Raw genomic sequence first — 127,834 nt, 5'->3', positions numbered from 1 at the left:
GTAATGGTTAAAGACTTTCTAAGGCATAGTATAGGGGATCACCTAGTGGTGCGAACAGAAAAAGCTTTTCAAAAGCTTAAGATCCTTTTCCTTGTGCTTCAGTACATGTTACTGAGCAAGTGTCCATATGATTTGCAATCAATTTATTTAAAACATATGAAGATTTTGAACACTTATTTTTTGTGATCAACTTTATTTAAATCATGCTAATATGTTGAATATTTAAATATTTACCCCGAAGCCTCTCTTTCCTAGAGGGATCAAAAATCCCCTAATATTAAGCTTTGAAAATTAATTCTTGTCCCAAAGAATGTGTTAATTCATGGTTCCATCGTCAAACAGCACAAACCAAGCATGAAAGCATGCCCCTTACCTATCAGAAACCCCTGGTCTAAAACCATCAACCCCAGGCAAATGCATTATGATTGCACTTCTAATTTCACAGATGAGGTAGCTGAGGTACTATCTACATAATAGAAGCTTTAAAACATTTGGGACCACGATGGAGTTTTCACTTGTTGAAAATAATAAATCATATACGTGTATGGCAACTTCTGTTTCGGTTGAGTTCTGCCAAACGCAGAGACGATGATAAAGATTTGAATGGAAGTAGTTTATTTGGGTGATGATTCCAGGAAGGGAAGCAGGGAGAGTGAGACAGGGGAAGCGGAGAAGCCAAGAGAAGGGTGACAAACTGCAGTTGTATTACTGTAGATGCCAGTGGCTTGATTCTCCCAGCATCTACCAGGATTGCCCATGGGGAAGATGGAACCCTTGGATGTTTATCTGCTGCCTCCTGACCCCATTCATTGAGGATTGCTCCTGGATACAATGACTGTCCCCATGTTTCCAAGCTGTGCTGTGACCTGGCTGAGAAGCCTCCCTCAGCTTCAGAGAAAGCCCTAGAGCAGAGAAGTGGAGCGACCTATGGCTTGTTGAGGTAGAAAGAGTCTGAGCCCACAGAGAACTGTCTACCACAACTGTGGCTGAAATCAGAGCTGGGCCAAGGGGATGTCACATGTAAAGTACTTGCTATAGACCACGCCTTACACTAGTCAGATCCCTTTGTCCCCCTATAAATTCGCTTTGTCATTGTGCCTTCAAAGCGGTGGCCACAATTTCTAGAAAGGACTTTGTGCAGGAGAAACAGTGGAAGAAGCTAATAGTGCCTGCTGGTCCCAAGGCCATGACTGAGATTCATCAACTTTCTCCTCTACCACTTATTCTAGATTACCTCATCCTTGGCCAGCATTGGCTGGTCTAATTTATTTGGCTGGTAGGGGATCCCAGAACTTCATCTGAGTGGTCAGGCCTTAGATTGCCTTGCCCTTGTCAGGCTGCGGTGGCTGCAATTGCTTGTTCACTATTATTATCAAATACACAAACACATAAGGGTACCCCAGTGAATCCCCTGAGTTCCAGACATATTCTTCCCTGTCCCCTTAACATAGTAACAATTCTAGCTTCTCATGATAATCAAGGTTGAGTAACCTCACCAGTATTGTGACTCCTTTCTTTGCCTGCTGTTCCACCCACATAAGGAAAACAAAGAGACCAGTTGTAGCTTCAGATTTTGTGGAACCCTTTTGTGTCACTGGGAGTAGTGTTTCCCACTCCCCACTTTACCCAGTAGAGCCCACACTAGAATGGGAAACACAAATGGGTTATTATGAGTGATAATGAGAAGGGCTAATCCTTGTTCCACTTTCTGGCATCTGGATCTGGATATTCGAGCTATGAGGGACACAGCTTGATATATTGGTTCAGTACAGATAGTGCGTTATGGAGGATAGTTCCCCAGTTCTATAGGATGTTGCCTTAGTTGAGCCGTTAATAGGCTATTCCAATATGGTATTTTTTTTTTAAAGATTTTTTTTGATGTGGACAATTTTAAAGTCTTTATTGAATTTGTTACAATATTGCTTCTGTTTTTATGTTTTGCTTTTTTGGCCACGAGGTGTGTGGGATTTTAGCTCCCCGACCAGGGATCGAACCTGTACCCCCTGCATTGGAAGGTGATGTCTTAACCACTGGACTGCCAGGGAAGTCCCTCCAATATGGTATTTGTATTAAATTCCTAAAGCTGATATAACAAAGTACCAACAACTGGGTGGCTTAGAACAACAGAAATTTATTGTTTCACGTTTCCAGATTCTAGAAGTTTGAGATGCTGTTGGCAGGACTGGTTCCTTCTGATGGCTGTGAGGGAGACTCTGTTCCATGCCTCTCTCCTAGCTTCTGGTCATTTAGCAGCCATCTTTGGTGTCCCTTGGCTCGTGGCAGCGTAACTCTATTCTTTACAGGGTGTTCTCTCTGTGTCTCTGTCTCTGTGTCCAAATATCTCCTTTTGATAAGGACATAGTCATATTGGATTAGGGCCCATCCTAATGACCTCAACTAACTTAACTGATTATATTTGAAACGACCCTGTTTCCGATTAAAGTCACATTCTGATGTACTGGGAGTTAAGACTTCAACATATGAATTTATTGGGGACACAATTCAACTCAAGCAGTATTAGACCAGCTACTTCCAGAAAAAAGTAGGATATGGTAGAACCAGCAAATCCCATGGTCATGTACACATTTCTCAATAAAATAGGTCCCTTGGCGCAAGGCAATATTATGCAGGATTCTATGACTGTTATCAGGTATTCTATAAGCCCTTCATAGAGTATTTCTGGCAGAGGCACTGCAGAAAAAGAAGATAAACCCATATCAGGAGTAGGTATCAATTCCTTCAGACAGGAAGGGCTCCAATACAATTGACTTGCCATCAAGAAGCTGGTTGGTTGTTTTTACTTGGGATACTGAGGACACAGTGTCAGTCTGATGATGACAGGTTGATTACTCAGCAGAAATAGTGGCTAGACCAGCTTTTTTGAGAGGGAGCCCATGCTGTTGGGCCCATCTATAGCCACATCCCTGACACCATGTCTATTCTGATGATGGGACCATTGTGCACTCGGGCGACTGAGGGCATCCATTGGGCAATCCACCAGACCAATCATCCTGTCCATCTGGTTGTGTCTCCTCTGTGGTGGTTGCTCTCTAGAGGGCATTGACATAAGACCCAAAGACTCAAACTCTTTGTTCTCTTTTCTGTAAGGTCTACCCAAAACCCTCTTCTCTAAAACTCTATGTCTCTAATAATTTAATCCTGCTCCTTCAAGGCCCCTGACCTGTCAGCCAAATCATTTGCCCAGAGGTATATCCTGAACTTGGGCTACCTTTTCTTCCGTGTGAAGCAGACAATCAACTGTTCTGCTCACAGCTCTGTGCACTGGAATCCCCCCTTGTGGTGCTGTAGGGAGCAGCAATTTATTTTCAGGACACCCCAACATATTAAGCCAACCCATCTGTGAATGAGGATCAGGCATTTTCTCCTCTGTTGGCTTGTTTGGGGGAACCCACAATGAGACCATAGATGTGCATTGAGACAAAGCATTGGTGAAACAGAACAGGTGACTTGTGGCCACTTATTTATGTAAGTTATTTGTGGCTTGGGCTCCATCAGAGAATGGCTTGCTGCTGCACCCACTAGAACCCCTGACTTGGTGGATCTGACAATACTCAGCTAGTGATGGACATACCTGATATTCCAAGGTCAGGTGCTCAGTCTTTTATAAAGCCAGTAGCACATCAGGAGCCTTTTTTCAAATGGTGAGTCATTCTCTACTGGAGGAAACATGGCTTTGCTCCAGGATGTTAGGGAGTCTGTGCAATGAATTTCTCCTTGAGGCTTGCCAGAGGCTTGGCCTTATTGGCCACAGTTATCTCTAGTATTATTAGGCTTGCAGATGATATGGCCAAATGCAGGGCCCTGCCTTGATTTTGCACTGTAGTGGCTCTCAGCTTTCTGTTGGGCCAATGCTTGAATATTTCTGGTAATATAAATCAAGTGAAACCCAAGTGTGTTGGCCATTTATCTGTCACCTAGGAATACAATCTCAATCAAAATTCCAGAAGGCTTTTAGAAAAATTAATATTCTTATTCTAAATTTTTTTGAAAGATAAAGGCCCTAGAATAGATGACACAATTTTAAAAAGATCATAATGTAAATCGAGGATTTACATTACCTGATTTCATGACTTACTATAAGGCCTACAGTAATCAAGACAGTGTAATACAGGTGTAAAGACAGACATATAGATCAGTAGAACAGAATAGAGAGGCAGAAATATATCCATATTTGTATATTCAGCTAATTTTCAACAAAGGTGCTTTCAATAAAGAAAGGATAATCTTTTCAACAAACTGTGGTAGAATAACTGGATCTCTATATGGGAAAATGTAAATGTTAACCCTAACTTCATACCATACACAAAAATAAACTCAAAATGGATCATGAACTTAAATGTGAAAGCTCAAATTATATAATTTCCAGAAGAAAACAGAAGAGACAGTCTTTGCAAATTTGGGATAAGAGATTTATCAAAAAAAAGCATGATGTATAAAGGAGAAAACTGAATAGGCTCCATCAAAATCAAATGTTTCTGCTTTTCGAAAGACAGCATCAAGAAATTGAAAAGACAAGCAGTGAACATATATCTGACAAAGGCTTTGTATCCAGAATATATGGGAAATCATACGAAGAAAACCAACTTAATAAAAACATAGGCAAAATATTTTAATAGATACTTCACAAGATATACAACTAGATAATAAGCATGTCAAAAGATGCTCAATGTCATTAGTCATCAGAGAAATGCAAATTAAATCCAGTGTGAAATACACACACCAATTAGAATGACATAAAGACTGACTACCACATGTCGGTGAAGATGTGGATCAGAGATAGAATACTCATGCATTGTGGCAATGTGAAATATACAACCACTTCGGAAAAGACTGAGGATGTTTCTTAAAAAGTTAAACATCCGGGCTTCCCTGGTGGCGCAGTGCTTGAGAATCTGCCTGCCAATGCAGGGGACACGGGTTCGAGCCCTGGTCTGGGAAGATCCCATATGCCGCGGAGCAACTAGGCCCATGAGCCACAACTACTGAGCCTGCGCGTCTGGAGCCTGTGCTCCGCAACAAGAGAGACCGTGATAGTGAGAGGCCCGCGCACCGCGATGAAGAGTGGCCCCCGCTCGCCGCAACGAGAGAAAGCCCTCGCACAGAAACGAAGACCCAACACAGCCAAAAACAAAAATAAATAAATAAAAGTAACTGGTCAATTTGGTAATTATTAAAAAAAAAATTCAATTACTAATTGTGATATAAATTTTTTAAAAAAGTTAAACATCCATGGTAACTATACTTATTGTGGTGATCATTTTGAAATGTGTAGAAATATAGAATCACTACGTTGTGTAACAGGAACTGCTTCACAAAGATAGGATGTTGGAAATGGAAGCAGGCTTTTCAGTGCTTTTGTGGCAATCTCAGGATATTCCGCCTTGACTTTATTCCAGAACGTATGGAGATTTGAAGTTGTCTCAAACATATATTTTTTTAAATTTATTTATTTTATTTATTTTTATATTTGGCTGTGTTGGGTCTTCGTGCTGCACAAGGGCTTTCTTTAGTTGCGGTGAGCGGGGGCTACACTTTGTTGCGGTGCACGAGCTTCACGTCGCGGTGGCTTCTCTTGTTATGGAGCATGGGCTCTAGGCGCACAGGCTTCAGTAGTTGTGGCTCGCGGGCTCTAGAGCACAGGCTCAGTAGTTGTGGTGCACAGGTTTAGTTGCTCCGAGGCATGCGGGATCTTCCCAGACCAGGGCTTGAACCCGTGTCCCCTGCGTCGGCAGGCGGATTCTTAACCACCGCGCCACCAGGGAAGCCCAGTCTCAAACATATTTTTAAGGCCACCGTCATTTGCGATCTCAAGCAGTTGATCCTCTTCTAGGACGGACAAAGTCAATTCACCTGGCTTATTCACAAATGGGTCATGGATCCATTCCTTCCCAGTTCGGGGGTCTTTTGTGGTTGGGAAGTAATGCTCAAACTCTTTTGAAAGCTGAGATAGCTGATCATGCACCAGCTGGGAGAAAGAAGGCCCTGGCTCAGTCTCTTTCAAAATCTCTGCTAATGTTTGAAACATGTCAAAAATCCCAGTGTGCACTCATCGCCCCCAGAATTCCAGTTTGGCTTTGAATGCAGCCACTTTATCTGCCGACTTGAACACAGTTGTTGTTCTCCCCTGAAGTGACAGATTGAATTCGTTGAGTAGGAATATGTCACACAAGTAAGCAAGTTTTGCGACCCATTCTGTGCCACTGAAATGTGTTGCCAGTGGTGACTGTTTTTCTAAAAGAAATCTCTGGAGCGGCTCTCATAACTCAAAAACTCTGGCCAGTGATCTACCTTTAGAAAGCCATCTCACTTCTGTGTGTAAGAGAAGACGTGTGTGCTCTGCGTCCATCTCCTCACAGAGCTGCGCGAACAGATGTGAGTTAAGCGCATGTACCTTAATACGTGATAATATTAATTGATAATAATATTAATAATTGTTAATTATCAACTTAATCACATCCTGCAAACGTTGTTAAGTTCAGGTGACATTTTTCGGCTAGCCAGCATTTCTCTATGGATGACACAGTCTGTAGACTCACATTCAGAAGCGACCTCTTCGACCCGAGTAGTGAAACCAGAAAGCTGTCCAGTCATGGCAGCTGCTCCGTCCATGCATATATTGACACAAAATGACCAATTCAGTTTTCCTGATATGTAATCATTCAAGGACTTGAATAGTTCTGCAGCTGTGGTGTTGGTTGGCAACAAAAGTGAGCATAACATATCCTCATGCACATCCTCCTGAAAAATATATCGCACAAAAACAAGCACTGTTGCCTTGTTGTCAACATCGGTAGACTTGTCAACCTGGATTGCGTACCACGGTGACTCATTAATCCTCTCCAACAATTGTGCCTCAGTATCCTCTGCTATTTCATCAATTCCTCTAGTTATGGTGCTAGCCAAAAGAGGAACACGTGCCACCTTTTGAACTGCAGCCTCTCCTAAAAGTTCACGACAAATGTCCTTAGCAGCAGGCAGGATCAACTCTTCACCAATAGTAAAGGGCTTCTTAGCTTTAGCAAGGCGGTTAGCCACTAAGAATCATGTTCTCAGTGCAGACACATTTGATGAAGTGGTGGCCTTCAATAATTGCTTCTGTTCTTTGTGTTCACATTTTTTTCTTTTGGAAAACTCCAAAGGCTTGTCTTTTAATGCAGGATGCTTGGTCTCCATGTGGCGAAGCAGTTTGGAAGGTTTCATGGCTTCATTGGACAGCCAGTCGCCACATATTATTCAAACTGGGCTTGGAGAATGTGAATCACCTGTTGCAATGAACCCGTAATTCAAGTAGGACTCTTGGTATTTTCTTTTAAATGCAGCTTTCTTTTTGTTGGCAGTCTTAGAGTCTTCTGCTGTCTCCTCATTGGGTCTTTTCCCCTTTTCAAAGAAGCTTTCCAGTGATGTTTGTTTTTTACTCATTTTGGCTAGGGTTAGCTTGTGGGCTTACCAAAACTGTGACTGAGACAAGTGTGCAGTGCAGGAAAGAGGCGCAGATGGAAATGGTAAATAAAATAATGGGCAGGCCATGCGTGGACTAAAATAAGTGTCGGATTCTGACTTAAAGCCTGCCAGCACGGTACCAGTCCGTGGCCCGCGGGTTGGGGACCCCTGAGGTCTAGTGACAGAAAACAAATCAGTGGTTGCCTGTGTCAGGGAGGTTTTGTTGTAGATAACTGGGAAGGGGCACAAAGATACCTTTGGGCATGAAGAAATGTTTTTTAATTTTGGTGTTGCTTAGAGAGGTGTATATAGTTTTCAAAATTCATCTCATTATACACCTAAAATAAGTGTACTTTATGTAGTGTATAGCTCAAGAAAGATTTTTTTTATAAGATCTAGATTTTCAGAATGGATAAAAACAAAATAAATTCATATGTTGCTTACAAGAAAAGCATCTAAACTGTATAGGCATATAAGTGTTGCAAATAAGAAGATGGAAAAATATATTCCATCTAATACTAAAAACAATTGGTTCCAAATCAAACCGACCACCATCATCACCACCACCACCACCCAAACAGGGTTCTTTCCTCATGGAACTAACATTGTTGTCGGAGACACAATCTCACAGTTAGATAGATACATGGCTAATTGTAAAGTGTTTTTTGTCTTCACATAGCTGAAACATTAATATGAAATAATGAAAAATAAACTGCTGCTTAAAATAATAGGTTATACTGTCTTCATTATTTAGAGATAGAGACAACTTTCACTAATAGAAAGTACTTTTATGGATTTTTTTATTTTGAGAAAAAATAATGGATCAAAAGGAGTATCACAAATTTAGTCAAGTCTAAAAAGGAAATGAAATGTGATAAGAGTTACGATGATCACTGGAGGGGAATGTAGATTGAGAAAGCATTTCTTTTTTTTAAATGTATTTATTTATTTTTGGCTGTGTTGGGTCTTCGTTTCTGTGCGAGGACTTTCTCTAGTTGCTGCAAGCGGGGGCCACTCCCCATCGCGGTGCACGGGCCTCTCACTGTCGCGGCCTCTCTTGTTGAGGAGCACAGGCTCCAGACGCGCAGGCTCAGTAATTGTGGCTCACGGGCCTAGTTGCTCCGCGGCATGTGGGATCTTTCCAGACCACGGCTCGAACCCGTGTCCCCTGCATTGGCAGGCAGATTCTCAACCACTGCGCCACCAGGGAAGCCCGAGAAAGCATTTCTTTTTAAAGGGAAAGATTTGAGTAGTTTAAGTACTATGAGGAAGACCCAGGAAAGTAGGAGTAGTTAAAAATTCTTGTTTGCAAGTGCATAATTGAGAGTGAAGTTCCCGAGAAACAAGGGGCTCCAGAACACAGATTGTTTAGCCTTAGAAGGAGTCAGAAATATATTTCCTATGATTGTAACAGAAAAATGGAGGGAAGAATGGGTTTAGGTCTTGGCAAATTTGTAGATTTGGGTGGCAGGAAGTAGAAGATGTTCCTGTCAGATGTCTTACATTTTCTGTATACTAGGAGATGAGGTCATTTTCTGAGAGCCTGAGTGGAGATGGTGGCTAGAGGAGATAAGAGAAATTCTGGAATTGGGAGAAAGGGCTGGGGAGCAGCATTGAGGCCCCAGTTAGAACTTATACATTTAAAGGCTTCTATCTGCACAGTCCTGGGATTTTTCTCCCGCCTCATTTTACAGCAACAGTGCTCTTAGTTGGGGTATGGAGAGTTGCATGCACACAGGTTTGGGGAGATTGAGAGAACAGGGGTAAGAGAGTTGAGGACACTAGCAAAAGAATATTCATGGATCGGAAGAATTAATATTGTTAAAATGACCATATTTCTCAAGGCAATTCACAGATTCAGTGCAATCCTATCAAAATACCAAGGGCTTTTTTCACAGAACTGGAACAAATAATTTTAAAATTTGTATGGGCACACAAAAGACACCAAATAGCCAAAATGATCTCGAGGAAGAAGAACAGAGCTGGAGGTATCATACTCCCTGACTTCAGATTATACTACAGTAATCAAACAGTATGGTACTCACACAAAAACAGACACATAGATCAATGGAACAGGATAGAAAGCCCAGAAATAAACCCACCCACTTATGGTCAATTAATCTATGACAAAGGAGGCAAGAATGTACAATAGAGAAAAGACAGTCTCTTCAATAGGTGGTGCCAGGAAAACTGGACAGCTACATGTAAAAGAATGAAACTAGAACATTCTCTAACACCATATACAAAAAATAAACTCAAAATGGATTAAAGACTTAAATGTAAGACCAGAAACATAAAACTCCTAGAAGAAAACAGGCAGAACACTCTTTGACGTAAATTGTAGCAATATTTTTTTTTTGATCTGTCTCCTAAGACAAAGGAAACAGAAGCAAAAATAAACACATGAGACCTAATTAAACTTAAAAGCTTTTACACAGCAAAGGAAACCAAAAACAAACAAACAAAACAACAACCTATGAATGGGAAATATTTGCAAATGATATGACCAAGAAGGGTAAATATCCAAAATACATAACTCAACATCAAAAAACAAACAACCCAATTAAAAATGGGCAGAAGACCTGAGTAGACATTTTTCCAAAGGAGACATACAGATGGGTAACAGGTACATGAAAAGATACTCAACATAGTTCATCATCAGAGCAATGCAAATCAAAACCACGATGAGATATCACTGCACATCTGCCAGAATGGCTATCATCAAAAAGACCACAAATAACAAATGCTGGTGAGGATGTAGAGAAAAGGGAACCCTTGTACACTGTTGGTGGGAATGTAAATTGGTGCAGCCACTGTAGGAAAAACTAAAAATAGAAATACCATCTGATCCAACAATTCCACTCCTGGGTATATATCCAAAGAAAACAAAAACACCAGTTTGAAAAGATGCATAGAATAGATAAATAACAGATAGAGAACAGAGACAGAGAACAGAGATGGACAACAAGGTCCTACTGTTTAGCACAGGGAACTATATTCAATATCCTGTGATAAACCATAATGGAAAAGAATATGAAAAAGAATGTATATGTATAACTGAATCACTTTGCTGTACAGCAGAAATTAACACAACATTGTAAATCAACTATACTTCAATAATAAAAAAGAAAAAAAAAGATACATGCATCCCGATGTTCATAGCAGCATTATTTACAATAGCCAAGATATAGAAGCAACCTAAGTGTCCATCCACAGATGAATGGATATAGAAGATATGAGACATATACCTATATATGTATACACACATACACACAATGGAATACTACTCAGCTATAAAAGAGAATGAAATTTTGCCATTTGTAACAACATGGATGGATTTTGGAGGGTACTATACTTAGTGAAATAAGTCAGACAGAGAAAGACAAATACTGTATGATATCACTTATATGTGGAAGCTAAAAAATAAAATAAAATAGTGAATATAACCAAAAGGAAACAGACTCAGAGAAAAATTAGTGGTTACCAGTGGGAGAGGGAAGCGGGGAGGGATAAGATAGAGGTAGGGGATTTAGAGGTACAAACCACTATGTATAATATAAATAAGCTACAAGGATATATAGTAAAACACAGGGAATATAGCCAATACTTTATAATAACTATAAATGGAGTATAACCTTTAAAAATTGTGATGGGCCCTGCATCTTAGCTGGAGAGGAAAAGTTAGAAAGGCTCAAGAGTTCTGATTCATAGGTAGAAAGCAGAGATGGAGGATGAACGGTCCAGAGTGAGTGGACTGGCCCAGTGAGGGAGAAGATTTTGAAAAAGAAGGGCAGGGAGCTGAAAATGGACTCTCCAAAAACATGTACCTTGGGTTGGTTAGGTTTTACCCCCTTCTTCCCCTAAAAAAACAAAGCTGGGGAAAAATAGAGGCAGGAGAAGGGAATCATAAAATTGAAGTCACAGAAATATCACCGAAGTTGCTACAGTAGTCTCCATCACATAATTCCCTTGTTCAAGAAGTGAATGTATTTCTTTATTATTTATTATAGAATAGTGTAGCACAAAGCTTGGCTATACAGGGGTCGCTAAGAGACATCTGCTTAGTAATGAATGAAAGAATAGTAACCGCAAATTTCTCATTCAAACCTTGAGAATCCTCTATTACATGTCTTTCTAGTTCTGTTTTCCTTAGGCAGCTAATACATAGTTGAATAATTACCCTGGGAAGCAACATAGTTGGAATTGTTGTTGGCGTCAGAATTTGATTCAAATCCCCAAACAGCCAGATACTAGACTGATAAGGAAGAGTGTCTCATAAAATTCTCTTCCCTTACCTGCTCCCTCCTCTGTCCTTGGGGCTTCAAGGAGACTGGAGAACAAGGCCTTTCTCCAGCTGGCAGTTTTACCTCCCAAGATAATTTTATTTTTAAGTTCTATGTGTAAAATTACTAGGGAGTTACTAGGGATGCAAAGATGAATTTAAAAAGATTTTACTCTACAGGAATTTCTGAATCTGAAGGGGAGCCAGACATAAACATAGATATCTATATGTATAACTATATTTATCTACCCATCTATTATAAGACACGGCAAAAATCCTAAAAGTGAAGTATAAACCAAGCTCTAGGAAAGGCCTAGGAAATTATTATTTCTAAGGGGTGGGTGGGAATAGTGAAATTTTAAGAAGAAAGTGGCATTTGAATGGTGTACTGAAGGATGAGCAGAATTTCAGTGAAAGGTAAGGGGCTGCAGGAACAGTCTAATGAAAGGTAAAGAGAGGGAGACAGAAAGACTGGAATCTATTGAGGAAGAAAACAGCATCAGAGATATATTAACTTAACAATTCATTGTTTTGCTCCTGCCTTTAGAAGCTTATTTTTAGTTGAGAGAAATAAAACGGGTACATAAATACCCACAATACTAGTGAGCTTCATAGAAAAGGAGAGGTTGCATCCTGTTTCGACGATTCTTCTGGCTACAGTGTTCTCCCCTGGAATCCCAGCTAACACATGTTCAGAATCACCTCTTTAGAATATGATCAATAGAGAACAGCAGTTAAGAGTGAGATCCTGCATGCTCTAGATTCAATTTCAAATGACTTAGCTTCTGTGTGCTTCAGTTAACTTTTAAATAAAAATAAGAATATTTTCCTCAAAGAATTGTTAAGAATGACACGGGATGAAGAACACATGGCAGCACAGTACTTAGTATTTATGTCCTAAGTTATGTATTTAATAAATAAGTAGATATGTGTGTGCAGTATTGAGTTTTCACCAGACAGCGCACTCTCACGGGCTGTAGCCGATAGGCCTCACCCTCCTAATCATTCGGCCCATTCCCTGGCTTTTGCGGAAAGAGCGGTTCATAACGCCTCCCAGCCTCAGCTACAGCACGTGGGCTCCGCCTCCCCACAACAACAAAAAACACTGTAGCACCAGCACCGGCCGCTCTGCTCTTGTGGCTTGATTTTTAAATCCATCCGAAAGGACCAATCAAAGGCGGCAGTCCGAGTGCGCAGAAGCGGATTGGCTGACAGCTGCTGACAATGACCAATAGGTTTTGAGATGAGTTTGGTCTGGGCCGGAAGCGAGCGAATCGAAAACGGGTGTCGGTCGCGGGCAGTTTGAATTGGAATCTGTGCTCCAGCCCGCGGCGGCTGTACTAGGACCCGACTCTCTGAAGGGTTGTTTTCCCTTCTCTGCCAGCAAGGTGAGCGTTGTGCTTGGGTCCCGGCTCTGGCGGCGGGAGTGAGGGAGCTGTTGGCCTTCTGCAGGGGGTTACTGGGCGGGGATGCCTGTGGGATCGCGCTCCTAGGCACTGAAGGGGCAGCGGGCCGCCGCCTCCTCCCTCCTGACGGAACTGGGGAATCGGCCCCGGGCCAAGTTCTTTGTGGTGTCGGCCCCCCTCTGCTCCTGGTAAAAGTGGGCTCGCACTAGTGTCCGGAGGCCCTGCTCGGTCACGGGCTCGCCCTTTGGAGGATCAATGTCCTCCTTTGTAAGGTAAAAGACTTGGGAGATCAGCAGGTATTTACTAGCAGCCTTCCGCGCCTATTTGAAATTTGGACATCGGTCCTTTGTTGCGTGGAGGAAATGCAAACTTTAGTTTTGAGGGTTTTGATCCGGGCAGCGGGTTGGTGTGCCTATTGTTAGTTGCGAGAGCATTTCTCTCTCGCCTTCCACGTTTATTTGGCTGCGCCTGTGTTCCTGGCTCCGCTATGGGATGAGGACTCAGAAATAAATGACTTTGAGCCTGGTCTAGAGGAGCAGGCAGAGTTTTCATTCACAGGCTCCGCGGTGGCACTTTAGGCGGGAACTTGGGTTTCTTGGTGGAGATGGGGAATTCTGATAAAGGGAAAGCGCAAAACGGGCCTGCCGTGCCGGGGGTGGGCGAGTCACACGGTCACAAAAGACCTTCCTCGGGCACTTTCTGGGGTTGAGTGATTCGGGCATGGAGAGTGTACTCCCCACGGTTAAGACAAAGAGCATTTTCTGGAAGGAGCATAGACCTGCAGATCCTTTTTGCAGGAACCTTGATATCCAGGGTTTTTCTTCATCACCCACCCCCGCCCCCACTCCCATCCCTTTGCCCCTCACATCTTAGAGGATTGCATTTTTTGTCCTTTTCTCCCAGTGGCTCCATAGAGCTTGTTGAATGGTTGATGCCTTAATCTGTCAAAGTCCCCTCTAATCAAAATTAGCTTGGGTCTGGTGATTGCTTTAACCATTTATTTGTTGCTGTATCTTAGACTTAGGAAATGGAAAAGCGTTTAACTTGCCAGTCTTCCTTCTGTTTATTTCCATCATCTCTATCATCTTTTTAAATTGCTCCTTTTAATATTTTGTTCGCTATGGCGTATGGATGTCATGATTTCAGTGGCTGGCAGAATTGTTTAGGAGTTGTAGTTGTGTGCCTCTGAGGTATGATAAACCCACCCGTGAACCCCTGAATGAGCAAGCTAGTTTGGAATAGAAGGAGTAGCCTATTGGGGCAGTGTAAATTGTCCTTTGTTGGTGGAGCGGCATGAGACTCCTTTAAGTAGTTTTTGGGTAAATGGGAATGGAATTTAAGATGTTGTGTTCAAAGAACTAAAAGGGTGGGGTGGGAGGTGGGAATGGCAGAGAAAACAGCTCTCCAAGGCTTGATACTAAATTATGTGTTTTCCGAGACCCTTCCTTCTCTTTTAATATTTGGAAAAAAGTTTTATTATATTTAGTACTTTCATCAACTATTTATTAATTGTTCTGATAAAAAATTTCATTGATAAAGTCGACTGAAACAAAACGCTAAAATGGTTGTGGACTTCATTTAGTAAAAAACGGATTCTCATCCTGTTGCTAAAATAACTGGAAAATGAATGCTTTTTCTTTCATTTAAGTTCTAAAGGCTAATCAATAAAGAATAATTGCCATACTTTTCTCCCAGCTGATTTAAATTTTCTAAGATATGTCTGAGAAAGAGGTAGGCCATTTCTGTCTTGGTGCCATAGGCATCAGTATACAAATGAAAAAGCATTTTCAGTGACTAATATAATAGCTAATATGTATGGAAAGCTTATCAGGAGATACTGTTCTAAAGCTTTAGGGAACCACCACCATTATTATTCCCATTTTACAAATGAGGAAACCAAGGCACAGAGGTGTTAAATAACATGCCCAAGGTCACACATCTTGCAGGTTGCTGAGCAGGGATTTGAATCACTAAGGCTATATACCTGATTCCTGGTCAGGGTCTGTCTGGAGAATGACTTTACTGCATTTTGCAGTGACTCTAGTGCTAGTATGGCATTCACCCTTTGTTCATGCATGCATTGACTCAACAAATGATAACCACTTGGGAGGAAAAGGAGGTACCTGTGCCATGAGAGACTCTGATGGGGAGATATGACCAGATTATGATGGTTGTCCTCAGGGAAGGCTTCCTGGAGGAAGAGGGACAGAGTATGAGTGGGAATTAATGACATGAGAGAGGAAAGAAGAGCATTTGCAAAGTAACTTATCATGCATTTTATTTGTCCTGTAAGACCTATTTCACCAGAAACCTTATAGCAAAATATTCATGTCTTGTACAATGAAAACAAACTGAGTGGTAGAAAGCAGGTAGCCATATAAGAAGTCAAAAATGAGATATAAGAAAACCAGAAAGCAAGGGGAAGCCAAACAAGCATATTGTGTACTATTGACACTTCACAGTCAGTTATTGGTAGTCACCTTGCAGAGGGTGGAGAAGATGGATGTTATACTTTGTTATCTTTTGAAACATGAAGTTTTGAAACTTGATTCTTAGAGGTGGTTATGTAGATTAGTTAGTCTCTGAGACTGTAAGTTTCTTTTTACTCTAGTAAGACCAACAGTCTGTTTATTCTTTTCAGTTTATTTATAAATGTTTGAATAATAAACGAGAGAAAAATGAGCTGGGCTTTGGAAGAATGGAAGGAAGGCCTGCCTACAAGAGCTCTTCAGAAAATTCAAGAGCTTGAAGGACAGCTCGACAAACTGAAGAAAGAAAGGCAGCAAAGGCAGTTTCAACTTGAAACCCTGGAGGCTGCGTTGCAGAAGCAAAAACAGAAGGTATCACTGAAATGCTGGTATTTTAAACTGTTCTCTCATTATTTGGATGAATGGTTCTGTCCTGGTCTTTTCAATTTAGAGAAAAATGATTTTGCGATCTTCAGGTGGTAATCCCCCCTCCTCTCCTTTATTGAGTCTTTTTTTTGGCCACACCACATGGCATGTGGGATCTTAGTTCATCGACCAGGGATGGGACCGCGCCCCCCTGCAGTGGAAGCTCAAGTGCTGAGTCTTAACGCTGGACTGCAGGGGAAGTCCCCTCCCCTATTGAGTCATTTTTATTTTAATTATCTCATTTTCTCCATTCTTTGTTTTCATTTCTGCTAACCTGCTAATGTGTAGGGCTGCTGAGTTCCATTTTCACTTCTGTTTAGGACCAAGAATTGGGCATTGCTTTTGCATTCTGCACCAACATGGCTGAAAGTCTCTGGCTCTGAATCTGGGATCAATATTAGAGCACTTTGCAGTCCAAATAGATATCGCTTTCTGAGAGTGAGCTTTTCACCTTGGTATTCCCACCTCTCTCCAGGACTAGTAAATGGAAACTTAAATAGTACTTCCTTCATACATTTGCATTAGCCAACCCATAGTAATACAATTACAGCTCCTAAAATGTTTTTGCTAGTGGGAGAATTTTTCAGTTTCTTACAGTAACTGGCTTTAGCAGCTGAACTTGAAAATGAATAGCTAAGAGAGGGTTTATAAGATTTATTTTTGATTTTTTAATTCTCGAAAGCATATTAAAGCCTCTCTTTCTAGGATGGGTTTGTGTAGCCCTAACCAAAGACTGTAATACATGACTTTGCAAAACTTTTCTATCAATAGGCTTCAAAGTGAGATCATCTAAAATTTCGGTGTACATCAAGCACTGACTTCTGGATTTTTACAACCATATCTCAGAAAATTAGTCATCAGTGTTAGGTTAACAGATAATATTTGGTAAATTCATGAGTAAGAGACCTAGTTCCTTTTGAATAATCCGCATTAGGTTGAGAATGAAAAAACTGAGGGTGCAAACCTGAAAAGGGAGAACCAAAGCTTGATGGAAATATGTGAAAATCTGGAGAAGACTAAGCAGAAGATTTCTCATGAACTTCAAGTCAAGGAGTCACAAGTGAATTTCCAAGAAGGACAACTGAACTCAAGCAAAAAGCAAATAGAAAAACTGGAACAGGAACTTAAAAGGTAACTTTTTTGGGAATGGTATTTATTATAGATGTCTTTGTATATATTCATCAGATGCAGCTATCTTTTCCTTTTATGGTGTAATTATTACACATTGCAATTTTTTCTTTCCAGTGGAATGAACAATGATTTGAGGAAGATTCATTCTTTTCTTATATGCTCCAGTCCTATTGTTGCATGGCTCAGTACTATATAAATTAATTAAATGGTTGCTAGCTTATTCATTTACTTATTCAGTATATGTTTATTAAGCTGCTTCATGTGCCAGGCACTGTGTTTGTTACTAGGGTATGCAATAATAAATAATACCAAAACTATCAACAGTGGTTACTGAAAAGATGGAGGGAAGTTAAAGCATGGCTTATATTGATGGCTTCTGTTTTCTCTGTGTGGAAAAGCTGTTGTAGAGAATGAGAGAACTAGGGAACTTCAAAAGGACTGAGGAGTATTGAGGGCTCAGTTAAGATTGGAGGCCAGGAATTTATAGTGGGACCAATCTATAGCGTTTAATGAGGTTTTTTTTTTTTCCTTTCTTTAGCATATAAATGCTGAGAAGGTATACAGGAGGATCGATTTAGGGTTTTTGGGCGAGGGTGATGGGATAGAAGACAGTGGAATAATTGAGGATATTGGAAGAGAGTGATTGATGTCCGGTGCCGTGGAATCTCAGCTGGAGAGGAGGGAAGTGAAGTCTAGAAGACTTTCCTACTGAGATCCCCATCCGAGAGACCCATCTTCCATCTTAAGCATTACATAATCAATTCACCAATATCAATTCCATATTTAGGCAATAAAAAAAGTGTTTATTACTACTTTTCCATTAAAAAAAAAAATCCCCCAAACAACTAGAGGCATTAGTCAAAATAAATTTAATGGGCCTTGAGCCCTGCTAGCTTATAAATGGAATCTTCTTGTTCTAGTAGTGGAATTTTGTCAAAATAACAAGGAGTGATAAACACTAAAAGCAAAAAAGACTTTAGCAAATTGCCCTATTGTTAATTCCATGAATATACACCCAGAAAGTTTAAGAAAAAATTTTATTTTGAAATAACTTTAGACTTCCAGAAACAATTGTTAACATCTTACATAACCAGAGTACAATGACCAAATCAGAAATAAACATTAATTCAATACTATTAACTAAACTACAGACTTTATTGGAATTTCGCTCATTTTTCCAGTAATGGCCTTTTTCTGTTCCAGGATCTGATCCAGGATTCCACATTGCATTTACTTGATGTTTTCTTACTTTTTTTTTTTTTTAATATTTATTTATTTATTTGGCTGCACCGGGTCTTAGTTACTTTTTTTTCTAAGCTCTGATGGTTTCTTGTCCTTTGTGACCTTGACATTTTTTTTTTTTAATAAATTTATTTATTTATTTATTTATTTTTGGCTGTGCTGGGTCTTTGTTGCTGCGCGTGGGCTTTCTTTAGTTGTGGCGAGCAGGGGCTACTCTTTGTGTGGTGTGCGGGCTTCTCATAGCAGTGGCTTCTCTTGTTGTGGAGCCCGAGCTCTAGGCATGCGGGCTTCAGTAGTTGTGGCACACGGGCTTAGTTGCTCCATGGCATGTGGGATCTTCCCGGACCAGGGTTCGAACTCGTGTCCCCTGCATTGGCAGGCAGATTCTTAACCCCTGTGCCACCAGGGAAGTCCCGTGACCTTGACATTTTTAAAGAGCACTAGTCTCCTTTATTGTAGAATAGTCCTCAATTTGGGTTCGTCTGCTGTTTTTCAACAATGGCAGAATAGACATTTTGGACTGGATTATTCTTTGTTGTGGAAGGCTGCCCTGTGCATTGTAGGGTACTTAGAATTCCTGGCCTCTACCACTAGATGCCAGTAGCACCTACACCATCTCCAAATTTTGACAGTCAAAAATGTTGCCAGGCATTGCCAAATGTCCTTTGGTAGGGCAAATTCATCCTGGATGGAGAATCACTGGGTCAGATTGAGGTTATGAATGTTTGGTAAGAATACCACGGAAGTAGTGACACACCTTTATAGTGACGTGTATAGTAGTGACATGCATCATATCAGAGTGTACATGATTTAATTTGACTTTTAAACCGATGGCTTGTTAGGGTGTTTATCTGGGTTTCTGCATTATAAAGTTACTATTTTTCCATTTTTAATTAATAAATATTTTGATGCCAAGAATTTTTTTCCTGGCATAGCTGCAATAATCTTAATTCTACCTACAAAGGAAACATACTTTTGAAAGTTAAAACGTTTAAAAATTACAGTTTGCTCTCCATATCCATGAGTTCTGCATCCACAGATTCAACCAACCAAGGGTCAAAAATATTTGAAAAAAATTCCAGAGAGTTCCAAAAGCAAAACTTAAGTTTGCTGTGTGCAGGCAACTATTTACATAGCATATACATTGTATTAGGTATTATAAGTAACCTAGAGATGATTTAAAGTATACAGGAGTATGTGCATAGGTTATATGTAAATACTACCTATGTGATTTTATATGAGAGTTGAGCATTTGCACAGTTTAGTATTCAAGGGGGTCCTAGAACCAATCTTCTGCAGGTACCAGGGACAACTATATGCTTGTCTTTTGGTGAAGCTGATAATTTAAGTGCACAGAAATCTTTTTCTAATTCTGTTTCCTATCCATGTGGGAAGGTGGCTATCTATAATTTGCAATGTTAGAATGATAAATAAATTTCTGTCTTGTTGAGTTCTTTGTTTTCCTAAACTCTATCCTGGTCTGTGTTGTTCATCACTGTATCCTAGCACCTGGCAATTGTAGGTCCTCAAATATTTGTTGAATGAATGAATGAAAGAGAGGCATTTGTTTTGGAAAGCAGGTGCTCGGGAAGTAGGAAGCTCACTTCAGTATGCTAGAATAATTATTTCTTTGAAAAGAACATTTTGGCTGCCAATGTTAGAAAAATTGGTTTTAATAATTTATTAATTGGTTATTAATTGGTTTTAAAAATTTAATTTAATTTAGACAGAAATGTTAGTATTTTTAACATTTGAGGAAAAGATGCTTTTGTATACATTTCCCTATTTCATTGAAAAGTGCCATTTGGTAGCAATGCCTGCAGATATAAAGTGTTCACGGTTGTACCTGACATGTAGCAACGGTTAAATGTTGGCATTAATATTATCATTATTATCAATTGTTAGTTATTATCATCATCATCATGGGATTAGGATACCCTCATAGCACATTTAGTTTAAAAATATTTTTATTATCTATGATGTTGATAGATATAGATGTTTATAAAAGTTTACAAACTGTATAAACTTTAGACTATAAAAACTATTGAGTAAACTCTTCTATAGTATAAAAATTGTTAAGGGTATAAGACCTATAGATTACAATAACTATTGAGTATAGTTTGTTTTTTTTTTGAGTATAGTTTTAATTAATTAATTAATTAATTTAATTTTTTGGGCAGTGTTGGGTCTTTGTTGCAGTGCGTGGGCTTCTCATTGTCGTGGCTTCTCTTTTTGCAGAGCATGAGCTCTAGGCGTGCAGGCTTCAGTAGTTGTGGCACACGGGCTCAGTAGTTGTGGCTTGCAGGCTCTAGAGCGCAGGCTCAGTAGTTGTGGCACACGGGCTTAGTTGTTCCGCAGCGTGTGTGATCTTCCCGGGCCGGGGCTCGAACCCGTGTCCCCTGCATTGGCAGGCGGATTCTTAACCACTGCACCACCAGGGAAGCCCTGAGTATAGTTTTAAAATTTTCACTGGTAACCTTCAGGTACAGGGCAAGAACTTATTTTTTCCATCAATGGCCACCGATTTCAGGTACATCTTGAACGAGTTAGGTTGAACGTTTGAAATGTTGGTCAAAAACTGGTGAATAATAGACACAGAACACAGACTGGTTGTTGTCAGGGACTGGGGGAAGATGGCACTGGGGAGAAATTCCTTAATGGTTAAAGAGCTTTACTGTGGAATGATAGAAATGGCTTGTAAGTAGATAGAGATGGTGGTTGTACAACACTGTGAGTGTAATTAATGCCACTGCATTGTTCACTTAATCTGGTTAATTTTATGTTACTTGAATTTCACCTCAACAAATTATTTTTTAAAACAAAACAAAAACAAACAAACAAATAAAAACTGGTGAATATTAGCAATCTCATATAGTTAAATTAAACCTAGGAGAAAACAGCTTAATTTTAGTGCTTTTTTTTTTTGTTTTGGTGGTGGTGGTTTGTGTTTTTTCTCTCCCTAGGAGACAGGAGATACAAAGGTTTATAAAAATAATAGGGTATACTTTTACCTAATATTTAAAATTAATAAATTTTTTTTTTTTTTTTTTTTTACTGAAAAGATGTGAATTTGAGAGGGCAAAGAAACATCAGTTTTGCAAAGTTCTTCAAAATTTATCTCTGGAGTTACCAACCTTTTTACACCTTTGGAAGTCTATAGACCTGCAGTGTCCAATATGGTAGCCACTGGTTACGTGCGGCTGTTGAACACTTGAAATGTGGCTAGTGTCAATTGAGGTGTGCTGGAAGGACACAACGCAGTCCAAATTCTGAAGATTTAGTATAAAAACATGTAAAATATCTTACTAATGATTTTTGCAGTGATTATAAGTTGAAATTACAATATGGAAAATATTGAGTTAAATATTAAGATTAAATTCATTTATTTCTTGTTACTTTTTTCATGCTAATAGAACATTTCTGTTGGAGGGGGCTCTTACCTGTTGTAAATTCGAATGTGACAGTTTGATTTGCTGCGTAGCCATTTTCAGCTCATACATTACTTCTTCCTTCCCGGACTGAATTTGGAGCAGGCGGAGCTAGGGCACTGAGGCACTTTCTTCACTACTTTCTTCACTCCCTGCTTTGAGTAATGTGTCCTTGGCAAAGAGAATGGTGCACATCATTAGCCATTCTACTAGGGTGTTCATTTTATTTCTGGTGTTAAGTTAAAATCAGAGACATTGGAGACTTGCAAGAATTGAGTCCTCTCTTAGGTTTGTTTCTGAAGGGTGTTACAACGGAAATGGTAGGGATACTCTGTACACATATACAATACAGTTGGCCCTCGTATCCACAGGTTCTGCACCCACAGATATGGAGGGCTGAGTGTACGACTGCTGTTTCATATAAGGGACTTGAGCATCCCTGGATTTTGTTATGTGCAGGTGTCCTGGGACCAACAATCCACAGATCCCAAGGATGACTGTATATAGCTCACTTTCTCCAGTTCTTTGGATCTGTTTCCTGCCAGTATCTTTTCTAGATGCATTACGTTAACTTGATTTTTAATATGCGTTTTAAAAATATCACAAAAACATGATATGTATATCAAATCTCTGTTTTTATAATGGCAATATTATAAGTAATGCCATCCAGTTTTATGATTTGAGCCCATGCTCCAGTTTTCTCCTGTGTTTCTGAAATTCTGGGTTTTTTGTAGCACTGTGTCTTTCTTTGGCCTAGAATATAAAATTTGATTGGAATGTGTCCCAACCCTCCCAACTCTTCTTTGCTACTATGGCGGTTATTACAGATCTTCATTATTGTCTTATCACATTGTAATTACTGGTTTATATTTCTGTTTTCCTAACTAGACTGAGTTCCTTTGAAGACAAAGGACTGTCTCATAAATTAGTTCTTATTAAATGTCTGTTGGATAAATGAAGTGGTAAGAATTCTTAGAGGGTTGGTTTTTTTGTAAGTTTATCGCTTTCTGAGAATGTATGGTGTTGGTATTCTACAGCTGTTACTCTGATTTGCCATCCTCTCGGGTCCTTTTCTCACAGGTGTAAATCTGAACTTGAAAGAAGCCAACAAGCTGCACAGTCTGCAGATGTCTCTATGAGTCCATGCATCACACCACAAAAAATTTTTGCAACTCCACTCACACCAAGCCAGTATTATAGCGGTAAGGATTTTTTCCCTTCGTATAAATAGCTCTTTTATTGAGATTTTAATTCTGCCAAAGAAATGAATTCATTCAACTTTGAATTCAACTTCTAATTTTAGCATTAAAACAAAAAGCAGCCATTAGTTACATATATATTTGTGTATCTGTTGAACTATGTTGAGCCATCAGTAAGCCTTTAAACTTTTCACTTTATCCTTCTATGGTATTTTAAAACATAATTCAGTTTTGGAATATTTAAAACGCCTATGTTTCCATGTATTTTGATATTTGAGTAATTTGATCAGTATTCGTTGCCTTAACCGAAATGTTCTTTCTATCTGATGTACTAAGATACTCATTTCTGGACGATCTATCATAATGATTCTTTGCAAAATCAGTGATCGAAGTAAAACTGTATCTCAATGTCTGTGTTTAGGTTCCAAATATGAAGATCTAAAAGAAAAATATAATAAAGAAGTTGAAGAACGAAAAAGATTAGAGGCAGAGGTGAAAGCCTTGCAGGCAAAGGTAAATTAATTATGGGCCTTTTAATAGAGTATGCAGTTGAAGAAGTACTTTGATATAGGATGCAACAAGGATAGAGAAAAATTTGCTTTACATAGGGCTGACACATTTTTCTTACACTGAGAAAATAAAGTTCCTGGCTATGGTATTTTTAAATTTAAAAATAGGTAAGAGTGGAGTAAAATAGATTGGGGAGATGACTTTATCCCTAAATATTAAATGTTCACTGAATTCCATGGAAACTGTGGTAATATAATTATTTCTCTGTTAAGATCTAATGATAAAGAACAAGTTTGAAGAGGGTGAGGCCAGAGTCATAACTGACACTCACTAGCTTTGGAACCTGGAGGCGATTGCTTCCTGTTCAGGCCTTCTGATGGAATGTGGTGATTGCTACCAGGGACATGAGGTTTGGGGGTCATTATTAATGAACTGTTTATTTCAGGTGAGAATGTTGTGAACGTAATCTCCCCAGTTCTTTTAAATAAGTTGCTGACAAGTGTTTTAAGTTACATTTTGATAGGGGTAAAAAAAGCAGAGAGAGGTGGGTGAAAAGATTTGTTTAACATCAATAAAATAAACAAAATGCACATTTTGGAAACCCCAGCTTTTAGTTTCAGGACTGACCCTGAAAATACCTGGTGTCTATAGAATATACCTTTCCCATTTCTGCGCACATGATGTTATTTATTTTTTAAAAAATTCCAGTTTGGCACTTAATGGCACAATTCCACTAAACATGTGAACTTGGTGAGATGGCACAACTTAGCAAACAGTTTAAGGCTGAATTTAGACGTAGATGCCTTAAATACTGAGGATCAAAAAAGTACCTATTGGAGCTTTAATAATTTTAATTCTTTTTACGCCTTTAACCCTTGTTTTGAGATCACCAGGGTTTTGATATGTAGCAAAGGCGTTGCTTACAAGATGAATAAAATTAAACAATAATTCTCTGGTCTGACTTGGAAATATGTGCTTTGTTATCCAGTTCAGTCATTGGCATCAATTCTGGCTCTGACATCTGTTCCCAGAGTTATTTTGTGGAGGACTATGGGTCTCCAGAAGCATTAAACCTTTCCCTGTGGCAAGAAAAGCCCTTGCTATAAAAAATTTAACTCAGCTTCTATAGCCACACCTTGATAGTTGTCAGAATGCAGGCAGAGAGAAGAACAAAAAGAAGAATTCAAAACAGCAGAAAATCCACAAATGTGTATTATATAATACAAAATACCTCATATGACATTTCTGGGGGGAGAGTGTTATGGTGGAACGTGAGATTCTTGAAAGAATTCTTTAGGTTAGTATTGAATTTTGAGTCTCTGTGTGCAAAGCTACAGGGGGAGGTGACCAAGGATGGGCAAAGGAAAATCAAATTTCAGAATTCAAAATGGCAGTGAGTACTCACATGTGTTTTTATGAAGTATATGAGGGATGCAGAATAAATACCAAAACTGAGCCCATTTAAAATAGATCGGGCCTCAGATGGTACTGGTTTCACCCTTCAGTGCTAAGTCTGACCGTTACAACATTTCCTCACTGGTTATTGGGACTCAGTGGTTCCCTTGACTTGATGAATGTTCTTTCTTGGTACACAGTGGAAGTGTTACCTTCTTGGCATGGCTTTATGTTCTATTTGAAAATAAGTACATAGTCTTTTTTATTTTAATTGCAGTATCGCTGATTTCCAATGTATTAGTTTCAGGTGTATATAGCAAGGTGATTCAGTTACATATATATTATATATACATATATACTTTTTCATATTCTTTTCCATTATAATTTATTACAAGACATTGAATATAGTCCCCTGTGTGTAAGACCTTGTTGTTTATCTATATTATATGTAGTAGTTTGTATCTGCTAATCCCAAACTCCTCATTTACCCGCCCTCCCACCCCCACTGCTTTCCCCTTTGGTAACCATAAGTTTGCTTTTTTATGTCTGTGAGTCTAGTACATAGTCTTAAATATTTTGACTTCTAAAGGGCTCTGAAGAGTTTCTGTTTTCACAGAAAGCGAGCCAGGCTATTCCCCAAAGCACCATGAATCACCGGGACATTGCCCGACATCAGGCTTCATCATCTGTGTTCTCATGGCAACAAGAAAAGACCCCAAGTCGTCTTTCATCCAATGCTCTAAAAACTCCAATTAGGAGAGATTTCTCTGCATCTAATTTTTCTGGGGAACAAGAAGTGACTCCGAGTAGATCAACTTTGCAAATAGGCAATAGAGATGCTAATAGCAGTTTCTGTGATAATTCTAGCAATTCTCATCTTTTGGATCAATTAAAAGCCCAGAATCAAGGTAACTTCTTGAGCTAAATTAAATTTTCCTGAGATAATTTCAGAAGTCCAGAAATTTCTAGACATTTTTAGCCCTAGAAAGTGCTAATGTGTTTTGTTAGACCCATCAGTGATCAACATCCCAGCCTGGTGATGTGAAATACTGTCTTTGGGATAATGAGAAAAGATATCACCATTTGGAAAGGTACCTTTATTTGTACTATAAAGCTGGTGCCATGAAGACTTGAAAAGTAGGGTGAGTGGCTTTGACTTTCCAGAGCGGGGCAAGTAGGTGAGTTACAGCTGACACTCCCCACGGCTCTCCCCTGGCTCCTTTTGTGGCCCATGAAACAAGCCAGTTTTGGCCAGAGGTGTGGCATGTGTCTGTAGGACAGCTTTGCTGTGTGCTGCCAGCTTGTGTGTGTGGGAGAAACCTGTAACCTTGGCTGCTGCACCACACTGCTGCTGACAGCCAAGGGTGCCAGGTGGTGTTTTGGAATCTAGTCTGCAGACTATGATAATTTCCAGTGCTATGATAGATTGAAAATCACCATCTGTGTGCACTGGTGAGACCTGTCACATGGCCAGTGCCATTGGAACCAATATTGTGTATATGTGGGGGAAAAAAATGAAAAAAAACATTGTTGTTAATTTTGGCAATACTGGAGGTTCACACTGTCTTGCTGTTTACTGGAGGACAAGGTACTAGAGAATATGGGAGGGTGAATTTTTCACTGCTTAGCGCTCATTTGCATTGATATGGGCACAAAAAAAAATATTAGTTTGTGGATGTATAAAACCAAGTGGTAATTTTAGTGCAGGGTGTTATATGTGGTACACTTTTTGCAGTCTCGATAAGATACTATTCACGATTTTAGAAAAACATTTCCCCCCGCCCCCAAGTTTCTCTGTGAAAACTTAAGAAAATTTGTTTCTCCTGCTTTCTGTAGGGTTTTTGAATACAAATAACAATAAAGACTAAACATTGAAATTAAATCCAATTAAAGTAGCTTCTTTGTTTAATGTGAATTGATTTATGTTTGACTCACCAAAGATTTCAGAGCAGAGTAATGTTGGTACATTCTGAGTTTGGTTTGTAAATGTCTTTGTGAAAAATATATATTAATTGAAGTGTGGGTTTTGTTTGTGATTTAAGAGCTAAGGAGCAAGGTTAGTGAGTTGGAACTACGTCTGCAAGGACACGAAAAAGAAATGAAAGGCCAAGTGAATAAACTTCAAGAACTCCAACTCCAAGTGGAGAAAGCAAAAGCGGAATTAAACGAAAAAGAGAAAGTTTTGAACAAAAGCAGGGATGAACTGGTGAGAACAACTGCACAGTACGACCAGGCATCAACCAAGGTACTCGACTTTTCATGAGTTATTGATAAATCTCCATTTTTTTCATATAATTCTTTGGAAAGAGTACTCTGCACTTAGGCTTGTGAAATAAATATTAGTAATGAACCTTATTATATACTAGGCAGTATTGATGCAGTTGAACAGTACGTTCTTTTAGAGTTGGGTAGATCTGGGGTCAAATCTGGACTGCACATTTTCCCAGCCAAGGGACCTGGGCAAGTCACTGATCTCTTTTATATCTCAGAGGGTGGTGAAGAATAAAGATTATTGTATGTACAGTGCCTGGCAGGTGCCTACTATATAAAAGAGGCACTTAAAGTCATGGAGCTTTAAAAGAGGTTTAGGACATACGATAGAATTGAATAGACCTACTCCTGGGATCCAGTGTATACACTCCTACCATTTAATCTAAGGCTCTAATTAAGGCCAAGCTTCGTAGCCTGTTATTTGGGGGTTGTTTTTGTTGTTGTTGTTGTTGCTTTGCCCCCAACCTGCCTCTAGTCTTTTCTTCTCTTTTTTCTATTATTCGTTCATTCACTGACTCATTTGACAAATATTTATTGACCGCCTACTGTATGTCAGCCACTGTTCTAGACCTGGGGATGCAGCAGTGTGTAAATAGACAAAAAGAACGGCCCTTGTGGAGCTTCATCATAATGGGGCACGTAACGTAGATGTACCAGTCACGTAGATAGTGTGCTATATGGAGAAAAGTGTAGAGCAAAACGACTTATCTTCTAGGACCAACTGCAGTTATTTGGTGTTTCTTGAACCTAATCTTTGTCTGGGTCAGTGTTCTGCTCACATTTGCCTTTCTGCTTGGCATACCCGCCTCTTGGAATACTCTCGACATGCTCTGCATCCCGTGAGCTCCTTCTCTCATCTCTTAGTGCGGTGAGGTCTTTTCTCCTGGCTTCCATCCCCATTATGACCCTTTTATTGTCGTTATTTATGTTCTAGCTCTTGTAGTTCCCACACTTGGCTAATTGTCAGAATCACTGAGAACCTTGCAGAATTAATCTTCTTAGACTCACGTCTGAAGTGGGCCTATGGAATTTACCTTTAACAAAATCTCTAGGTAAAAACCACTGTAGTAGGTAGACCTGTATCTTCTATTTGCTTCCTGGGAACAGGCTGTTTCTTTTTTTTTTTTTTCCAAATTAATCTTTTTTATTTTAAGATAATTATAGATTCATGTAGTTGTATAAAATAATAGCTTGTTAATAGGATGGGTTACAATGATTGCTTCTCAGATATTTGAATGTCTTTCATCCTTGGAATAGACCATACTTGGTCATGGTGTATAATTCATTTTATATATTTCTGAATTTTATTTGCTAATAATTTGTTAAGGATTCTCGTGTCTATATTTGTGAGGGATGTTGGTCAGCTGTTTTCTCTTTTTGTACTGTCTTTGTCTGGTATTTGTATCAGAGGCAATACTAGCTTCATAAAATGCATTGGGAAGGATTCCCTTCTCTTCTCGGAAGAGATTGTGCAGAATTGGTGTTATTTCATCTTTATACATTTGGTAGAATTCTCTGTGAAACTATCTGGGCCTGGAGATTTCTTTTTTGGGAGATTTAAAATTATAAATTCAATTTTTAAAATAGTTACACAGCTATTAAAATTATTTATTTCACATTGGATGAGTTGGGTTAGTTTGTGATTTTAGAGGAAATTTGATCTAAATTGTCAAATTTGTGTATGTGGAGTTCATAGTATTTCCTTATTCTTTTGATGTCTGTAGGTCAGGTTTATTCCCTGTTCATTTCTGATATTTGTGTCTTCTCTATTTTTCTCTTTGTCAGTATTGCTAGGAATTTGTCAGTTTTGTTGCTCTTTTATTGATCTTACCAAAGAGTCAGCTCTTTAATTCATTGATTTTTCTCTATTTCCTGTTTTCAATTTCATTGATTTTTTTTTTTTTTCCTCTCTGTTATTTCCTTCTGCTTGCTTTGGGTTTATTTTTGCTCTTCTTTTTCTAGGTTGTTGAGGTGGGGAGCTTAGCCTACTGACTTGAGACTTCTTCTTTTCTAATGCAGACATTTAATGCTACAAACTTCCCTCTCAGTACTGCTTTAACTGTGCTCTGCAAATTTTGATATATTGTATTTTTTAAAATAATTTTTTAAAAAATTTATTTATTTGTTTTTGGCTGTGTTGGGTCTTCGTTGCTGTGCACGGGCTTTCTCTAGTTGCGGGGAGCGGGGGCTACTCTTCGTTGTGGTGCATGGGCTCCTCATTGTGGTGGCTTCTCTTGTTGTGGAGCACAGGCTCTAGGTGCATGGGCTTCAGTAGTTGTGGCATGTGGGCTCAGTAGTTGTGGCTTATGGGTTCTAGAGCACAAGCTCAGTAGTTGTGGTGCATGGGCTTAGTTGCTCTGTGGCATGTGGGATCTTCCCAGACCAGGGCTTGAACCCGTGTTTCCTGCATTGGCAGGAGGATTCTTAACCACTGCACCACCAGGGAAGTCCCTGATATATTGTATTTTAATTTTTATTCTTTAATGTACTAAAAAAAATTTTTTTTTTCTTGAAACTTCCTGTTTGGCTCATGGATTATTCAGAAATCCCTTGTTTAGTTTCCAAGGGTTTGGAGACTTTTCTCTTTTTGTTATTGATTTCTAGTTTGATTCCACTGTGTTCAGAGAATATACTTTATGATTTCAGGTCTTTTAAATTTGTGGGGGTTTGTTTTATGGCTTAGTATATGGTCTATCTTGGTACATGTTTCACAGGCACTTGGTAAAAAATGTATATTCTGTTGTTGGATGGAATGTTATAAGTGTCATTAGCTTCTGTTGGTTAATGTTCTTTGTTGAACTCCTCTGTATCTTTCCTGATTTCTTATCTAGTTGCTCTAGCAGTTGTTGAGAGAGGGATATTGAAGTCTCCCATAATTGTTTTTTTTTTTTTTTTTTTTTTAAAGGTAAATCTTTATTTATTTATTTATTTATTTATTTTTGGCTGTGCTGGGTCTTCGGTTCGTGCGAGGGCTTTCTCTAGTTGCGGCAAGTGGGGGCCACTCTTCATCGCGGTGCGGGGACCGCTCTTCATCGCGGTGCGCGGGCCTTTCACTATCGCGGCCCCTCCCGTTGCGGGGCACAGGCTCCAGACGCGCAGGCTCAGCAGTTGTGGCTCACGGGCCCAGCCGCTCCGCGGCATGTGGGATCTTCCCAGACCAGGGCTCGAACCCGTGTCCCCTGCATTAGCAGGCAGATTCTCAACCACTGCGCCACCAGGGAAGCCCTCCCATAATTGTTGATTTGTCTATTTCTCCTTTCAGTTCTATCAGTTTTTGCTTCACTTACTTTGCAGTTCTGTAGTTTGGTCCATACACATTTAGGATTGTCATGTCTTCTTGGTGGATTGACCCTTATCATTATGCAATATCCCTCAGTGTCTCTGGTAATTTTTTTTATTCTGAAGTCTACTTTATCTGGTAGTAATATAGCCACTCTAGCTTTCCTTTGGTTTATGTTTCATGATGTATTTCTTTCTGTCTTTTTACTTTCAGCATATCTATGCTATTAAATTAAAAATATGACCTAACTATAATTTACAAAATAGGCCTAATGTGAGTTTTGTGTGGACAGCGTATAGTTGGGTCATATTTTTTAATCCACTCTTTTAAAACACTATTCCCTTTTAGAAACACTATGTGTCTTTTAATTAGTGTATTTAGATCACTGATATTCAATGTAATTATTGATATGTCATGGCTTAAGTCTTCCATCTTATTTTTTGTTTTTTATTTCTTTCATTTTTCATTTCTCTGTTTCATTTTTCCTGCCTTCCTGTAGTTTACTTGAACATTTTTTAGAATTCCATTTTGAATTATCGACAGTGTTTCTGAGTGTATTTCTTGGTAGAGCTTTTATAATGATTGTTCTAGATAATGTATATATACACACAATTTATCACAGTTTATTGGTGTTGTCATTCTATCAACGCTAATAAATTATCGAAAATTTACTTCTCTTTTTGTCCTTATACCCTCCCACATTTATAGTATAATTTTCTTCAGTGTTTTCTCTACATACATTTAGAACCACATCAGACAGTGTTATAATTTTTGCTTCACTTGTCAAACATAATTTAGAAAACTGAAGAAGAGATGGAAAGCCTATTGTAAATATGTTTATTGTTCATTAACTTATTGTTCCTTCCTTCATGATTCCTTCCAAATTTCCTTCTTTCATTATTTCCTTTCTGTTTAGAGAACATCCTTTAACCATTCTTTTAGTGTAGTTACAAATCCTCTAAATTTTCTTTTGTCTGGGAATGTTTTGATTTCCTCTTCACTCTTGGAAGATATTTCTGCAGGGTATAGGATTCTAAAGGTTAACAGTTTTTTTCTTTCAGCACTGCCTTGTTTTTCCTTGGGCCCCAAAGTCTCTTGTTCATCTTCTTTCTTCTCTTTTTTCAGAGCTTTTTTATGTTTGTTTTAATGTAATGTGCAAGGTTTTGGATTATTCTTGGTGGGAGGTATAGGGAAATGTTCATCTCTTCCATCTACCTGGAAGTGGTAGTCCAGGTTCATTTTTAGAACTCTTCTAGTGCAGTGCTTTGCACGGAGAAATTCTTGATAAATATGGGTTAGATGTATGAACGAACATGACCTCCCTTGATCCATATATTTATTCTCTTTGTGCAGTCTGGGTTTGTAATTTGGTTTTCTAAGTTAGAAAGACTTGGATTCAAACCCTGGCTCTACTACATCCCAATTGTGTTGCTTTGGAGCTATTTAATTAACTTCTGAACTTCAGTGTCTTAATCAATAAAATGGTGTTAATAATAATGCCTTTGTCATAGGATTGCTGTAAAGTTTGTGATAATTTTTAAAAAATATTTATTTATTTTATTTATTTATTTTCCTTGTTTTTTCTGGCTGTATTGGGTGTTAGTTGCAGCACACGGGGTCTTTGTTGAGGCACGTGGGATCTTTTCATTAACGGTGTGTGGTCTACTCGGGTTTCTTTCTCGTTGTGGTGCACAGGCTTCTCTCTAGTTGTGGTGTGTGGGTTTTCTCTCTCTAGTTGTGGCGCGTGGGCTCTGTAGTTTGTGGCACGTGGGCTCTCTCTTTGAGGTACACAAGCTCAATAGTTGTGGCACATGGGCCTAGTTGCCCCAAGGCATGTGGGATCTTAGTTCCCCAACCAGAGATTGAACCCGCGTCCCCTGCATTGGAAGGCAGATTCTTTACCACTGGACCACCAGGGAAGTCCCTGTGATAACTTTTATAAAGGTTTTAGCATATAGTGCCTGGCACATGGTGAACTTATAATAATAGTTGTTATTATTATATCAATTAAGTTCCTTGTCAATTAAGCTCATTTTCAGTTGCATTTCTGCCAAGTCACGCCTTCTCATATAGGAAAATTATACTTATCCTTTTACATTTTGTCTTGTTGGTTTTGGTGTGACAAGGTCACCAAATCCTTGTACTGACTAGCATATTTGATGAAGTCTCTTCTTACCAGATCATGAATTAGAATTTTTGACTAGGACAGTGCAGAGAACATAGCTCTGGCTTTCTTTCTATTGGAGACTTCCCTCCAGGTTCTTAAGACTCATTCGTTCAATGCTTTTTGTATTCCATTTTTTTCCTGTAAACTACAAACCCACCTAACTGAAAATTCAGTCCACCTTTCTCCATCTTGTCTCTAAAGATAATACGACCTTGTCCAATATGTTGCTGAAATCAGATTATGCTTTGTTTATGCTATTCCCTGATGTACCATTAGAACTACCTATTAAATAAAATGGAGCTAATTTAGCCAAAATCAATACCATGTGCTTTAGTGAACATATGCTGTTTCTCGTATGCTTCTTTTCCAAGTATTTACAAACCATGTGGGATGCAATGTTTGAACTCATGTAGAAACACAGTGCTGGGGCTGGCAGCAAAGCTGGACTTCAGCACCTGTATTTTACAGCTAAAAACTCAGTGACCCAGAGCACTGAGTCTCCAGGGTCATATGCTGTATATTTTTAAAGGACTTGAGCTCTGGACCCTTTTTTAGAGTATTACGGAGCATTCATGACACCTAGTGGCCAGGTATTTGCACATGGATTGTGCATCATAAATATCAGCATAAAAATAATCTAAATAAAATATAAATTACTCCTAGAGTCTCTTTTTGATTGATTGATTCTGAGATCCTGTAGTGGAACATGTTGCAGTTTGAGGGAGTGCCAGCAGAGGGTGCCAAGGGTTCATTCATCTACTCTGCCATGCATTTTTTTTTTTTTTTTCCCCCTGAAAATTGTCAGAATTTTATTTTATTTTACTTTTTTATATTTATTTATTTATTTGGTTGCGATGGGTCTTAGTTTTGGCAGGTGGGCTCCTTAGTTGCGGCTCAGGGGCTCCTTAGTTGCGGCTCAGGGGCTCCTTAGTTGTGGCACACAGGCTCCTTAGTTGTGGCATGTGAACTCTTAGTTGCGGCATGCATGTGAGATGTAGTTCCCTGACCGGAGATTGAACCTGGGCGCCCTGCATTGGGAGTGCAGAGTCTTAACCACTGTGCCACTGGGGAAGTCCCTGTCAAAATTTTAGACCATCATTTAGGCAATGATTTTTGTCTGAGTTTTTTACTGCTATATCCCCAGTGCCTAGCATGGTGCTAGACATATTTGTTGAGTTCATATTTATTATTATTAGAAATAATTTCTTTCATACTTTTCCTTAGGGATTTAAAAATTCAAGAACAATAAGGTTAATGACAAAGGTGTCTTAATGTTCAAAGCAGTGGACTAATTTGAACTACTGCTCAATATTTTACTTTTTGAATTCAGTATTTTAAAGTTAGGATATTTGCAAAATCAGACCAGCTTTATCTTTTCATCTTTGGTTAGTTAATAGTTGGTGTCTGGTCTTCCAGGAAAGTCTTATATAACGTTTTCTTTTCCTCTGAATTCTCTGTTAAATTTCTAATAGTTCTAATAGTTCTAAATGGGACTATAATGAGTCTCAGAGAAATACATTAGTGGAGAGATTTGCCAAATTGGGGCACCTTTCTTTTGGAACAGGAATTCTCCCCCACTAATGTGAGTTGTTCTTATTCTTTCCTGGGATGTTACAGTTGCTTTGTAGGGCATTTCAAGGATTTGAACACCACAGGGAAGCATCAGAGGAATGGGTTTTAACACTTGAAGATTTAATTTTAGAAGAGCATCCTAAATTTTGATGTAGTTCATGTTTTAAAAATTATTTTAGAGATAACTGGCTATGCATAAAAAAGAATGAAATAATGCCATTTGCAGCCACATAGATGGACCTAGAGCTTATCATACTAAGCGAAGTAAGTCAGACAGTGAAAGACAAATATCACCTGATATCACTTATATGTGGAATCTAAAAAATGATACAAATGAACCTGCTTACAAAACAGAAACAGACTCACAGACATAGAAAACAAATTTATGGTTACTAAAGGGGAGAGTGGGAGGAGGGATAAATTGGGAATTTGGGATTAACAGATATACACTACTATATATAAAATAGGTAAACAGTAAGGACCTACTGTAAAGCACAGGGAACTATATTCAATATCTTGTAATAACCTATAATGGAAAAGAATCTGAAAAAGAACATATATGTATGTGTGTGTGTAACCGAATCACTTTGCTGTACACCTGAAACTAACACAACATTGTAAATCAACTACACTTCAATTAAAAAAAAAGATAACTGGCTATGTAAAAAGGCAAATGCATGTTCTTCATGTTGCCTCTGGCAGCTTGGTTAAAACCCATTGTGATATTCTTTGGAGTGCTGTGAACCTCCAGACATTTAAAATGGCATAGTGGGAGCATTGTGGAAAGATGCATATTAATATTTAAGTTTCCCACAAAATCTGTTGTGCTTGAAAAACACTATCATATGAGGATAATGGGTACCCTCTGGTTATTTTATAATCTCTAAATTACGCAGGTCAACATCACTGCATTTTAACCTCTCATTCCCGTGCAACAAAACATTCGGTGAATCATTATTCAGACATGCTGATTTCTTTCTTCATGGCACAAGTTATGAAGTATTTATTTAAATGGTCTAATGCTTTACATCCTTGCTAATATTTCCCAAATATAAATTTTATGTGTGCTAAAATAATTGTAGTGGTTTTGGTATTTGACTAATTGTTTTAAACCCAACTTTTTATGAAATAAAAATGTCAAAACACTATGTTAAACTTGAACCAGATCATGGGACTAATGTTTTCTAAAATTCAAAATGTTTGCTTCTTTCCAAGAATAATTTTGTTTTGTATTGAATGTCTTAATCTGTTGTTAGTGTATTGCTTTGGAACAAAAACTGAAAAAATTGACTGAAGATTTGAGTTGTCAGCGTCAAAATGCAGAAAGTGCCAGATGTTCTCTGGAACAGAAAATCAAGGAAAAAGAAAAAGAGTTCCAAGAGGTAAGGTAAATGGATTCATGAGGAGTTTGTCCAGAGGGCTCTTGTCGGCATTTCCTCGTTTGATCATTTGAAAAGAGGAGTGTCTGTCATTATTTGGGATGTTCCACTAGAGGGGAAATGCTTTGTGCGGAAAAGGCACTATATTTTCCTTCACACTTTTCCATCTTTTAGTTTTTGACTGGAGAAGGGACTGAGAATGTTCTTTTTTATCCACATTTTCTGATTTGTTTGAAATTTGATGCCAAGTAGAAAAGGATTGTATTTCTTATTTCAAACACTCTGTGTTGTAAAGGAAATTGTATTACATTCACCAGGTGTTTTTAAAAGGCTGTGAGTTGGCAAATACATTAGGAAGGTAATTGATGGGGAGGGGAAAGAAGTTGGCAGACAAATTAGGGCTGAAGATGCCCTTGCATAAGGCTTGGTATCAGTTTCAGGTGAGTTAGCCTTGAAATGGGTCTATAGTCTTTCAATGAGAGTGACTGGAAATGTTAACGTGGTGTCCCTGTGTGATTATCCAAGTTAATTGGTGGCATCTCCTTCCTGTCATTTTCAATGGTCAGTGGCATAAGCTATTTGACATTTTAAACTCCATTTTTGAGTGTGTTGATTTCTCAGCCGAGCTGTGACCAGCTACAGCTCGGCTCTACTCTTTTGCCCCTGGATACTTCAGAACAGAGGTGATTCATTTAAGTTGGGGATGAGGCGGGAACAGGCCAGTTTCCATGTGTTCTCCTGGTGGACTCTTTCTTCTTCCGCTCAGAGACCCAGATCTGATGCCCGGGACCTGTGCTAAGGCTGCCTGTATCAATCATCAAGTAGTCACAGACCGGCTCCCATCATCTTCTGCTCTTACAGAAGAGCATTGCCTGGAGGAAGAATGAGTCTCGCCCTAGGATCTCCCTCGTTAACCGGCATCAGTTTGATGCATTTGCCTTTTGCTTTTTAGGAGCTCTCCCGTCAACAGCGTTCCTTCCAAACCCTGGACCAAGAGTTCACTCAGATGAAAGCCAAGCTCACCCAGGAGCTACAGCAAGCCAAGAACGTGCACAACATCCTCCAGGCCGAACTGGATAAAGTAGGGTGCTAACTGATTTCTCCCTCCTCCGTAACCTCCCCACCACCCCCTTTTTAATACATGTCATTTCTATACCACAGTGGACATATGATACCTTTAAAGAAAAAAAAAAAAAGCTCTATCCTCACTTTCCTTACTTATCAAAGTGGAGAGCAAACTGAACCTTTCTGGGTCTGGGTTTTCTTGTTTAGAGAAGGAGTACGGTGAGTGAGGATCTCAGATCTGAAGGTCTGTGGGCGTCTCTGACGTTCCAGTGGTTCTTGGTCATGCCACCAGGTGGGAGCTATCCCAAGTATTTATGCTTCCAAATAGTCAGCGCACTGAAGATTATAATTTACTTATTTAACACTCACTGCACAAATGACCTCATCTGCTTTTATGGCTTTCTGTATCATCCATGTGCTGATGACACCCGTGTTTACATCTCCAGCCTGGATGTCTGGTCTGAACTTCAGACTTGTGGGTGTGCATCTGATATTTCCACTCACACATGTAATAGGCATCCCACACTTAAAACATGTTATTAATGGAACTCCAGCTTTTTTCAGACTTGCTCTTTGCTTAGTCTTCCTTGTCCCGGTAAATAGCAATTCCATTCTTCACATCGCTCAGGCTTAAACCTCAATGTCATCTTCACCTCCTCTTTTCTTCTCAACACCTCAAAGTAATCCATTAAAACTCTGCTGGCTCTACCTTTATTTATTCACACACACACATATACACATGTGTGTGCACGTGTATTTGTGTATTTCTGTGCATATGTATATTTGCATGCATGTGTATATGTGTGTATTATATGAATAGTATAAACTTCTTTGTGTGTTAGAACACAAAATCTATATAGAACAAATGTACAACAATAAATTACTATAAGGCATGCCTCTCTTGTGACCATTATATATGTCAGAGGATAGAATCTTGTTGGCCACCCCAGAAACCCTTCATGTACCACATACCTCCCTGCTAAGAATAAGCCTGACTTCTCTGTTTGTCTTTATGTTTTATACTGGATCTGACTCCTTTCACCATCTCCAGCTCTTTACACATCATCTCTCACCTGGGTTTCTGTACCAGCATCCTAACTGGTGTCCCTGCTTCCACCCTTCCTCCTCACAGTGTGTTTTCAATCAGCAGCCAGAGTGAGTCTTTTCAAGTATAGGTCAGATCATGTCACTCCTCTGCTCAGAAGTCTGCAGTTACTCCCCATTTCTCAGAGTAAGAGTCGAGTCCTTCCAAACGTATGCAGGAGCCTAGGTGGCCTTCCCACCACCTCACCTGCTCACCCCATCTCCCACTCTCCCCTTGCTTACCTGTCCATGTGGCCTCCTTGCCATGGGGGGACACACCCAGCAAGTGGCAGCTTTGGGCTTTGCTCTTGGGGGTGCTCCGTCCCCAGACAGATCTGTAGGGTGTGAGCCTTCACTTTCTGAAGGCTTCTGCTCCAGTGTCACCTTATGAATGACATCTTCCCGTGGTCACTACATAGACCCCTGCCCTCAAGTACTTTCTGTTTCTTTACCTTGCTTTATTTCTCTCCATAAGGTCTATCACCTGACGTATAATAGAGTTATTTGTTTATTTAAATATTATCTTCTGGGGCTTCCCTGGTGGTGCAGTGGTTAAGAATCCGCCTACCAATACAGGGGACACGGGTTCAACCCCTGGTCCGGGGAAGATCTCACATGCCGCGGAGCAACTAAGCCCACGTGCCACAACTACTGAGTCCGCGTGCTACAACTACTGAAGCCCGCGCACCTAGAGCCCATGCTCTGCAACAAGAGAAGCCACCTCAATGAGAAGCCCGCGCACTGCGACGAAGAGTAGCCCCTGCTCACCGCAACTAAAAAGAAAGCCCGCGCAGCAACAAAGACCCAATGCAGCCAAAAATAAATTAATTAATTAATTAAAAAAAATATTATCTTCCTTCCATCACTCAGATCTTTGCATGAGGACAGGGTCTCGTCTGTTTAGTTTCCTGCTCTATCTGCAATGCGGAAGCACTAAATATCCAGAGCTTTAAACTGTCAGAAGAAGCAATGTGGTCATTCATTCTTTTCTTCTTATTTTTTTTTTTTGGCCGCGCCCTGAGGCTTGTGGAATTTTAGTTCCCCAACCAGGGATTGAACGTGGGCCCTCAGCAGTGAAAGCGCAGAGTCCTAACTGCTGGACCGCCAGGGAATTCCCAATTCATTCTTTTCTTGACTTCACCCATTCTCCCTGAGAGGGTGACACATTTTAGAGTTTTACGCTGAATATGTCAGGTATTCATCTGTTGTCAGAGTTATACTTATTTTCTTAGTATTTGTTTCTTTATTTTCTAAAAGTGAGGATTTACCAATTAGGTTGTCTCATTATATGAAAAATACAGGTTAATTCCCAAATGCAATTCCCTAGCAGCGTAGGACATGTTGATTTCTAGTAGCAGAGGAGCTGGGGATGGGGGAATGCAAGTGAAATGTGGAGAGCCAACATTTATTGACATCTCTTATGTACAAGGGATTATCTGAAGTTCTAATAGTCATTCCTTTATCTATCCATCAGTCCAAGTTTGGAAAAAAGAAAAAAAATCTTCCTGTGCCAGGATAAATTGTTATGAACTATTTATTGGATGTCCTCCAAGACTTTTAAAAATATACATTTGCAAACGTATAATTTTTTTTTTTTTGGTTTTAACTTTTGTTTAAAAAGGAACATTCTGTTGGTAGTGTCTGAGCCTTGTTTTTATCAGATGTTTTGTGGTTTATTTAGTCATTCCCCTACTGATGGGTATTTAGGTTCATGTAGCACCATTGGTAGTACCATTGGGCAGGTAAAGGTGTATGTTGCTGGTGCTTCTGTAGGACAGCTTCCTACATGTGACATTGATGGCCTTGAGGGCATATGTGTTCTCACGTGTGATAGGTACTTCCAAATTGCCCTCCAGAAAAGTCGTAGCAGTTCACCTGACACCAGCTGTAAGAGGCCTGTTTCCTCCCATCCTCCTAATAGGAGATAGTCCAGGTTTTAAAAATTTTGCCAACTAAGGAGTGAAAAATGTTATCTTATCGTTGTTTTAATTCACACTTTTAAAATATATTTATTTATTTATTTATTTGGCTGCCTCGGGTCTTTGTTGCAGCGTGAGGGCTCTTCGTTGTGGCGCACGGGCTTCTCTCTAGTTGTGGAGTGCGGGTTTTCTCTTCTCTAGTTGTGGCGCGTGGGCTCCAGAGCACGTAGGCTCTGTGGTTTGTGGCACGTGGGCTCTAGTTGAGAGGCGCGAGCTCAGTAGTTGCGGCGCATGGGCTTAGTTGCCCCGCAGCATGTGGGATCTTAGTTCCCTGACCTGGGATCGAACCCGCATCCTCTGCATTGTAAGGTGGATTCTTTACCACTGGACCACGAGGGAAGTCCCAATTCACACTTTCTTGATTACCATTGAGGTTATTTCTTTCAGAAGGTGATTTGCCATTTGTATCTTTTGTATAACATTTCTGTTTCTGTCCTTTGCTCTTTTTTTAAATGGGCTTGCCTCTTTGTATATTGAATCATAGATATGCTTTATGTGTTGTATTTTGGAAATATCGTTTTTATTCTGTTGTATGTATTGCAAATGTGTTCTCCCAGTTTGTTTTCTCAACTTTTGTTGTTTCTTATCTCATTTTTTAAAATTTAGTTTATTACTATTTATTTTTTAAATTTAGTTTATTACTATTTAGTTGTTTTATTTTTTGTGGTTAATTGTTTTCCTTGTGGCTTCCTCCTCAAACCCAGCCTTTTTCATAAACATATGCTGCTGCCAAGTAATGTCACAGGTTGACATGACAGTATTTTAAGTTCAACTTCTAGGGCCTTATTAAGCTGTGACGTATAGTGTGTCCCAACCAAAATAGATGGCATCAATTCTTATATTCCATGACCTTTTTATTCTTTAAGAATAAATAGTTATTTAAAAAGTAAAGAAAATAAAAATGAAGCTTTGCCTTGTTTTCTATTTGTAGGTCACATCTGTAAAGCACCAGCTAGAAAAAAAATTGGAAGAGTTTAAGGAAAAGTTCAGTAGAACTGAACAGACCTTACAGGCGAGTCAGACCAAGGAAAATGAGCTGAGGAGAAGCAGTGAGGTAAGTGAGGGGTAGAGAAGAGTATTTGTCAACTTCTGTACAGGAGGAAGTGGGAGGGTTAAAGAATTTCTATACCATTTTCTAGTAGTTTATTATAGCTACATTTTTGTTTTTAATTTGCCAGAAGTATATATTACAAAGTGTTTTGTATATAATCTATGACCTAGAACATGTGTTTGTTTTTTTTCACTTTCTATTCTGATATAACTTACTAATATGCATCTAGCAATTATAGGAAAGCATGACTTATATTAAGACCATGTACTACTCTTTTGTTTTTTTTTAAGATTGTTTTAGACCACCTGTGAGGTGGAAGGATGGAAGAAAGCAAGGGATTTTCTAAATGGAAAGAAACAAAACTGGTGATGGGAGGTATAATTTAAATCCCTTTTCCAAGGGTTGGCTTTTGAGTCATCAAATATTAAAAACCTTGTGCAAAGTGATAGACTTAAATATAAAATTTTTTTACAGATAAAGAGTTTCTAGATTTAATATTGTTATAAAAGCATCAAGTAACTGTAAATTGTATTACTCTGGCTTCAGCAGTCAACATTTACTTTCATGTTGAGTGTGCGCAGGCATGGGAGATGGTGTCTTTGCTGGGTTTTTTTTTTTTTTCTTTGGCCACGCCGCATGGTATACGGGATCTTAGTTCCCCCACCAGGGATCGAACCCGCGCCTCCTGCAGTGGAAGCGCAGAGTCTTAACCACTGGACCACCAGTGAATTCCCGTGATGGTGTCTTTGGAGAGTCATGGTAACGATACAAAATGGTGGATGAGGTTTCCCAATGGCACGGATTACAAGGCGTACCCTGATGTTGCTTCTACCGATAGGATTTTATCTGTACTTACTTACTTTATTTATTTATTTATTTATTTTTGGCTGTGTTGGGTCTTCGTTGCTGCGCATGGGTTTTCTCTAGTTGTGGCGAGCAGGGGCTACTCTTCATCGTGTTGCTCGGGCTTCTCATTGTGGTGGCTTCTCTTGTTGCGGAGCATGGGCTCTAGGCACACAGGCTTCAGTAGTTGTGGCACACGGGCTCAGTAGTTGTGGCCCATGGGCTCTAGAGTGCAAGCTCAGTAGTTGTGGCACATGGGCTTGGTTGCTCCGCAGCATGTGGGATCTTCCTGGACCAGGGCTCGAACCCATGTCCCCTGCATTGGCAGGCGGATTCTTAACCACTGCGCCACCAGGGAGGTCCTCTTACTTACTTTATTTGCTTCTCTCTGAATATATTTAGTTGCTTGGAGTTTATTTTAAAGGGCTTAATTAAGAACCATTTAGGGACAGTTAATAGACTGAAACAATATGAATAGAGTCATAAATCTGCATTGTTATTTTATGAAAAAGCACAGCAGAACAGTAGAGGTTTCTTTTCCATCAAATGTCGCAGGAAAGAATTTGTTTTCACTAATCTTTTAACTATTTTGCAATTACTTTTTAGATTGTACGCTTTTTTTGTTTGTTTGTTTGTTTGTTAAGTTCTCTGTAAAGAAGTGGTTTATCCAGGTGAGGCAAGTCTAAATATATTTATCCCCTCAGCTTCAAAGGGTGTGTTATGGTTATAAAATCAGAACGTCCGTCAGTAGCAAAGAAGAGGTTGTTAAAGCAGCTATGGCCTCAGAGGGGTAATACTGCTGGAGAGAGGAGGCCACAGCCCCAGAAACTCAAGTGGAAGAAAACTTCATATCAGATGATGGTTTCGTCAGCAAACGTTTTTAAATGAAAGCGTTTGTTTCAGCAAAACAAATGTTCGCCTTTTGGCCAGTGGGGACCAACCAACAGATGCTTCTGCTAACATTTCCATAGGCAGACTGGCACCGAACTCTTCCCTCTGTGAGCTTCCCTTTCAGCCAGGAACTCTCCCGCGACTCCACTGGCTGCCTGGTGGAAACATTTTGTAAAATCGATCGACTGGTTAAGAGGGTCCAAACACTTTGCAAACGGTTTGCTTGGCCAAGCCTCCGTAGTGGGCTGGACATTTCTTGCAGGTGTTTCTGAAGACTCATGCATCCCTGCAGGGCCTGGTTTGTCACCTGTGCAGCTGTCCACCATGAACTCTAGCTAAATGCCCGTCATGTTGCACTTAATATTTCATTGATTTCTGTGTCCAGTGAGGGCAGTCATTCGTGGTGCGTAGCTCAGGGCCAGGGAATTCATTTAGCATTTGTCTTTAACGTACATTTCTGTGTGTGTGCCTTCTTTTGAGGATGATATCAAGATTTCAAAGGGTTTAGCTGGCTCTTGCAGTTTGAATTGGTATTGGAATCAGAAAAGCAATTTACCCAGTTAGACTGGTGGTATAACTTCGAGGTAAAATTTTGGTGGCTTTAAAGTGAGCGAGATCTGAAATTGCATCACTTTTCTGCCACCTCCCTGCTGTGTGACCTTGGGACAATGATTACCATTTCTGAGTCTGACTTTCCTCATCTGCATATGGGGACTAATACTAACCCTCCCTTTTCAGAGCTGCATTAATGATTAACTTAAATATTGTATGTCAAATGTTTAGACCCGTGCCCAGCACATAAGGGCTCTATGGTCTTCACAACTGTTGTTAACTTTTTGATGCTACCACTGTTTGCTGTCACCCATAGGCACAGAAAGGATGGGCAAAGGAAAGGGCATTTGAGATTTTTCACATATAAAATTACAGCCTATTCTAGTCTTATCGCACTGGGTATCTTTCTGTATCTAATTATAAGTACAAACAAGTTTAGCACGTTTATAGGTTTTGGATGCCGAAAAAATGACAGTTGTACTGAAATTTTCCTTGTCCATGTTTAGCAAACTAATATGCTGCTCACAGTGAGAAATTATCAGTAGTGGAAATGTGATTTCATGGCCCAGTCAAGGGTAAAGCTAGCATTTAGTATCAAAGTGAACGGAAGGTTTAGATAAGCTGCTCATCCAGCATCCAGCGCCAACCCCACAGCATTGGGGTTAGGCAATCATATACCATCATTTGACAGCCAAGATGAGGGAACACTTGCTTGGGGACCTTCCCGAGCGTGGGGACCTGTATTACAACGGGGTCCCCCTAAGGGGCCTGGTCTGGCAGGCAAGAATGATGAGGTAGAAGGGGAAAAACACATCCTTTGCATCCATCCCTGGTTCACCATATAGACTTCGCCTAGCAGGGGACGTATTAAGCTTCATTCATGGATGGGATCACGAAATGCCACACAGTAACTGAAATTTGTTTTGTCTGGTCCTAGGAAATGATGCTTCCCTGGCTGCTCCTAAACTAAAGTTGATGTGGGTGGAATTGCTCGCTAAGCTCTAAGGCTGGCTTGTGGTTATAGGGTTTTTTGTTGTGTTTTTCCAGACTAGTGCCCAACTCTGCAAATCACATGAGGTTGCAAGAGATGCCTAGGAGAATATATCCTTGTATGCTTAACGCATCGTTGGCAATGAGCTACCCAGTCAAGTCTTAAGTGGCTGTAAGCTGTGCAGAAAACTAATTGCTGATGGGTGGCAGCCTACAGCTCCATTTTCAGGTGTTCATTTTCTAAATTCTGGCTTTTTAAAATTCTTGGGTTGGCCATAGCCATAGCATGATAAGCCTGCTGGGTCCCAGGATTGGCTGAACATTTCTTCATTTGAAACAAGTATTTATGGAACTACTGCCAGAATAGACAAAGACATGTTAATCTTTTTATTGAGCTTAGTATTCATTTAAATGTCTCCAGTTATACACAGAGATGGATAGAGATGAACAGACACATAAGCATAAGTTGCACCCTCCCTCCTGGGGTCCCTCCCCACCTCTTCTCCTCCTTTTCACCTTCCTTCCTCCTACTGGGATGCACCCAGCTTTGTATACAGTGTCTGGTCAGCTTTCTTGTCACGCCTCTAGATGTAGGTGCCATTTGACTTGATGATTTTTTTTAGGGTAAAAAATATAAGTTGCAAAATAAAAATGCTAAGTCAATTCAGATGGTTACATTCTAGTTACTCTCTTATGTTGAGCTCATTTAGCTGATCTTAGCATTGATCACACACATCTAGCTGCTGTTAAATTTTAGGAGGAAACACTACTGATAATGCTCCATTACCCTTGTTAAAGTGCGTTCAGGTATTTTTCCTTTCACATCTGTGATCTCATTTGAGTGGTGATTATTTGGAGCCTGAAGAGCAAACAAGCGATTATAGATTCTCTAGCTGAATGATGCTAGTATAAGTCAGTAACATCATTGCACTTTAGTGATCATTCTTTGCAGAATTTCACAATGGCTGGTATGAACGTCAGTCTTGAGACGAGTTGGAGCGGGCTTTTAGTTCTGGTTGATCTCTTAATTTGATAGCTTGTCAGTTGAGCTCATGGAAAGGAGGCAGGATCAGGACAAAGGAGACAGAAATATAACTGTAACGGACTCTGTCTTATTTTGATGATGAAATGAACATATATACATGAATACAGCAGCTGCCAGCAAGTTTTCAAGTGCTTTCTACCAGCCAGATTCTCCCTCTTCTTGAATTTGGCTTTGCTATGTTGGTACCCATCTGCTGGTAGTAACCAGACTGATAATTGAAGGCAGGCTTCCAGCACTGAATTGCCAGGGCCATCTGTTTTCCAACAGTGCAGTAGAGTTTTGGAGGATGGGTCTTAATTGTTTCTTTAAGATTCAAAAATTTCCCCTACTTTTCAGCTTTTCAGAGGGATATTTTTTAAGTGTGTGTGTGTGTGTGTGTGTGTGTGTGTGTGTGTGTGTTTTAAAGTCAGGCTTATGAATCCCACCGCCCCCACCAAGGATGGGAGTTGCTTGATTCTGTCAGTTTGTAATGATATATGCCAATTCCCAGTGGTCCAGAGGGTGGCATATAATATAGGTTGAAATACTTATCAGCTGAGCTGTAATATCATTGAAGGTTGAACAGCAGGTTGAGGAATATGGATAGAGGATTTATAATATTTATTATGCAAGTCATGTGGTTAATAAGAAGCATTTTTATTCGGCATGCAAATATTGCTTCATTTTAAGACTCAGAAAAATAGACAGGTCTCCCTAGAAAATAGAATGGGGCTGCATATGTGTCTCTGCTACTCTATGGCACATCGATGCATGGGTCCTTCATTTAATCAGGTACCCAAAGGACCTGTTTTCACTGTGAAATCTCAGATTCCTCCACCTAGAATTAATTCTTCCATGCTCCAGCCCTCTGATTTCCCATAGCACACTTCATCTCTCTTGAGGATGTAGTGCATCTTGGTGTGTATTAAGTGATTGGTGTTACATCTTCCCCCACTGGCGGGTACCTGGTCCTGGGGGCAGAGACTCTCTTAGTTTGTAGCTGCATCTTTCATAATGCCCATTCCAACATCTTTACATTGCAGACTTTCTTAGTAAACATTTATTAAAGGTAATTTTACTCATAAAGACATTCCCATAACAGTGAACCTTAAGATGGTTTTACAATGAAACATCAAAATTTGTCAAGTGAAATTTTTGGTTCGATAGCACCTCAGAACTTTGCAAAGATATATTTGGTCATTCAGGTGTGATGGGAACTTGGAGCATTTGTGTCTTTGGGGAGCTTGTAAATAGGATTTTCCTTTATGAACGAACACTTTCACAACCATAGGGACATACAGAAAGTTCAAAAAATATATTTCTTGAAGTAAAAAGATTATCATCCGTTTTGGGTTTTGTGCTTTTGACTTCTATTTATAAAATCATTTTATTGAAGTAAAACTATGGAACTTCATTGCTCAAAGGGAAAGTGTGATTCCTCCCCTAGTGAGATACACACACAGTCCCATTAGGGACCCTCACCAATGCAGAAGTCCTAAGCTGCTTGAGCATCTGCTTGGGTGATAACTAACTAAACCTGTGCTTTAGGAAATGAAGAGGGAAAACAGCCTCCTTAAGAGTCAGTCTGAGCAAAAGGCCAGAGAAGTCTGCCACCTGGAGGAAGAACTGAAGAAGGCCAAGCAGCGTTTGAGTCAGAGCCAGAACTTTGCAGAAGAAATGAGGGGTGAGTAAACGTAGCGTTTTTGAGTTCTTTCTCTAGGCTAATGTTCCCACGAAGGAGGATGGATATCATTAGAAGCTTCTTTGAATTTTTCCATATCTTCTCCCAGAGAGATGCCTGCAGTTGATGTGGAAAAAGTTTTTGCTTTTCCACTTTTTCGTTTCCAGAGTGATAGTTGGACTTTTTTTTTTTTTATTGGAACACACTGAGTCCCCAGATGCCTGGTTTTCAGCACTTTGAAACCAGAAGGGTAAATATTTTCCACACAAAAGTAAATTGTCGGGGCTGTCTCTCGCCCCAGAGTGCTATTTTGTGTCTCAAGTGTGTCTGTTAGTTACATCCAGACGGCGCATCTTCTTACCCATCACCATTTCCCTTATAATGGAAAATCCTATGTTAAATGCATGTTTTCCCAGCCCTTAGTGACCATTGTTTTGGGACGGCTTACTTGACTGAATGATTTTATTTCCTTACTCTCTGTATAGCCATAGAATGATGCTGTATACACCGAATGAATCCACCGTTTGTTTCACATTTACGTATATGTGCCTTGAGTCTTTACTTACATTTATGTTCTCCCCTGAGGTATTTGCACATCTTGGATTTCTTTTAACTTGACTTGTGGAATGGGTGTCACACTTCTCTGTGACTGTTTTCTTTTTAAATTCCAGTCTCCCTAAGACAGCTTTCAATTTTTCCATGGCAGGAGGTAGAAATGTCAATCTTCAGCTTTTTTGAAAGAAAACTATAGGAAAAGAAAGGGTTAGGGCGTTTTTCAGTGTTGGTCATCAGTATCATTGTTTGAGGTCCTCACACGCAAAGTGGATTGATATCCCCTGTGGTGCTGTCTCCACCAGCCTTCCACTCTCAGTATGTAGCCTGACATTAGGGGGCTAAAAATAGGAATGATTTCTAGTTACATCTGAGTTTATAATACATGCTACCTTTTTCATCTACTATTGAGATTCTCAACTTTTATTCTTCCTCAACATACTTGGGAAGCCTTCCCATCATTGTTGAATGAAAGCAGTGTGGTTATTCTCAACTAGGAGGGGCCGGTGGGCAGAGGGGAGTTTTTAGGCAGAGGACAGGTGGTAATGGAGTTTGTGATGTCTTCCTGATGATTCTCATCTTCACAGGCACCACCCTCACTCTGAGGGGCTGGGATGCGGGGGGATATTGCTTCTCAGTGATAGTCACACATAGGCCTCGAGAGTTACTGATATATAGCACCATATACTATTAAGATATATATATATATTAGTTGAAGTATAGTTGATTTACATGTCAGTTTCAGGTGTACAGCACAGTGATTGTGTTTTTTATACACACACACACACACACACACACACACATATATCCTTTTTCAGATTTTTTCCCCTTATAAGTTATTACAAAATATTGAGTATAATTCCCTGTAGCACTTTATACTCTAGTACTTATGCCTGATCCTATGGATTTTTTGGCTAAAATGGCAAAGAAGTTATTTACTTTTCTGAGAAATCTGGAATACTACATAGTATTCCTGAGATATTTCCATTTTAGTGCTGCTCTTGTCACACTTTTCTCTCCTTGAATAAGTATTTCCAAAGGGCAAAAGTATGCATATACATAAACACATACAAGGAAAAAGAATAAAAGAAAGTTTCATGTGCTTAGGAAAATAATCCCTTGGTATTTTATACAACAACACTTTATTAAGCTGCTGAGAAAGAAGACAAACAAATGTACTGCCATCCTGAAAGGACCATTTTCTCATTGTCTTTATATAAGCTTAGATAATTATCAGGTGATCTACTTTCAAGGAGGTATGCAGGCAATAATGCCAGTTTTTACAGGACTTGAGAAGCTGTTAGTTTGTTTGGATTTTTTTTTTTTAGAGTTTAGAATTCTTGTAGAGTAAATATTTATTAAAACCATGACAACTTAAAAAATTTTTTTTTTTAATAGCTAAGAATACTTCTCAGGAAACCATGTTAAGAGATCTTCAAGAAAAAATAAATCAGCAAGAGAATTCCTTGACTTTAGAGAAACTGAAGCTTGCCTTGGCTGATCTGGAAAAGCAGCGAGATTGTTCTCAAGACCTTTTGAAGAAAAGGGAACATCACATTGAACAGCTGAATGAAAAGTTAAGCAAAACAGAGAGAGAGTCCGAAGCTTTATTGAGTGCTTTGGAATTAAAGAAGAAAGAATATGAAGAATTGAAAGAAGAGAAAACTCTGTTTTCTCGCTGGAAAAGTGAAAATGAACAACTTTTAAATCAGATGGAATCAGAAAAGGAAAGCTTGCAGAGTAAAATTAATCACTTGGAAACCTGTCTTAAGACACAACAAATAAAAAGTCACGAATACAATGAAAGGGTAAGAACATTGGAGATGGAAAGAGAAAATCTAAACGTCGAGATCAGGAACCTTCACAACGTGATAGACAGCAAGACTGCAGAGGCAGAGACACAGAAGCAAGCTTATGGAGAACTACAACAGAAAGCCGAGTTCTCAGATCAGAAACATGAGAAGGAAATAGAAAATATGTGTTTGAAAATTTCTCAGCTTACCGGGCAAGTTGAAGATCTAGAAGATAAGCTTCAGTTACTCTCAAGTGAAATAATGGACAAAGACCAGCGTTACCAAGACTTGCATGCTGAATCTGAGAGCCTCAGGGATCTGCTAAAATCCAGAGATTCCTCTGTGGTGACAAATGAGTCTCATCAGAGAAGTCTTTTGGCATTTGAACAGCAGTCTGCAGTGAATAATTCCTTTGCAAATATAACTGAAGAACAAGAAAGTGTGCCTTCAGAAAGGAGCAAATGCCATTTAGAAACAGACCAAAGTCCAAAAAGCTCATCCATGTTACAAAACAGAGTCATTTCTCTTGAATTTTCATTAGAGTCTCAAAAGCAGATGAACTCAGATCTGCAAAAGCAGTGTGAAGAATTGGTGCAAATCAAAGGAGAAATTGAAGAAAATCTCATGAAAGCAGAACAGATGCATCAAAGTTTTGTGGCTGAAACAAGTCAACGAATTAGTAAGTTACAAGAAGACACTTCTGTTCATCAGAATGTTGTTGTTGAAACTTTAGTTGCCTTGGAGAGCAAGGAAAGAGAGTTGCAACTTTTGAATGAAAAATTAGAAACTGAGCAGGCAGAGATTCAAGAATTAAAAAAGAGCAATGATTTACTTCAGGAATCTCTAAAGGAGCTACAACTTTTGTCTGAAACTCTGAGCTTGGAGAAAAAGGAAATGAGTTCCATCATTTCTCTTGATAAAAAGGACATTGAAGAGCTGACCCAAGAGAATGGGACTCTCAAGGAAATTAATGCAACCTTAACCCAAGAGAAGATGAAACTGCTCCAAAAAACTCAGAGTTTTTCAAACTGTATAGATGAAAGAGACAAAAGCATTTCAGAGCTATCTAACCAGTACAAACAAGAAAGACTTACTTTACTCCAAAGATGTGAAGAAACAGGAAATGCATTTCGGGATCTTAGTGAAAAATATAAAGCAGAGCAGGAAAAGAACTCTAAATTAGAATGCTTGCTGAATGAATGCACGAGTGTTTGTGAAGATAGAAAAAATGAACTGGGACAGCTAAAGGAAACATTTGCAAGGGAACACCAAGCATTTGTATCGCAATTAGCATTAGCTGAAGAAAGAAACCAGAGTTTGATACTAGAGTTGGAGACAGTGCAGCAAGCCCTGAGATCTGAGATTACAGATATCCAAAGCAATTCCGAGAGGGAGGCTGACGGTTTAAAGCAAGAAATCATGACTTTAAAGGAAGAACAAAGTAAAATGCAACAGGAAGTTAATGCCTTATTACAAGAGAAGGAGCACCTGATGGAATTAATGAAGACGAAACATGAGCATCAGCATCTAGAATTGGAACCAATTCAAGACTCTGTGAAAGTAGCAGAGAGGAAGATAAATACATGTCACGTTCAACTTCCGATGGACCTTGAAGTTAAAGATGCTTCTCTAGACACTTATAATGCGCAACTGGCACAAGTAGAAACTAAAGTGAGAAACATGGAATTAAAACTTCAGGAGAGTGAGAAGGAGGAGTACCTACATCACGAATTACAAATTAGAGGAGAATTAGAAACTGGAGATGTGCAACAAGGCACTCAGTCACAAGATATTAGCGGCCTTGGAAACTTTGAAATAGATCCAGAGGAAAAATATATTTCGGTGCTTCACGAGTTGTCAACCAGTCAGCAGGACAATGCCCACCTGCAGTGCTCTCTACAGACGGCAATGAACAAGCTGGACGAGTTAGAGAAGATGTGTGAGGCGTTGCAGGTGGAAAAGCTTGAACTCATATCTGAGCTGAACGACTCAAGATCAGAATGTGTCACAGCAACTAGCAAAATGGCAGAAGAGGTAGGGAAACTAGTAAATGAAGTTAAAATATTAAATGACGAAAATGGACTTCTCCAAGGTGAGTTAGTGAAAGAAACGCCAGAAAGTGAATTTGGTGAACAGCAAGATGAGCAGACGTCTGTGTCCTTAAATCCTTTGGATGACAGTAATTCCTATGAGCACTTGACAGTGTCAAACAAAGAAGTTCACATGCACTTTGCTGAATTACAGGAGAAATTCTCATCTTTACAGAGTGAACACAAAATTTTACATGATCAGCACTGTCAGATGAGCTCTAAGATGTCAGAGCTACAGTCCTACATCGACACATTAAAGGCTGAAAATTCAGTCTTGTCCACGAGTCTGAGAAACTCTCAAGGCGACTTGGTAAAGGAGGTGATGCCAGAACCCGGGGAGAAGCATTTACTGTCCTTGTCACTCTCTGGTGTGACTGACAGCCCTGGTAATGCAATAGAATCCTCTTTTTATAAAGATCTTTTAGAGCATATGGGAGAAACATCCCTTTTGAATACTTTAGACAGGACTGTTTTGGCAAACCAGTCCAGTGTAGAGGAGGTCTCTTGCAGTAGTCTGGAGGAGGAGAATCTGACTGAGAAAGAAATCCCCTCTGCCCCGGTGAGGAGCATTGAAGAACTTGAGACCGTCTGTCAGATGTACCTGCAGTCCTTCAAGAAGCTAGAAGAGAAAATTGAAAGTCAAGGGATTACGAAAAATAAGGAAATTGAAGAACTCGAACGGTTACTAAGTTCTTCAAGGGAAGAGCTTGACTGTCTCAGGAAGCAGTATTTGTCAGAAAATGAACAGTGGCAGCAGAAGCTGACAAGTGTGACAGCAGAGATGGAGTCCAAGTTGGCGGCAGAAAAGAAACACACGGAACACCTTACACTTGAGCTCGAAGTAGCACGACTCCAGCTTCAAGGTCTGGACTTAAGCTCTCGGTCTCTGCTTGGCACCGACATAGAAGATGTAAGTATGTGCGATTGACATGCTATTTCTCTAATCGAGTGCCTAGTAGGCACGTAATCAATGTTTGTTGAATTGACATCGACATTAAATCTAAACTAAAATATTTTTAGGGTTCAAGGACATAAGAACAAAATATAACAAAGTTTTGAAAAAATAAACCAGAACTTTAGGAAAGTGAGACAACTTTATTTGGGGAGTACATTTCTATCATGATTATCTTTAAACACTATTATATTGGACTTTACTAAAGATGTTTTTTAAAGACTCCTAGAGAAAATCATGTTACAGAGTCAGAGCATGTTCTTCAGGACGTCTGTGTGTTTTCACTCTTTGTGAGTTAATAAAGCACATTAAATATCAAATTGGAACTTAGGAATGGTAAGGTGATATGAATTTTAACCTCTCTTGCCCTTTTCAGACTGTTTTTAACATTACAGTTATAGTCATGAACCTAAATATTGGAGTTTATTATGTATTTCTAATACTTTTCTGACAATTTGCTTGGATACAAATTTGGATATCAAATCTATGATTTGATATCAGTCATTCAAAGAGACATTTCTTTCCTTATAGAATATGAAATTGTTCAGTTACTTATAACTTTCTCTTTTCTAGTCTACCAGCTAAACTAATAATGGCGTACAGACAATGAGTCTCACTTAATTCCCTCCCCCTACCTCTCTAAAGTAGGGAGGGCAGGTGAGAGGTGACAGCGGTTGTAGTCAAAGTAGCAGATCCCTGTTTTACAGAGAAGAGAAAGTGAGGTTCAAACATGTGATTTATCCAAGAATATAGTAAGTGCTGGATCTGTGATTAAGTCCTTGGGCTGGGAATCTGGTTATGAAACCCTACTGCCTTCTCTTGTCGAAGAATATCATAAATGCTGAAGATGGAAGCCGACCATTTTATGTGGAATTTGTTAGCCTCTTATTTGATAATCCCAAAGAAAATTTCATATTTAGGTTACCTAGCATATTGCTAGCAAGGAAAAAATTTTGAAATGTAACTACATCACAATTTAGATGATCATGTAACTGACCCTGAAGGGTTTGTCTTCATGATAAATACCCAGTACCTTGCCCATAGAGAACACTTACTGAATGTTTGTTTAATTGTGTTGAATATTTGGACGGAGAGAGGTGAATTTGGTGGGAAGAATGCCCTTTGAAGAGATGTGTTTAGCAGAAGCAAGTAGCCAGTTTCTCAAAAATAATACTATAATTCAGCCGATTTATTCTATTTTGATTCTTCTTGAAAAATAAAGTGCCTTCTCATTATATCTCACAACTACAGGCCATTCGGGGTGGAAACGATAGCTGTGACATAAGAGAATCAGAAGAATATACTTCAGAAACTAAAGAGAGGACACCAAAGCATGAGATTCATCAGATTTGTGAAAAAGATGTTCAGCAGGACCTCAGTCTAGAGATGGAGAAAATAACTAAGACGAGTGCAATCAAACTTATAGGAGAATGGTCCAGGGAGCAGTCCCCAGAAACCAGTCATGGGACCCCAGTGGAAGACACAACCCAGGGCTGTTCAGAATGCATTTCCGAATTGTCACTTTCCGGTCCTGATGCTTCGGTACCTATGGATTTTCTAGAGAATCAGGTAACCATTCAGAATCTCCAACTGCAGGTAAAAGAGACATCAAATGAGAATTTGAGATTACTTCATGGCATAAAGGAACGTGACCAAAAAGTTGAAAGCTTGCTAAATGAAATCAAGGAGTTAGACTCAAAACTCAATTTACAGGAAGTACAACTAACTACCAAGATTGAAGCATGTATAGAATTGGAAAAACTAGTTGAGGAACTTAAGAAAGAAAAATCAGATTTCAGTGAAAAATTGGAATCCTTTTCTCGTGATAACCAGAGAGTAGAAAGTTCGGGAGGCCTCGCTTCTAACTTAGAAATGGGCACAGATAAATTGTCACATGAAGGTATTGAAGATGAGGTAGCCAAGGTGACCGACAACTGGAGAGAGAGATGTCTCAGTGTGGAAAATGAGCTGCAGAGGATGAAAGCTGAGAGAGGTAGCACAGAGCATCAGGCCCTTTCTGCGGAAGCCAACTTAGAGGTAGTTCAAACAGAGAAGCTGTTTTTAGAAAAAGACAATGAAAATAAGCAGGAATTTATAACCTGTCTTGAGGAAGAACTCTTGGTGGTCACAAGTGAGAGAGACCAGCTTCGTGGAGAATTAGATACTTTGTCAAAAGAAAATCAAGAGCTGGATCAGATGTCTGAAAAGATGAAGGAGAAAATACGAGAGCTCGAATCTCATCAAGATGAGTGTCTACATCTCCAAGAGCAGCTGCAGAGTTTGGAAAAGGACTCTCAGGCACTGTCTTTGGTAAGAAGTGAGCTGGAAAACCAAATCAGACAACTGAATAAAGAGACAGAATCACTCGTAAGGGAATCCGAGAGCCTGCAAACGAAACTGAGTGAATTGGAGCATGAAAAGCTGACCGTCGCCAAGGCCTTGGAGGCTGCACTGATGGAGAAAGGCGAGGTCGCGGTGAGGCTGAGCTCAACGCAGGAGGAAGTGCACCAGCTGAGAAAAGGCATTGAGAAACTTAGGGTCCGCATCGAGGCCGATGAAAAGAAGCAGCTCCACGTCTCAGAGAAACTGAAAGAAAGCGAGCGTAGGAACGACTCACTTCAGGATAAAGTTGAGACCCTGGAAAGGGAATTGCATATGGCAGAAGAAAACCAAGAGCTGGTGATTCTTGATGCTGAGAATTCCAAGGCAGAGGTGGAGACCCTAAAAACACAAATAGAATTGATGACTGAAAGCCTGAAAGCTTTAGATTTAGACCTTGTCACCATACGGTCCGAAAAAGAAAATCTGGTGAAACAACTACAAGAAAAACAAGGTCAGGTGTCTGAATTACACACGTTACTCTCTTCATTGAAAAATGTACTAGAAGAAAAGGAGCGAGAGAAAATACAGATGAAAGAAGAATCTAAAGCTGTGGTGGAGATACTGCAAACACAATTGAAAGAGCTAAGTGAGGAAGTAGCAGCCTTGTGTGATGAGCAGGAGACCTGGAAGGTGGAAGAACAGAGTCTGGACTCCCCAGTGCAGGAAGTACATCAGCTGAGAAATAACATTGGAAAGCTGAAAGTCCACCTAGATACTAATGAAAGGAAGCAGCTCCATATCTTAGAAAAACTGAAGGAAAGTGAGCATCAGGCAGCTTTGCTTAAGGATACAGTTGAGAACCTTGAAAGAGAACTAGAGGTATCAGGAAAAAACCAAGAGCAAGTGATTCTTGAGGCTGAGAAGTCCAAAGCAGAGGTAGAGACCCTGAAAGCAAAAATAGAGGAGATGGCCCAAAATCTGAGAGCTTTGGAGTTAGATCTTGTCAATACAAGGTCAGAAAAAGAAGATCTGACAAAAGAATTACAAAAAGAGCAAGGTCGAGTGTCTGAATTAGAAACATTAAACTCTTCATTTGAAAATCTACTGCAAGAAAAAGAGCAAGAAAAAGAACAGATGAAAGAAGAATCTAAAGTTGTGGTGGAGATACTGCAAACACAACTGAAAGAGCTAAGTGAGGAAGTAGCAGCCTTGTGTGATGACCAGGAGACCTGGAAGGTGGAAGAACAGAGCCTGAGTAGTCAGGTAGATTCCCTTGAACATGAGAAGGCTCAACTGCTACAGGGCCTTGATGAGGCCAAAAGTAATTACATGCTTTTGCAGTCTTCTGTGAATGGCCTCATTCAAGAAGTAGAAGATGGCAAACAGAAACTAGAGAAAAAGGATGAAGAAATCAGGATACTAAAAAATCATATTCAAGACCAAGAGCAGCTGGTCTCTAAACTGTCCCAGATGGAAGGAGAACAGCAACTTTGGGAGGAGCAAAGAACAAAACTGGAAAATCTGATGGTGGAATTGGAGCAGAAGACCCAAGTGCTGCAATCCAAAAATGACACTTTGCAGGACGCCTTAGAAGCTCTGCAGAATTCTTCCAAGGATCTGGAGAAAGCGCTTGAATTGACAAAAATGGAAAAAATGTCCTTTGTTGAAAAAGTAAGTGGCTTTATCTCTACATTTGAATGTGTTGTCATGCGGGAGGGTCAACCACTGTGTGAATTCTGTTTCCTTCTGGACAGTGTTTGCAGTATTGGACCAAACTTTGTAAAGGCTTTAAATTTTGGGGTCTTGAACTGTGGGGACATTGAGTTGGCTCCAGCAGTGGCGACCCTTTGCTTTGGCACACACTTCCATGGGGCACTTCTATGGACTGGCATGGTTTTCACTGTGGCACCTGGACAGGGCAGAAGCTTTTGGGTTGTGCGTGGTTCCTTTCTCACAGTACATCAGAATAGTAGCCCCCATACCCATACTCAGTTGAGAACCACTGCTGTAGAGAGTATAACAGATATCAGTTAGAATCAGTAGGGATCCCCTTTGCTGCTGCCCTGCCTTTTTTTGCCTTTAGGAGAAAGAACTATTAAAGATACTGATACGATTGTAACCGATAGAACCCTCATGGCTCCCAGGGCATGTCCTGGGGATTTTTATGCTTTCAGCCCCTCCTTTGTACCTTCTCTTCGGGCAGTCTCCTGTTCTGTTAGCTGATGTTTAAAGGGAAAATCTGCCATCTGGAAGCTCAATTATTAAAGAAAAATTAAGTTTTTGCCCTATACTTACTGACCTAGGAAAGTGATTCCTTCAGATTAAGTTTTTACTGGACAAATATTAAGAGACTGTCCAGAAAATACAATCAGTCATACCTCTCTATTTTCCAAGAATTTCAAGTTTTTGTATGGCAGTTATGGGTGGAGACAATTAGACAAACTATACCAGGCTGTTTCAATCTGATATAGGGACGAATGTAAATAATACTGCTTTAACTGGTTTTAACGAATCATAGTCATGTTTCTTGCATTTTAGCATGGCATTGGAGAATTAGTAAGAGATCCAAGAGCTGATAGATTAAGTCACTGCCTCATACAATATTCTCTGATATTTAAGTTTAATTCAAATCATTACTTCTATGAAGGATTTTAAGACTTGGTAATATTATCTTTCTTTGTCATTCCTTTCCTTATTGTTGTCTTTTATTAAATCTTGCAGAGAAGAAAAGGTAAGCTTACCAGTAGGTTTTGAGAACATTAGTTGAGTGGATTAGTAAAGGGAGGATTAGCTGGGTTTTATTTTATTATTGGAAGCTAAAGCGAATGTCGTGAATATGCTGTATAAGAGTGATTAATTTGATCAAACAGACAACCATAAGCAGATCCTAACGAAGACGAAATTTCAGGTAAACACAATGACTGTGAAGGAAACTGAGCTGCAGAAGGAAATGCATGCGATGGTACAGAAAACGACGGAGCTGAAAGAAGAATTTAGTAGGGAGAAAAACAGGCTAACTGAAGATTTAAAATTAGTGTCGGAAGAAATAAAGAGCAGAAAAGTAAGTTTCTCTGTGACAGATTCATTACACTCCTCTGATAATTCTTGTGCACTCTCTCCTTGTTTGTTTTTGTAAGACCTTCTGTAATGTACCAAACTTTTTTTTTAGCTTTTGAAAAGAGTAACCCAAGCTTATGTCATGATCAGACCTGCAGTAATTTTCGCCATCCAGCACTGTCATGAGCCCGGAAAGAGTCAGGCGAGGCCCCTGAACACATGGAAATACCTGTCACAGAGCCCAAATAGTTCTTTCATAGAAGACGACCCTTGTAACTACATTAACACATACCAGAAATGGATTTCATGCCACTTTCAGTAGGCTGTTGTCCTAGCCTGCCACAGATTACAAGCCAGAACGTTGCTAGAGACAAATGCACTGATCTTGCAAAGAACTAACAAAGTAACAGAAAGAAAGTCATAGTAAGATGTAAAGTTGGAGCAGTCTTGGGGTGCTATTTTAGGGCAGGTTGTGGCAGAACTATAGCATTTGGGCTGCCGCCCCCACTGCTGGTTCCCTAATAGACATGGCTGATTCATGCGCTTTCTCCTGAATCTCTTAACACCAAGTCTTAGGTAGCAGCTACCATGCGTGCAAATGGTAAACACTCCTATATTCATGTAGTCCTTGTGCAACTTCATCCCTAAGTAATTCTCAGAAAAGGACAGCAAGATATAATTGTGATTATGACCCAGAGTAATCAAAAAAAGTTGAAACGATATTTGTAATGGCCTGTATAAGGAGTCGGGGAAGTTAGTGCTTTTCTTTAAATGTGGTATTTAATCTAATGAAAATTGAAAAGTTTTGGCATTTAATCTCAGCAACTGGCTCATGGAATTTTCTGGCAATGCTGTGTGGAAGGAGTTCCTATGGATAATATTTAAGTCCTGCGTCTGCTAAAATCTCCTTTGGTACTGAGCAGCTTGGGAGTATCCCAAGTATATTGTTATTTGTCTTTCATTTATAGGCTCTACTAAAAAGGAAAGCTATGTGTTCAGCCTCAAGGCCATACATATGAGTGTGTTAGTCTGCAATGGCTTTATTCATTCTATAAACACGGCTAAGGTCAGAGGATAGAATGGTGAGCGATAGCTGTCCTGTGGTTCTTCCTGCACTCATAGAACTTACCATCTTGACATACAATAAATCATTAAATAGGAAATATATCAAATAATCATAAACTGTTAAGTGCTATAAAGGAAGCAAGATTCTTCACTGCAGAATATTTGGGAAGTGGAGTGTGGGGTAAGGAGGAACCTAATTTAGATGGGGTGGTCAGAGAATGTCACGTGCAAGGCAAGGAGTCAGCCATGTGAAGAACAGGGCAGACAAAGGAGCCTTCTAGGTCTAGAAAGCAGTGTGATAGCATCTCTGAAATTAGAAAGATCTTTGTACATTTTAGAAATGGAAAGGAAGCCATTGTGCCTTGAGTCAGATGGAAAATAATAGGAAAGAAGGTTGGAGCAGTAGAAAGGCATGGTAGAGAACTGGAGTAGAATCTAAAGTGACACCAAATACATGAGGCTGGAGATTGAAGGGAACGTTTAAGGTGGATACATGAATTTGGCTAGTTCAGAATATAGGTAGTGTTTAAAAATCATGGGAATGGTAGAAAATATAGATGGAGAAGAGAAGATGGCTCAGGGCCTAGCCCAGATGCCCTCCAGCATGTAGGGTGAGATGGAGGAGGAAGAGCCAGCAGAGAAACTGAGAAGACGAGATGAGGCAAACCAGGAGAGTGTCATGTTCTAGAAGCCACGCATGCAGGCTCTCTCAAGACCGAAGGAGTGGTCAGCGGCAGCAGATTCTACTTGGAGGTCGCATGAGATGAGGGCTGAAGAGTGCTCCTCGGGTTTGCAACATGGAGCTTAACGACGCCGTGAAAAGCCATTTCAGGAGGAGCTGGGATGAAAGCAGGTTGGAGTGGGTTGAGGAGTGAATGGTTGATGAGGAAGTGGACACAGCATGTATATAAACACGTATAGAAACAGCTGTTTGGGGTCAGGCACGGAGAAGCCAGATACCTCTAGGGCTGCAGTGTTGATAGTCCTGCACGGTGAAGGGAGAGAAGGGCAGAAGGGTGGGGGGCATTGGGAAGGAAATTCTTAAACTGATAGAAGATGGAACCTAAGCTGGCCAAGGAAGAAAACGTAAGTCTGGAGGGGCTTGAGTGTGAAGGTGGTGGTGATACTGCTGATGAAGTCAAGAAATTACTGCACTAGAAGTACTTAAATAAGTGAGCCTGGGAGCCTAGGAGGGTTTGGTCCAGAGTGTTTCAGTAGCGAAGTCAAGGTTTCAGAGATTCTATGTTCCCCATGGATGTAACCTTGGGCTGGAGCAAAGGAAATTGCCACTGGAGGTGAAATCGCCATTTAAAGTGAATACAGTCATCCCTTGGTATCCACGGGGCATTGGTTCCAGGCCCTCCACAGATTCCAAAATCCGCAGATGCTCAAGTCCCTTATATAAAATGGCATAGTGTTTGCATATCACCTGCACACATGCTCCTGTATACTTTAAGTCATCTCTACATTAGTTAAAATACCTAATACTACCTAAATAGTTGTAAATACAATGTTAATGCTGTGTAAAAAGTTGCTGGTACACAGCAAATTCAAGTTTGGCTTTTTGGAAATTTCTGGAATTTGTGTTTTGGAATATTTTTGTTCTGTAGTTGGTTGAATCAGTGAATGTGAAATCTGGGGAAACAGAGTGTCAACTGTACATTGCTAAGGATTATAGCACTAATTCTATATAGATTGTCTTGCCTGTACACTATGACAGGCAAGACAGCACTCAGTACTCAGTATTTTCTAGATATTGATATATATAACCAGTACTCAGTATTCAATATTTTCTAGATGTTGATACATATATATCCAGGTTCTTAATTATCTTCCCATGATTTTATTATTTTTCTCATTAGGGTCAACTGAAAGAGCTCATGCTAGAAAATAGTGAACTGAAGAAGAGTTTGGATTGTGTACACAAAGACCAGATGGAAAAGCAAGGGAAGATGAGAGAAGAAATAGCTGAATATCAGCTACGGCTTCAGGAAGCTGAAAAGAAACACCAGGCTTTGCTTCTGGATATAAACAAACAGGTAAAAATGTGTGGTCTGGTGACTGGGGGAACTGGAGAGAGTGTGTTGACCATGGTGATGAGGCATTTTTTCCAAGAAGGTCAGTGTTCTGCATTATTATTATGACATATAATCCTGTGAACATCCCATCCTATTAAGTTCCCTATCTTTCCCCCAGTTACTTGCACATGTCTTATTTTATGACTTGATTTTTTTTAAAATACATTTCCGTCTTGGAGTAGAATAGTAAGGGAGTTGCAAAGACCATTTGAAATGGTCCCCGGAACAGCAGTTTTCTTTTTTGTTTGTTTTCCTTACAATATTTGCACCTGAGCCTCCTGGCTAAAGTAACATTTTTCTGCCCTAGTATGAAATGGAAATCCAGACATATCGAGAGAAATTGACTTCTAAGGAAGAATGTCTCAGCTCACAGAAGGTGGAGATAGACCTCTTAAAGTCCAGTAAAGAAGAACTCAATAATTCTTTGAAAGTGACCACTGAGATTTTAGAAGAATTGAAGAAAACCAAGGTATGGTCACTTATCATTACTTCATGACTTAGAATGGTTCATACATCTAACAGTGGTTTTAACAGTATGAAATTAAGTGCTTTCATTTTAATTTTCACGGAAAAAGTTTTTTGTAATCATAAATAATATCATTCATCAGTTTTCTGCTGAGTTTTTTTAAAAAATTAGAGGATAGCCTGCAGTTCCATAGCTTGAATAAACTTCATTCATTGCTCAGTGAATCCTCTCAAAGTAGAGGATGTCAGACTTCTTGAGATGGATATGAAGATCAAGCCAATAACAGATCAGGGCAGGCCCCTCCAGGTGTGGATAATAATAATTTGGTGGTGAAAGTCTTGCATGACTGGTCTTCAGGTTCATTGCTGTCACCAAACCCACTTTACCATGGCTTATGGGGACATCAAGGTGAGCCAAGCACTTGGTCAGGTACACGCATGTGTATGTTCTCCTTTTCTTTTCCATGCAAGGAACATAAAACTTTTTTCTTTACAAAAAAAAAGGAGGTGAGCCCTAATCTCAGTATTGTTAGACTGTAGAAGGTGCTACAGTAATTCTACCTGGAGAGGGAGGCTGTTTTGATACCCACAAAATTCTTTTCATAAAACGAATACCATCCAGAATGTAAAATATAAACCTGGAAAATAAATATTTTTCAGTAAAGGTCAGAAAACTAGGCATAGATTTCTTATGTTTACAGCTCTTATACAATTATCAAGGTGAAGGAAATATACCAATAAAATACAAACTAAGTGCAAAATAACATTAATGATCAATAATGTTCTGTTGCTACAAAATGAGAGATGTTAGGTTTAATAACAAGACAGAAGTAGCTTCAGGTCTACGTTTTAATTTACTCACTTTCTCCTTTTTTTTAATCTTCGACAGTTGTACTGTGGGGAATGTCTATTTATATATATGCCGTGTACAAAATGGTACATTGTTAGTTGAGTCTATACAAATCTTATATAATTTTAATGAAGTAGATGTTGATAAGCATTGTTTTATTTATTTATTTATTTAGGCTGCTCTGGGTCTTAGTTATGGCACGTGGGACCTTCATTGCAGCATGCAGGATCTTTAGTTGCGGCATGCGGGCTTCTTAGTTGCGGCATGCATGTGGAATCTAGTTCCCTGACCAGGGATCGAACCCAGGCCCCCTGCATTGGGAGCATGGAGGGCTACCCACTGGACCACCAGGGAAGCCCCAGCATTGTTGAAATTGAATTAAATCTATCTCTAATCCAATTACTGTTGGAATCAGAAATAGAAAGTTCTGAAAGTGCAGATTTACTGCAACATTGCTAATAAATTATTTCAAGGTGAAATGTGCAAAGAATGAAATCTACTTGTAACATGAATGCGATGCTCAGGTTCTTCTTTTTTTTTTTTTTTTTAATAGTTTGGTCTGCCTTTATATGTTCATGATCTCTTATCAGAAACTCTTAGAGCTAGATTGTTTTACAATTCTGCATTTCTTAGATATTGCATAATGCAATGCATATGCCACATATTACATAATGTCCCATCAGAATCTTGGGGTAATACTTCATAATCAAATTCATATTTCTACAGCAAAATGTATGAATATTTTTACAAGGTGGGATAAATAAAGGAATAAATTCCTTCATATCTGTTCAAGTCAAGTTTTGCCTAGAAATCATTTTCAGAGCTTTTTTTTTGATTTTGCAATTGTGCTTAAGGAACTGTGAACATGTGCTACTGAGAAGTGCTTGATGACATAATTCTGCCACCGTTCTATTCACTTTTTGTTTGAGCTGCTATAAAATTTAAATTTGTGTTGTAAACGATAATACCATTTGGCCTTAAATTTGTGTGGTGAGCCGTAGTATCACTTGGTGTGACTAAACGAATGCCATCTGAGGTACTGAAATTGTGCGACAGCACAGATCACAAAAGGGAACAATTCTGTCATCTAGAGTGTTTGGCCTACCAAGAATATGTGCATGGACCCTTGGCCCCTACCTCCCGGTGTGATTCCTATTGGATAAACACAGACATAGTGGGCTACTTAATAGGGCATTATATTAAGAACTGTGACTGATGCTTGCTGATACTAAGAAAGGGAGTGACAAAACCACAGTGTCTACTGGGGGGACTTAGGACACTGAGCAGAGAAGACGAATTGTTTTGAAGATAATAGTTCTTAAATTTACAGCATATGATTCTTAATTATATCTTATTATTTTTCCATATGTATATGAAAAGCAATTCAAGGTTTTAAGTGGAATTACTTCTGTTTTGTAGATGGAAAATCTAAAATATGCAGATAAGTTGAAGAAGGAAAACGATCGTGCCCAGGGGAAAATAAAGTTGTTGATCAAATCCTGTAAACAGCTGGAAGAAGAAAAGGAGATGTTGCAGAAAGAGGTGTCTCATCTTGAAGCTGCACAAGAGAAACAGAAAGCAGGTGGGTGTTAACTGGGTAAATCAGTGAACCCAAACTGTCTTCCACTAGTGAATCATACACGTATGGTGTGTCTCCATGGGAAGTGTCGTTAGTGCCCTGTTCTATGACTGCATGCTGATTTTCAGCAGTTAGCCATTTTCCAATTTCAGAATTTTGTGCTTAGCTTGGGGTCATTAATAGGATTCAGAATGAAGCCTGCATTTTAAAAATAGAATTATTGCATCTTCTGTTCTATAAAACATACAAAGAACTGGTAGCCCTTTCTGCCAACGAGCCTTTCCAAGAAGAGTTTTTCATGTGGATGTCCATGATGTAGTTCTAATGTAAAGGAAGACTGGCATCTGAGCTGGCATTGGTAATTTATAAACAGCTGATTCTGGTTGTCCTTGGCCCATCCTGGTGGGTCAACTAAATGGAAGGGTTGAGGGCTATATTTTTGGGTGTGGAGGTGAAATAAAAAAGAAATGACAACTCTTCCTGTCACTTTTCTCGACGTATGCCCCCAGAGTGGAATGCTTTTTCTGTGTGGATAGATGATGGCAAGCATAGTATAAGTGGCTCTTCTGGACCATACATAAATTGGCACGGGTGGGAGGTCAACAGTCTTGCCTGCTGAGAAGAGTACTCAGAATGGATCGGGGCTCCAGGGAGTTTCTCTAATGGAATCAGTGCCAACCAGGCAGCTATAAGTTACTGAGACCTCTTCCCTTATAGTATCCCTCAAGCCCTTGTCCATCAGATCCTCCATTGCCTCCAAATGGTTTTCAGAACTTCTTTGGCCTTGTCTTGTCACTGGCCCCTTCCTATCTCCCAAAGCCATTACAGCAGTGACTTTATATTCTCTGTCGACTTTTACTGTTCATTCCCTTACAATAGAAAGGATGGACAGGGGAAAATCGGGGATGTAATAAATTAATTCATTTGATGTCATATGATAACTACAAGAAGGTTTGATGGATTGGCTGAAATATGAGTTTGGGATTTTGGTGGGTTATGTTTAAGCTATCCCAATAAGTATATAACTCACTAGAATATGTATGTTGATATGATCCCTCCCAAACAAGAACTATAAGAACATATACAGATAGATCTTCCGCCACTCTTCCCAAAAAAAAAAAAATCAAGAAGCAAGTCTAAGGTTAACTGCTTGCTGATTGATGCCCAGTGTTAATCAGAGAAGCGTCAAGTTACAAATGTTGTGTCGTTTTATTTTTGACAGGTACTGTTGTGGATGTTAATGTTGATGAATTAATGACCGAGATGAAAGAACTGAAAGAAACCCTTGAAGAAAAAACCAAGGAGGCAGACGAATACCTGGATAAATACTGTTCCCTGCTTATAAGCCATGAGAAATTAGAGAAAGCCAAAGAGATGTTAGAAACACAGGTTGCCCGTCTGAGTTCACAACAATGTAAAGTTAATCTTCGAAGTTCTCTTTCGCTGAATTCAGTTGTTCCAGCACCATCCCCAGTCCCTTCTGCTACTGAAAAGAAGTTATCATCTGGCCAAAATAAAGCTTCAGGCAAAAGGCAGAGGTCCGGTGGGATTCGGGAGGATGGGGGAGAAACCACACCTTCTACACCAGAGAAATTTTCTAAAAAAAGCAGGAAAGCGGTCAAAAGTGGTATTCACCCTGCAGAGGACGCAGAAGACGCTGAGCCTGAGCCAGAGGGACTTCCAGAAGTTGTAAAGAAAGGTACTCATAATTCAAAAAGTATTTGTGTTCTTTTGAAAGTGCTCATAAAAATTCACATACAAAAAGACAGAAGCATTTATTTTTTAGGTTATTGCATAACAGTACTCATTGACCTTCAGAAGCAATAGTCCACTGTTAAACTGGTTAGGTATATACTTTCTTTTCTGTCATGAGAGAATGGCTAAGATCTAATTACTCATGTCACAGTACCAAAAGTACTAGGAGATTTGAAAAATGGCTGTCAAAAACCTGTTTAGAAATTGGTATTTCTGTGTTGAAAAATCCCCAAATCAAAGACACCCTTCGAGCTATCCCACCTTTAGTCATGTGTGACCCACGTAGTGGGTGAGCTAGAGGATGGGCCTGATGATGCTGGACCCCTGGCTGAAGCCACTTACCACTTTTTTTTTTAAAACCCACCGGTCCTCCAAGTGCGGACCAGAGATTGGGGGCCAGTCTAGGAACGTTTGTTACACTGCTCCATGATCAAAACAATGTATAGAAATCAAGAGTAAGAGTTTGAAATTTTCATAGCCCTTTGCTATTGTTGCAACATTCAAGCACATAATCAGTTTTCTATTAGATTCATTCTTATTGTACTATACAAAAGTATCATTCCACAGCAGATGGGAAATTACTTCCCACCCCTCCCCCACAAAATATCAAAACCGATTTTTTGCCATAGATAATTTGAGAAGCACTGTTCTGAGTAACTCTAGCCCTTAGGAAATCTAACCCCTAAATATTTAGCTATCTCTTTCTCGTTTCTGTTTTTTATTTGTAGTTAAAGGGTTAAAAACAAAGCAAAAACGCATGCTGCTGTAGTTACTTTAATGCTGTGTGTGACATGCTTTCTTTAAGTATCCTTGGCATTGCCCTTCTCCTCTCGGTCATCACAGGTCCTGTCAGTTCCCTCTGTGGAAGGAGATGAGGAGTGCAGAGCAAGGTCAAATCTTTCCTCCCACCTAGTTTTTCTACCTGAGTGTAGTTACCTCAAGTAGCTGTTACCATTTCACATTTTCCCCCTTTCAACAAGAGCAGACCTTTTCTTTTATCTCTTTCCTTTCCATTTCACCCATTTTTTCCCCCTCTAATCCAAATCTTACAGGAAGGCCTGCTGGTGTGTTCTTCTTAGAAAAGTGCGAGTTAAGACATCCACATAAAAGGAGCAGGAAGAATTTTTTCTGTTTAATGTTATTTTCCCCATGTGGTTTCTTATGTTTCTAATAAGAAAAAAACCTGTTAGTGATTTATTCAATTTGATGACTACAGGGTAACTATGAATAAAGTGTGTCCATTGTCCACTGTGGCTAGGAGAAAGTGTTTTCGGAGTCACCCTTATCCTTGCTCAAACTTCACCTAGTGAATAGTACTCCCACCGTAGGTAGAATTGGAGCCAGCAGTGTTGACTGTCAGCTTTTTGCCTTTAGGGTTTGCCGACATCCCAACAGGAAAGAGTAGCCCATACATCCTGCGGAGAACAACCATGGTGACAAGGACCAGCCCCCGCCTTGCTGCGCAGAAGTTAGCACCATCCCCCCTAAGTCTCGACAAAGAAAATCTCACTGAGACCTCCAAATCAACAGCTGGTGGCAGCAGATCACAAAAGGTAAACTACAGTGAACATGTATCTACCGTTTGAAATCCAGGAAATGACAGCATTATCTGGGCGAGGGTTTGACACTGCGCCCTCTGACTCAGGAGCTCTTCAAAGTCTGACCTTCTCCCTGGGGTATAAAGAAGTCAGTAGTGAGGAAAGTGGCGAGCAGATGCGAGGATAAACATCACATTACCCTGCCGCACAATCTTGTCCTTGACCCAGCGGCCACTTATAAATCGTTTGACGGGAATTGGCGTTGTTAGATCAGAACTCAAAGGGTCCGTAAGAAAGTTTCGGGCAGTACCATCGAAGGGTTTGGCACGGGTACTGGTCATTGCTTGCTTCACAGTTTTCCCTCTCACCCATCTGCCCCCCAGCTGCTGACTCTTTGTGTTTTATCATTCCTTTACTTTCCTACAAAAAGCACATATTTCAGTAGATGTCTGGAGAAAGTAGCTCTGTTTATATGGATGTCTCTATTTTGATTGTTGAGGGTAGGGAGGGCTGGGATCTTAGGGACCTCTCTGCACCTTGCAAACAGCCCAGTCACGTTATTTAAAGCATAGAGGGTATTTGCTTCACAGATCTTTGTCCCATTACAATAATCCATACCAGCATCTACCACTTATGTATGCAAAGTATATGTATTTTATGGAACTCAAGTTTTATTTTCTTATTTTATTGTACTCTCCTAGTAAGTAGTATTATAAAAGGAGGAAGAAAGTAAGACTTACAAAGATTGAACCTGCCCAGACTTAACACCGACTCTCTCTCTCAGCTCCAGTCTTGCTCTTTTCCCATTGTTTCTCAAACTAGGGATTGCAGGAATCTTGTTGGAAGTTTCTAGAATGGCTCACAGATTTTTTTTTTTTAATGTTGTGATTTTACTTTGATTGCTTACTTGTCAGAGTTTAAGTATTCAATATGATTACCTTGAACCAGCCAACAAAGCTTTGAAAGTGTAGTAATCCTATTTGTGTAATGTAGTAATTCTTAAGTGGGCAGGCATGCTCCTCAGTAGGATTTTAGACACCAAATACAAAGACACTGGTGATTAGTTATATCAAAGCAAGAACATATATGCACATTTGCTATGTTGATGTATAAGGGCTTTAAGGATTAAGGAATTTATGCCTACTATTAAGTTTGTTCATAACTTACATTATAATAAAAATTTGATTAACTCAGGAGTGAGGAAGAAGGGTCTGAGGTTTTCTTTCACTCATTAAAATGGGCCCATTCATGCCTTGTATTAGAAATATTCTACTATTTTGTGCAAATTTCTTCCCCATCCCCACCCCTCCACCCACCTTTCTCTCTCTCTTTTTTTTTTTTCTCACTCACTCACTCACTCACTCACATTTGGATTTCACTTTTGGATGCTGGTAGCAATCGAACACTGAAGAGTACACTGGAGTAGGTCCTGACTTTCCAAGGGACCATAAGAACAGCTTCTTTTCCATAAAGCAACTAGCACCTTTAAAGAGTGAAAGCTTCCAGGTTTGACTAAAGCTATTAACCACAAGCGAATTCCTGAAATGAAGTATTTGGCTCTTTTAGAACAGGAAATCATGACACATAGGTAGTACCCTGTACCTCCTGCTATTTCACGGCAGCTCACTTCACTGTAATCACTTGCCTAAATATCTGCCCTCTGAGTTCCAGTATGACTTCTGTGATGTTCCTGGTTATGTTCACAGTTTACCTGTGTCCTCGTGTCTAATACAGATATTTGTTGAATGAATGGAGCTGTGAATGTCCTGAAGTGATTGCAATAATAGATGTTTAAAGGTGTGTTAGGAAATCACCTCACGAAATCATCATATGGGTCATTTGTCCCTTCTTTCATGAGGAATTGATGTTAAAGCAGTTTCCATGTGGAGTTTAGACTTACTATCTAAGAAAGAGAGCTTTGCACGCTAGGGGGCCTGCTCTCCACGCTGCTGTCGCATCTGCTGAGGACAGAGCGATAACCATGGCTGCCTGCAGACTTGTGTGCTTGCCTTAGCTACACGCTGCAGTGGGCACCAGCGGTTATGAATTGCTAAGCAATTTTGTGCACTTGTGCACGTGAATGGAGGGTGGTTCCTCTTGAAAGAAGTTTATAGGGGACTTCATGATTAGATGCAAGCCTTTGAAACCCGGCCTACTGATTTTTTTTTTTATATATATAAATTTATTTATTTAATTTATTTATTTTTGGCTGTATTGGGTCTTCGTTGCTGCGCGCAGGCTTTCTCTAGTTGAGGCGAGCGGGGGCTACTCTTCGTTGCGGTGCGCAGGCTTCTCATTGCGGTGGCTTCTCTTGCTGTGGAGCACAGGCTCTAGGCGCATGGGCTTCAGTAGTTGCGGCACGCGGGCTCAGTAGTTGTGGCTCACGGGCTCTGGAGCACAGGCTCAGTAGTTGTGGTGCACGGGCTTCGTTCCTCCGCGGTGTGTGGGATCTTCCTGGACCAGGGATCGAACCCGTGCCCCCTGTGTTGGCAGGCGGATTCTCAACCACTGTGCCACCAGAGAAGCCCCAGCCTATTGATTTTTAATTTAATTCAGCATTTTCTGAATCACCTTATAAAATGCTTGCCTCATCTGTTGAGCATATTTCATCATTCAGTTTGAAAAAAGAGAGAGCGAGGTGTCATTTCCTAAAGCAGTTGTTTAGAAACTTGGGATTATGAGCCTTCGCCTGAAGTCACTGGCTCAGTGTTGAGAGATTTCCTAGATCGTTTAACGGAACCTTTAGTGACATCTGACAAGTTCAAAGGGGAACATGGGTAAAATGCAGGTTAGGTGAGGATTGTTCTCTGTTATGTCTCTGGGATGAATAAGCCCAGAGCTCCCAGTTTGCTGGGAACAAGGGAGTCGTGATTGTGTGTAGACTTGATCTGAATCTGGGGTTGGTAGTCAGCTCCAGAGGAACATCCACTAATTGTAGAAGATGATGGTGAGGCCGTCACCACAGAGTCGGTCAGCAGTTTCGTGGGGTCTTAGCCATTATTCCTACTAATGAGGTTCATTTCCAATGAGCCATTTGCATACCTGACCTCTCCCCACTGTGGCTGCAGACACAGTCTGTAAGACAGTTAGGGCATGGGTGCACTTAACAGCTTAAGTACCTGGTAAGTCCGACCTCACCTAGTTATGGATAGGTCTGAGGCTAACTAACCAACCTGAGGATCAAATCCAGAGTGTAAACTCTGATCACCGGCTACAGTTTCCTCATTCAGAATCAAAGAAATTGAGTCTAGAGGGGGAGGCCAAAGGGTGGACTTTGGCTATTTAACTGGGTTTCAGGAATTGAGTAGCTTAAATTCTCTTTCCCCAGCATGATCTCTCCACCCCCCACTCCCCCATCCCCCTGCTTTTAATGGTGAATCTAAAGGTTTGATTCTCCTGCATCTGTTGGGTTCAAGAGAAGTCTGTTTTTGTATCACTTTCTACTTTTAAAAAAAAGAGAGAAAAGAAAAGAAAGAGGAGTGCCAGTAAAACTCTGTTTTTTTTTTCCTTCAGCTTTCCATGGACAGTAATTTTCCATTAAGTCCTGAGCCTTCAAGGCTGCTCCTTTTAAATGTCCTGCACATCATCTGAGGCAGAGGCAAGCTTTCCAGGGATCTGATCTGTCGGCCAGATTTACTATGTTTTCTGTAATGAAGAGTATTTAGCTGCCTTTTAAGACCACGTACTTCCTATGGAAAGAATATAAACGGGGAAATAATTTCCATTCTTTCTTCTTACTGCTTCAGAAGGAGGTCACCGGCAATCCGTTGCGCAGGGAGTGATGTGTCCCATAGCCGCTTCTCAGACTTGGTACTGAGCACGTTTCACCCTTGTTAAGAGTCCTTCCTCTTTTTCTTTTACAAATCTTCCTACCTGAATTGTCTGCTCTTGCCTTTCGCTTTGGTTAAGTGACGTTTTTCTGTGCTTCCTCTGTCTTGCTCCTCTTTCTCTTTCCCGACCCCATATCTTTTTTCGCTACCGTGGAAACCTCAAAAAAATCTCGACTTCACCAGCTACCCTGCCCTTTCATCTACTTCTTTTTTTTTTTTAATTTTTTTTTATTTATTTATTTTTGGCTGCGTTGGGTCTTCGTTTCTGTGCGAGGGCTTTCTCTAGTTGCGGCAAGCGGGGGCCACTGCTCATCGCGGTGCGCGGGCCTCTCACTGTCATGGCCTCTCTTGTTGCGGAGCACAGGCTCCAGACGCGCAGGCTCAGTAGTTGTGGCTCACGGGTCTAGTTGCTCCGCGGCACGTGGGATCTTCCCAGATCAGGGCTCGAACCCGTGTTCCCTGTATTGGCAGGCAGATTCTCAACCACTGCGCCACCAGGGAAGCCCTCATCTACTTCTTAAAGTCTCACATTTTTGAGATTCCCTCTTTCTCTTAAAAGGCAGGACATCAGAAAGGGAATTTACTTTTTTCTGGACTTTATTATTAGATAGCTGCCCTTCTGCCATAAACCAAATATGGAAATAAAACAACAATGTAAGGGGAATGATTAAAATGCTGGTATGTGAGGAGGAGGCTCTAGGTCTTTTAAATGTTGTAAATAAAGCTTCCACTCTATGAAGGTGGTATTACTCATCTGGAATACGTTCATTTGAATGACAGCAGGGGCTCAGATAAGATAAATGGAAGCTGCTTTGGGTTCTTATTTAGGCAAATATTGAATGTTTGCCAGGTAGGCATATTCTGGGCACTATGGACGCAAAGGTAAAGAGGACATAGTCTTTGCCCTCAAAGAGCGTACCTTCTGACCTGAGAATGTCACACTGGCCTTGGGAGTGAGTTTGCGGCCGTCAGAGGTGTCAAGGGAAGCTTGCAAGGCGGCTGGTCAGAGGTTGTGTCCGACCCTTTTCTCTAGCTTCTCTGTTAGATGGGGGCCTGTTTTCAGGGAAGAAGAAAGTAAAACTGTGTATAACTCCTAGAAGAAGAATTTAACTTCAAATTTGGTGATCTAAGTGCTTGATTTTTCACGTTGTAGAAATGTGAACGGGATTTTAAACCTCTAACAACGACGCTTGTGTTGCAGGTCAAGGTTACTCAACAGAGCCCAGTGGATTCAGGCACTGCCCTCCGAGAACCCACCACCAGATCTCTCTCCATCAGTAACTTTCCTGAGAGAAGTTCGGCTGACAGCCCCAGGGAGGGCCTGAGGGCCAGGCAAGGCCGGCTGGCTCCCAGCCCAGAAGCTGGCCCCGAGTCCAAGGGCAGTGAGAACTGTAGGGTCCAGTAGAAGGGCCCTTGTGTGTCAGCACCCCTGGAAGGTGGCTGTAGTTGAATAGAAGGCAGTGCGTCTGTGGGGTTTTTCTTTATTCAGGGAGCACATTATCAGAGGGAAGAAAACAATTCCTTATAAATCTAAATATGTTGGACTCTTTAGATCTCCCCCTGTATAACAGTTAGAAAAGTTTGGAAGCACTGATTACCTCTTCATTGATATTCCTCTTCTGTAATGTATAATAGTCCTGTATAAAGCTTTTTGGTAATGTTAACACAAATGGCAAGCACTATATAACAACTCCTGTTTCTATGTGGATTTTTACACTGAAAAAATGCAAAACATTTTTTACTTGCAACAGACAGCTCCCAGGAAAATGTAAACTTGCTTTATGGTATTTCCTTTCTATAGTGTTAAGCATGAAATAATTTTAGATCAAGAATTTCTTTGAGTTGAATAAAACAAAAGAAAACAATGTTATATGTTTTCAAGGAAAACATGCACACAAATACATATGTGGGTGTGTCCCTCCTCTTTCAATGTGTTTTCTAAATCTTGGCTTATATAACCTGTACATACTTGTGTGTGGGGTAGTGGGAGTTGTGTGTTGATTTCCAATTACCCTGGCTGCAGACTCCTCAGAAGTGTAGCATATCGAATTTTCTGTCATTGTGCTGTTTCTGTTGAAGACCAATTTGTTGCAGTATTTTGGTATGCATTCTGATAAATGGTGATCTTCTATTAAAATATGGCATTTTTTTCTATTAAAAAATTCACCTTTGTTTTCTGTATAAATGATTCCTAAATATAAATATACTATGAACATTGGTACCATTTCTTGCTAATTTCACCAGCCTCTTATAAAAGTAAAAATGTTTTAACAAACGATACTACTATATTTAGTGAACGTATTCAGTTATATTACAAGATGTGATTTGGAATACGGGTCATGAAGATTATGTAGGCATATAATACGTCCAGCCAGCGCTTAGCACATTGTGTGTGCCCATTAAATCCCATCAGCAAGGATACAAGTATGTGGTATTTTCCAGCTCATTTACGGATGACAGGGCTTTGAAAATATGCAGGCATTATGAGCCATATCAGTTCCAAAAACTTTGGAACAAGTCCTTGTGTCCTTGAATCAGGGTAAAGATGTTTTCCAGGACATGAGCTAGTAAAAGATAATTTGCTCTTGACTTTCAGTTCAGATTGATGTGTAAACCTTGACAAATACTATCATTTATCTTTTAAAATTGTCCTTTGCCAGATGGCCTCTATTGTTGGATAATGCTTCAATAATATTAAGCTACTTAGCATTCATCCACTGAAAGTGGTATCCTGACTTTCCTCCTGTTTTTTCTGTTGCTCGAGGTTGTGGTCTGGTGCAATATCCTTATCATAAATCATCCCAAGGCTGCCATGTGCTCAAGGGCATGGCCCAGAGTAGACATTGCTGGGATCAGGCCATCAGCTTTCTTGGCTGTCTCCAGTTTTTGGAAGATTCCACTCAATAGGCCTGGCTGGGTGGTTTGGTGGGTCCTTGAAAGCATCTTCACCTTTTCCTAGGTGGACTGTCGTTGCTGTTCCTTGTTATAGGAAGTACTCAGCATGCCTTCCATTTTCATAATTGTGGAGAATTGTTCACAGTCTTATAAATGGACAGCCAGGACATTAAATATTCTTTTCCTTGAGCTAATAATACTTATTACACTAGGAGCTGAGCTGCATATAGGATGAAAACTAAATACACTACAGTCCCAACTCTGAAGTACCTAATAAGCCAGGTGAGTCACAAATAAGATCCCAGCTGACAAATCATATGGGGAAATAACCAAGTCCAGAGATCTAGGGATTTGATTCTCATCTGTACAATGAGGGGCTTGGTTGAGATGATTTTTCCCTCTTGAATATTCTGTAGGAACTGAGATGGCCCTTTGTGTTATTGGGAGTTATCAGGAGTCCAAAGGGGACTATGCTCTCCCTCCCACTTCTACTCACATAAGCTGCCTTCCCTTTAGAGGAAGGGGCTTTACGCTAAGTTCACTGACTAGAGAGAACACTGAGGGAATAGAACTTGGGTAGCTTCAGAAGAACCAGGCTGTTCGTTCTAATTAGAAAAACCTGAGGACCTGAAACTAGCATCCTACCTCCAGGTAGAGCTATGTATCTAATGGCACTATTCACTTGAGCTATGGCTCAGCTACTTAAAACAGTGTGGAAAATTATAGTCATTTCACATGTTTGCTCAAACCTTACACCTTTGTGAGGTAGACATTAGGATCTCCATTTCATAGGCTAAGATTAAGTAAGAGACACGGAGCTTCTGACTCATGTCTCGAGAGAGCTTGTTAATAATAACAATGTGCCTCACAACAAGCTTGCAAAATGGAGATTATCCTTATTGGATAAAAGATGATGTAGGCTCAGAGAGTTGAAGTATTTCAACCATGGTGTTCGTGAACATAGAGCCCACTCTCTTTCTTGTTTATATTGTGCCTCTCTAGGAGCAGTCTGTTCCAGAATAATTCGGATAGCACAAATGTTCCTGTGATAGAAGTAGCTTTTCCTCTCTGTGCAATGGAGATGTCCTTCAGTCTAGGATGATGGCATCTGACTTGTGTTACCTTCTATTGAATTTTCAAAACCATAAAATGAGACAAGCTATATATTTCAACTTCTAAAAACTGTAACTACTAACTCAGTGCATAAGCACTATTTATTTAAATAAAAGCAAATCTTTTTAAAGAGTCTGTTGTGGAAAGCTTGAAACATCTAAAGATTTGTAAGGCTTTGAATATGCAAGTTTAGTATAATGTAGACATTAAAAGTCAGGTGTCAGAATGCCTGGGCTCCCCAAGTGACCTTGGGCCAAATTTGACCTTCACTATGCCCCAGTTTCTTCTGGTAGAATTGGGAATAATAATAATACTCCTGACGTTGTCATGATAATTAAATTAATCGGTTACAATTTAACTACACATAGGATTTTATACTCAAAATGTTGGTTATTCTGTATACAGATAATTAGATAATTTTTAAAATTGCAGTTTACAATTGTTAGATAAATCTGTTCATCCAACACTACGCATTAATTTCAGATGAAGTTCTGTCTTACAAAATTCTCACCATTCTCAAAACCACTAATGCTTATTTTGCAAATGAGTTTAATCACTGTAGATTTGTTCATATCATTCAATTACTGATCTTGCAAATGTACTGTCCACTGGTTTTGGTTTTTCTTTGGTTGGCTCATTAAAAATACCCAAGGAAAGGGGGACTTCCCTGGTGGCACAGTGGTTAAGAATCGCCTGCCTATGCAGGGGACACGGGTTCGAGCCCTGGTCCAGAAAGATCCCACATGCCGCGGAACAACTAAGCCCACGTGTCACAACTACGGAAGCCTGCGCACTTAGAGCCCGTGCTCCACAACAAGAGAAGCCACCACAATGAGAAGCCTGCGAACCGCAACGAACAGTAGCCCCCCCTCGCCGCAACTAGAGAAAGCCCACGTGCAGCAACGAAGACCCAACACAGCCATAAATAAATAAATAAATTTATTTTAAAAAAAAAATACCCAAGGAAAACAATTGCTGCAATTTTAATTACAAATGAGTTGTGTTGCTGAAGTTCATATAAACTGACCATTTGGAACTCAAAATACATTTCTTTATAGAAACAACATTGCAAATTGTGCCTAATTCAAGCTTAGAAAGTTAATTGAGTTCACACATAATATATTAAAAATGGGAATTACTTTTGTTTCAACTATCAGAACCTCCACTTATAGCACTGTTTTACTGGAAAAATATATTTTAAGCACTGAGTTACCAGGAACTCATTTTTCTACCCTTCAACCATTTTTCTAGTGTGTTCCACCCTTCCCATCCTGTGGTGTTGGACAGGAATTTTCTAGTGGTTTCTGGAGAGTAATAGGTGCGCAGATTCCTGTCTGCCACATTTCTAGCAGCAGCCTGTCCCGGTATGAAAGGGAAAGGGACGGCTTTTAAGTTGGTTCTGATGCTGCAGGCAAGTCTGTCCTGTGTAATGCTGATGTATTTATGTGTGTAAATGTAAGTGGTATGTTCTATTGATGTTTTAGAAAATCACGAGGAAACACGCATATCCCCGAAGTTCATACGTTTTTGTTGACTTGCAGATTGAATTCCAGCACAAAAATCCCACCAGCCCTCATCCCCTCAAAGTAAAGAATGTGGGAGGTGAATAAGGTAACTGTTCTTTGTTGTTCCTCTCCTCTAGGACGCCTTGAGGATGATCACAGGGTAATGTTTACATGCATAAAAATACCAGATTTGTCAAGCTGAATCCTTGCAGTTTCAAATGCTTTATCTTATTTGATATTTAATAATCTTGTGAAGTGGGTCCTATTTTGCCACTCAAGAAGACACCCAAAAAGGTTATTAAGTTTGTGGCAAAACAAAACTGAGGTTCTAGACTTGATCTCCCGTCCAAAGCTCCTCATATATTACCTTACGCCCCCCGGTAGAGAGGAAAGAGGCCAAGAAGCCTGATCAGTTCTTTTTAGGTTCCTATTCTGAACCCAGTGGGGGGAGTTTCCTTTATTTTAGGGCTTAGGACAACTCCGCACCTAAGGAAAATGTGCTTTGTTTAACCCTTAGTTAGAGATGGTTTCCAGCAAAAGTTACACTATTGTAATCATAGGGAATTTCACTTCTTCCCGCTTCGAATTTTTCCCCAATGCTGCTTCCTTCCCCAAGGAGGCAGGAAAATGGCAGCTTTCCACAGTTACAGACTTTTTAGGGAAACATTGAGATATTTCTCAGTTTTAAATGTGAGCCGATCCTCTGGGTGTTGAAATCACAGCTGTGTTATCTAACAGAATGTGTGCTGGCTGAGAGCCCGCTCCTTCCTTCTAGACCTTGGGCAGTCCACATGAGGGTGTTACTTGTCCTGGATGCCATCTGCCTGTTGTTTTAATGGTCATCTTCTTGGACGTGGGCCAGCAGAGGGTCATGAGGGTGCCCTGTGTCAGCCCACAATGCTTTGTCTCCCCTACGCTATTTATGGTCAGCCCATAGCTTATGCCTTCACAGCAGGCTGGTGGTCACTTTCCTCCAAATCATAGCCATGTGGGGAAGGAAAGAAGTGCTACTGCTGATTTGTAAACAGGTGACTATTTTCCTTTGAAAACAGCCACGACTTGGAGCAGGTAAGTGAGCTACATCTTGGCTCTGCCCAGTTAGGTTCTTTCAGAGGTTTGGGTATTCAGCTTATGAGACAAGTTGAAATACCAGACGTTCATGGACTTGCATATAACAGATTTTAATGGCAGAGCTAATGAATGGAAGATACCCATCATTCCTAGAAGTTAAAACAAGTTCTCACTGAGAAGATTTACTGCACATTCCACTTACCAATCTGCTGTTATAAAAACCAGAAGCCCAAATTAGCATCCTAAATCTCATTCCAACATGTATAACAAAATTAGAATTTTTAGAATTTTTTCCTCCATGAGGTTGTCATAAACTCATTGAAGAAGAGAATATATTGGTTTGCAAAGAGTCTCACACTGATCTTCCAAATGTGGCATGCGTTGTAGTCAATGAAGAATTATTTTTTAAACCAAATTCAGCCAGTTAAAAATAAAATTATCCCCAGACAGAAAAGATGGTTGATTGCCTACTCAACTGTCACTGCCACTTTCTTTCCTGCCAACAGAACTCGCTTTTGTTCAGATGCTGGGCAGCATTTGCTCAGGAAATGTGGCCCCGCCCATAGGGAAGGAACGAAATTAGCATAAGCCAATTCTGGTCATTCCATTCCCTTTTGTCAGTGATTGGTTATGATGACCACTCTGCAGTAACCAATTCTGAGACCAGAAATAAAACATTTCCAAAACACAGATGCCAGGTCTGAAAGGTGGGTCATTGATAACTACGTTAAGCCTCTGAACCAACCTTGGGTTTCTTGTCAAAAATAAGCTATTATTTTTTAAAGCAACTTCCAGTAGGAAATTCTGTTACTTCACCTACAAGCTTCCTGATATAATTGCAAAGCCTGTTTTCTGATATTTTTGTTAGTCCATCTCTATGCTCTTTATCCTTTCTTTGAGTCTGGCCTGCTACCTGAGCAAGAGAGCTCTTTGAAACCCATATGCTTAACAATCTTACTTTCTCCAGGTCTGTCATGAAAAGCAATTCTGCTTGGATTGGCACAGGGCACCTGTCTGAAACCTAAATTACACAGGGGAGGACGTGAAGAAAGTACATAATTTCCTAATGCCTATTAATGCCCACCTTGAAAGTCATTCATTATTCTGCCTATTGTGATTTTTCTTAACATCAGGTAATTAAAATAGCTGCAAGTCCAAGAATAAAATGACTTTTGGGGCATCCATAACTTCTATTATAATAATATGGTTTAATTATCTAGGTTTTCTTTATCATTTTGAAGATGAAGAAATTGAGATCCTGAATAAGAAATAGTTTTCTCTGCATCCCACACTTTGTCCTAAAATCTACATTCCAGCTACTCAGAATGGTGCTTTTAAAAAATAGAGCATGCGGCCAATGTGAATAATATTTTCACTTTTTTTTTTTTTTTCTGGAAATGATCATTCACAGCACTGGAAGGAATAGCAAGTTTGAACCACATCAAGAAAATCGGATCTTGAGTTCTACGAGGGTCAAATATCCCTTCATTCAGTCCCAGCCTTAAAGACCAGGGGATTTCACTAGGAAAACCCAGTAGGGAAGCCATGATTAGGGTGCCAGCTGCAGAGAGATATCCGTGTGTACGTGTTAATGGAATAGTTATGGGGACAGACACACAGAGCATGAACACTCAGTGTTTCTGGTGACAGGCTCACAGAAGCGCTCTACTTTCCTCACCAGGCTTTTCCCCCAAGCCAACACCCACACTCGAGCTGCTTCTGTGTGCTCTAGGGCTTCTCTCTTAGTAGCTCTCAAACATGGCTGTGGGTACCTTTTACACAATTAGGGCTTTACATTTAAAAAAAAATCCTCAGATAGAACCTGTCAGAATTTTAAGACCTTCTCCTTCTCCCATACTCCTTCTCTTCATATGTACAAACTACAACCTTGTTTGATTCAATTTATGAAAACCAGGACAAAATCAGAGTATGAGTATCATACTTTCCAAATAATTCCCAAGCATTCCCTCTAAATGACAGTGGATGGGAGCCCTACCATATTGCTTTGGGGACAATTAACCTCTTGACAGAAAGACTGAGTTTTAGAGAGAAATTTAATAGTGAGGTTTGTTAGAGGGTCACACCCACCGAAGATCAAGTAGGAGGAATACAGATGAAGAATCTGCAGTGGTCACTGCAAAAGCAAAACATCTTTTAAGTCGATGTAATAGTAAAAGAGAATTTCAAGAATAGAAGGAAATACCGTCTATAAACTCACCCTAACCCCAAAATTATTTTTATCAGAAATAACAGAGATTTTGAGAAGACATTTTTTTCTCATGTAACTTTTCATGACACATCAACAGAGAAGGGTTATTAACCACACTCATCCTAGTTAGATAGCTATCCATTAGGGTTTCCTCTCAAGTCTGTGTTTATTGTTATATATTTTTTAAGTTCAAAAAGATAAACACTTAAAAAAAAGTCTCTTGTTTTCTGGTTTCATACATTAAGTGTTCACTTTAACTGGCTTCTAGTCTCCAAAATAATTTTTTAAATGATTGAGGTAAATGAGCCCTGGGGCTTAAGATTGGTTGGCTTAGATACCATAATCATCTCACAGTAATTGATAATACATTATTGATGGTGATGATCAGGAAATGCTGAGAGATGGACAGTGAGGGAAGAGAAAAAAGATGGGAAGGAGGAACATTGAGCAGCTGGGAAGAGATATGGGTGGGAAAGGAATGAAGGTTGGGGATCAGAACAACCCAGAGAACATTAGATGTTTTACAGTCACAATTCAAGCATTGGAAGTTCGATTGTCTTGTGAGGACTGCTAATTCCAGGTCTGGGCAGACCTTGGAACTCCATCTCACAGCTATTGCCTGCCAACGTCCTTATTTTACCACCACGAACTCATGGAAGCCACTCCAATGCTCTATCTGCTGTTTAAACACCTCCTCCCCGCCCCCCCCCCCACTATTTTTCAGGCATAGTCAAAAAGCCTCTGCTTATTTAAAGAAGCTTATTTATAGAACTAAAATCAGGTTATTTCAACTCCAACTCTGATTTAACTAATAGTTTTAGCTTCTGCCACCATATTCCTGACAAGCGATGCTATCCTCCACTGACTTGGACTGGTTTGTGTTCCTCTACCCTAGTCCTACTTAATCTTTTAAAAGAAGTACCTCTATTACCCTCTATTGCCACCTGCTGGGAGTGAGGTCATGACCTCATTTGGTTAGCAGTTCCATCACAATGCTACATATGCTATATTTTTAATGTATATTCCTATTTCCTCATCTGAATTCCAGGACTCTTTGGGGACAGTAGAATGTCCTATATACATTTTTATACTCCCAGTTCAAGCACAGGGTCCAGCCTGTAAATACTTATCGATGATTACTGCTTGGATGACAGTTGCCTTCTCTTTTTTATCAGGACATAGAAGGGTGAGAAACTGACAGAGATGTACTGATTTCTCAGCCTTAACCCTGGCTGGTACTGAAAGCCATCTTCTCGCACTTGTTTTTGATAAAACTAGACCAAATCCTTCTTAATAAGTAATCAAATCTTTGCTGACATCTGTTTCAACTGATGGATCGGGTGAGCATCTTACTGAAAGTTCTGATGTGATTAATCTCTGTCCCAGAATCCACAGAACTATTCCCATTATCTAGGAGAATGGTACACGACAAACACTTTCTTCCCACTAGTTTGTTAACTATTTACCTCCAGTAGAGCTAATTTCAATCTTTTCTTTGAGAGAAATCAAGATGGTATATAGTTCAAGGATCTAATCACAGAAAGGTCAAGAAATTGAAGCCCGGAAGGTTTGTACCTGCTTTATCTTTTTTCTTTTAACGAGATGACCTTATATCACTTTGCAGGTATAGTAGAACCTAATGTATCCATTCCTTATCAATTTGGAATTTGTGAAAATGTCTTATATGCTCTAGATTGCTATTTGTCTGCATTATCTGGGGAGAACAGGCTTTCCAAATGGGTTCAATTTACAATGCTCCCAACACTCATCAGCCTCATTGCCCGCCCTTAGAGAACCAGCACCTGCAAGGCCCTTCCTCCAGGTATTTTTATTTTAATAATTTTCACCTCTTCCCTTTGTTCCTTTGGTCTTAGGAATGGTTACTGCTGATTGCACTTGCAACTTCTGTAAATCCTTTGCATTCTTTGGTTTGCTTTTTCAGTTCTGCAATATCTAGTTAACAATTCTTTGTTAAATTCACTCTGTTTAAATAGCTGGTATCACTTCTACATCTTGGTTGGACCGTGACTGATATAGAGCACACATATTCTCTTGTGTATTTGGAGGTAACAGAAATATTTTAAATTCTTTAATATATGTTTTTTACCTTTTAAAATTTCCACCAAATGTGTCCGAATTAGTAACATGTTCTAGAAATCATATTTTTCCTTCAACAATAATCTGTTTACCAGGCTTGATGCTAATACTTTAAGACAAAAAAAAAAAAAATCCACAGATCTCCATTTCCAGCAAGTGAGAGTTGATATTGTTCTGTTTCCCTGTCCCCCAGCACCCCAGAAAGAGGGGATGACTTGGAACAGGAGTATCCAAGTCAGCCCCACTCTTGTGACACCTTCCAAATCACAGGAGGGGGCAACACAGGAGACTATAGTCATCATCTCCCCCAGGAAGCAGTGATCCTGGGTCTTTCTTGCTCTTGGCAGGGGAGGAGAAGCCCCAGTGGGAGCAGCAGAACTGATTTAAATATTCCTTTCAACATTGCTCAGCATGAGCACAAATGGGTTTTAGGGACAGAGAGACTTTGGCTTGAAGTTGGCTATTCTGAGGTCAGAGGAAAGTTTCTCCCTTGAGAACTTCTGTGCTCAGAGCAGTGATCATGTGCCATTACTCATTTGATAGTTACTTTTGCTTCTCTATCAGGTTTTTTTTTTTTAGTCATTACGGAATGGTATCTTTTGCAGGGCAGAAGTTTTTAACTTCAGCGAAGTCTCATTTAACAATTTTTTCTTTCATGGGTGTTTTGGTGTTGTGTCTAAAAACTTATCATCAAATCCAAAGGCACATAGATTTTCTCCTATGCTTTCTTCTAGAAGTTTTATAGTGTTATGTTTTACCTTTAAGTCTATGATCATTTTGAGTTAATTTTTGTGAAAGGTAACAGGTGTCTAGCTTTTGGGTTTTTTCCCCATGTGAACATCCATTGTTCCAGCACCATTTGTTGAAAAGACTATCTCTTCTATATCGAATTACCTTTGCTCCTTTTTCAAGCATCAGTTGACTGTATTCATGTGGGTCTAATTCTGAGCTTGCTATTCTGATCCAGGTTCATTCAAGTTTCAGATAATGTTTATTAAGCAATTAACAAATAAAATTAAGAGAATTCTGCTTAGGTACAAAGGGAAAAGACAAAGCCACTGCTTCCAGCAGCTCTCAGTCCTGATAAAGTAATCATTCACAGTAGAGTTTAGTAAAGAATACAGTGGAAGTACTAAGAGTTCCCAGAACACAAACATATAAGGCATCCAACCATTTCTTCCCACCTCTGTCATGACTGTTTCCATTTGGGCCCAAGGCACTACTATTTTTCACCTGGATTTTTTAAGTTGCCTTCTAACTAGATTCTCTGATACTGGTCTTGCCTTTCCTTTAAAAGAAAGTGGAATTATGTCATTGCTCTGCTCACAGTCTCCAGTGGACTCTCTTCTACTTTAGAGTAAAAGTCAACGTCCTCTCCATGGCCTTCATGAGCGGGATCCCATCATGTTCCTGCCCTCATCTCCTATTCTCACCCTCCTGTTCTGGCCTCTCTGGCCTCCTTGCTATTCTGTTAAAGTGCCAGGTGCTCTTGTTTTAGGACTGGCATTTGCTATGCTCTCTGCCAGGGAAAATCTTGCCAGATATCCATACGTGCCCCTCCCCCAATTCTTTTAGATCTTGATACAATCTATGCTATCAGTATCTATTACCTGCTCAGTATCTTAGCTCTTCTTTTTCAAAAAAGTTATCCGTCTCTCCCCAGTAAGTTCCATGAGGTTATGGAATTTTATCTCTCCTTCTCTCCCTTCCTTCTCCTCTTCCTCTTTTTTCCCCTGTGGTGCCTAGAATAATGCCTGGAATATAGTATGAACTCATAAAATATTTAATGGAATGGAGGAATAAAAGCGTGAAAAAAAATAGGGACACTGGGGGTAATCCCAGTAAACTATCAGCTTCTCAAGGAAAGAGGAGCTTATAAAAGCCATCATTGATTCTCAGTGCCTAAGCATGAAACAAATGCTGAATAAATGAATGAATGAAGAACAATATACTCAAGTAACCACTTACAGTTGGGAACACTGAGGCACAAAACTTTAGATTTCTTACCCCTGTAGTGGCAGACATGGCCTGTGAGACTACAGGGATATTTTTTTCTTTTCATTGCAACATTTTAAGACTATAATCTCTAAATAAGATGAACTAATTGAGTCAAGGGAATTAATTAGATGCCAGGAGAAGGCTTCATGGGTTAGAATGTTTCTCAGTAGGACTTTGAAGGAAGGGAGCCTCAATTAAAAGGTAAGAAAAAAAGAGTTCTTCTCCCTTCCAAATTCCATATCTTGGCTGAGAAGCTTGCCAGTGTAGGAGTGTGCACCAGAAGGTCCTGACAGCAGTCTTGACGAGTGGCCATCGTGACCTTTGCTTGCCAATTAACAGAGGCTAAGAGGGTAGGGGCTGAGTGGATTTAACATCCCAGCAAGCCCTTCTTCTATTTGCATAAAAAAGCATATACTGGTAGATTAGGAACCTGAGGTACCTAAGACGTGGAAGCAATTTTCTCAGACGTGGGCACTTCTCAGGGAGCACCAGAGATTACCTGGAGAAAGTTACCCTTCTCGGGGTCCTTTTCAGAGGATCTCTCTTGGCCCAAGCTGGAGATGCCCAGCCCAGCCCAGCTCTTCCAGGAAAAAGTGGAAAAAGGGTGAGATGTAGCTGACTCTGCTCTCAGAGCTCTCCAGTGTGTACGGTGGGTGGGAAATGTCGGCCTCGGTACCTCACTCAGTTCAATTCAAAAGCAAGTGGCTGTGGAACTGCTATAATAATATCACTGAAGCTCTCACTGGTGCTTGTGCAGGTAAACAGGCATGGCTGTGTCTGGTCTCTCCGTCAAATGGCATTTATAACTTTTCTTTGTATTAACTTTTTGGCTGAAAACATATGCCATCAGAGAACAAATAATACTGACTTTCAAGATTTATATAACGAATTCCATATGCCTTTGACATTTCTATCACATTTTTAGGCAGTTACAAAAGACACTGTTTTCTTATAGGATGTCAGGATAGTAACTTGGATAGTTGATGGGTGTCTTGTGAAGTATATAAAAGATTAGAAAGCCAAAAACTAACTTCAAATATTTTTACCAAAACTGGTCAAGGAAAAAATGAGGAGAGATATTCTTTATCATGATACCTCAGAGTAAAAAATGCTGCTCTGTGGTTAACAAAAACCTTTTTTAAAGTTTATTGTCTATTAGTAAACCATTACTGTCTTAAACATGTTCTGAATTTTCTCTTTAAATTTGCCATGCTTATCATTATTCAGTATACTTGATTAAAAGTACATCTTTGGAATTTCAGAAGCTTGATGAAATGGATTCATCACTCAATAAAGTACAACTAAGAAAGAATGGAACATTTTTTAAATTGAATTTTTGTTTTGTAATTTTATACTTTTATACATGTTACAAGAGAAAAAAAGTTTTCTCTTTAGGAGAAGCGTCATGACACCAAATCTCCTCATCCAATATTTCCACTCAAAGGACCACTGAGTAAGTCAACTTCTCTTTAAGACCTAAAGGGATGGAAAGAGTGACTTGATTTTTCACTGTGCGGGGTCTGACTGACAACACTGAATTTTTCTTTGCATATGGATACATTTTCTTGTACTTACAAAGAGGGGGAAAAAAAAAAGCTTGGAACTCTTTTTATTCCCTCTGAGGGTTCTTCTCTTTCTTCTCCTCCTCCATTTGGCTGAAGGAGCAAAGATGAATGTGAATGGTTATTAAATAATCACTTGTTACAAGTAACTGATTAGAATTTGGACTATGTCAACAGTGGTTGCTTGCCAGCCTCTTGGCAAAGCGCTAATCACGTTAGGTTTTGGGTAATCAATTTATTCTAATACAAACCATATTGGATGATTGAGATTTTATGCCTTTTTATTTCCTTTAAGCCGCTTTCTGAACCAAATGCTTATTATTTTGAAATGCAGCCAAATTCTGGCCACCACAGGAGTCCAGTGTTAAGATGGAGCTCCTAGTACTTTAGATATTTTCTTGGCTTATGCAGAAACACTTAGAAAATTGGACCGAAAAGTTATGTTTCTGATTTTCTCTCTTAGCTGCTGATTATTCGAGTTTCATTAGGATAGTGACAGTAACTTTTTAATCTATGGAATATTTTTCTGTAATAAAAGCTTCCTCTTCTTGTTTTATTTTGTCTAAATTTTAGGTAAACAAAGAGTACCCAAACATTTAGTATTCGAATCCAGTAATAAGCAGCAACCATGGGGTGGGTGGAGCCCCAGAGAAAGGAATAAAGGCAGAGTTTTCTGGGAAGATATCATGGAAATTGACAACGAGCAATGCAGAGGATTAGAAGAGTGATCAGGCTGAGAGGCTGAGCATAGAAGTTATTTAGGGCTTTCCATGGGAATGAGGCTATTAAAAAAGTCATGTTCTAAAGGTTACATAAGGATGTCAACAAGCCGAATATATTAAGATATATTCGGCAGCAGAAGAAAGACAGGAACTTCAAATGAGCACCTGTTGATGAGATGGAGAGGTGACTAAGGTTTGAGAGAGGTGGCAAACGAATGTCTGCAGGGGGTAGGCAGGTGACCTACATGTAGGGATGCTATTAATAGCGTTTCCCTGATACGGTACCAACATTTACCAATCAGAACAGACGCTGGCCACAGAGGTGGAGCAGGGTGCAGTAGGTTCCTTGTGACAGCTGGCTTTTCTCCTTTATTTCCTGTGTCTTGGGGAGATCTGAAGGATCCTCAGGGAGTGGGGATGGGACAGCTGCAGAGGCAGGGATACGTTTAGAAGGCACAGGATAGTGCTGATTTACCAGTATATTTAATAGTCTAACAACTCATTGGGCTAAACTGTGCTGGTGGATTATCAGCCCTTCCCACATGGGTAAAGTGGACTCCATGAAGCTACAATAGAGAGTGGTACAGACTGTGCTAAGCCTGAGCAGCGACGCCACTCTTAGCTGCAGTCCAATGGATTCTGTGTTCATTGGAAATCTCCTTTTTAAAAACTATTCTTTAACTCTGTGTGGGTGAAATAAAACACACCTGCAGTGCGATCATATGTCATCCTTTGTCATCATATGAAACTTTATACTCAGGTGTCTATCTTAATAGCTGATGCATTATAACACCAACGTCTCAGGTAAGAAACCTCAGTTGTTTCTGACCTATTCATTCATTTCTCCATTTTCTTCATTTCTTTACTCAATACTACTAGAGATTATCTTTGTTCTTCATGTTTTATCACTTACTTCCTAATATCTTTCTTAAGCTATCCATCTCCATCTCTCAACTAACTTCTCAGAATAGTATCTGAGCCTGTCTTTCCGACACTTTGACATCATACAGTAATTCCAAAATTCATTTGCTTTTTTGTTTATTTAATATTTATTGGACAACTTCCATGTACCAGGGACTCTACTAGGTGTTGATATAAGACTCATAAGATAGTCTCTTCTTACTGCCCTCAAGGAGCTTACTGTCTAACTCAACTCAACTATCCACTGATGAAGTATTATCAAATTCTGGTTGACATCATCTTACTCAATCCTTGGAGATGCTGATTGAATGGTCTTCTCTCTTTTTTGTTTTTCACCTCCCTCTCCTCATGCTAACATAGTGATTTCCTCAGCATCTCACCTCAGGTCCTTGTTCTTGTTCTGTGTTTCAAAGTCCTTATTGAGCTACCTTGGCAAACCTCATCTCTCCAGTACCTTCATATCTATCTCCCTTCCCTTTGTGGTTTTTGGACTTGCTTGCTCAATGCAAATCCTCCTCCTCCTCCTCCTCAGCCCTCCCAGCATGCACAGGTCTCCAGCTTCACCAGGAACATTTTCCCCAGCCCAGTTCATGAAGGCCTGTGGCTTTCTCTGAGCTGCTGCCTGGATCAAATTTCATCTGGGGGAGATTTGTGCCCTTTGCCCTTGGCTGGTACCTAACAAGTTTCCTAAAGGATCAGGTATAAGATGAAACACCACATCCAGTAGTGGAAGGATGCTGCTTAAAGAAAAGAGCAGTAGACACATCAGACTGACTTAGCAGAGGCAATTGAGGAGAAAGGCAAAAGGAGAGAAGGGCAAGTACACTTTATTTTTTAAAGGAAAGGCCTTCCTTATGTAAACTTCCTGGAAGCTGTGAATAGTGGTGAGTTCTGAGAGCAGCACTGTGCAGCCCAGACCACAGAGCTGGTCTGGTTCGAAGGCTGGGGAAATGATGCCTTGGGTTCCATTCAAAGTCACTTTCTCCTCAGTCTACTGCCAAACTTGCACACAGCCAAACAGAGAAGACACTAGGGAAGGTTAAACATGAGCAGATGAGGCTTCTCAGTATCTCCTGCTCAGAGTCATGTGGTCAATACTGTTTATGTGGAAATGGGAGGCTGCCAGGACCTCTGACCTGTTCCTGTTGTCCTTTAAGGATTAGAATGAAAGAGGGGGCTTGTTAGCATTCAGGGATCCGCTTACTTCCATACAAGGAAATTATTGCTTTACTGAATGTTTTGTGTTCAACTGTGTCCCCCTGGAAAAGATATGTTGAAGTCCTAACCCCAGAGGCTCAGAATGTGACCATACTTAGAAATAGGGTCTTTACAGAGGTTATCAAGTTAGAATGAGGTCACTAGGGTGGGCTCTATCCCTATGACTAGTATCCTTATAAAAAGGAGAAATTAGGACATAGAGACAGACACAGAAGGAAAACGATGTGAAGATACACAAGGCTAAGTATGCATATACAAGCCAAGGAATATCAAGGATTGCTGGCAAACAACAGAAGCCAGAAGAGGCTAGAAAGGATTATCCCCTAGAGCTGTAAGAGACAGCATGGCCCTGCCAACATCTTGATATTGGACTTCTTGCCTCCAAAACTGTGAGACGATACATTCCCTTTGTGTCAAGTCATCCAGTTTTTGGTGCAACTAATACTCCTTCTTACTTTGTCAGCAGTCCCACATCAGGTCTGCCTATGGCTTACCACAGGCCATATAATAAAAGATAGGTTTCTTCTGCTTAGAGTATGGAAAGAACCACTGTGTTTTGCAGACACATTTGCACACAGAGGCAGTATTTGTCTATAAGCTAGTAATATATAACACCTCCTCTGTTATTCTATAGCAGCACTGTCCAGTAATATAGTTACCACTAGTTATATGTGATTCTTTAAAACTCAAATTTAATTTAAAGTAATTAAAATTATTAAATTAAAAATTTAGTTCAAAGAAAGAAAGAAAGGAAAAAGGAAAAAGAAGTCAATACAGTTAACTTAACCCTGAAAAGGTACTTTGATAAATCTGAATGGATGCTATCACCTTGAAATATTTTAGAGGTGGGAGTATGAATTTCAACATTCACTGTACTGACAGTGGACCAGGATGCTGGCAAATTGAGAGCTGGGTTGATTGAACTCTAAATAAATCAGCCTCTGCTGTCTAAACTATAGCCCCAATACAAAATCTAACCAAGTCTGGGGAATAATTTAGGAACATTTAAAGTCATTAGGATCATTAGATCAGACTCGAGCAAAGCAAAATAAACAACTCTCCAAGCCTGATTTGGAACTAGTTCTTCTACTGCCTTCTAAGTCAAAGTGAAATCCTCTGAGTTTAAGTATATTACAAATGTTTTTCTTTGTTGGGCTATGTTTATTCTCACTTCTCTGTTTTTTCAGTGTTCGTTCCATTGTTTTCTGTACCCTAATTACTCACTGTGTTAGAGCCATAGGACTGTTAAGTACTGAATCGTCTGGTTCCGGCCTGCAGTCCGGAACTCAACTGATCAGACTATCTATACTTCTGTGTTCTAGGTCCATCCTTCATGGGAACATAATCATCCCAGGACTATACCTAGCAGTTTGACATTGCACCATGATTTCTCTTGCCCCCTCATTTTTCATAATAGCATTTTTACATTCTTTCCAAACCTTTGGGTCATGGTGCCATTTAGTCTGCTCCTGTGATCTCTAGTTTGAATTTTCTTTGTCTGGGCTACGGGGACGGAGACTAAATTTCCCTTTTTATTGTGGTTAGAGGGTTCACCAAGGAACAATGGCAGGAATGTATTCAATAGCTCTGAGTTCTAAAATCATAGATAACTAAATAATACTTTACAGACAGAGGGGACTCCAAAAATATTCTTAACTGACTGGTTGGCTTAAAGAAATTAACACTCTTCTATAAAAAATAATTTTGTCTGTATTTAAGAGATACGTGGTACTCTAAATTTGAAATAAATTGCTGGAGAAGGACTTCACCCCAACTCTTAAGGGAGAAAAGTCACTATATTTGGCTTTATTGATAACAGTGATTTTGACATTTATTTCTTTTCTTCCACCAGAAAAATGTCATGCCAGTTATTTTGCCAAGAGCTACAGAGCGAACTGGGCTCTGATGAAGGCTTATCAGGATGGTATGATCAAGAGGCTCTCCTGGTCAAGCAGGCTGAGTTTCAGCTGGTGCCCTGTGTGCTCCTTGGGAAGAGAATTGGGCCAGTGAGCTGCTTACCTTTCCAGGGCCAGCCATATGATTATGTGATTGACAGATTACTATGTCAACTAAGAGGAAAGATGAATAGATGAAACAAGAGAGGGAAGTTTAACAGGAGAGCATTTTCTATGTTGAGAGTAGAGAGGTTCTATCACATTTTCAAGCCACCCCTGACGCTAGGCAGTGTGCCCGTCTCCTAAGTATGGAAGATACATGGTGTTTCTCATTTTAAGAAATTCAACAAACAAAAATCTAGACAAAGAGACCCAGAACATCTTTAGAAAAATAGCAATTATTGAAAAAGACTTTCCAAATTACCAAATAATATCTATGCAGGATTTCTTTGAATAATGAGATTTGGCAGAAATCTCTGTTCTGGCTTTATGCAAATTCATTATTTTTTTTTCTTTTCTTTTCTACTTGGGTTCTGGACACTTCACTCATGCTGGTTTACAATGGGCTGCCTTTTCTCTTATACTGTGACCCTTATTACAAGTTATAGACAATTCTTGGTCTCTACTCCCAAATTTGGAGCTCCAGCCCACACCTCTTTCTGGGACTTCAGATCTATGTACCCAGTCATCTAGGCAGCTTTTCACTTGATGGTCCCATGGACAGCTCAGACTTAACAGTGCCCAAGACTGTCTTTTAACCCCAAATCTATTCTACCAGTAGTCTTCCCTGTGTCAGGTTTGGGTAATTCCAAAATTCCATCTGCTAAGGCCAAAAACCTTGGAATCAACCAAAACTTTCCTTCTTTCCCACTCCCTCCTTCCCCACATTTCACATCTACCAGTCAGGATTTCTCTCTGGAAATATCTCCAGAATCTGACCACTTCTCACCTCTCCCACTGCTGCTGTTAGCCACCATGATCTCCCACTTTGATTACTGCAGTGGCCTCCTAGCAGCTCTCTCTTCCCATTTATAGTTTCTTGACCCAGTGGCCAAAGTGTAGGAGCCATTGCAGGGTTTTGACCAGAGGAGTGACAAGATCTGACTTTTGCTTTAAGTCTCCTTTCTCAAGTATTGCTCACTCAATAAGACTTAACAATAAACACTCAGTTTAAAATTACAAGCTACCCTTCCCTCAGCATTCTTAATGCCCTTAGCTCAATCAAATTATACATAGCATTAACCACTTCTAACATAATATATAATTTACCTATTTATCACATTTACTGTTGTCTCTCATCATACCTCCCCTCTCCCACCCCAACAGAATGTAGATATTTGCTCTGTTCACTGATATTTCCAAGTATGGAATCATACATGGCACATTGAAAACATTCCTCATACTTGCTGAATGATTAAAAACAATTTTCTTTGTAATCCAGCCAGGGGTCTTCAACCCTGTGTAGTGAAGTCTACATGTTTTGCCCTCCTCCTAGATAAAGTCTTCACCAGGTCTGTAGCTTTTCTAGTTAAGAGTTGGATAATGAAAAGGCTGTGGGACACTTCCTGTCACAGGGACAGTTTTATTTCAATGCTTTAAATGACCCAGTTCCATGAGACACTAAGATTCAGACTTTTAGTCATATTTAAAGTGTTTCCCATCCCCAGTTTCTGAATCCTGCACTGGGGAGGGGAGCATGGATGCTTCTGTTCCGTATCCTCACCTTTTCTGAACCCTGCTCACTCGTCCAGGGTTCTGACTCCTTCTGAATTGGGAAGAAGGCATTAAGAAAACACACAGTATCCAGAGATTGATATTTTTACGATCTGTCCTTGGTGTTCATGAGGCTTGGCAAATGTAAACTTAAATCTTTCCCTTGGGATACATCTTGTGGGTTTCTAGGAAACTCCTCCGGTGGGAATCTTCGATAATGACCAGTCCTGTGATGTGGGATGTGGTTGGCCACTTAACAGCACAAACTCTCAGACCTGGAGCATTGGGCCTTCCACCCCACAGGACTCTCTGTGGTAAACCTCTTGAGAGCAAGGTCTTTTGGAAGATGGCTCCAGTCTGGCTCCCACGAGACCCATATATGTTTGAAGAGAATCTCTCCTACATCTTTGCCTGTGTGAAGTGCAGTTTGTTTCCAGTGCTGTCACTTCCTCTGAATGTTTCTCGTTAGCATGACTTTAGATATTTCAGCTGAGTCAGACAGCAGTGCGTTGAGTAGTCTCCTGGTATATCCCCACTAGATCTCAAAGCATGGGGGTAAAAGATCCCTCTTCTTCCCTTTTGTGGAAGAGAGAGGGCAAGGGAGTGGATGCAGAGCAAAATGACAGCTTCTCCAGAGAAATTCTTGCTCTCAACCTTTTCAACTCCAACCCTGTTGGAGCCTCAAGATGGGTGATAGATTAGGGATTGACAAAGGGATGGCTGGGTACCCTCTTTGCAATTCCTGTGGGGATGTCTGGGGTCTATTATTTTGCTGTCAGCCTATGGAGAGAACAAACAGATAGAACAAGCCATAGTTTAGCTTGTTCTTACAGTTTTAAAATAATAAATAAGTGAGTTGGTGGTGTCCCTCCTTCAGTTTTGCCCCCGCAGGCTGCCTTCTGGGCTTGGAGCATTCATGCGCCTGGCTCCTCTTCCATTTCAGGTCTCGGCTTAGATGTAGCTTCCCACAGAGGCCTGCTTGGCCTGCCCAGCCTAAGACGGGCCCCTGTTATGCTCTCTTAGCTCCTGCTTCATTTCCTTCATATATTTATTACAGTTTGTAATCATACATGTATTGACAGGATTCATTTCCGTCTTTCCACACCAGACTAATTAGGAGGTCAGTCTGCTTGGTTCATAGTAGCCTCCTTGGAGCCCAGGACAGAACTGAGCATACAGCTCCTGCTCAGAAATGTTAGGGGACCCTCAGTGCTGCCTGGTGTGAATGTGGCTCTGCCGCTTACTAGTTGTGTGCTCTCAGGAAAGTTCTTTTCCTTAGCTGTAAAGTTGGGACAACAATAGTACCAATTATTAGGTGATATTTAAATATTTATAGTGTTTAGAAAAGGCACTGGCAGATACTTTAAAAGTGTTTGCTGTGATTATTAACTCCATAAAGGTGATGCATTATCTAAGTGGTTAAGTTAAATGTTTTTAGGGAACATTCAGTTAAGAAAGGGGAATCGTTCCACTGCAATCCAGAGAGAACCCACCAGTGTAACGTGGTTCAGGGAATGCGAAGGCCCTAATGCCCTGGTGCTGAGAGGTGCTCCCTAGTCCCTGCATCACATAGATCTGGGGAGAGAACATTCAAAATAGTGGTCTAGCTTAGCGGTTCAAGCACAGGCTGTGGAAGCAGACAGATCAGTATCAGATCTTGCTTCTTCCACTTATAAACTCTGTGATATTGAGGAGTTATGCAATTTCTCCAAGGCTTGATTTCTCTTTATTTAAAATGGGTATCATAATACCAACCTCACAGGGCCGTTGTGAGGATTACATGATTTTAGATATGTGATATTATTTGGCTATCATAAATGCCCAAAAAGGCAGCCATTATTAATGTTGTTGCTAGTAACAGTAACTATAGCCATAGAAAAACAATGGGCAAGGACTCTGCACTTTAGAAGTTAACTTTTAGAAATTGCACATAAGACAGTATTTTTTGCAATCAGTGTTGTGACTAGCACGTAACTGTTGGATGTAATCCCATTATGAGGAAATAAATACCTCCCCCCCAAAAAAATCTCAGTATTAGATTAATAAAAAATATTTCTATTCCCTGCTTATTTCAAGTAGCACTCACTGCAAGTAGTTCCTAGTAGATAACACAAATCAGATTGCAAACGTGAGGAGTGGTTTGAATCTCAATAATCTCTGGATTTACTTGCACGTGAAGCATCTCCCTGTGAAGGGCACTTTGAACTCTTAGTTCTGACAGCACCATCAAAATCAAAGGTGCTGGTGTAATTTCAGCCAAACTCAACTTCTGGAATACTCTCTCCTTACACAAATAAATCTCTCAGTTTTAAATCTGCAAAACATTACCATAAGATTCTCAGCGTTTGGTTTACTGGAAATGATATTTGGATTACTTTAGAAATGCAGATTTCCTGTTAGAAATATCTTGTTCTATGATAACTGGATGAAAAAGCTAGATTTTTATTTAGAATTTCTTCCATTGACACATTTCTTTGTTTAAATTGTGTACCCATTCATTTTAGCAGGGGGCAAATGAAGTTGAATAAAGACATTCTACCTACAAGATTAACTCTCTATTCAGAATAGTCTGGGGACTCTGTGCCCTGGGGAGAGTAGCACTCAGCAACTCCCCATTATAATCAGTCTTCATGATTAAACATTTTGAGGACATTCTCTGGGTCCATTTTTTAAAGACAGTTATTCTCTTTGACTATGTATACTTGATGTGATGTCATTTTTTGTTTTCTCAGGGAAGTTAAATAATTAAGCTAGAATTTAGATTTTTTTGTTAGTGCTTATGGAAATTGAAGTACATAATATATTTAGCAGGACTCCAAATCTGCGGTCACTAGTTTGCTCATGACAATCACATGTTTCTGCTGCTCAGCAGAAGCCTAGGGTTATTGTGCTTTCTTTGATCTCCCCAGGATGCACTTCTGAACTGTGGGCTGTAGAGTGTCAGAGAAACTATCCCAACTGTCAGGGAGTCCCGTGGCTTCAGGCAGGGCAAGCCCTTGGGTTGCCTCTTCATCCTGGGTCCATTTCCTGTGTGACCCTTTCTCTCCTTCCACATTTGGTCACTGGGAGTAGATTCAGGGAGCCAGAACTCGGGAAATGGAGGAATGTGGTAGAGAAAAGGGGCCTTTCTTTCCATATCTCAGTACAGTGAAGTGCCTGGTCAAGGTGTTTGAGAAGAAAGCTCAGCTGCTCAGTTACTCTCCTCTCCTGATGAGCCTTTCCTAGTAAACCTTCCCCCCTTCACCAAAAATTTTCTTCTGTTGCAGAGCCGCGGTCTGTAGCACCTGGATGTTGTAAACTGGCAGAAAGCGAATGGACCCAAGGGTGACCAGGCTGAATTATCAATATATATTGCCCTGTGCTATACAGTAGGTCCTCGTTTATCTATTTTATATATAGTAGTGTGTATCTGTTAATCCCAAATTCCCAATTATCTCTCCCCGCTTTCCCCTTTGGTAATCATATGTTTGTTTTCTATGTCTGTGAGTCTATTTCTGTGTTATAAAAAGTTCATTTGTATAATTTTTTAAGGTTCCACATATAAGTGATACCATATGCTATTCATCTTTCTCTGTCTGACTTCACTTAATATGATAATCTCTAGGTCCATCCATGTTGCTGCAAATGACATTATTTCATTCTTTTTTAAGGCTGAGTAATATTCCATTGTACATATATATCTTTATCCATATATCTTTATCTTTATACATGTATATCTTTATCCATTCATCTGTCAATGGACATTTAGGTTGCTTCCATCGGTTGGTTATTGTAAATAGTACTGCAATGATCATTGGGGTGCATGTATCTTTTTTAATTAGATTTTTCATCTCTTCTGGATATATGCCCAGGAGTGGGATTGCTGGATCATATGGTAGTTCTATTTTTAGCTTTTTAAGGAACCTCTATAATGTTCTCCATAGTGGCTGCACCACTTTACATTCCAACAGTGTAGGACGGTCCCTTTTTCTCCACACCCTCTCCAGCATTTATTATTTGTAGACTTTTTGATGATGGCCATTCCGACTGGTGTAAGGTGATACCCCATTGTAGTTTTGATTTGCATTTCTCTAATAATTAGTGATGTGGAGCATCTTTTCATGTGCTTGTTGGCCATTTGTATGTTTTCTTTGGAGAAATGTCTATTTAGGTCTTCTGCCCAGTTTTTGATAGGGTTGTTTGTCTTTTTGATATTGAGCTGTATGAGCTGTTTGTATATTTTAGAGATTAATCCCCTGTCGATCATGTCATTTGCAAATATTTTCTCCCATTCTGTAGGTTGTCTTTTCATTTTGTTTATGGTTTCCTTTGCTGTGTCCCTGTAAATTTTAGAATAACTTCTATGTCTACAAAAATATTGTTGGGATTTTGGTAGAAATTGCTTTAAACCTGTAGATCAATTTGAAGGGGAATTGACATCTTTGAGTCTTCTAATCCATGAACACAGTGTGTCTTTCATTTACTTAGTTCTTTGATTTCATTCATCAGCGTTTTGTAGTTTTCAAAGCCTGTTTTCTTAGATTTACACCTATGTATTTAATTTTATTGGAGTGACAGTAAATGGTATTACATTTTAATTTTAGTGTCTCTGGATTCATTACTGGTGTATAGAAACATAATCAATTTTTGTATGTTTATCTTGTATCCTGTGACCTGGTTAAATTAACTGATTTCTAGTTTTGTTTTGTTTGTTTGTTTGTTTTGTAGATCCCCTGGGGTTTACTATGTAGAAAGCCGTGTCATTTGCAAAAAGGGAGAGTTTTACCTCTTACTTTCTGTTATACACACTTTTAATTTCCTTTTCTTGTCTTATTGCGCTGGCTAGAACTCCCAAGTGCCATGTTGAAAAGAATGGTGACAGCAGACATTCTTGCCTTGTTCCCAATCTTAGGGGAAATATTCAATCTTTTACTGTTAAGTATAATGTTAACAATAGGTTTCTTTAGAGATGCTCTTGTCAAGTTAGGGAAGTTTCCCTCTAGTCCTATTTTTGATAATTTTTATCATAAATGAGTGTTGCATTTTGTCAAATGCTTTTTCTGTATCAAATGATATAATTATTGATTTTTCTTCTTAGCCTATTAATATGGTGGATTGCATTGATTGATTTTTGAATATTGAATCTGCCTTGTATCCCTAGAATTAATTTCATTTGGCCATGTTTTATAATTCTTTTTATATATTGCTGAATTTTATTTGATAATGTTTTGTTAAAGATTTTTGTATCTGTATTCATGAGGGATATTGGTCTGTAGTTTTCCTTTCTTTGCACTGTCCTCTGGTTTTGTTATTGGGGTAATACTAGCTTCATAAAATGAATTGAGAAGCATTCTTTCCTCTTCTATCGTCTAGAAGACCTTAGGGAGAATTGGTGTTAACTTTTATTTTATACACTTGATAGGATTCTCCAGTGAAACAATGTGGGCCTAGAGATTTCTTTTTGTGGAGTTTTTAAGTTACAAATTCAATTTCCTTAATAATTACAGGGCTATTAAAATAGTCTGTTTCATACTGAGTGAGTTGTGCTAGCTAGTGAGTTTTGAGGAATTATTTCATTTCATATAAATTGTCAGATTTAGGTGTGGAGAATTGTCCATAGTATTCCCCTATTATCTTTTTGATGTCTGCACAGTCTGCAGTGATATCTCCTGCTTTATTTATGATTAGTAATTTGTGTTTTCTTTCTTTTTCTCTTTGTCTATTTTATTAGAGGACTGTCAATTTTATTGATCTTCTCAAAGAATCAGCTCTTTGGTTAACTGATTTTCTCTATTGTTTTTGTAATTTCAATTTTATTGATTTCTCCTCTTATCTTTATTATGTTCTTTTTTCTCCTTGCTTTGAATTTATTTTGCTCTTTTCCTAGGTTGTTGAGGTCAAGGCTTAGATGATTGATTTGAGGCTTTTCCTTTTTTCTAATTGATGATTTAGTGCTATAAATTTCTCTCTCAGTGCTGCTTTAGCTGTTACCCACCAATTTTATACATTGTATTTTTCTTTTAATTCAGTTCAATGTACTTTTTGATTTCCCTTAGGATTTCCTTTTTGACCTATGGATTATTTATAAGTGTTTAATTTCCAAGTGTTTAGAGATTTTACTCTTATCTTTTATTGATTTCTAGTTTGATTCCACTGTGGTCAGAGAACACACCCTGTATGATTTTAATTCTTTAAGGGTTGAGTCTATCTTGGTTTCATGGGAGGTTGAAAAGAATGTATATTCTATTGTTGGGTGGAGTAAAAATGTCATTAGATCCTGTTCATTGATGGTATTATTGAGTTCTTCTGTATCCTTTCTGATTTTCTGTCTAGTTGTTCTATCAATTGTTGAGAGAGGGGTGTTGAAATCTCCAACAATAATTGTTGGTTTGTCTATTTTCCTTTCAGTTCTATCAGTTTTTGCTTCACATATTTTGCAGTTTTGTAGTTTGTCACATACACATTTAAGACTGCTATGTCTTCTTGGTAACTTGACCCTTTTATCAATATATAACGTCTCTCAGTGTCCCTGGTAATTTTCTTCATTCTAAAGTATATTTTATATGATATTAATATAGCCATTCTTGCCCTTATTTGATTTATGTTTTTCTGTCCTTTTACTTTCAACCAGTCAATATACCTTATATTTGAGGTTTCTTTTAGATGACATTGAGTTGGGTCTTTTTTTTTCTCATCAAAGATTTAGTTTATTGTTACAAAATTTAAAGTTTTGACAGCTTCAATTAAACTTTCCTATAGACCATAATATTTTATTTACTTATTTATTAAAAAATTTTAATTTTATATTGGAGTATCATTGATTAACAATGTTGTGTTAGTTTCGAGTGTACAGCAAAGCAATTTAGTTATACATATATAAGTATCTATTCTTTTTCAAATTCTTTTCCCATTTAGGTTATTACAGAATATTGAGCAGATTTCCCTGTGCTATACAGTAGGTACTTGTTGGTTATCTATTTTAAATATAGCAGTGTGTACCTGTCAAGCCCAAACTCCCAATCTATCCCTCCCTCCACCCATCCTGCCTGGTAACAATAAGTTCGTTCTCTAAGTCTGTGAGTCTGTTAATCTGCTCAGCCAGTCTATTTAAGTATGTTTAGACCATTTATGTTTAATATAATTATTGATATTTTAGGGTTTAAGTCTGCCATTTTTTTCCTGTTTGTTCTTTACATTTTTCATTTCTGTGTTTTCTTTTTCCTGACTTCCTGTGGTTTACTTGAACATTTTCTAGAATTCCATTTTGACTTATCTGTAGCATTTTTGAGTGTATCTTTTCATAGACCTTTTTTAGTGGTTGCTCTAGGTATTGCATTGTATATACATAACTTACTTCATTGACTGGTGTCATCATTTTACTAGTTTGAGTGAAATATGAGAACTTGTTCCCTTTTATGTCCTTTTATCCTCCTCATTTGTCATATAATTGCCTTAAATATTTCTTCTATTACAGCAGGGGTCCCCAATTCCCAGGCCACGGCCTGTTAGGAACCGGGCTGCACAGCAGGAGGTGAGCTGCTGGTGAGCAAGTGAAGCTTCATCTGCCGCTCCCCATCACTCCCCATCGCTCGTGTTACTGCCTGAACCATTCCCCCCCACTCACATTACCACCTGAACCAACCCGTGCCCCTTGGGTCCATGGAAAAACTGTCTTCCATGAAACCAGTCCCTGGTGCCAAAAAGGCTGGGACTGCCGTATTACAGGTAGTAACACATAAGACAATGTTACAATTTTTGCTTCAATTGTTAACCAAATTTTAAAAATTGAAGAAGAGAAGGAAAGCCTACTGTATTTACTCATATTTTTACTTATTGTGCTCTTTCCTCCTGTATGACCTACCAAGGTTTCTTCTTGTATTGTTTCCTTTTTGCTTAAGGATTTCCTTTAGCCATTCTTTTAGGGTACTTCTGCTGATGACAAATTATCTTAGTGTCCCTTTGTCTGAGAGTGTCTTGGTTTTCCCTTATTCTTGAAGAATATTTCATTGAGTATGGGATTCTTGGTGATAGGGTTTTTTTCAGCACCTGAAAAATATTGTGCAACTTCCTTCTGTTCTTCATGGTTTCTGATAAGAAATCAGATCTCATTCTAATTGTTTTTCTTCTATAGATAGGTATTGTTTTCTTTGGCTGCTCTTGAGATATTTTCTCTGTCTTTTGTTTTAAGAATTTTAATAATGATGTGTTTTGGTGTGAATTTTGGGGGGGATTTATCTTGTTTGAGTTTCATTCAGATTCTTGATTCTGTCAGTTTATGTCTCTTGCCAAATAAGAAGTTTTCAGCTATTATTTTTTTTGCATGCTTTTCAGCCTCATCCTCTTTTTACTCTCCATCTAGGACTACAAGGACATGGATATTGGATATTTTGTTATAGTCTTACAAATCCCTCAAGCACTGTTCATTGTTTAGCCTATTTTCTCTTTTTTTTTTCAGATTGAGTAATTTATATTGTTCTATCTTCCAATTCACTGTATCCTTTCTGTCTTCTCCATTCTGCTGTTGATTTTATTTATTGAATTAAAAAATTTAATGAAGTATAGTTGATTTACAATGCTGTGTTAATTTCTGCTGTACAGCAAAGTGATTCAGTTATACATATATATACATTCTTTTTCATATTCTTTTCCATTATTGTTTAATCTCAGGATAGTGAATATAGTTCCCTGTGCTGTACAGTAGTACCTTGTTGTTTATCCAGCTGAACTTTTTATTTTCGTTATTTGTATTCTTCAGTTCTAAAATTTCCACAGAGTTCTTCTTTATATCATCTTTATATTCCATTGATGAGATGTTCTATTTATTTGCTGAGTTTTTCTTTTTTCATTTGTTTCAAGCGTGTTTATAATTGCTTATTGTAGCATCTTTATCATGGCTGTTTTAAATTTTTTTTCAGATACTTTTAACCTCTCTGTCATCTTGATGATGACATCTGTTGATTTTCTTTTTCTTATTTAGCTTGAGATATTCCTCAAGTGATTTTCAATTGAAACTTAGACATTTTTGTATTATGTTATGAGACTCTGGATCTTATTTAAATGTTCTGTTTTCACTGGTTTTGCCTGATGCCATTCTGGTAGGGAAAGGAGAAGTTTGCCTTGTTACTGCCAGTTGCAAGTGAAAGTCCAGTTTTCCCACTCAGCCTCCATTGACATTTGAGAGAGCTGCCTCCTCATTACTGTTGGGTGAGAATGAAAATTCCTGCTCTCCACATGGTCTCCATTGACACCATGGTGTGGTGGTCTTATTAACACTGGGTGATAGTGAAAGTCCTGGGTCTCTACTGGACCTCCTTTGATGCCACCCCAGTGGAGAAATGTTTGGGTGCCTTGTTACAGCCTTGCTAAGATGGAATTCTGGGCTCCCCCTTTGCCCTTTGCTGGCATGGGTAGGAGTGGGGTTATAGTGTTTCTGTGTTGTTTGGTAGAGTAGAATGGTTATTATCTAAAATGTTTCTCTATTGCTAGGCTTTCCCCTCTCCTGATTCTTTGACTAGAGAGAGCAGACTTTTGTTGAGACTTCTTTGGTCTGTGCCTATTGTCATTTCTGAGTTGGTAGCTTCTTCAGCTCAAAGTCTGGTATATCTGAGGCAAAAAGAAAACCCACAGAACTCATCAATGGGTTGCTCCTTGGGTCCCAAGGTCCTTAGCCAATCTGCCATACTCTCTCCATCTTTCAGAGTTTTCTTATATTTGTTTTATATATAATATATGTTTAAATATGTTCATATTTATATAGCTTATATAAATATATATTCATATTTATATATGTTTGTTTTATATGTAATGTCCAGGGTTTTTAGTTTTTCTTGGCGAGAGAAATAAGGAAAAGTACATCCATTCCATCTGTCCAGATGTGGAAGCATTCCTCATTGATTTTTAGGATTTCATCTAATATCCAAATATTTACACTTTTTTCTCTTACTTGTATTGCAAGTATTTTCTCTCAGATGTAACTTTTCTTTTAATTTTGCTTTTGAAGTCTTTGACCATTTCGTTCATAGGAATTTTTAAGGAGACTCTTTTTTGTTTTTTTTAAGTGGGTGAGAGAAAAGTAGACAATTAAAATAGAAAGAAATATGACTGGCTAACAACTGGTATATGAAATTTGATATCAATGAGTTCAATCTGAAGAAAAATGATGGAATTATAGGGATGCTACAAATGTTAAGGTTCAAAATGTAAAAGCCCCGATGAAAAAAATTTAGTGAAGTATCAGTCAATCCATGGTTTCCTGTGCTAATAAGGAACTTTAAAAATATATGCAATTCTGGAAATTTTTTCATCCTACTGTGACGTCTCTAATTGTTAAAAAAAAATTTATAAATCAAATTTTACAAGGAATATCATGGAGATGTTAGAGATTCTTTTAAAACTAGAGATGTACAAAATCTGTTTTATTATATTTTTGCTATTTTTGTGCAATTCACAAAAGAGACACAAAATTAAAACACCGAAAGTACTTAGATAAGAATTCCTTTTTTAGGTGTAGAATTCTTAGTACTCTAAGTAAGATAAGTAGTCTCTGTGAGAGCTAAATGGTCTTTTTAGGGTATAATAGAACCATACTGTAATTTACTAAATGCATCAAATTACTAGGCCCCATTAAAGAAAGAAATATTATCTAAATATAAGTTTCCTTTTAAGATAATGGCTTACTTTTCCTGTTTCCCAAGATGCCTTCAGCTGCTTATGTGCTTTTAATATGTAGTATTTATTTTGCAACACAATGCTCTTGAGAATTCGTAGCATATCTAGTTTCCCCAGAAAAGTATTTTAGAGGATTACGTTGCTTGGTTTTGTGTTACTGGCCTCACATAATCACATATACTGTATTATTTGACTGGATGAAAATAACCGTGGAAGGTTTGGGAAATTTTATGGATGGTAATGCAGATATCTATTTCACCATTGTATCTGCAGTTGGCATTCAATTTCTCCAAGGAAAGGGGACATAGGCACTGGATTAATCTCTAAACCTAATTTCAGCATTGTTCATAATAAAATGTTACTCAAACTATAAACTATCAGGAAGATTACCTTGATTCATGTTTGCATCTACCTGTCTATTTTCTGAGACAGTTGTTAGTGCAACATGAAAGATGGGTAGGACTAATAAAGACAAGCAGATGACTGGATTAGCCACAGTTGGCTGGAAAGTTTTCATCTCAAGTTATAGAATCTGAAATACCAATCAAATATCTTTATGTCATGATGTAGGTATAAAGTAAAAGGAATGATAATTACTGAATTGTGGAAAAGTGGTGATATAACTGAAAAGGAACATTTCTTAAACAAACAGTATGTCTCACTGTACTGGAATATGGTATTTGAATAGAGAATTTTAGTTTGGAATCATATGGCCATTTTTATTGGTAAAATATTAACAATTTCATATGGCTCAATCAACACAAATTGCCTAATGTGACCATATATATTAGGCAAAACATTTTAGAATAGCAAAATCCTAGATTGTGACGGGTGAGTAGGGGTGAGGTTGGGGAAAGTAGGTGTAGTGTGTTGGATCACATGATACAGGAAACAAAAATTCAACTCTTCTGAACCACAGGAGAGCAAGTTTTAAAATGCTGAACTTTACTTCTAGGCCAACTATCAAACCTTCACCTCCACTCCACCCTCACCAGCAACTCTGTGCAGATGTGTTCAGAGGTGTGAGAGTCAATCAACCCAGAGGAAGAAGAACCAGTCATTCCTAGCATGATAGGGATCTACAAATGGTGCTGAAACAGCATGAAAACATAGCATGGAAAACAGAAAAAGTAATCATGGAAAGATACAGAACTACAATAAAAGGAGTAGTGCATCATATCTATTCCTATTCTGGTGTATGACTGTTTATATTTATTTGGCACTTTAATAATTCCCAGAAAGCTCTGATTTTTTTTTTCATAGACAGATCTGTGTGCTGTACTTACTGTATCACTTGAGAACTGGTTTGGATTTATGAACTAACATAGATCAGTGAGGGACAAAACCACAGTTCTCTATTTGAAATGTAGCTGGGTTTCTAGAATTAGCTGTTCTAGTTGCTGGCACAAGCAGCCCATGTAAGTTTTAAAAATTATACAACCTTCTGTATCTAAATTTCTGTTAGTTGTTTTTTGCCAAATATGATATCTTTGGTGTATTATTAAGAAGAAGTGCATCACGGACTACAAAGTGCTCCTGAATATGGAGCACTGACTATACACAATAGAGAGATAAAAGGAAAAGTAGCACAAAACACAGTCATTTGTTTCTTTTACTGTGTGCAGTTAATTGTCTCTGTGCATGTTCACTCTAGTTAAAGAGGGAATGCATGAAAGACATGAAACCAGATAGAATTTTGGAGTTATTCTCAAGGAGCTTCCCTTGTTCACTAGGGAACATACATGGAGAGCAACTACTGCACATGGTAAATAAAATAAAACTTTAACGTACAGTTATAAATCCCAAAGAAATGTGTCACAATGTCCAGTAGAAAGGGGTTGAATTTATACCTTTGGCTGTCTCTGAGTGACTCTAAAATAATGCCTGGAGCTGACTTTTAAGAGAACACCCAGATAGCAACAACTAGTTGAAAATCAACACTCATATGGAAGAGAAGGTATTAAAAAGGAAAACAATTCTGAAGTGAGTCTGGGGTGGGGGGGAAGCATGGATCATTACAGGCACTCATTTCTTTCTACAAAGTTCCTTTCTGTCAAAAAGATTAACTGATTTAAAAGATTTCAACTTATTTTTCCTTAAGAGACTATTCACTGCCTACCATATGTCACTCAAATTAAAATTTAAACAACCACTGAAAAGATCAATTCTATACTAATTGAGACCTCGCGAAGAATCCAAGATTATTTTTTGCATTTAGTGCACTTTCAAAGTATGTCGATTGTGATTCCATTTTCATACACTGCACACATTTCACCACCACAAACCTATCATGTAAAATAATGCAAAACCAAACATCAGGATGCCGACATTGTCTATGTATAAAAAGATAATACTAGAAAAAAAGTTATGGCAAATCTTCAAAAAAGTAGTCAGCCTGATTCCACCACAATTTGAATAACTTTAAAACCACATCACATGCATTTCAGAGAGGTCCTCTGCTACTGATTTGGTTATTGGAAAATGGTTAAATGCACATGAATATTATTAGGAAATCTTGAGGAAGCTACCACTACTAAGATTCAAATACATTATTATAATTATTCTAGATAAAATCAAATTGGTTGCAAATACATTTCTTTGAGAGCAGATTTCTGATTTATTTCTTAGAGGTTTCAACCATGTTGTCAAAATAAGTGCAAACATTCATCATCCTACTGAACATATTTTCCTAATCATTCCTCTCCATAGGCAAATGCAAACTCAGTAAAACAAAGAAAGACAGCTTCTTCCCCACTGCCTGACATGGGCATCCAACTCTACTGGCCAGATAGCAGTTATGCAAATTGCAGTACATATGATGCAGATTGAATGAATGAAGTGGTTGTTTGCAAAATCAGCTTGGCAAACTGCAGTGTACTAACCATGGTGTGGGATTTCAGCCTCTCAATATTTTCCCATATATAATATTCATTTTCAAATATCAAGACAGGGCTGATGAAATATTCTCAGTAGCCAGTAAGATTTCAAAAAGATTTTCTGCTTTTTTAATGTTTTTAACTAATCTCTGCCCATCTCTTTCTTGACAAATAACCTTGGTTTCAATTTTATAGATAAAATTGAGCTCTGTATCACTTACATGTCTTAGTTTTCCTCCTTGCCACCTCTAAAATCCCTATGTATAGATACTAGACCTTTGTGCACTTCTTTTCTAGGTAAAAACTGTCCATTGTCCTTGCTAAGTCCAAACTGATATCTGAGCTAATGATTCCATTTTGTGTGTCCTCCCACTTGATTACACTGTGTGTAATCCCCAGTCTCTTTCAGGTCTTCACTTTTGCCTTCTCTGCTTGTTCCACCTCCTCTGCCTCTAAACATGTCAAGTTTTCTGTTACAACATATTTTTCCTTGATCCTGCCACCATCTCAAGTTGTAAGTATCTTATGATATTGAGCATCTTTTCATATGCCTGCTGACCATCTGTATGTCTTTGGAAAAATATCTACTCAGGTGTTCTGCCCATTTTTAATTGGGTTGCTTGTTTTTCTGATATTGAGTTGTATGGATATTATCCCCTTACTGATCATATAATTTGCAAATATTTTCTTCCATTCAGTAGGTTTCTTTTTCATTTTGTTGATGGTTTCCTTTGCTGTACAAAAGCTTTTAAGTTTAGTTAAGTCCCACTTACTTATTTTTGCTTTTGTTTCCTTTGCCTTAGGAGACAGATCCAGAATAATATTTTCATTATTTATGTCAAAACGTGTTCTGTCTATGTTTTCTTCTAGGAGTTTAATAGTTTCCGGTCTTACATTTAAGTCTTTAATCCATTTTGAGGTTTTCTTTTTTTTTTTTTTTTGGCTGCGTTGGGTCTTCGTTGCTGCGTGTGGGCTTTCTCTAGTTGCAGGGAGCGGGGGCTACTCTTCGTTGCGGTGCATGGGCTTCGCATTGCGGTGGCTTCTCTTGTTGCGGGGCACAGGCTCTAGGCGTGCGGGCTTCAGTAGTTGCAGCACACGGGCTCAGAGTAGTTGCGGCATGCAGGCTCTAGAGCACAGGCTCAGTAGTTGTGGTGCATGGGCTTAGTTTCTCCGCGGCATGTGGGATCTTCCCGGACCAGGGAGCGAACCTGTGTCCCCTGCATTGGCAGGCGGATTCTCAACCACCACACCACCAGGGAAGTCCCTGAGTTTATTTTTGTATATGTGTGAGAAAATGTTCTAATTTCATTCTTTTACATGTAGCTGTCCAGTTTTCCCAGCACCACTTATTAAAGAGACTGTCTTTTCTCCAATGTATATTCTTGCCGCCTTTGCTGTGGGTTAATTGACCTTAGGTGTGTGGGTTTATTTCTGCACTCTCTATTCTGTTCCATTGATCTATGTGTCTGTTTTTGTGCCAGTACCATGTTGTTTTCATGACTGTAGCTATGTAGTATAGTCTGAAGTCAGGGACTGTGATAACTCCAGCTTTGTTCTTTTTTTTAAAAATAAATTTATTTATTTATTTATTTTTGGCTGTGTTGGGTCTTCGTTGTTGCGCATGGACTTTCTCTAGTTGCAGCGAGTGGGGGCTACTCTTCGTTGCGGTGCGTGGGCTTCTTATTGCGGTGGCTTCTCTTGTTGCGGAGCATGGGCTCTAGGTGCGTGGGCTTCAGTGGTTGCAGTACACAAGCTCAGTAGTTTTGGCTCGCAGGCTCTAGAGCACAGGCTCAGTAGTTGTGGTGCATGGGCTTAGTTGTTCCGTGGCCTGTGGGATCTTCCCGGACCAGGGAACGAACCTGTGTCCCCTGCATTGGCAGGCAGATTCTTAACCACTGTGTCACCAGGGAAGTCCCTCCAGCTTTGTTCTTTTTCTCTAAGGATTGTTTTGGCTATTCAGGGTCTTTTATGGTTCCATATAAATTTTAGGATTTTTTGCTCTAGTTCTGCAAAAAAATGTCATGGGTATTTTGATAGGGATTGCATTAAATCTGTAGATTTCTATGGTTTGTATGGACATTTTAACAATATTAATTCTTCCAATTCACGAACAAAGGATATCTTTCCATTTCTTTGTATCATCTTCAATTTCCTTCATCTATGTTTTACAGTTTTCAGAGTATAGGTCCTACATCTCCTTGGTTAAGTTTATTCCTAAGTATTTTATTCTTTTTGATGCAATTTTAAATGGGATTGTTTTCTGGCTTTTCTTTCTGATTGTTCAATATTAGTGTATAGAAAAGCCATAGATTTCTGTATATTAACCTTGTTTCTGCAACTTTACTGAATTTATTTATTAGTTCTAAGAGTTTTCTGATGGAGATGTTAAGGTCTTCTATATATAGTATCATGTCATCTGCAAACAGTGATAGTTTTACTTCTTCCCTTCCAATTTGGATGCTTTTTATTTCTTTTTCTTGTCTGATTGCTGTGGCTAGGACTCCCAATATTATATTAAATAGAAGTGGTGAGAGTGGGCATCCTTTTCTTGTTCCTGACTTTAGAGGAAAAGCTTTCAGCTTTTCAATACTGAGTATGAGGTTAGCTGTGGTTTTGTCATAAATGGCCTTTATTATGTTAAGGTATGTTCCCTCCATAAAAATTTGATGAGAGATTTTGTCATGAATGGATGTTGAATTTTATCAATTGCTTTTTTCTGCATCTATTGAGATGATCATGTAATTTTCCCCCTTCATTTTGTTAATGTGGTGTATCAGTTGATTGACTTGCTGATATTGAACCATTCTTACATGACTGGAATAAATGCCACTACATCATACTGTACAATCCTTTTTATATATTGTTGAATTCAGTTTGCTAATATTTTGTTAAGGATTTTTACATCTATATTCATCAGAGATGTTGATTTGTAATTTTTTTGTAATGCCTTTGGTTTCAACATCAGGGTAATTGTGGCCTCATAGAATAAATTTGGGAGTGTTCCCTCCTCTTCAGTATTTTGGAATAATTTAAGAAGGATAGGTATTAGCTCTTCTTTATATGTTTGGTAAAATTCCTCTGTGAAGCTGTCTGGTTCTGACTTTTGTTTGCTGGGAGTGTTTTGATAAGTTATTAGTGATAAGTTTATTATTAGTGATAAGTCTGTTCAGATTGTCTATTTCTTCCTGATTTGGTCTTGAAAGATTGTATGTTTCTAGAAATTTATGCATTTCTTCTAGGTTGTGCAATTTGTTGGCATATAACTGTTTGTAATATTCTCTTATGATTGTTTGTATCTCTGGGATACTGGTTGTAATTTCTCTTCCTTCATTTTTAAAAAATTTTATTTATTTGGATCCTCTCTCTCTTTTTTTTTTCTTAACGAGCATGGCTAAATGCTTATCAATTTTGTTTATCTTTCAAAAAACCAGCTCTTGGTTTCACTGATCTTTTCTATTTTTCTTTTTTGTCTCTATTTAATTTATTTCCTCTCTGATTTTATTATTTCCTTCTTTCTGCTTTGCACTTTGTTCTTCTTTTTCTAATTTCTTTAGATGGTAGATAGGTTGTTTATTTGATATTTTTCTTATTTCTTAAAGTAGACTTCGAACTGCTTTTGCTTTATCCCATAGATTTTGGAAAGTTGTATTTTTACTTTCATTTGTCTTGAGATTTTTCCTGATTTCCCCTTTGATTTCTTCATTAACCATTGGTTTTTAAGTAGCATGTTGTTTAGTCTCCATGTGTTTTTGTTTTTCCCACTTTTCATCCTGTGGTTGATTTCTAGTTTCATACTGTTGTGTTTAGAAAACATGCTTGATATAATTTTTTATATCAAGGGAATGAGGTGATATCTCATTGTAGTTTTGATTTGCATTTCTGTAAGAATTACTGATGCTGAGAATCTTTTCATGTGCCTTTAGGCCATTTTTATGTCTTCTTTGGAGAAATGTCTATTTAGATCTTCTGCCCATTTTTTTGAGGGGGTTGTTATTTTTTTTTTTTTTGATATTGAGCTGTATGAGCTGTTTGTATATTTTGGAGATTAATCCCTTTTCATTGCATTGTTTGCAAATTTTATCCCATTCTGTAGGTTGTCTTTTTGTTTGGTTTATAGTTTCCTTTGCTGTGCAAAAGCTTTTAACTTTAATTAGAGCCCATTTGTTTATTTTTGTTTCCGTTTCTACTACTCTAGGAGACAGATCCAAAAAAATATTGCTGTGATTCATGTCAAAGTGTGTTCTATGTTTTCCTGTAGGATTTTTATAGTATCTGGTAGGTCTTTAATCCATTTTGAGTTTACATTTGTATATGGTGTTAGAGAATGTTCTTCATATGATCCAGCAATTCCACTCCTGGAGATAGTTATCTGGAGAAAACTATAATAATTCAAAAAGATACATGCACCCTAGTGTTCACTGCAGCACTATTTACAATAGTTAAGAAGACATGGAAGCAACCTAAATGTCCATTGACAGATGAATGGGCAGAAGAATGGAATATTACTCAGCCATAAAAAAGAATGAAATAATTCCATCTGTAGCAACATGGATAGACCTGAGATCATCATACTAAGTAAGCCAGACAGAGAAAGAAAAATATCATATGATAATCGTTTATATGTGGAATGTAAAAAAATGATGTAAATGAACTTATTTACAAAACAGAAATAGACCCACAGACATAGAAAGCAAACTTATGGTTACCAGAGGGGAAAGGGGGGGAGGGATAAATTAGGAGTTTTGGACTAACATATACACACTATTATATATAAAATAGATAACCAACAAAGGCCTACTGTATAGCACAGGGAACTATAGTCAATATTTTGTAATAACCTATAATGGAAAAGAATCTGAAAAAGAATATATATGTGTGTATATATATAACTGAATCACTTTGTTGTACACTTAAAACTAATGCAACATTGTAAATCAACTATACTTTAATTTAAAAAAAAATGGTGGTCCTGTGACACTGTTCTACTAATGAAATGTAAGTTGGAGTCTGTTGTAGGGAGGGTTCCTGTGAAAGATTTTGCTTTCATGAAAAAAGAGGTGGATGCACAGCCTTTCCCCTTTCAGTCTGCCTTAAATGTGGGTACAATGCCTGAAGCCTCAGCAGCCCTCTTGCACCCATGAGGGAAAATACAAGAGTGTTGCAGAGACAGTCTCCCTGATATTATTGCATCCCTGAAACAAATACAAGCATCCATCTACCAACAGATTTGCGAGAAAAATCAACTCCTAATTGTTATAAGTGGGGTTTTTCTGGTATATGTAGCTGAACAAAAGCTAACTGATATGCAGCTTATTTTCCACTGTATTTCTTAATTTGATACTGCTGACATAGGAGAACACAATTTGTATAGATTGATATTGCTGAATTTTTATTAGTTCTATTAAACAATTAGTTGGTGTGTTACATTGATTTGCTTGAGATTTCTTTGTAAAAGATGAAACCATATGCAAATAATGCTAAACCGTGTCATTTCTCCCAGTCCTTATAAGAACTCTTTTTTTCTTGTTTTAGTGTGCTGGCCAAGATTCTGGAGTACCGATGGTCATTCATTCTACAAATATTTATTGAGCTTGTGTTTTATGCCAGATGCTGTAATAGCCACTGTGGCAATCAAAACTCCTCTACTATACTAAGGACATTCTTGTCTAGTTTCTTATCTTAAAAATTCATCTAAAGTTTCTTTTTAACCATGATATTTACTGAGGTTTTTGGTAAATAGTCTTTATAAGGTCAAGGGAGTTCTATTCTATTACTAATTTCTGATGATTAGAAATTAATTTTTAAAATTGTATCAGAAACTTTTCTGGATTGATTGTGATGATCATGTGAATTTTCTTCCATAATTTATTAATGTGGTGAATCACATTGATTTTTCTGAGATTTAACGATCTGTGTTCTTGCACTGAACTTCATTTGATTATGATGTATTACTGTATTTTAAAACAAACCATTGTATTCAGTTATTATTTTATTTAGTATGTATTTGCATCTACATTCTTAAGTGAAATAGTCCTATATTCTTAATTTCTTCTTGTTTTTATATTTCAATTTTGGAATCAAGATTATTTTAATCTCATAAGATAAAGTGGACTACTTTACTTATTGTTTTTTGAAACAGCTTTTTTCCCTGTAGTAGGTCATCTGTTACTTTAATGTTGGGTGGAATTCACTTGTACAATCTTCTGGATCTGTTCAAGTTTTCTATTTCTTCTAATTTGGGCATTTTATGTTTTTTCCAAAATTATGTCTATTTCTTCTAGATTATCAATGTATACTTTTTCATGTTATCTTTTTATTATTTTAAAGTATCTTTTGACATTTTGATATATAGTGTCATCTTCCCCTTTCATTATGTATCTTATTTAACTCCTTTTTTTCCCCATCTAGTTTTCAGAACTTTTCCCATCTTATTAAACCTTTCAAAGAATCTAATTTTTGTGTAGTTATCATGTCTTAATTCTTTTGTTTTCTAATTCATTGATCCCTTATAGCTGTCAGTTTCTTCCTTCTTGTTCTTTTGGGCTTATTCCGTTGCTCTACCTTCTCAAGTTGGACATGTAGCTTATTTATTTAAAATTTTTCTTATTTAAACTATAAAATTTCTTTGAGTACTACTTTAGTGGTGTCCCACAGATACTGACATGCAGTGTTTTCATTGTTACTCAGTTCTTAGCATTTAAGAATTTCCCTTATAATTTCTTCTTTAACCCAGTTATTATTTCTTAGAATATCTTTCTGTTTCCAGACAGGCCAGCTGTCTTACTTTTGTACTGTCACTTCTGGACCAGTCTGTAAGCTCCTTGAGGGAGACACTGTGTGATTTTCCTCACTGTCTTTCCTTACAATATGCAACACAGATATTTTCTACTCCCGTAAGTGCTTAATGCACTTCTATGAAAAAATTGGTAATCTACAGGAGAAAATTACTAATTTGATGTTTATATAGCATTTTGTCACTGCTGGTTATAATGATTGCTTTTCTTTTTGCCAGACTGTAAAGAATTGTCCTCTCAGGAGAGGCATACCCTAAAAATAGCCCAGCTGAAGAGATCTATTGAACAAACAAAAAGCTTAAGAACTGCAAATAGATGACTATATTCTTACTTTCGATGCAGCTATATGTTGACTTTAGTCATTGAGCAACTTTCCTCCTCCTTTCGTTATGGTAGATGCCGGCCATAAAGCTGCGAAGGGTGGAAAACTTAATGATACAGATCTGATTCTAGCTCTGTATTTATTTGTTTGCTTAACCCAGTGAAGCTAAATGTCTTAGAAGGAACTATAGATGCTACCATTTCTTATTTTTACATCCCATGGCTTCATATGTATGGCTACTTCACTGTCTGCTGAAGATATTTGAAACTCCTCTCTCTCCATCTCAAATAGATTGTGGGGTTTATTACTTTGCTAGAAATGATGAACTAAGAGTCATTATTTCTGGGTAACTGAAAGGCATAAATATGTATAAATTCCTATTTTAAATTTTAGTTAATTAAAAAAAACCCAGAGACTAAGATATGAACAAACAAGTACATCTTAAGTCACTTACTGGCTTACTGGCACAGGGCATTCATAAATAGTTCAATATAACAGTCTCTCCACTTCTGCTTTTATGCTGTTTATAATCCTGATCCTAACTCTTTTTTTTTTTTAACATCTTTATTGAAGTATAATTGCTTTACAATGGTGTGTTAGTTTCTGCTTTAAAACAAAGTGAATCAGTTATACATATACATATGTTCCCATATCTCTTCCCTCTTGCATCTCCCTCCCTCCCACCCTCCCTATCCCACCCCTCTAGGTGGTCACAAAGCACCGAGCTGATCTCCCTGTGCTATGCGGCTGCTTCCCACTAGCTATCTATTTTACATTTGGTAGTGTATATATGTCCATGACACTCTCTCACCCTGTCACATCTCACCCCTCCCCCTCCCCATATCCTCAAGTCCATTCTTTAGTAGGTCTGTGTCTTTATTCCCATCTTGCCACTAGGTTCTTCATGTCCTTTTTTTTTTTTTTTCCTTAGATTCCATATATATGTGTTAGCATACTGTATTTGTTTTTCTCTTTCTGACTTACTTCACTCTGTATGACAGACTCTAACTCCATCCACCTCATTACAAATACCTCCATTTCATTTCTTTTTATGGCTGAGTAATATTCCATTGTATATATGTGCCACATCTTCTTTATCCATTCATCCGATGATGGACACTTTGGTTGCTTCCATGTCCTGGCTATTGTAAATAGAGCTGCAATGAACATTTTGGTACATGACTCTTTTTGAATTATGGTTTTCTCAGGGTATATGCCCAGTAGTGGGATTGCTGGGTCGTATGGTAGTTCTAGTTTTAGTTTTTTAAGGAACCTCCATACTGTTCTCCATAGTGGCTGTATCAATTTACATTCCCACCAACAGTGCAAGAGTGTTCCCTTTTCTCCACACCCTCTCCAGCATTTATTGTTTGTAGATTTTTTGATGATGGCCATTCTGACCGGTGTGAGATGATACCTCATTGTAGTTTTGATTTGCATTTCTCTAATGATTAATGATGTTGAGCATTCTTTCATGTGTCTGTTGGCCATCTGTATATCTTCTTTGGAGAAATGTCTGTTTAGCTCTTCTGCCCATTTTTGGATTGGATTGTTTGTTTTTTTTGTTATTGAGCTGCATGAGCTTCTTGTAAATCTTGGAGATTAATCCTTTGTCAGTTGCTTCATTTGCAAATATTTTCTCCCATTCTGAGGGTTGTCTTTTGGTCTTGTTTATGGTTTCCTTTGCTGTGCAAAAGCTTTTAAGTTTCATTAGGTCCCATTTGCTTATTTGTGTTTTTATTTCCATTTCTCTAGGAGCTGGGTCAAATAGGATCTTGCTGCGATTTATGTCATAGAGTGTTCTGCCTATGTTTTCCCCTAAGAGTTTGATAGTGTCTGGCTTAACATTTAGGTCTTTAATCCATTTTGAGTTTATTTTTGTGTATGGTGTCAGGGAGTGTTCTAGTTTCATACTTTTACATGTACCTGTCCAATTTTCCCAGCACCACTTATTGAAGAGACTGTCTTTTCTCCACTGTATATGCTTGCCTCCTTTATCAAAGATAAGGTGACCATATGTGCGTGGGTTTATCTCTGGGCTTTCTATCCTGTTCCATTGATCTATATTTCTGTTTTTGTGCCAGTACCAAACTGTCTTGATTACTGTAGCTTTGTAATATAGTCTGAAGTCAGGGAGCCTGATTCCTCCAGCTCCATTTTTCGTTCTCAAGATTGCTTTGGCTATTCGGGGTCTTTTGTGTTTCCATACAAATTGTGAAATTTTTTGTTCTAGTTCTGTGAAAAATGCCTGTGGTAGTTTGATAGGGATTGCATTGAATCTGTAGATTGCTTTGGGTAGTAGAGTCATTTTCACAATGTTGATTCTTCCAATCCAAGACCATGGTATATCTCTCCATCTATTTGTATCATCTTTAATTTCTTTCATCAGTGTCCTATAATTTTCTGCATACAGGTCTTTTGTCTCCTTAGGTAGGTTTATTCCTAGATATTTTATTCTTCTTGTTGCAATGGTAAACGGGAGTGTTTTCTTAATTTCACTTTCAGATTTTTCATCATTAGTATATAGGAATGCAAGAGATTTCTGTGCATTAATTTTGTATCCTGCTACTTTACCAAATTCATTGATTAGCTCTAGTAGTTTTCTAGTGGCATCCTGATCCTAACTCTTATTTATGGATGACAGCCTAAAGACTGTGACCCAGAATGAACAGCTGTTCTTCTATCTCTATTGGTCACAGTAAAGAAGTCAATATGGAAACTGCCATCTCTTCTCCTCCACTCCCTCACCCTCTTATCATTACTGTTCAAAAGCTTCTGGATGCATTCATGCACATCGCATGGGCAATGATAAGTGTAGAAAAGATGACCTTAATTTTGAAAGCAGATCAAAGTTCCTTGGAGGAAAGAAGAATGCCTTTGTTTCATGTAGGGAGATTGATCAGCAAAGAGACACATCCTTGGACACATATTTGAGAAAGCCTCACCTAGTCCAAGTCAGAGATCCCTCCCCCCCACAATACTTATATGTAGCTTTATATTTAGCCGTTTGTAAAAACATGTTTGTGCTTTATATTCATTTCTTTGGGTATGAAATATGTTTCCAGACATGAAAGCTCAGTTTGTATTATTGTACATATGTAGAACAACAGCCCAGTGTACAATATCTTGACTTGTAGCTGTTGTCCAAAGGACCAATGAGGTTGTAGTTTAGGGATCATGTGCATCGGAATATCTGTGTTTATTTCTTTTTTACAGGGGCATGCCTTATCACAAACAATTTGCTTTTTGTCCCATGAACATTTTCAGTTCATTCATTCATTCAACAGAGGATGCCCATGTTCTCCCTTGTATTTCTACCAGAGAAAAGTGCTACTCCTTTCCCACTGGGTGGGGGACTAGCAGAGTGAACGCTTCAGTTTTTTTCTTTTCACCTAATTAGATGGACTAACCAATTTTACTGGTTAGTGCTATTGCCTGACAATGGGGAATCTCTCTCGTGGGAAATGCCTGTGGCCTGTGTTCATGCAGGATGGTCCTACATGACTATTCTCCACAACATAGGACCCTTGTGAGGGGCTTTTTAAGGGATGAAGGACAGAGAAGGGAAAGTCTGACATTTTCCATTTTCTCCGGTTGCAAATGCTTTGCAGTCTCAACTGTTTTCAAGAACTCCCAGTGTGGCCTCAGGTTCCAATTACATTACCCAACCCAGCTTTTCAGTCTTTTTAAAAAGTTATTAGATCATCACTAACAAAACTGATTTTTAGATCTCTATACATCTCCCAGCATCCATTCTCTACTGGGAAAGACTTGGATGGGAGGAACGGTGTGTGTTTGACACTCCAAATCTCTAATATTATGAGATATAAAACATGTAAGTCTGCAGCCCTCAAGTAGCTTATAATGTAGTTGAGGAGTCCAGGAACGAACATATAAAGTTCAATTAAAAATTTAAAGTATCAACTTACCGATGCAGACAGGGATTCATAAAAGACAGGAATCACTGTGTGTTGGGGTACTCAGAGTGAGATTTGTAAAGCAGGAGGTAGAACTCTGGAAGCAAGGTGGTTTCAAATAAATGGAGAAGCATACCAGAAGACAGAACTTGAGCCAACAGAGAAATTACAAAGGGAAGATTTTGGGACAAATATAAGGAAGCTCTTTCCAATATGGAAGACACATATTAATTTAAGATTATTGGTTCTAGGAAAGGACCAGTTAAAGTTTACCACTTTGAACAAAAAACATAGTAAACAGAAAAAAAAGTTTGAGATTTTAAATTGAAGCGAAAATTTTGAAAATAAATTGATTTCATCTTAGAGTTAACAAGATGCTTTAAAATGCTTTTAAATGCACATATGTATTTTAGAGTAAAAATAAATCAAATGATTTTTAATAAAATACTTCTGATTACATTATATGATTGTATGATTTGGTAATCTTCACAACAAATTTGACTTTTGCAACCTGATCAAAAAAATTTAATCCTTTTTTGATTATTTTCTTCTTTTCTTTTTCTTTTCCAAATTAGGATGGTCAGTGTACAGCACTGAGTTAATGATCATCCTTGTTTATTATATAGTTTAATCACTGGCCTTTGGATTCATTTATTTAATAATATAATTGGTACCCTTCAATCCATGATCCAATTCAAGAGCTATGGTGCAACTTTCATATTTATGCTCCTCTCTATTTCCTCCATCTACTTCTTCCCTTCCTGTTGTCACTATCTTGAATTTTGTGCTTATCATTCCTTTGCCTTATTTTTTTAGTTTTAATACCATATATGCTTCAATATTTTTAGTTTAATTTGCTTAAAGGTTTCATATTATATGTAGTCTTTTAGAACTTGCTTACTTCTCTAAATAAAATATTACAAAGATTTAGCCATATTACTGGATGCAGATTTAATTCATTAATTTTCATTGCTGTAAATTATTCCACTGTATGACTATACCATAATTTATCTATCTGCTCTTCAGTCAATGTATGTTTAATTGTTTCCAGTTTGGCTATTATTATCTCATGCTGCTGCAAAAATTCTTTTTGTTCACATGCACAAGATTGTCTATAGTTAAGAGTATATGTCTAAGAATGGAATTGCTAGTTTGAAGGGTATGCATATCTTCAATTTTATGAGATGCTGAAATTTTTTCCAAAGTGATTATACCAATTTATACTACCACCACTGATGTATAAGAGAACCTATTAATCCACATGGGCTACAAAAGTTGGTGTTGTCAGGCCTCTTCATTTTTAGAAATCTATAGTTATAAAATGGTCTTGATTTGCATTTCCCTGATTTCTCATGAAGCTGAGCTTTTCATATGTTTTGGTCATATGTGATTCCTCTGAAATGACTATTTATGGTTTTCTATTCTCTGAGCCTCAGTATTTTTTTTCCCTTTCATCTGCAAATTCAGATAATAATACAAATCTAGTGGAATTTAACCATATACTCTATGCAAAGCATCTGGTCAGTGTCTGTCACATAGTAGATCTTTAATAGAAATAGGTTTTTTCCCTTCTTTTCTTCTGTTCTGAGATTATCTTCTAGTCTTCTCACACATTTCTGGATCCTTCCTTCTTTCCCTCCCACCTTTACTCCTTTCTTCCTTCCTTCCTTTTTTCATTCCAACCTCAGAGTCCTTCTCTTATATTCCAGCCCAGTGTCTGAGGCTCTGTAACCTACATGGGCCATCCAAGGAACCAAAAGGTGCTTACTGCCTTTTTGGACTTCCAAGAAACCTATCTGAATGGACCACTGCTTCCCCCACCCCTACCACCCCCACTTATTTGGAAGTATGGTCTTCAACCATACTTTGTTGAAGTTTATGCTCAGAGACTTCTGTTTCCTTTTGGATGCTGTGCCTATTCCTCAGGTCGACTCTTCTTTGTCATATCAGCTGTGCGATGCATTTCCCCAAGGCCTCTTATTTCAGTCCCATCCTGTGGGACTTTGGTGTTTTGTGAACACCAAAGTTACCTAAGTCTGGGCTTTGCCAACTTTATTGTGCATGTGAATCACCTGCAGTTTTCTTAAATGCAGGTTCTCATTCAATACATCTGGATGGGCTCTAAGAATCTGCACATCTTAACAAACTCTCAGGTGATGCTGATGCTGCTGGTCTGTGGACCACACTTTGAGGGGCAAAGGTTTAGTTAATTTCTGATTTTAATAATCTGTGAGTAGTAAACATTCACATTCTATTCCTGAGAACACTTTGCTATCTTTTCTCTGTATCCTCTCTGGTTTATTATTAATTCATTCATTTACTTAGTGAATGATTTTTGAGTACTCACAATGTGGCTGGCATTAACCTAGTGAAAGAGACACATCAGTGAACAAAACAGAAAACCCCCTGTCCTTAAGGGACTATCATAGTTTAAGTGTAACTTCTAAATAAAAGCAAATAACATGTATCTTTTATACTACATTTCTTCTGTTCCTCATTTCAGGAAGTGATACTTTAAACTGTTTTTACATGGCAAAGACAAATAGCATTATTCTTTGTTACCCTTGACTCTATATGGTGGTCTCTATTTAATGCTATTTTAAATTTTATTGGATTTAAAAATACTCAAATATTTACAATATTACTTTATTTAGAATGAACAATCTTTTAAAGTTACTAATAGAATAAACCATGAAGAAAAAGTGTGCTAAAACTTTTGCAAAATAAAGTTTTTTTTATAAAGAAAAATTCTATTTCTACAGCTCTTCAAGTTTTTTTTCAGATTGATTTCCCCTCATTTATTATCTTGCTTTTTTCTCCACAGGAAGTAATTCTCAATAAACCTTAAAATTCAGGATGTCTTGGTGTGTATTTCTCTCCATAACACACTTCAAGGCAAAGCTTTTGAAGTGGAGCAAACTTCAAAGTTGGACCCGAAGCTTTTGAAGTGGAGCTACCCTCAGAACGGTTTTCAAAACAAGTTATATGCTCATCCTCCCTTGTGCTTCACACATGACAGAGAAGGAATCTGTAGTGACAAATAGCACCTCTACCAAGCCCTAAAGTATTTAAACCAATAAGCACAGTGTCCAAATGGTTTAACTTAAGATTTTGGAGGCAGAAGTAAAAAATAAGTTTAAAAGTATAAAAGGAAGCTTGGAGGGTCTCTTTACTATCTGCAAACACAGTGGATTAAAACAATTGTTTAATTTTCAAGCTTGGTTGGAAGATGTAAGAATGACTGTGAGGTGACTACAAAAATGCAAATTTCAGATCTTTAAATTAACCCATCTCATCAAGCCCAGGCTTATCTATTCTCTTTTTTCTTTATTTTGAAAGTTCAAACTCATAGGGAAGCTTTGGCACCTAAGGATTCAGCTTTCATTTTTTTTAATTAAAAAAAATTTTATTGAAATATAGTTGATTTACAATGTTGTGTTAAAGGTGTACAGCAAAGTGATTCAATTATATATATATATATATATATATATGAACTCAGGTATATATATATAAAAGAATATACATATTCTTTCTTCACATTCTCTTGCATTATAGGTTATTACAAGATATTGAGTTTATGGTAGGTCCTGTTGGTTATCTATTTTATATGTAGTGTGTAAATTTTAATCCCAAACTCCTAATTAATCCCCCTCTCTTCCCCTTTGGTAACCATAAGTTTGTGTTCTATGCCTATGAGTCTATTTCTGTTTTGTAAATAAGCTTATTTGTATCATTTTTTTAGATTCCACATATACGTGATATGATATTTGTCTTTGTCTGACTTACTTCACTCAGTATGACAATCACTAGGTCCATCCATGTTGCTGCAAATGGCATTATTTTGTTCTTTTTTATGGCTGAGTAATATTCCATTGTATATATGTACCACATTTTCTTTATCCATTTATCCATTGATGGACATTTAGGTTACTTCCATGTCCTGGCTATTGTAAGTAGTGCTGCAATGAACATTGGTGTGCACATAACTTTTCAAATTATGGTTTTCTCTGGATATATGCCCAGGAGTAGGATTGCTGGATCATATGGTAGCTCTATTTTTAGTTTTTTAAGGAACCTCCATACTGTTCTCCGTAGTGGCTGCACCAGTTTACATTCCCAACAACAGTGTAGAGGGTTCCCTTTTCTCCACACCTTCTCTAGCATTTATTGTTTGTAGACTTTTTGATGATGGCCATTCTGACCATTGTAGTTTTGATTTTCATTTCTCTAATAGTTAGTGATGTTGATCATCTCTTCATGTGCTTTTTGGCCATCTGTATGTCTTCTTTGCAGAAATGTCTATTTAGATCTTCTGTCCATTTTTTGACTGGGTTGTTTGTTTTTTTGATATTGAATTGCATGAGCAGTTTGTATATTTTGGAGATTAATCCCTTGCTGGTCACTTCATTGGCAAATATTTTCTCCCATTCTGTGGGTTGTCTTTTCATTTTATTTATGATTTCCTTTGCTGTGCAAAAGCTTTTAAGTTTAATTAGGTCCCATTTGTTTATTTTTGCTTTTATTTCCTTTACTCCAGGAGGTGGATCAAAAAAGATCTTGCTGTGATTTATGTCAGAGAGTGTTCTGCCTATATTTTCCTCTAAGAGTTTTATAGTGTCTGGCCTTACATTTAGGTCTTTAATCCATTTTGAGTTTATTTTTGTGTATGGTGTTTGGGAGTGTTCTAATTTCATTCTTTTACATGTAGCTGTCCAGTTTTCACAACACCACTTATTGAAGAGACTGTCTTTTCTCCATTATATATTCTTGCCTCCTTTGTCATAGATTAGGTGACCATAGGGGCATGGGTTTATCTCTGGACTTTCTACCCTGTTCCATTGATTTATGTTTCTGTTTTTGTGCCAGTACCATACTGTCTTGATTACTGTAGCTTTGTAGTATAGTCTGAAGTCAGGGAGCCTGATTCCTTCAGCTCCATTTTTCTTTCTCCAGATTGCTTTGTCTATTTGTGGTCTTTTGTGTTTCCATACAAATTGTAAAATTTTTTGTTCTAGTTCTGTGAAAAATGCCATTGGTAATTTGACAGGGATTGCATTGAATCTGTAGATTGCCTTGGGTAGTATAGTCATATTCACAATATTGATTCTTCCTATCCAAGAACATGGTATATCTTTCCATCTGTTTGTGTCATCTTCGATTTCTTTTGTCATTGTCTTATAGTTTTTGGAGTACAGGTTTTTTGCCTCCTTAGGTAGGTTTATTCCTTGGTGTTTTATTCTTTGTGATGCAATGGTAAATGGGATTGTTTCCTTAATTTCTTCTTCTGATCTTTTGTTGTTAGTGTATACACATGCAGCAGATTTCTGTGCACTAATTTTCTATCCTGCTACTTTACCAAATTCATTGATGAGCTATAGTAGTTTTCTGGCAGCATCTTTAAATACATTTTCTATGCATAGTATCATGTCATCTGCAAAGAGTGACAGTTTTACTTCTTCTTTTCCAAGTTGGGTTCCTTTTATTTCTTTTTCTTCTCTGATTGCTGTGGCTAGCACTTCCAAAACAATGTTGAATAAAAGTGGTGCGAGCAGACATCCTTGTCTTGTTCCTGATCTTAGAGGAAATGCTTTCAGCTTTTCACATCTGAGTATGATGTTAGCTGTGGGTTTGTCATATATGACCTTTATTATGTTGAGGTAGGTTCCTGCTATGCCTACTTTCTGGAGAGTTTTTATCATAAATAGATGTTAAATTTTACCAGAAGCTTTTTCTGCACCTATTGAGATGATCATATGTTTTTATTCTTCAATTTGTTAATGTGATGTATCACACTGATTGACTTGCGGACATTGAAAAATCCTTGCATCTCTGGGATAAATCCCACTTGATCATGGTGTATAATCCTTTTAACGTATTGTTGGATTTGGTTTGCTAGTATTTTGTTGAGGATTTTTGCGTTTATGTTCATTAATGATATTGGCCTGTAATTTTTTCTTTCTTTTTTTTTTTTTTTGTGGTATCTTTATATTGTTTTGGTATCAGGGTGATGGCAGCCTCATGGAATGAGTTTGGAAGTTCTCCTTCTCCTGCAATTTTTTTGGTAATAGTTTGAGAAGGATGGGTGTTAACTCTTCTCTAAATGTTTGATAGAATTCTCCTGTGAAGCCATCTGGTCCTGGACTTTTGTTTGTTGGGAGTTTTTAGAACACAGATCCAATTTCAGTACTCATAGTTGGTCTGTTCATATTTTCTATTTCTTCCTGGTTCAGTCTTGGGAGATTGTATCTTTCTAAGAATGTTTCTATTTCTTCTAGGTTGTCCATTTTGTTGGCATATAGTTGCTTGTAGTAGTCTCTTATGGCCCTTTGTATTTCTGTGGTGTCAGTTGTAACTTCTCCTTTTTTAATTCTAATTTTATTGATTTGGGTCCTTTCCCTTTTTTTTTCCTTGATGAATCTGGCTAAAGGTTTATCAATTTTGATTATTTTCTCAAAGAACCAGCTTTTAGTTTCATTGATCTTTTCTATTGTTTTCTTCATCTCTAATTCATTTATTTCTGCTCTGATCTTTATGATTTCTTTCCTTCTATTACCTTTGGGTTTTGTTTGTTCTTCATTCTCTAGTTCCTTTAGGTGTAAGGTTAGGTTGTTTATTTGAGATTTTCTTATTTCCTGAGGTAAGATTGCATTGCTATAAACTTCCCTTTTAGAACTGCTTTTGCTGTGTCCCATAGGTTTTGGATCTTCATATTTTTGTTTTCATTTGTTTCTAGTTTTTTTTTTTTCATTTTTTTGATTTCTTCAGTGACCCATTGGTTGTTTAGTTAGCATATTGTTTAGCTTCCATGTGTTTGTGTTTTTTGCAGTTTTCCCTTGTAGTTGATTTCTAATCTCATAATGTTGTAGTTGGAAATGATGCTTGATATGATTTCCATTTTTTAAAATTTATCAAGGTTTGCTTTGTGGTTCAACATTTGATTTATTCTGGAGAATGGTCCATGTACACTTGAGAAGGAATGTGTATTCTGCTGCTTTCAGGTGGAATGCTCTCTAAATGTCAATTAAGTCCTTCTGGTCTAATGTGTCATTTAAGGACTGTGTTTACTTATTGATTTTCTGTTTGGATGATCTGTCCATTGATGTAAGTGGGGTGTTAAAGTCCCCCACTATTACTGTGTTAGTGTTGATTTCTTCTTTTATGTCAGTTAACATTTGCCTTATATATTGAGGTGCTCCTATGTTGGGTGCATATATATTTAAATTGTTATAGCTTCTTCTTGGATGGATCCCTTGGTCATTATGTAGTTCCCTTCTTTGTCTCTTGTAACAGTCTTTGTTTTAAAGTCTATCTGTCTGATATGAGTATTGCTACTCCAACTTTCTTTTGATTTCCGTTTGCATGGAATACCTTTTTCCATCCACTCACTCTCAGTCTTATGTGTCTCTAGATCTGAAGTGGGTCACTTGTAGACAGCATATATATGGTTCTTGTTTTTGTACCCATTCAGCCAGTGTATGTCCTTTGGTTGGAGCATTTAATCCATTTCTACTTAAGGTAATTATTGATATGTATGTTCTTATTGCCATCTTGTTAATTGTTTTGGATTTGTTTTTGTAGGTTTTCCTTTCTTCTTTTGTTCTCTTCTCTTGTGATTTGTGATTTGATGACTTTCTTTAGTGTTGTGTTTGGATTCCTTTTTCTTTTTTGTGTATATATCTATTACAGGTTTTTGGTTTGCAGTTACCATGAGATTTGGATATAGCAGTGTGTGTGTGTACATATATATATGTATACACACTGTATATATATGTGTGTGTGTGTATATATATACACACACACACACATGATTGTTTTAAGTTGCTGATCTCTTAATTTCAAATGCATTTCAAATATCCTGCATTTGTACTCTCCTCCTCTCATGATTACTGGTTTAGATATCATATTTGTGTGTGGATTATTTCTTACCTTTACTGTATGTTTGCTTTACCAGTGAGCTTTCCCATGTTGTAATTCTTTTTTCTAGTTGTGGCTTTTTCTTTCTGACTAGAGCAGTTCCTTTAGCATTTGTTGTAAAGCCTATTTAGTGATGCTGAATTCTTTTACCTTTTGCTTGTATCTAAAGCTTTTGATTTCTCTGTTGAATCTGAATAAGAGCCTTGCTGGGTAGAGTATTCTTGGTTGTAGGTTTTTCCCTTTCATCACTTTAAATATATCATGCCACTCCCTTCTGGCCTGCAGAGTTTCTGCTGAAAAATCAGCTGATAACCTTATGGGGATTCCCTGGTATGTTATTTGTTACTTTTCCCTCATTGCTTTTAATATTTTTTCTTTATCTTTAATTTTTGTCAGTTTGAGTAGTATGTGCCTCAGCATGTTCCTCCTTGGGTTAATCCTGTATGGGACTCTGAGCTTCCTGGACTTGGGTAACTGTTTTCTTTCCCATGTTATGGAAGTTTTCAGATATTATGTCTTCAAATATTTTCTCAGGCTCTTTCCTTCTCTCTTCTCTTTCTGGGACCCCTATAATGTGAATATTGGTGTGTTTGACTTTGTCCCAGTGGTCTCTAAAACTGTCCTTGTTTCTTTTCATTCCTTTTTCTTTCTTCTTTTCTGTGGCAGTGATTTCCACCACTCTGTCTTCTAGCTCACTTACCTGTTCTTCTGCCTCATTTATTCTGCAGCTGATTCCTTCTAGTGTATTTTTTCATTTCATTTATTGTATTCTTCAACTCTGCTTGGATGTTCTTTATATTTTCTAACTCTTTGTTAAAAACTTCTTGTAACTTCTCACCCTGTGCATCCATTCTTTTCACGAGTTCTTGGGTTATCTTTACGATCATTACTCTGAACTCTTTCTCAGGTCGATTGCCTATCTCCACATCACTTAGTTCTTCTTCTGGGGTTTTATATTGTTCCTTTGTCTGGAACATGTTCCCCTGATGTCTCATTTTGTCTAAATTTCTATTTGTACTTTTATGTATGTGGAAAGTTAATTATGTTTCTTGACATTGGAGAAGTGGCCCTCTGTAGGCGGTGTCCTATGTGTCCCAGCAGTACACTCCTCTTCTGTCACCCAAGGGCCAGGGACCAGCTGGTCACAGAGTAGGTTCTGACCTGTGTTTGTGGACTCGGTTACACAGGCTGTGGGATTTTAGTTTTCTTGCTCTTGGTGTCTGTCCCCTGGTGGGTGAGGCTGGCTTAGAGGCTTATGCAAGCTTCCTAGTGGGAGGGGCTGGTGCCTGCCCATTGGTGGGTGGAGCTGGATCTTGGCCCTCTTGTGGGCAGGGCTGTGTCTAGGGGTATGTCTGGAGGTACTGTGGGCTCAGGAAGTCTTTAGGCAGCCTGTCTGATGATGGGAGGGACTGTGTTCCATCTTGTTTGTTGTTTAGCCTGCTGTGTCCCGGCACTGGGGCCTACAGGCTCTTGGGTGGGCCATGTCTTGGTGCTAATGACCCAGACTTATCTATTCTTAATATGTCTCTGAAATGCAGTCAAATGCCCTTTGAAGTATAATAGAATAATGAAAAGAGATTATCAGAAAAATAAAATAAAAACACCATATCTAGTTCCCTTAAGAAAAAAAGCAAAAATATTGACAGGATAATTGATTGCAACACAATAGTAATAAAAGGTACAAATTGTAACTGTGCACAGTTTCCCTTGTTTTCTAGATAAAGTTGTAACTTTTTAGAGCTTTCTAAACTCTAAATATTTACATTAATCAATGACATGTCAGGCTGTAAAAAGCCTAAAACTCAATGTCTTTTAATTTCTGATTTATTGTCTCCAACTAGGGCTAAAAAATTCAATACAAAGGAAATAGAAAAGCATAAATAATTTAATATTAAATTGTGATAAAAAGATACATTTATGAGACATGAGCATGTATGTTATTTTCATCTGAGCATTACCTGGGAGCAGAATTTTTATATTTTCTCTTATTGTCATATTTTTGGTTTCAATCCTCTCATCTTTCATTTCTAAAAACTACAGTGAAGAAAATATATTTTATTAAAATAATTTGAATTCCTCTAGCTTGTTCATGTTGGTTTCTTAAACAAAAACCTACATATTTATTCATCACCACAATGTGATGTATCAGAAATTTTCACTTTTAGAAGGAAATTATTTCAGACTTTATTTTCCATGGTCAAGTCTTTGTCACAAGTCTCTGTGTTTTATAACTATTGAGTTTTTAATTTCAGGGCTTGTAATTAAAAATTTTCAGTTATCTTGCTAAAGGTGATTGTAGGGCAAATTATTTAATAACCCAAATAATCATAGATAGAGCTTATGCTTAGTTTTAGACTGCATTTGTATTATTCACCTTATTTAAGGCAACATTTTCTTAACTGTTCCACTCGATTTCTTCCTGCAAGTTGGTGGAAGGAAGGAATCTAATGTTAATTAGGTTAACATTAATGTTAATCTAATTCTAATGTTAATATAAGAAGCATACCCTTATGAAATTGACCAACAGGCTGAATCCTGCACATTTTTTCCATTATTCCTTGGAAGTTTATTGAGCTACATGAAGCCAGGGTTGGAGGCTTTACTACTATATAAGCTGTTTAATTTCTCCATCTTCTCCATCCAGAATCTGCATCTTGAACTCTGCCCAGTTGTCTCATAAATGTTTGTGACTGATCACAATCAAAACTAAGTGAAAGAGTGTAAGTAGATCAGCTCATACCAATGTCACACAATGGGAAAAAAAGTGAGTATTTGTGAACTGTCGATGGATCAATGACACCAAATTTCTAAGAGAAGATTATTTTTTTGTATTGCAGTTATCACTGAGTAACAAACAATGCCAAAATTTATTAGCTTAAACAACAATTTTATTTTGTTCAAAATTTTGTAAGTTAGGATTTTGGGAAAGGCTTCACTGGGCAGTTCCTCTCTTCCCTGTGGCATCAACTGGGGTGGCTGTGGCTTGAAGACCTGTTCCCAACATGGCTTTTTCACTCACATAATTGGCTTCTCAGTGCTCCTGGATACCTCTCATTCTCCATATAGCTTCTCACACTCCAGGGCCTCTCCAAGTTACTTGGGCTTATTACATTAGTGGTGCCACAGGAGTGAAACTTCTCAAGTGGTAGCTGGCTTCCCCCAGAGCATTTTAAGAGAGAGCAAAAGCATACCAAGCGGTAAGACTTCCAATTACTTAGCTTCAAAAGTCCCAGAGCATCATTCCTCTGCATTCTATTGGTCAATCAAGTCTCTCAATCCAGCACAGTTTCAAGGGGAGGAAGGGAATAGATTCTACTTTTCCATGGGGGAATGACATAAAAAATAGATTCCACCGTATGATGGGGGAATGGTATCAGGAGGGAAAAAATTAATGGCAGCTATCTGGAAATAAACTATCACAAAGACTATTCTTTGTATGGTACATGAATTAACTGTTGCAAGACTTTGGGGGCCATAGTCTCTCACTATATATTAAACAGTTTACATGGCTTCAAAATGGGTGAGCTCCTTGGGGGAGGGTTTCTCTGGGGGCTCAATTCCCCTTTATTTTGAAAAACACAAAAATTCCCTTTGCAAGGATGTAAATGGAAGCAAAAATATTTCAAATAAACTTAAATCACCATAGTAACTTCAGCATAATTGGTTTTTGTTCATTACACTTTCATTAATAAAATATGTTCTTGAAATTATATTATCGGGTGGTAATCATTTCATTAACAAAA

General features: G+C 38.6%; 1 protein-coding gene across 3 annotated transcripts; it reads left to right on the top strand.

Annotated features, from left to right (window-relative positions):
• The first annotated feature begins 13,014 nt into the window (after nucleotides 1-13,014).
• Nucleotides 13,015-72,883, top strand: CENPF (centromere protein F). 3 transcript variants are annotated; one of them, XM_036827121.1, is made up of 20 exons: nucleotides 13,015-13,131; nucleotides 15,791-15,989; nucleotides 16,978-17,174; nucleotides 22,925-23,046; nucleotides 23,465-23,556; nucleotides 25,565-25,856; nucleotides 26,991-27,193; nucleotides 35,495-35,620; nucleotides 36,570-36,698; nucleotides 40,676-40,798; nucleotides 46,644-46,779; nucleotides 48,727-52,121; nucleotides 53,415-56,156; nucleotides 57,394-57,546; nucleotides 60,470-60,646; nucleotides 60,993-61,154; nucleotides 63,420-63,582; nucleotides 64,802-65,278; nucleotides 66,709-66,887; nucleotides 71,904-72,883. In XM_036827121.1, the coding sequence occupies exons 2-20, from the start codon at nucleotides 15,828-15,830 to the stop codon at nucleotides 72,105-72,107; spliced, it is 9,234 nt and encodes a 3,077-aa protein (XP_036683016.1). In that variant the 5' UTR covers nucleotides 13,015-13,131; nucleotides 15,791-15,827; the 3' UTR covers nucleotides 72,108-72,883. The 3 variants fall into 3 exon arrangements, with proteins under 3 accessions (XP_036683016.1, XP_036683025.1, XP_036683033.1); XM_036827130.1 differs by having other exon boundaries at nucleotides 13,048-13,445; nucleotides 71,904-72,107; XM_036827138.1 differs by lacking the exon at nucleotides 13,015-13,131 and adding an exon at nucleotides 13,322-13,421 and having other exon boundaries at nucleotides 71,904-72,107.
• Nucleotides 72,884-127,834: the final 54,951 nt, after the last annotated feature.

The sequence above is a fragment of the Balaenoptera musculus genome, chromosome 1 (genome assembly GCF_009873245.2).
Source record: "Balaenoptera musculus isolate JJ_BM4_2016_0621 chromosome 1, mBalMus1.pri.v3, whole genome shotgun sequence".
Taxonomy (NCBI): domain Eukaryota; kingdom Metazoa; phylum Chordata; class Mammalia; order Artiodactyla; family Balaenopteridae; genus Balaenoptera; species Balaenoptera musculus.
Note: the sequence above shows the minus strand (reverse complement) of the source record. Positions and strands in the feature narration are given on the sequence as shown.

What these genes read in the sequence shown, in the direction of transcription:
- CENPF (XM_036827121.1), top strand. Translation starts at nt 15,828, where the DNA reads ATGAGCTGGGCTTTGGAAGAATGGAAGGAAGGCCTGCCTACAAGAGCT. An exon ending in ACGACCAGGCATCAACCAAG is followed by an intron (nt 27,194 to 35,494) that starts GTACTCGACTTT and finishes ATCTGTTGTTAG; the next exon opens with TGTATTGCTTTGGAACAAAA. An exon ending in TCCAGGCCGAACTGGATAAA is followed by an intron (nt 36,699 to 40,675) that starts GTAGGGTGCTAA and finishes TTCTATTTGTAG; the next exon opens with GTCACATCTGTAAAGCACCA.